Genomic DNA, 144,179 nt, shown 5'->3' with positions numbered 1-144,179 from the left:
GCAAATACATTCAGCATCACTAAGGCTGGTTGCCCTTGCTGGAGTGTAGTGAGTCACCCAGGTTACACATGGTGCTGGTCTGAAAAAGCAGTTTGGACATGTGCTTTTTTAAGAATCTGAAAAGTGGATTCAAAATGTGTCAGTCTGTAAAAGTACTTATCACTTGCCAAAAAAAAGACTAGTAAGTGTGCTTTCAAATTGGCAAAGAAATTTCATTTTGCGACTAATGTGAAAACATGACTCTGTGTGCAAAGAGGAATTACAGGCAGAGATTTATTGCGTATTGCTCTGGTGATTTCACAGTTGCATTAGATGGAAAGGGGGAGCCATTTTTTTTGTGTAGAAGCAGACTCTTAGCACACACCCAGCTGCTTATCCTCTGGAATCATGCACAGTATTCACAACCGAGTGGGGTTTGAGGTTTCAGTCAGTAATGCAAATACATACAGCATCAGTAAGGCTGGTTGCCCTTGCTGGAGTGTAGGCAGTCACCCAGGTTACACATGGTGCTGGTCTGAAAAAGCAGTTTGGACATGTGCTGTTTTCAGAATCTGAAAAGTGGATTCAAGATGTGTCAGTCTGTAAAAGTGTTTATCACTTGCCAAAGAAAAGAAAAGTAAGTGTGCTTTCAAATTGGCAAAGAAATTTCGTTTTGTGACTAATATGAAAACATGACTCTGTGTGCAAAGAGGAATTACAGGCAGAGATTTATTGCGTATTGCTCTGGAGATTTCACATTTGCATTAGATGGAAAGGGTGAGCCATTTTTTTTGTGTAGAAGCAGACTCTTAGCACACACCCAGCTGCTTATCCTCTGGAATCATGCATAGTATTCACAACCGAGTGGGGTTTGAGGTTTCAGTCAGTAATGCAAATACATTCAGCATCACTAAGGCTGGTTGCCCTTGCTGGAGTGTAGTCAGTCACCCAGGTTACACATGGTGCTGGTCTGAAAAAGCAGTTTGGACATGTGCTTTTTTAAGAATCTGAAAAGTGGATTCAAAATGTGTCAGTCTGTAACAGTACTTATCACTTGCCAAAAAAAAGAGTAGAAAGTATGCTTTGCAATTGGCAAAGAAATTTCGTTTTCTGTCTAATTTCAAAGCATGACTTTGTGTGCACACAGGAATTATTTTTAGATATTTAATTTGTGAAGGTGTTATTGTGATTTTCATTTATAGGAAAGGGGTTTATTGTATTTTAAGATTTCTAAAGAACATAAAAAATGTAGTAATATATTTAAATAAAATAAAGGAATTTTTTTTTAGTTTTTTTCAGGTATTGCTGAAGAGCAGTGAACAAAATTTAAGATGCCTACAAAATCCAGACTAAAGAAAGACCACAAAAAAACCTATATTTGAAGACAACTGGAGGACCTAAGTTAGTTGGAGATGCTCATGTTGGGAAAAAGAAAAAATCTTCTGGTAAGCAGACAAAAGATTTTTTAAAGAACATATTTAAAAAAAGGAAAAATGTACAAAATGTCTGTACTGGAAAGAATGTTTTCAATAGAAAAGGACAGGAAAAAATTGAGAATTTAGTTAATGCAAATATACCTTCTGTAACTATAAAGATTAACTTAAACAGAAAAACAGCGTTTAAAGAGATACGTAGAAAAATGTTTCAGAGAAGAGTTATGTCCAATTTGATAAAGGATGTGAAGAAATATAAGCAAAAGGCAAAATTTTACAAGAGAAAAAAAGAAATTGAAGCCATTGCAGCAAAGGCATTAGAATTAAAAAGGAAACTATTCATTTTAATTTTGAATAGGATGCGTACATTAGATAAAATGGTTAATGTACTGAAATCACAAAGCAAAAGGAAAAGAGTAGTGAACAGAACAAACTTTTGTAAAGTATTTTTAGGAAAATGGATGCATAGTTCAAGTAGTGAACCTTTTTTAATGAAGAGAGCTATTTTCAAAGTAATAGTTTGCTGCATGCAGTTGACACCAGAGGTCGTGCTTACGAAGTGAAAAATGGTTGCATAATGGAGAAGGAGATAATGGTTCCAAGAGATGAGGTACAAGTGATGGCGGATGAGGCTATGGGGAGACGTCCTAAAGCCCCAGTGTACACTTGGAATTGTAGTAGTATTTGCACTGTGCGTCAGGAATCTATTGATAAATTTCGTGAGTTTCTAAGAGAATATAGTAAAAAAAAGTGTAAAACAGAAGATTAAGGTGCTTCAAAATCTAGATCCATGCAGAGTGAGAGAGAATACTGGTTTGCAGGGTCATTCTCTGGCTTGTCTATCTAGAAAAGTGTGTAATAGTGTTTTCCATCATTTTAGGATGCTGGCTGTTCATCATACTGAAATGAGAAAGTTTGTGAGACGGTTGTATTTTGCTAAAAGTCCAGCACTAAAGTTAGATGAATTGAATAGGGCTCTGTTCCATGGGTCAGTATCAGATTTAGAGAAGGTTGTTGATGAAATTCAGTTTTGTTACTTTGGTCCTGAACAAAACAGTGCAGAAAAGGACACAGTAAATGAGGAATAAGTGGAAGAGAATGTAGAACCATTTGTAAGTAAGACATTTAATGATCACATAACAAAATTTGAAAAAATCTCTAATGAAAGACCAAATATTACTTGTATTTGTTGCCGCAGAACTCATTATAGAAAACAAACCAGGTATGTTGATCTCTATAGAAAAAGTGAAAATGAAGATAATTATAAGTGGAAGGATTTTGCCACATATATATTTCTTGAAAATTGTTTTGAATTGGGTGAAGTTCAGCGTATTTGTAAATACTGTTACAACAAATTAGAAGAAAATAGAATGCCGACCAGAGCTGTACATAATAATTTAGAATTGGATGTTATTCCTGCCGAACTTTCTGAATTAAATACTTATGAGTCTATACTTATTCAATGTGTTCATCCGTTCCAGACCATAGTACGTATGGAGCCCAAAACTGGTAAATTACCTCCTTCAGATTTACTGAGAGGTTTAAAAGGTAGAGTGGTGTATTTGCCCTTGGATTTGAAAAAAAATATGGAAACTATTGATGCAGATACTTTGGAAAATGAACCATTAGTTATTCTGGTTAATGGTGTACCTACAAAGAATAAGAAGATTTGGCAGGAGCTGGTAGATGTACGGAAAGTACAAAGAGCAAATTTGTATTTGAAAAGGAATAACAAATGGTATGAATCAATTTATATAGAAGAAGAAGAAGAAGAAGATTTACAAGAAGACACAGAAACACCAACTGGACAAATTGAAAAAGTGGACAAGTCAAAGGAAGAAGAAATTTATGAACATTTTAGCATACATCCTCTTCATTCAAAAGAAGTTATGGGAGACAATATTGATCTGTTTCAGATGAAGAAAGCAAAAGGAACTCCCGTGAGTGTATGGGAGGAGAGCTTGGAAGCTCGATGTTTTCCCCAGCTGTTTCCTAAAGGAAAAGGAGGACGATACGATGAACGTCCAGAACAGATTCCAGCTTTTGAGTATCGGACTACAAGACTATATGCTGAAGATCCCAGATTTCGACAAAGTATTCCTTATTTGTTCCATCTTTTATTTGAAAGCGACTTGTCTGCACTGTCTTATGCAGTAAATCACATTTTAAAAAGTGGAGTACATTTACAAAATGTGTCTGCTAAGGATTTTATGGAGAAAGTGCAGCACCGAAATGATCATTTGGAAACACAACTGATCAATCTGATGGCTTGTCAGCGTGGGACAAATGAATATTGGTACCGACGCCATGGTGAATTAAAATGCATGTTACGGAATTTAGGAACACCAACATGGTTCCTTACCCTAAGCTGTGCTGAGTACGCTTGGGATGATTTACTGGATTTTCTATGAGAGGCAAATTCAAACATTAAAAACATCGAATACAAGACAGCAGGAGAACTGTGCTCATTGGATCCGGTTAATGTTTGCATATATTTCAATCATAGATTTGAGGCTATGATGTCCTTCATCTGCAATAAAAAAAATCCACCTCTAGGAGAAGTAGTGGATTTCTTTTGGAGAAAAGAGTACCAGGCAAGAGGTGCTCCTCATATTCATATGCTGTTGTGGATCAAGGATGCCCCAAAGTTTGGAACAGATGCTGATGAAGCAGTGTTATCTTACATTGAAGAATATGCAACATGTGCTATACCAAAAAGCACAGAAGAGAAAAAGTTAAAGGAGCAAGTTTTACGTTTCCAAAGTCATCGGTGTGGAAAATACTGTCGACGGAAATACAAGAGCAAAGATAAATACTACACTAAGGTGCCGATCACGATCCTGCAAAAAACGGGTACGAACCGTCGGACGGAGCACAATCTCCGCCCGACGCGTACCCGGTCGTCAATTTTCACAAACAAGGAATTACGATTCGCACGGGTACACCATTACCGTACGAATCGTAAAAAAGCCCGACCGAACAAAAAAACACCTACCAATGCGATCCGGGAAAGCGCCGACCTGACGTCGGGACGCTCGCAGCCAGCCATTCACGACCCAGGAATCACGATTCGCACCGACGTCACCCCGCACGGTGAATATTTTGCGGCAGCCAAAAACTGCCGGGAAATCAGGACGACGCGAACAAGGACCACCAGTACGCGACGGACAGACGACGACGCGAACAAGGAGGACCAGTACGTGACGGACACACAGGACGACGCCACCAAGGAGGACCCGTACGCGACAGGACGACGCGAGCAAGGAGTACCAGTACGCGACGGACAGACATGGACCCGAACCTACGAGTCATCCCTGCCCTCATAGCAGTACACCTCCTCTACAGGTTACGACGCAGACGCCGCAGAAGGTCAGAATAACTAAGGGAGGGGGGAAAGTGGGGTGGGGTGGGGGTGGCACGACCAGGGCAGGCCACAAAACAACCACATAAGTCACACACCACACATGGCCTGGACATACCTGACTACCATGCCCTGGTCACCACGAGGGGGTGGGGGCGTGTCCTGATAAGCCAGCGACCGCCACAACGGAAGTCCGTCACCACGCGAACCGGCAACACAACCAGACAGGTACGTCCCGTACCCACGCCTGAAGAGCGTGGGTATGAGTCGGACCACGCCCACACACGTCACCCCAACAATGGTGGGACGGATCGCACCCACGTGGCAAAGGCCTGGGTACGGGCTGCACAAACATCACATAGCGTGGGGACGGATATGTACGGACCCTAACCCCACCCCGTATGCAAGGAGCGTACCCCCCAGCCCAACAGTGTAAGTACGACCCGTACCCCCACCCGCGTATGCATGGAGCGTACCCCCCATGCCAACAGTGTAAGTACGACTCGAACCCTCACCCGCGTATGCAAGGAGCGTACCCCCCAGCCCAACAGTGTAAGTACGACCCGTACCCCCACCCGCGTATGCATGGAGCGTACCCCCCAGCCCAACAGTGTAAGTACGACCCGTACCCCCACCCGCGTATGCATGGAGCGTACCCCCCATGCCAACAGTGTAAGTACGACTCGAACCCTCACCCGCGTATGCAAGGAGCGTACCCCCCAGCCCAACAGTGTAAGTACGACCCGTACCCCCACCCGCGTATGCATGGAGCGTACTCCCCATGCCAACAGTGTAAGTACGACTCGAACCCTCACCCGCGTATGCAAGGAGCGTACCCCCCAGCCCAACAGTGTAAGTACGACCCGTACCCCCACCCGCGTATGCATGGAGCGTACCCCCCAGCCCAACAGTGTAAGTACGACCCGTACCCCCACCCGCGTATGCATGGAGCGTACCCCCCAGCCCAACAGTGTAAGTACGACCCGTACCCCCACCCGCGTATGCATGGAGCGTACCCCAACCACACCAGTGTAAGTAGACTCGTACCCTCACCTCGAATGCATTGAGCGTACCCCCACCGTGTATGTTCCAAGCGTACATATCCAGAAATCGGAGGTGTGTGTGCAGAGTCCACCCAGCAGTGCCCTGAGACAGGAGGGGTGTGTGCAGAGTCCTCCCAGCAGTGCCCTGAGACAGGAGGGGTGGGTGCCTATCACTCCCAGCAGCGCCCTGAGACAGGAGGGGTGGGTGCAGAGTCCTCCCAGCAGTGCCCTGAGACAGGAGGGGTGTGTGCAGAGTCCTCCCAGCAGTGCCCTGAGACAGGAGGGGTGGGTGTGGAGTCCTCCCAGCAGTGCCCTGAGACAGGAGGGGTGTGTGCAGAGTCCTCCCAGCAGTGCCCTGAGACAGGAGGGGTGGGTGCCGATCACTCCCAGCAGTGCCCTGAGACAGGAGGGGTGGGTGCAGAGTCCTCCCAGCAGTGCCCTGAGACAGGAGGGGTGTGTGTGGAGTCCTCCCAGCAGTGCCCTGAGACAGGAGGGGTGTGTGCAGAGTCCTCCCAGCAGTGCCCTGAGACAGGAGGGGTGTGTGTGGAGTCCTCCCAGCAGTGCCCTGAGACAGGAGGGGTGTAACACATGTGTGTGAGGCCAGAATTATCCACATGCATACTGGCTACAAGGGAACATGTCCCCATGAACTCATGTCAACAGACTCCACACACAAGTACAGTGATCACCAAGGATGCCACGATTGTTGCAGGTGGAGACATGGCCCTGCATGCATGGCCAAAGTAGAAGGGCTCCGTCACACACACAGCTCATGTAGACACAGCTCTGCGCTAAACATTGGGAACACCCTGCAGGGAAGAAAGCTGGGTACACAGAGGAAGGAATACACCCTGGGACAAGTGCACCATGCAGTAACTGCTTACATGAACAAAGAAAGTTAGCCAACACCTTGTGATGGCACACAGATCCCAGGGTCCCACCAATGAGCAGTACACTACTACATATCCCACACACCCAAACCCTTACACACCACCCAAAACCATGTAGCAGCCCCACCAACACCAATACCAGCATAGCAGTAGTGTGATAATGAAAAAAAATTTAAGCTTTATTCAGCATGAGCACAATGTCCGTGGATCGCAGGCAGTTCAATCTTCACAAAGCCCATAGGGCAGTCAATGATTCTCAGCTGGATGGGGGACACAGTGGGATGCGTGTCCCCTACCTTGCCTGCACAGTCAAATGGCATCGTCTTCCACACTGGTGAGGGCATCAGGGGGGGGGAAGCAACAGGCACCGCAGGGACATCAGGGCAAAGGGGCGGCGTTGTGGGTGCAGGGATGGAGGACTCCACCACAGGGGGTGGGGCAGGGCCAAAGGCGGAGGCCAGGATGGCACTACACACCTTTGCAAGGTCCTCCAGGGAGTCCCCTGCACCCGAAGGGACCTCAGGCCCCAAGGAGGGGGGGGGGTCAGAGGGATGGGTCGCAGCGCCACTGGGGGAGGGTGGAGACAGGGGGGAGACTCAACCACCCTGACCGGGGACCTCCTTGACCGCTTGCGTGGTGGTGTAACCGTGGGGCTCAGGGACAGAGCGGCCATGAAGGAGTCCTTGGGGGAGATGTGGCCAGGAGAGCTGAGGGGAGGGGATTTGGAGGGAGTGGACTGGGTGGAATGCGGACTCCCACTATGGCTGCGTGTCACACGTTTGCCCCCCGACCCAGTGGGTGTGCCTACCTCACCCTGTGTGTGCGTGTCAGGAGGAGTGCGGTGGACCTTCCCTGCTGGTGTGGTGCCCGTGTCCGTTGATGTGGGTGCATGCCGACGTCTGGGTGTACGTGGGACAGGCATGGGAGTGGGAAGTGTGGATGGGGCAGGGGTAGGTGGGGGGAGGTCGCGCTGCAGGAGACCCACTGCTGCAGTCAGTGTGGAGTCTATGGACCTCAGCAAGTTGCGTTGGTCAGCCTGCGATGAATGAATGCCCTCCAAGAAAGCCTCGATGTTGGTGAGGGTTTTGCCGTGGGCATGGAGGACATTAAGGATCGCAGCCTGACCAACCTGCAGTTGCCGCTGGATGTCCACAGACTCTGCATTGGCGGCAGCAGTGGAGACAGGGGCAGGGGGTGCGGTGCCTGGCAGGAAGGAGACATGCTGTGACCGGGCACGCTGGGAAGGGACACGAGCAAGTGGGAGGCGGCTGATGGAAACTGAGGGGGCGGTGCGAGGTGTTGTTCCGCTGTCAGCTGCTGGTGCAGCCTCCGCCCACTCGGAGACATCCTCCTCGGACCTGTCAGCTTCGTAGTCTGATGTGCCAGTCGACAGGTCCTCGGCCACACTCTCCTCCGCCTCTGTCCCACTCGATGTGCCAGACCCGATGTCACGGCTGGCACTGGTGCTCGGTCCCTCCGCCTGGTCTGTGTCCATGTCTCCCTCTGTGTCCCCCGACGATGCTGTGGGCAGGGTGGAGAGACAGAAATTAATCAGACACCTGTACACATCTGTCACATGAGTCCAATCTACATAGGTAACATTGCATAGCCTGAAAAGGAAGATCCCTAACATCTACTGAACAGGGTACCGATGTAGGGCATGAAACACACAGTTGGTTGAGCCACCATGCCACTGAAATACCATGGAGAGCATGAGACAATAGCTAAAGACAGGAAACGGAGTCTGACATAGCACCCAGGCCCTGGGGACAATCCAGCACTGCATCTGCACCACACAGCGTTGGCGAAAATACCGATGACCAGGGACCATATCCATGAACTTGAGACACATGCTGCATAGGTAATGCTGAAAACATGCCCAACATGACTCGGTCACTGCACATTGCGTGTGTGTCCAGACACATCACACACTGCCCAGACCCAGCAAGTGGAAATCAGGATTTGACACATAGGCATTGCCCGCCCCAACAAGACCCTACACGAGGCAAATTGTTGAGACACAGGTGGCACCAACATCTCATAGTCTGGGTGATACACACAGGGGCAGGCAAAAAGCAAGATTGGACGCCAAACAGCCAAGGTGCGCCTGTACAAATAATGAGGTACCAGTGCCCATCCTCAGATGAGTATAACAAGACACACAGGCACTGGCAACTGTGAGTATGAAGAAGGACAATCAGGTCAGGCTGCGCAGTGGACACCTGTACAAAATAGCACGTCAATATACATGGTGACAGGGGACAATGACACAGAGCACAACCTACGCTGTAGACACTGAGATTGGCCACGTTTATGATGACACATACACCACTGAGGAAGAGCTGCCCCAGGGGACAGTAGTGGGCACACAACTACATGCTACTGAATGGTAATGACTGCAACACACGTCACCATCCCTGCAATATGTGTATCGCACACTCATGCACATCATGTCACAGGCCACTACATAGGACATGCGCGCTGTAAGGCATGACACATGAGAGACCAACTCCCATGTCTGGAGTCAGCATCAGTGCCAACTGACATGGAACCCACATGCAGTGAACTTGACAGTGCACAGGCAAGGTCCCACAACCTGTTACACACCACCCCCACACATGATGCTACAGTCATTGTTCTCGTGGACAAAGCGCCAGCCTACATTACCTTGTGAAGGAGTGACTACACACAGACCAGGGAACACATTGCAAGGAGGGGAAGGGTGGCAGGGGCACAGCGCTATACTGGGGCAAACAGGATCTGCACAGCACCTTTAAACCCTGCCAGTGAATTCATGCTACTGTGCCCTTACAAATGCCGGTGACACACAACAAACACACATGTACCTACCCCCTTCCGGCTGCTGCATCGCCTGTAAGCGCCTCTCCAGGTCTGGAAAGACCACCGGCAGCACACGCCTGTGGAGGTGGCTCAGACGGCGCCGGCCGCGGTTCTTGTGGCTCTCAGGTGAGTCCCCCAGCAGGAGCCGTGCAATCCTCCGCGTCCAGCACCGGATATCCTGCCAGCGTTTCCTCACCTGGGGCAGGCTCCGCCTCCGACCATCCACACCCCTCACGGCACTGACGGCGGTCAGCCAGATCTGCTCCTTGGCAGTGGCACCTACCTGTGAGGAGGAACAAGTGACACCACATCAATACACCAGCCACATGTCACAGAGAGACATATGGGTACAAATTAGCTGGTTACAACAAGGCATGTCATGCAGCCAACGCATTGCACCTTTATCATAGGGACATCATCCCCTGGTGAGGGAAAAAGCAGTACGTGCCACAGTGGGTACACAGGTGGAATGATGGCAATGTCACAATCAATGATCAAGGCTCACACTGTGCATCACACCCACCCCTCCTGTCTCAGGGCACTGCTGTGAGTGATAGGCCCCCACCCCTCCTGTCTCAGGGCACTGCTGTGAGTGATAGGCCCCCACCCCTCCTGTCTCAGGGCACTGCTGTGAGTGATAGGCCCCCACCCCTCCTGTCTCAGGGCACTGCTGGGAGTGATAGGCCCCCACCCCTCCTGTCTCAGGGCACTGCTGTGAGTGATAGGCCCCCACCCCTCCTGTCTCAGGGCACTGCTGTGAGTGATAGGCCCCCACCCCTCCTGTCTCAGGGCACTGCTGTGAGTGATAGGCCCCCACCCCTCCTGTCTCAGGGCACTGCTGGGAGTGATAGGCCCCCACCCCTCCTGTCTCAGGGCACTGCTGTGAGTGATAGGCCCCCACCCCTCCTGTCTCAGGGCACTGCTGGGAGACATCAGGCACCCCCCCCTGGGACCCCCCCGACAGTACATGGCATGTGTGTTACACCTGGACGCAATGGCAGAAGTCACAGTCACAACATAGGGACAGTCTGTGGCAGTGGCCTATGCACTCACCTGATACCCTGGTCGCCCATACAGCATGGAGTACTGTGGGAGGATCACATCCAGCAGAGCCATGTTCTCCTCCAGGGTGAATGGCTGTGTCCTCTCCACAGCCCTTGACATGGTTCCAGGGAATCAGTAGCAGCAGCTGGGTCGACGAATGCAAAGATGTGCAGGCAAGTGCTCCCTCATGGGACCTGGCTGCCTTATATGTGCCCTTCTGCCCAGTCTCATGCACAGGAGTACAGAGTGATTGGTCACTCACATTTGCATCCTATGTTTCCACCAATCCCTTCAAACCTAGCAGTCTGTGGGTTCTCTATCGGTTTCATTCTCCTGCATGATGTCAGCCCCACAAACACATTGCAACAAAGTAGAAGAATTCCAACTGACTTCTGCTGTGCACCTTCCAGAACAATTTCGAATTTTGAACTTGGTCTCCATGACAACCAGCATGCATGTAGGCCTTAATACTTGTCCCCTATGTAATTTGGAGCATCACACACAGGTACGGTACGTTTCGGGGCCCTAGGGCACCCCAAATGCATGGCAACGGCCCGTACATGCATGCCTACGCTCTCCATCACTATGGGTCTGCACGCGTATGCGTACCCGTAGTGTTACGGACCGTACACACGCATGTACGCTCTCTATCACTATGGGTCTGCACGCGTATGCGTACCCGTAGTGTTACGGACCGTACACACGCATGTACGCTCTATATCACTATGGGTCTGCACGCGTATGCGTACTCCTAGTGATAGTGAGCGTACATGCGAGTGTACGGTCCGTACCACTACGGGTACGCATACGCGTGCAGACCCATAGTGATAGTGAGCGTACATGCGTGTGTACGGTCCGTACCACTACGGGTACGCATACGCGTGCAGACCCATAGTGATAGTGAGCGTACATGCGTGTGTACGGTCCGTACCACTACGGGTACGCATACGCGTGCAGACCCATAGTGATAGGGCCGTACACACGCATCTACGCTCACTATCACTATGGGTCTGCACGCGTATGCGTACCCGTAGTGGTACAGAACGTACACACGCATCTACGCTCACTATCACTATGGGTCTGCACGCGTATGCGTACCCGTAGTGCTACGGACCGTACAAATGCCTGTACGCTCGCCATCACGATGGGTACACATACGGCAGCACTCCCACAGTGATTTGGGAACATGCACAGGCCCTCTCAGCAGCAGTACGGCGGTTTTTACACATCACTGTGGTGATAGGCGACACACATGTAGGAATAGGGCGGACATACTTGTCCATGGATGGACATACTTGTCCAGGAATGGACATCAAGGCATCGTCTGTGCATTACTACATGTGTGGGGCACAGGTGTCACAGGCTGTGATGTGGAACATGCCTCCTGAGTGGAGAAGGCACCAGATGTATGATGAGATGTGTACATGTGTACTGTGTGAGGGTGCAATGTGTGCCAGGCATGCCCTTGACTCCTTTGACATGTGTGCATGTGGGACTGCGCACTTGGGGTGAGCGTCACTGGCATGGCACGGACACCAACACACGGAAGTGTCCCATGATGCCCGGTACAGGGGTCATGACACATGACTTGTCACTACCCACAGTGCACAATGTGACTATGTCATATATGTGTCCGGGATTTACATCAGGTTGATGTTGTAGCACCCTCAAAAGCTGCAGCCGTTGCAGCAACCAACATGTGGCTGTGTGTAGATTGTCATTGCACACTGTTCCCAACACCATGCCACATGTGTTATCGGATGTGAGGTGCACATGTATGAATGGGACACGGAGTAGCGTGACAAGGCCATGTCAGCAAACTCACAAGGAATGTGTGGTGAGTCATGACATGTGCACCTTCATGGCAAGGTGTGTGGGCTGGACTAGTGTAATGTCATGTGACCTGTGGCTCCAGTGTTCCGCTACCAGTCTCTGCAATCGGCATCACACTTCTGCTGATGTGTGGGTGTATGTCACTCCTGTCTTGCGTCGGGCAGTGCACTTGCACTGGGACACAGCTATTTCCATGGCGTGGCATGGGGAGGGTCTCAATCACCGTGTGTAGCTGGGTCTTGGAAGGAGTGTCACCTTGCATCCATACGTGTCCTGGGCATGTAGCACATGCCTGACTCCCTATGTGGCATGTGTGTATTGCCAGATTTACATGTGCTCAGTAGACATGAGTTGTTCTCGTAGTGCACTCACTCTTCCTTGTCACTTCCAAATTACTGCAGAGCGCCTCCTGTTGCCCGAAGAATTCCAGACTTGGCTACCATGCAGGAGAATGACAGGATCCGGCTCTACCGCTTCACCCAACCGTTGATTCTGGAGCTGACGGCGAGACTGGCACCACACCTGCAACCGCAGCACAGGTATCCTACGGCACTGACACCCCAGCTGAAGGTAATGGCTGCCCTACATTTTCTGGCCACGGGTACCTTCCAAAATACCATAGCTCATGTTGGTGGCATGTCCCAGAGCATGTTCAGCGGTGTGCTGCATGATTTCTTGGAGGCCATGTTGATTCACCTGGATGACTTCATCAAGTTCCCAACCCCTGAACAGATGACTGAGGTCAAGCGTGGATTCTATGCCCTGGGAGGGATGCCCCATGTCATTGGGTCCATAGATGGGACACATGTAGGTTTGGTACCACCACACGCACGGGAGGTGGCGTACCGCAATCGGAAGCACTACCACTCCATCAATGCCCTTGTGGTGTGTCTGTCCAATATGGTGATTTCACATGTCTGTGCTCGTTTCCCAGGATCAGCACACGATGCCTACATCATGAGGCGTAGCGGGATGCCTGATATGATGATGCAGCTGCGCAACGAACGGGCATGTGTTGTTGGTGGGTACAGTCTGTCTGTCCTGTATTCTGTATAGCCGACCAGCACGACCGCTACACCAGTTCTAACGATGTCCATGTGCGTCCCATGTAGGGGACGCTGGCTATCCCAACATGCCTTGGCTGCTGACACCTCTCCGCAACCCCATCACGCCGGCCCAGCTCCGCTATAACACCGCCCATGGCCGGACAAGGCGAGTGATAGAGAGGACGTTTGGCATGCTGAAGAGCCGATTCCGGTGCCTCCACAAGACCGGCGGTGCACTCCCTTATGCCCCGGCGAAGGTCTGCAAGATCTTCATGGTCTGCTGCATGCTGCACAACATGGCAGTTGAAAGAGCTGTGCCACTCATCCTGAATCAACATGACGAGGACCATCCACCCGTGGAGGACGAAGGGCTTGGCAATGGGGCTAGTGATGTGGAGGATGTGGAGCCGCAAGAGGACATCCGGACTCGGCTCATACGCGACTTCTTTGCTTAGTGGTGAGTACCAGGGTCTGAGTGTGCACGCATTGGTCCCCGTGTGGCATGCGTTGTGATGTGTGTCTCCACCTGCATGTATGGCACGTGGGTCAGAGGTGTGTGTGGGTGTGTCACTGGAGTGATGGTGGCAGTGATGGTAGTATTTCCCCAGTCATAATTGTGACCTAGCATGTTGTCATCCATACATGTGTCGAGTAACTGCACATGCAAGTGGCTGTGCTTTTTGTGGCTGACTTCTTGTGTGTCTCTCTTCCCCAGGTACCTGCGCATGCCGTTTGCTGGTTGCATTGTTGTGGCACTGCTATTCCTCATGGACATGACATCGTGGGCTGACTCAGCGTTACAGGCACGGACACGTTTGGAAGTCTCCATGGGGTAAGGGATGCATCTGGGGTGTATTGGGTGTGGCAGTTGTTCACGATGTGTGCACACTGCCCCGGTCGGGGTTTGGTTCCTCTGCAGACATGTGGCATCCCCATGGGACACGACGTGCAGCTGGGTACACCTGAATAGATGGGCTGCCTGGTTGTCAGTCATCAGTGATGGGATAGTGGATTGTGATGATGGCATCAATGTGTGTGACACTGCCCTCGGACACATACGGTTAACATTGTCTTGACATGGCGTGGGACTTCCACATCAGCGGATGTATGGTGTATGGCAGGCTCTCCGTGAGCAGCTGTGGGTGTTTAGCTGTTAGCCGACGCTTGTGTGCCAGTTCCATGGCTATCACGCATTTGTGCTGCAGAAGGAGGGTGCCAGTGTTGGAGCCACATGTTACTCCACATGATGTGTTCATGTGTACTTCAAGTTGCCTCTGCAATCCCAAAAACATGACTAATAAAGGTGTCCCTATGCCTCCAAGGTGCCTCTTCTCAGTCAATGCTGGTGTGTTGGCACGGTGCATCCTGCATGTCTGGCATGGTATTCCCTGATTGTGGCTATGTGTCAATGTGTCGAGTGGCAAGATACAAGCTGTGTGTGTGTGCTGAGACTGTGTATTGGGCATGATGTCCATGACTGTGTGGGTATTGTGACATGTGCCATCCCCATGCATCCAACGTTGTCCATGACCCCATTCTCTGCATCCACCGGACTCAAGCTTGCAGGACATGGTTCTGCCACCTGTCTACACATACCTGGGTGCCCCCCAGGACACGGGCCAGGATCCCTGACCTCTGCGCATGACTGTTGCTGTACTCAATGTGTCTGTCAGCACGGTTGTTCGGCCACCCCCTCAGCTGGTTCTGACCATCACGGGTGTGTATGGTGCTCCATGTCTGTCTTGCCTAATAAACTGTGACCCATGTGTCCTGTGCCAGACTCAGGCCCCAGGGTGTGGATGGTTGAAGTGAACAGATGACTCAGGCATGTTTAGACTGTACAAGACACATGTTAGGTAATAATGCTACCAGCAGGCATCTACTCTTAATAGTGTGATTTATTATTGGGGGGGGGGACAAAGTGAGGGGCTTTCCGGGATTAGGGAATCCAAAGTTCAGTAGGGGAGTTGGTGTCCTTGCCATTGGAAATCCTCAGAGTCCATGCCACAGTCTTTGTCAACATTGGTCAGCCAGTGACCAGCAGGGCCATGTGGCAGAGAATGTCTCTTGATGCTGTGATGCTGTTGCTCCAGTGGGCCAGGTGCCAGGCCAGGTGTCCTGGGAGATGGTGATGTAGCAGCCACCCTCACGGTCCTTTCCGTGGACGACCCGGCTTCCTGCGGGGAACCTCAGCAGCAGGCCGTGACGACGTCTGGGATGCTCCGTCGGATGTTTCCTCCTCCTCCTCATGATCCCTCCCTGTGGGTGGTGATGTTCTCCGCCTTCTGGCACAGGGAGGGTCGGCCATGGTGTCGGCCATCCGACGGAGTTCAGCGTGAATCCCCTGGGACGCCGTCACTTGCTCAGCCTGTCTGTCCTCCATCCTCCGTTGGTGTACCTGTAGACAGGCTATTAGCTCCGCATGTTGCTGGGCCTGCTGGACCTTGATCCCCTCGAGGACGGACACAACCTGGGCCATGCCCGTGGTGTCCTGCCGGTATGAGTCCAGGATGTTACGGACATGGGAAAATACCGGATCCCCAGCCAACTGGTCAGGCTCGCGCCTCCGCCGTCCTCCACTCCCACCACCCCTGCCCACTTGCGTCTGGCCTGCACTTGTGGGAACATCGGGTCTCCGGGACCCCTGAGGGGTGGCATTGGCGTTGTCGCCTGCCTCCTCCTGGGTGCCCGGGACACCGTGTCCCTCCTGGCGAGCCTGGCTGCATTGTGGTGTTGGGGCAGGGATCCTGGGTGTCTCCTGGGATGTGGCAGGAGTGGGGGTGGTGGTTGGCACGGTTGTACCTGACGCAGGTGCTGCAGGTGGTTGGACACCAGAGGGGCCAGGTCGGTCGGGGTCGTCCGCAGAGTGGTGAGAGTGGTCGCTGCCGGTGGGATCGGTCTCCTGCAGATCCGGGTCCTGTGAGTGTTCCCCCCCAGTGTTGGGGGGTGCAGCACGACGTTGACCTGTGTGTGAGAGAGAAAATGTTAATTTTGATCCATGCAACATCCATGTTTCATCCGTTACAAAGTTGGCACATTTCCTCTTGGAATTAGGATCTGTCTTGCATTCCACTCACAGTGCACTTGTGCATGGGTGTGTCCCTTGGGCACCAATTTGGCCCCTTTAACTATGTGTGGCACAGTCTTACTTGCTGCATCAAGTGTGACTGCAGTCAGCAGTGGAGTGTGCATGTGTGGCGAGCCATGCATTTGCGCCTTCCTTGTAGCACTGTACATGTGCACATGGAGTGGATCCACACACTTATATGATGCAGGTGGCTGTCCTTGTGCTCGTGTACAGGTTGTGACATGGCCCTGCGTTTTGCCATGATGAAGAGGGGGGGTTCTGGCACTGGCCACCCTTGTCTACATGCACGCAGTCCACCTGCTGACGAGCAGACATTCCCACACACCAAAGGACTGATTTGCTCTCCCTGTGTCTCCCTCCTTCTCTGTCCCCCTCTCCCTCCCTCTCTGTCCCCCTCTCCCTCCCTCTGTGTGTCAGCCTCCTCCCTCTGTCCATCTTCCTGTGTCTCCCTCCCTCTCTGTCCCCCTCTCCGTCCCTCTCTGTCCCCCTCTCCCTCCCTCTGTGTGTCAGCCTCCTCCCTCTGTCCGTCTCCCTCCCTCTCAGTCCCCCTCTCCCTCCCTCTGTGTCCCCCTCTCCCTCCCTCCGTGTGTCACCCTCTGTCACCTTGGCCCAGCTTCCTGGGCACACACTGTTAGCAGATCTTTGAGTGGCCCTTGGCCTGTTGATGTGAGTTTGTTTCTGATCTCCAGGCACCCATTTTGTCTGCTGTGTGTCTGTGCGCTGCTGCTGTGGTGGTGTGTGCTGCCACTCTTTCACAATGTTGGCTGTTCATTAGCTGCTGTCATGTGCAAAACAGTGCCTTCACCCCCATGTGTTGATGCAAGGCGTCCGCCATTTGCTGGCAAGTCATTCCTGTGTTGGGACACAGTGTTTGTCTGGCTGTGACCTAGGCCATATGGGCAGAGGGCATTGTTGTCTGCTTTGGAGTCGCACTATGTGATTTTTGGTGCCCAGCCTCCCGCCATCCGGGTTACCGTGTCATGTGTTGTTGTCTTCTGTGGCCTGTGACTTGCCATTGTCCAGCTGGGTGCATGGGGCATGGTGGCAGCAGTGGCATGTGCCTGCTCATGGAGTGTGGTTGAGTCATGCGATGGCTTGTGGTGGTTGCGTGCCTGTTATTAATTTTGGTTGTGGTTGCAGTTCCCCCCATGTGAGGTGCGTTGTTTGTGTACTCACCCGGGTCTCGGAGTCCTTCTACTCCTTCAACTGCCTCCACCGGCAGTATGGCCATCACCCTCTCCTCCCAGGGATGGTACTGTACGGCTCTGCGGGAGGGCCCTCCTCCGGTGGCGTTGGCCTGGTCGTGTTCCTCCTGCCTCTTGGCTCTGACCCTCCTCCGCAGATCGTACCACCTGTTCTGGCAATCCTGCTTGGTCCTCCTGGTGTCCGCAACAGCATTCACAGCATCGACGATGGTCTGCCACATGGCTGTTTTGGCTGCCTGGCTGGTGCTTCTGACCAATGTTCCAAAGATCTGTGGCTCGACTCTGAGGATTTGATCAACAAGGACCTCCAACTCTCGGTGACTGAACTTTGGATTCTTGGTAGTGGGCATGGTGAGGGGTGTGGGTGGGGATGGTGTGGGTGTGGGGGGGGTGTGGATGTTGGGGGGGGGTGTGGATGGTTGTGTGTGTGTGTGAATGTGATGAGAGGGTGTTTGTGAGGGTGGTCGTGTGAAGGTGTGCAAGTGTAAGATGTGGTGTAGCTTGTAGTCTGGTTCTGTGGTGTCTGGCAGCAGTGAGTCTGTTGCAAAGGCTCATGGTTTGTGTGTGTGGGCCCTTTTCATTGGTCCATGGGTGGGTGTGGCAGTGTTTGAATTTTGGGTGGGTGTGTTATAAGGAGTGGTGGTGTATTGGGCCTCTGTTTGTTTTTGACAGTTGCAGGTCAGTGATTGTGTTATTTTAGTGGTTGTTGGCCATGTTTAGTGGCTGTGTGCCTTTCGAATGGTGTATTCTTGTGTTGTTTTGTTTTGTCCTTGTTGTGTACGTGCGTTTTGAGCGTGTGTACGGTGTGTACATGGGCCATTTGGTTGTACGATTATGTCCTTGTGTGTGGCTTTGTACGACTCGTACATGCGGTTGTGATGTTGGGGCATGGGGTGCGCTCCGTACTTAGGAGGTTGTGTTGGGGGTGCGCCAGGAACGTACTGGGGTGTAGGTACACGGGGGGTATGACACGTACTGGGGTGGGGGTGGGGCTCGAACGTACTGGGGTGTACATAGACGGTGGTACGACACGTACAGGGGTGGGGGGGTGTACATTGACGGTGGTACGACACGTACTGGGGTGGGGGTACGACTGGAACGTACTGGGGTGTAGGTACACGGGGGGTATGACACGTACTGGGGTGGGGGTGTGGCTCGAACGTACTGGGGTGTAGGTACACGGGGGTACGACACGTACTGGGGTGGGGGTACGACTGGAACGTACTGGGGTGTAGGTACACGGGGGGTACGACACGTACTGGGGTGGGGGTACGACTGGAACGTACTGGGGTGTAGGTACACGGGGGTATGACACGTACGGGGTGGGGGTGTGGCTCGAACGTACTGGGGTGTAGGTACACGGGGGGTACGACACGTACTGGGGTGGGGGTACGACTGGAACGTACTGGGGTGTAGGTTCACGGTGGTACGACACGTCCAGGGGTGGGGGTATGACTGGAACGTACTGGGGTGTAGGTACACGGGGGTATGACACGTACTGGGGTGGGGGTGGGGCTCGAACGTACTGGGGTGTAGGTTCACGGTGGTACGACACGTACTGGGGTGGGGGTACGACTGGAACGTACTGGGGTGTACATAGACGGTGGTACGACACTTACTGGGGTGGGGGGGTGTACATTGACGGTGGTACGATACGTACTGGGGTGGGGGTACGACTGGAACGTACTGGGGTGTGGGTAGACGGGGCTATGACACGTACTGGGGTGGGGGTGGGGCTCGAACGTACTGGGGTGTAGGTTCACGGTGGTACGACACGTACTGGGGTGGGGGTATGACTGGAACGTACTGGGGTGTACATGGACGGTGGTACGACACGTACTGGGGTGGGGGGTGTACATTGACGGTGGTACGACACGTACTGGGGTGGGGGTATGACTGGAACGTACTGGGGTGTACATGGACGGTGGTACGACACGTACAGGGGTGGGGGGTGTACATTGACGGTGGTACGACACGTACTGGGGTGGGGGGGTGTACATTGACGGTGGTACGACACGTACTGGGGTGGGGGTACGACTGGAACGTACTGGGGTGTACATGGACGGTGGTACGACACGTACAGGGGTGGGGGGTGTACATTGACGGTGGTACGACACGTACTGGGGTGGGGGGGTGTACATTGACGGTGGTACGACACGTACTGGGGTAGGGGTACGACTGGAACGTACTGGGGTGTACATGGACGGTGGTACGACACGTACAGGGGTGGGGGGTGTACATTGACGGTGGTACGACACGTACTGGGGTGGGGGGGTGTACATTGATGGTGGTACGACACGTACTGGGGTGGGGGTACGACTGGAACGTACTGGGGTGTACATAGACGGGTGGGGGTATACATATACGGGGGTACGTGTCGGACGTACGGGGGCTGGGGGGAGTGTTGGGCGCGTATGCGGGCACATGTCTCCATGGTTGCTGTAGGAGTTCGGTGCGGACGGTGTTTTTTCCATACGGTTGTAACCTCGGACGCACGGGATGGATCGTGATTCCTCGGTCGGACTTGGATTTTCACGTTTGTAAGGTAAATCGTCCGAGGACGTGTCAGACACATTTTCCGACCCGAGGACGTGTGGGGAATGATTCCCAGTGCGGTTCGTATGGACTTTTTACCATGCGAATCGTGATTGCCAGTTCGTACGGCACTTGTACGATTCGTACGGTAAAAAGACCCGATACGAGTCGCACGGGGGAATTTTTTACCGGATCGTGATCGGCACCTAAATGTCGATTTGGATTTCCTAGACCTGTTCTTTCAAATGGAAGAGTAAACAGTTTTATGTCATCTGTGAGACATACTATCACAAGAAAATCACCTAAGAATACCTACAACCTTAAAAGAAAAGAAGAATCAAAAAATATAAATGACTACAACCCAGTCATTTTATCCATGTGGAATGCTAACATGGATATACAGTATGTAGCTGACAATTCCATTGCTGTTGCTCGATATGTAACGTCTTACATTACTAAATCAGAAAAAACTGAATTGAAAGAAATGTGGGAAGAGATTTCTCACGAGAAGACTGTCAGTAAGAAGCTGTACAGTTTCAGTTTAAAGATGTTATCGCATCGAGAAATTGGATCCTACGAATGTTCAGATAGGTTATCTTCTGCAAGTCTCTACTCGAAATCAAGAAGAATAATTTGGGCAAGTTTAGGCCTTGCAGCAATGAGAAATCGGGTACTGAAATCTGTTGGAGAAATTGAATATTTGGCCGAGAATGACCCAGAAAGTACAGATATTTTGAAATCAAACATGTTGGACACATATTATCCCAAGAGAAGTCATCATCTGGAGAACATGTGTCTCTATGAAGTGCTGCAGAACTACATTTATTCACGGAAAGCCGCAGAAGACATCAACAATGGAAAATATAAAGTCATTGGTGAGGAAGGATGTTTGGTGAAGCAAACAAAAGGAAGTTTGATAAATCACAGGAAGCTGAGTTGCGACACTACTGACAAAAAGGAATTTTACTACTTGGCTCTTTTACAGCTGTTTAAACCATGGCGTACAGAGGATGAACTACTGGGAGAATTTCAAAGCTATGAAGATTCTTTTAATGCTTGCAAAGACAGCATACAATGCAGTACATTCTCAACTTATCTGCAAATGTTAAATGAAGAAATTGAACAGGAAACTACAATTGCAGCAGAAGTAGCTAGAGACAGTTCTCAGGACAGCCAAAGTTCAGGAACACTCAGTCAAGATCCCCTAGGACAACCAATCGTTGAAAATGAAGCATCAATAGCCATGAATGAAGTGGAAACGGCTATGAATCAAGCTCAAGAAGAATTTATAGACTTACAAAATTTGGAAAGACAACTGAATGAAGAGCAGCAACAAATTTATGAAGAGATCAGAAGCAAAATTGATCACGGATTTCAACATGAAAAAAAAGAGTGCTCATGCACATCATTTCATCCAATCAGGATGTATGTAAGTGGACAAGCTGGAACTGGAAAAAGTTTCTTAATAAAAGTCATCAGAAGCTACCTACAGCAAAAAACGGATTCTACTTTGTCTTGTGTGGTTACTGCTCCAACTGGGTTAGCAGCCTATAACATAAAAGGAATCACCTTACATCGTTTGCTAATGTTACCAGTGGAGCATGAGAACAAAATACAATACAACAAGCTAACTGGAGAAGCATGCTTGGAAGTTTCAAGAGTATTGAAGAAGATGCAAGTTCTCATTATTGATGAGGTGAGCAGGGTATCAAACTTAATGCTTGCCTTTGTGCATTTAAGAATGCAGCAAATTCTAAGGACAGACTATTACGTGTTATTTGGTGGAAAACATGTCATAGTTTTGGGGGATCTTCTACAGCTTACTCCAGTTAAAGGACAACCAGTGTTTAATACTGTGACACATGAAGACACAAAGAAGTCATTGGGAAGCATTGGTAATGCAAATATTTGGTCCTTCTTTGAGTACAAGGAACTTACTACTAATATGAGGCAAGCAAACGATGAAGAATATGGAAGTATTCTGAAAGATATCAGGATTGGACTACTCACTGAAGCAGGCACAAAAGCATTACAGAGTCGGTTGCTACATAATTTATTTCCAAAGGAAGAAATAGTTGCAGAGAATATATACAAGAACATTGCAGAAAAGAAAAGTGTCATCTGCTTAATGCCAACTCTACGTGAATGCTCAATATTCAATGAGGAGCTTTTGAAATTGGAAAAGGAAGATATCAGGAAATTGGAAGCAGTGGACAAAATTGAGGATGAAAGAATTACTATCACATTAACAGGCACACTGAAAAATAAATTGGATTCACTAGAGAAGAACATTTCCAAAACAGCTGGATTAGAAAAAAATCTATATGTTTGCATGAACTGTAGAGTATTTTTAAGGAGAAATTTGGATGTTGAAAAAGGTTTAGTTAATGGAGCTATGGGAAGAGTTGTGGGTTTTATTAATTATCAGAAAAAAGATGGAATTGAATGTTTAAAAATAAAATTTGATCAGATAGAAGAAGTTAAAGACATTTGTTGTTGTTCAGTTCGTTTCATGCTTGTGAAAGACTTATATGTACGTAGGAAGCAGTTTCCGTTTTCTCTAGCATATGTTGTAACTATTCACAAGTCTCAAGTCTCAAGGATTGACTGTAGATTGTGCATTTGTGAACATTGGTTCAACTGTGTTCAAAGAAGGTATGGCATATGTTGCTTTGTCACGAGTGAAAACATTATCAGGTTTATTCATGATAGACTTTGATGACTCAAAAGTTAGTGCTGATACAAATTGTGTAAAGGAGTATAATAGATTAAGAAGAAGCTATGCTCCTCATTTAGGTCAGTATCCTGTGTTGGAGAAACGTGTAGTTTCTCGTAAAAGGAGAAATGAGAATATCTGTAATGAAGATGTAGAGAGGAGGAAAAAAAAAGAGGAGTGATGTAATTGCAAGCAAAAAGAAAAAGGAAAATGAAGAACAGGTTGTAGGATGTCATTTTGAAAATAGCTCTGGTGTCAACTGCTACGCTAATGTAGTGCTGAATGTTGCATTTTATCTGGAAAGTGTGCAAGAGCAGATAATAGTAAATCAGGGAAAAAGATTCTGTTCTGAGTTGAGTCTCCTTTTTCAAAAGCTGAGCAATGATAAAACTCAAATAGAAAGTGCTACTGAAATTAGAAAACTTTTAGATGTATGTTCAGGACGAACACAGTTTTCTCAAAATGTACAGCAAGACGCACAGGAATTCTTGATGTTTTTTCTTCAGGTACTGGAAGAAGAAGGGGTTCCCATTGAAAATTTATTTGGTCTCTCTTATAAATGGGAACATAGTTGTGAAAACTGTTACAATATATGTGGCTCTAATGTTGATTCTGAAAGGTTTATTTATTTAACATTGCCAGAAAGTAAAACAGTCACTTTTGCTAAATTAGTTAAAGATGCTAACCATAGCATGGAATGCAGTGAGTGTCAATCTGATATGTTTTCAACGTTAATTTTAAAGGAATACGGACAATATGTAATTTTAATGATGCAACGCTGTAAAGCTGATGGTTCAAAATTAGATACTTTAATAAAGAAGTTTACAGGACAGCAATTATCAATTTCAGGAAAAACTTTTGTAACAGTTGCAATAATTTTCCATGAAGGACCTACTGTAACTTCTGGACATGTGAAAAAGGCTGGACACTGTGTAATGATTCCCAATTGATTTTTAAGCAACGTTTGCCTTTTGATTTAGCAAATTCCTATCTAATCTTCCTGAAACCTAAATTTTAGAGAGATTTGGCAACATCTGTACAAAACAATTTTACCATTTTATTGGATTACCATTGGAATTTAAAAAAAAAATGATTTTACAAATTATCATTTGGCCTAATGGAAAGGTAACCAATTGTAATGTGGACTTTTTCAATTTTTAATGAAACTTTGGAAAACCAAAAATTTAGACAAAATCGGTAACATCTGCACAATTTAAATTTTGGAATGTTATTGGATTGCCATTGGAAATTTATTCAAAAAAGATTTTTAAAATTACTATTTGGCCATGCGGAAAGGTAAACAATTCTATTGTGGACTTATTTAATTATTAATTAATCTTTCGGAAACCAAAATGTTACAGACAATCGGTGAGATCTGTACAATTTAAACTTTAGATTTTTATTGGATTACCATTGGAATTTTAAAATTACTATTTGGCCTAAAGGAAATGGAACCAGATGTATTGTGGAGTTATTTGAGATATATTTTTGTGATTATACTTCTGAAACAAAAATGTCAGACGGTATTTTAAAGAAATAAGTATTGATATTAGATGATATTTTTTAAGAATATTATGCATTTCTGAGGGGGCGTGGCTTGAACGCCGAAGGAAATGGCCGCTGCCTACCGGAGCTCCGTGACGGAGTAGTGCGTTCGTCTTCCTCCAGGGCTTCTTCCCTTCATGGCGAACTCCCCAGATTGTGGAATCATGCTCCGGATTCCTGCCTGCACTCTTTGTGACGTCCATGGGGTCTGAATAACAGCGGAATCGGCTGCTTTTTGGCTTCCTGCGTCTATCGAGGCTCCGTGAACGCCGCGGCCGCCATTTTGGATGTTCCGGTTTCCCGCGTTTCGTCCTTGAAGGCTTTCCTCACATCCATCTGTCTATGTGACTAGCGGTGAGCGCTTTTTTGGCCTCAATTGTCTACAACTTGGTTTCTATGTCTTCCTGACGTCGTGGTGATGTCAAATTACTGAAAATTACTGACTTTTGGCTTTTGGTATATTCATGAGGTAGGTTACTCATCTCTGCCTCATTGGTTAATTTTTTAAAAACAAGCTATTTTACCCACATTTCTTGGTTTTCCATCTCTGGAATTGAATGGCAATGCCTCGCACTAGCCGTGGTGGCGTCCAGCAGCCCAAGTCTTTGTCTATGGCGGACCCTAATCCTTACAGTGTGTTGCAGGAGTCGGTGGAAGAGCCCGGCTCTGAAATTACTAATTCTGCGCCTCTGGCTTCCGTCTCTTCATGCTCCAGTAATAAGTCACTCTCTAAGATTCCCTCTGCCTCTTCTGCATCTTCGGGTAAAAGAACAAAAATCAACCCTCCTTCTCCTCCTAATGTTTCACCTACGCTTTCAATGGAACTTTTATTGGACGAAATTCGCTCTCTTAAGCCATACATGACAGAGACTAATTTTCGCCTCCAACAACTGGAAGATAATTGGTCAAATACGGAGAAGAGAGTTGATGCACTGGAAATTCATGTTGACTCTATTCAAGCTGCTACAGACCATATTCCTGTGATGCGAAGGGAGATTATGCATCTGACACAACAGGTGGAGAATTTGGAAAACAGGAATAGGCGCAATAATCTACGCATTTATGGTCTTGCGGAAGGAAGTGAAGGTCCCGACCCCTTGCTATTTTTCCGTTCTTTTTTGCCAAAACTTCTTGGTTTTCCTGCCACACCTCCTCTCAACATCCAGCGAGCGCACCGCTTGGGTCATATGCCGAATTCTTCTGCTTCGTCCTCTCCTTCGTCCTCTCATGGGAAGCCAAGAGGTGTTATTTTATATTTTTTGGAGTATACCGACCTACTTAAAGTCTTACAAGCCGCCAAGCAGAAAGGAAAGATTCTTTGGAATGGTTCTAACCTATTTTTTGCCCAAGACTATTCTAAAGCCACGGCAGATCGTCGGAAGAAATTTTTGGACATGAGGCCTGCTCTCCGTAATTTGAATGCTCGTTATGGGTTCTTTCATCCATGTCTGTTCAAAGTCACGTATCAAAACAAAACAACTAATTATGAAGATCCTGCGCTTCTTCAGCATTTTTTGGACACATGTAGGGATGAATCTATGGACATGTCTCGCTCGTAACTCCGGCCAATGTATTATCCTTTGTTGTGTTCCTCTGTGTTATGCTTAGTTTTTTGCACTTTCTTCCCTATGTCTCGTATATAACTTTGGTGGTTAACATTTTTTCTTCTTGTTTCCTTTGTAGATATATTATTGATTCCCTTCCTCCTGCCTGTTTCATTGTCCCTGGAGGTCGTCGTCCTTCGTACCTTCGTCAGTCTTGGAGTTGTCCGTCTTGGTATGCTGCCTTTTCCTATGTGGCTTCACCCTCCCCATCCTCAATGTTTACCTGTGGTATGTCTTTATGATGCATTATATTGCGTTCTTCTACCATGTCTTTTGGTTCTTTGTTTTTCTCCTCGCACAACGGCGTTGTTTTGTAAAGTTTATTCTCTCATTACTTTTTCCTCAGTTTCTCCTTTTCCCATGTTCTTTCTTTTTCTCCTCTTTTTTTGCCGTTACATTGCACATATTGCTGGCGTTGTTTCTCTGTTTCTTGTTCTAATTCTCTTTACTATCTCTTTTTCTCCTACTGTTTTGCTAGTTTTCTCTTTATCTCATTTTCAAATATGTTCCTGGCATTTATTGCATCTCTTATTTCTGACTCTCTCTCGTTTTTTCTTATCTCTTTCTATTTATATTTTCTTCTTTTCCTTTCATTCTCTTATCTTAAATTTCTGTGCTACATCCTCTCATTTTTCTTCTAATGCTAATGTTATTTCTCTCCAATCTTTATATGATGATTGTTTGAATATTCATTTACTTGATTGTCCTATACACAAGAGTTATTATTGTTATGAGTCATATATTTAGATGTCGTTAAGTATATTTACTTGGAATGTTAAGGGTTTGGGTTCCCCCATTAAGCGGCAACGAGTTTTGTCTCATCTAGCAAATTTAAAGGGAGATATTGTACTGTTACAAGAAATCCATATACAAGAAGTGGAAGTTGCCAAGTTACGCCGTAACTGGGTAGGTCATGTATTTGCGTCTCCTGGTTCAGGGAAACGTAATGGTGTCGCAATTCTCTGTCATAAGCGGTTAAATATTAAGCTTATAAATCAAGTCAATGACTCTGATGGTAGATGGGTCATTGTATCTGTATTAATTGATAAAGTCCCTCTAACTATTTTTAATTTGTATGCTCCCTCCACATATGATAAATTATTTTGGCCCCAGATACTAGTCTCGTTAATGCAATCTTCTGATGATTATCTGATTTTAGGAGGAGATTGCAATATGGTTATGGATCCCCTACTAGACCGCAACTCACACTCACGTTTCTCACCATCCTCCATACATACTCAATTTACATCCACTATATCCCAACGCTCCCTTGTTGACTCTTGGAGACTCTGCCATCCTACACTTCGTGAATATACATATTACTCACCAGCCCATTCTTCACAGTCCCGGATCGACTACATTTTTGTCTCTAAAGCTTTGATCCAACATATTACCAGATCTGAAATAGGGTCCATCTTAATTTCTGATCATGCTCCAGTTTCTCTATGCCTCGATCTGCTTCCCCCCATAAAAGGTACCAGGAGGTGGAGATTTAATAATTCTCTCCTATTAGATCCCAAATTCACTCCAGCTTTCCTTGACTTTTCATCCCTATTTTTTACTGAAAATGAGTCTCCTTTGATATCCCCTCAGGTACTATGGGATACTTTTAAAGCTGCCTCTAGAGATTTCATTATCTCGTTTGTTTCCCATAAAAGGCGCAATGCTTCCCATTCCTTACAGTTAATTAATACACAAATTAAGCAATTAGAGCATTCTTATTATTTAACTAAGTCTCAGTCTGATCTAGATAAACTTCTCAAGGCCAAACTCTCCTTTAATAAACTCTCCACGGAATCTGCTAACCTAATCCTACTTAAATCCAGTGCCAAATATTACTGTGCGCAAAATAAGGCAGGCAATCTTCTTGCCAAGTATCTTAAAGTTAAGCAAGAACGCACAAAAATTGAGTCTATCGTCTCTTCATCGAATCTCATTCTTCGCAAAGATGAAGATATTCTGGCAGAATTCACTAATTTTTATCAAACTTTGTATACTCCGGAATCTCCTCCTCTGTTAACAGATATTGATCGTTATTTATCTTCCATTCCTCCTCCTTCATTTCCAGACACTGACTTTGCCCCGTTGGAGGCAGATATAGACTCTAAGGATATTTTAGAGTCCATTCGAATAATCAAAAAAGGTAAGGCTCCTGGGCCAGATGGCTTTACGATAGAATTTTATTTACATTTTGCTAAATTGCTTGTTCCTAAACTTCATCGATTATTTTCATTCTTTATATCGTCCAAAAAATCTGAAGGGTCTTTTCAAGAGGCCTTAATTTGTCTCCTGCCTAAGGACAATAAAGACCATACTTTATGCAAAAATTATAGGCCCATCTCTTTGATCAATTTGGACTATAAAATTTTCGCAAAAATTCTTGCACTCCGCCTTGATAAAATCTTACCTAGCATAATTGGTAAGGAACAATGTGGTTTCATTAAAGGTCGTCACCTTTCTGACAATACTCGCCTCTTTTTTAATGTACTGAGTAAATCCCATTCCTATCAACATTCTTTAGCCGCTGTTGCGTTAGATGCTGAAAAAGCATTTGATAGGGTTAACTGGCAATTTATGCTTGCAGTTCTGGTTTGGTTTGGTTTTGGCCAGAAATTTCTTGCTTATGTCTCTTTGTTATATTCTTTTCCTAGGTCCTTTATCTTGGCCAATGGTCTCGTCTCCTCTTCGTTCCCCCTCTTCAGAGGTGTCCGGCAAGGCTGTCCTCTTTCTCCTCTTCTTTTCATTTTGGCACTAGAACCATTCTTGATAAAAATTCGCATGAATACAGGGATTACTGGTTTCCCATATGGGGATAAGTATTTGAAACTCTCTGCCTATGCAGACGATATTCTCTTATTTATTTCCAATCCACAGTCCTCTATTCCATCCTTTTTATCTGAAGTATCTAATTTTGCGAGAGTCTCAGGTTATAAGCTTAATGTTGATAAGTGTGAAATTCTCCCCCTGAATAAATTTTGTTTCCATGCAGACTTTTTGACTTCTTCCTTTCATTGGAGTCCGGTTAAGATAAAATATTTAGGCCTATGGTTTAAATCCTCTAATAAAGACACTGTAGCGCTTAATCTTAAAAACCTACAAACATTGTTACTGGATTCTACGACTCGTTGGCATCCTTTGTTTTTATCCTGGTGGGGAAGACTAGACTCGATTAAAATGATGTTAGTTCCCATTATTTTGTTTTACCTCTCTAACCTTCCAGTTAATATCCCTAAGTCTTGTTATAAGAATATTTATTCTACGCTCTCTAAATTCCTATGGCAACATAAAAAGGCTAGAATGTCCTTTGCAAAACTTAAATGCCCTAAGCAGTTGGGTGGAGTTAATTTTCCGGATTTTGCCTCTTATCATTCTTCATTTTTCCTTAAACACTCTATCCCTTTATTATCCGGACAGGTGTCCGACGCCCTGTCAAGACCTTTGTGGGTTGAGATTGAATCATCTTTTTTTCATCCTTTTACCTTTGACGAATTTGTATCACTGTCCCATATTCCCAATAAATTCTCTCTCCCTATTCTTAAAAATTCTCGGAAAACCTTTTCTCCTCTCTTATTAACTGGTTTAGATGACCGTTCGCGTTTTTTACAATCTCCCGTGTGGTATAACCCTCTTATTAAACTTCGAAATAGGATACTTTTTTGGAAGGACTGGTACGACCTTGGTATATTCTGGACCCATCAACTGTTTGATAAGGGCACGTGTATTCCTTTTTCTATCCTCCAATCTCGTTTTTCTTTGCATGTATCACATGCATCCAAATATGAGCTTTTACGTGAGGTTTTGCAAAACAGGTACAATGTTCTTTCTGACTCCATCACCCACACTAATTTTTCTCCTCTCTCTATTCCTTGCTTACTGGCTTCTTCTTCTGCTTCCCAGATATATGCAAAATTGAGAGATACTACTAGTATTCGCGATAAATCTAAAACAGAATTGGACTGGGAGTCAGATGTAGAGGACACTTTCTCTGTCTCACTGTGGTATAGGATCTGGACTAAGATAAGGAAAACCTCTAGAGCAGCAAATACGACTCAAACGTTATTTTTTATATACAACAGACTTTTGATTACTCCCGCCAAATTACATTCAATTGATCCTTCCATTCCCTCCTCTTGCTGGTCTTGTTCAGCGTCAGGGGCGGATCTTAAGCACATGTTATTTAAATGCCCGAAGATTCATAAATTCTGGTCTGAGGTATGGGCTCAGATTAATAGGATTTTTTCCACCTCTTTCCCTCTTACACTTTCACATATCTTTTTAGGTAGTCTTTCAGACATATGGTCCTCTCTTAACATTAACACGTCCATTATTGATTTACTTTTGGCTGTAGCGTTTCAGCAAATCACTAAATCTTGGAAAGATACCTCGTGTGTTTCCTTTCAGGCTTGGTGGTATGGAGTTTGTTATCATCACAGACTTGATAGAGCCTATGTTTACCCCATTACACTTGCTATTAAGCGCGATTTATTATGGCTCCCCATCACAGATTTCTTAGATGTGTCTGCTCGATCCCTACCCCTACATAATCCGTGTACAGAAGAAGTTCCCAAACCCCCATGATGGCATTCCTAATGGTTTTTTGTACATACTTTAATTGTTTAATCTATAACTACTTGTGTATATCTTTATTGGAAGAGTTTTTGTACATCTGATGCACTTTTTCATTTTATATATAGCTCTGTATAGCAATGATTACATTTCTACTGCAATTGCTTTTGCTATATCTGATGATGCCTTCTACCTTTTTCTTTTCTACCTCTCTCTCTTGTCTTTTCTTGCTCTCTCTTAAATATGACTTTCTATTTTTCTACTTGAGATAAGTTTTAATATTATGCTTTGTTGATAATATGTTGTAAATGAACTTTAATAAAATCCTCTTTAAAACTCAAAAAAAAAGAATATTATGCATTTCTATAAAGTTATGTTTATGCAAAAAGAGATTGTGGGCTTTTTTAAAACAATCTTTGAGATTGTTAATTTTTTTTTTGCCCGCTGTTAAATGATGAATGCAATTGCTTTCACAATTTATAGTGAAATGCAATATATTCTGAAAACAGCAAAAAAAAGGCAAATTTTTTTTTTGAAAAATATGTAAATATGTGTACTGTATTATAAAATGTTTTATTAAATATTAATACTTTTTTCTTTTTTTTCAGATTGAGATAGAAAATTTTCGAAAACTAGAACCATTTTTAAAGCAATTAAAATTAAATTTAAATTAATAAATATTTTTTTGAATGGGTATGGTAAGTCAAAAATGTCATGGTCCCTTTTTTCCACTTCTCCACAATCACATTTTCAGTTTTTCATTGTAGTCTCTCAAGGACCTTGTAATGTGATAATTGATTTTTAGTGTTTTTTAAAAAAAAAAAAAAATAATTACGCGTACCGTACGCGTACGGTAAAAAAAAATCAAAAAAAAGTTTTAAAAACATATAAAGTAAAATAGTAGAAAGGTAAGGTTGGCTCTTACAAGAGCCGTTGTGTTCATGCAGGGACAGAGGAAAGAAAGAATGGGAATATTAGTCGGTACGACAAATGTGCTGATCTATTTTATTGTTCACTAGGGAAACACTGGTCTCCCTATGACAAATTAGATCATGACAAGTGGCGCACCGTATTTCAACCCTCACAAACCGATGGTTTGTTTCCAGAGGAGTAGAAAAAGGAGATGCTCCCACCACAGATGAAGGGCTCACCTGACCTGCCGAAGATGGACTCGGCCCTGCAGATGATGGACCAGGCTGAGCTGCTGTGGATGTGCTTGGTTGACTTACTGAAGGGTTACCTTCAGTATGTCAAGCATGTGTCCTTCTGTGTACATCTTTAAGGTGTCTCAACATGGTGTGATTCCCGAAGGAATACTTCTTGTTGGGATTCCCTCTTGAAAGTACACGGCCACACAGCTTACAAGTCACTAAGGGTGCATTTACCTTTTTCTTGTCCTCTGGAAAAGTAAAATACTCCCATATGAAAGAGGTCTTTTGTTTCCTCCTTCTCTGCCTCAAGGTAGTGCTGCTAGCCTCACTCTCAGAAGAGCTCTGCTGTTCTGCCATCGTATCACAAAGACAACCCAGCTCCTTCTCCTAAGGGATCACAAGCAGAAATGAGGGGAATGGGTGTGGTGTAGGAGAGTTCTAGAACTGAAAGTAGTTTCAACCAATCAAAAGTAGTGTTTCATGATCACATGACCCACCGTGCGCATATGTTACGCTTACGGTGTGCTTACGGTGCGCTTATGGCAAAAGTACGCATGCGCGTAAAAAAGACACGCGCTCGCGCGCATGCGCATAACAGTCACTCCCCAACACTTCCGCGTAACGTGCGCGTGTAGCGCACACGCCTACGTGCCCCACGCGCAGTACGCGCGGCTACGCAAATTGCGTAACTATATGCAAACAGAGTAGATAAATTACGGACATTGCGTAAACTGTACGCTTACCGTACGCTTACCATACGCGCACTAAAAAAAAAAAAAAAATATATATATATTTTCAAAGTTATACTAATATATCTTACCTGTTTGGTAAAAAAAAAAAAGAGAAAACTTGATATATTTCAGATTTTTTAGAAAAAAAAACATAGTGTTTTAAGAGAATAAAAAGTTTTTAAAAAACTTGTTTTTTTTAAAAAAAAAACACATTTAATATAAGAATTTATTATAAAAAAATCATAAAAAATCAATAAAAAAAATATGGGAATCACATATGTTATAGCTAAGAATTAGCATTTAAAAAACCATACAAATTCACTGAAAAAACCATGGGTTTCACACACGTTATAGTTAGAAATTAGCATTTAAAAAACCTTGCAAATTCACTGAAAAAACCATAGGTTTCACACATGTTATAGTTAGGAATTAGCATTTAAAAAACCTTGCAAATTCAGTGAAAAAACCATAGGTTTCACACACGTTATAGTTAGGAATTAGCATTTAAAAAACCTTGCAAATTCGTAAAAAACCAATGAAATTTCCCCGTTATAGTTAGTTAAGCTAACTATAACTCGCGCGCCCGCAATGCACTGCTGATGACGTCACATATTACATCACTCATGACATGGTCAGTGACATCACTCATGACATCACTGATGACATCACTGATGACATCATCCATGTGATAGAGTGGCAGACCTCCTCTCACCCTAATATAACCTTTGATACACACATTCAAAAATAGAGACTGAAATTTTCAAAAAAATGGACATACCAATACCAATTACAGCAACCTCTTCAATAATTCTAAGATCCACATAAACATCCACTTATTCACCAACAGTCCTGTACAGTCACTCATTCGTGTACTCACACATCATATGTACTCATACACCTATACATCCTGTAACACAATGCCTCTCATCCATAGAGTTACTCACACACATAGTTACTCATGCTAATAAAGAATCAAACATACATTTATTTGCATATACAGTTATACACACACCACCACACTTACTTCTACGGAAACTTACACATACTTAGTCTTTTAAACAATCACTTATAGAAACACATACTTATTCATACAGGAACTCTTTCAATCTCTCACTCTCACATACACTCACTTATATACACCAATAGTCACATATACTAGTTTAAAACATATGTAGTTACTCATAAAGACACTATTGAGACAGCCATTCACTCACTAACACACTCATACACACACTCTTCCACCCATACAGTCCTGCACATATGCTGTCTTCAACACATACAAACAGTGAGTCACTCATTCATGCACTTATGCACTACGTAATACCCCCCACTGAACCATACAGACACTCAGACACTCATACTGATACTCAAAAAACCAACTAATAACCTATATAGACACTCATGTTGCTGCTCACCAACCCATGCAGCCACTTATACACAAAGTGAGAGACTGATACAGGTATTTACACATGTAAACATTACTCACTTAGCCATGTATTCAATAAGATACACTTAATTAGTCAGTAATACAATCCATTTTTCAAAAACAAATCATCCATTTAGACACTTATATACTCATTTATTCTTCCATCGACCTTGAGATATATAAAACATATTTAATTTTCAGAAAAACACACATTCACTGGATGATGTCATCAGTGATGTCATCAGTGATGTCATGAGTGATGTCACTGACCATGTCATGAGTGATGTAATATGTGACGTCATCAGCAGTGCATTGCGGGCGCGCGAGTTATAGTTAGCTTAACTAACTATAACGGGGAAATTTCATTGGTTTTTTACGAGTGAAATGTCCAGCTAACTATAACGTGTGTGAAACCTATGGTTTTTTCACTGAATTTGCAAGGTTTTTTAAATGCTAATTCCTAACTATAACGTGTGTGAAACCTATGGTTTTTTCACTGAATATGCAAGGTTTTTTAAATGCTAATTCCTAACTATAACATGTGTGAAACCTATGTTTTTTTCAGTGAATATATATATATAGATATATATATATATATATATATTCCCCTTCGATGATCCCTCTCACGGATCGCAAATGAGGCGCACTCCAGTAGATATGTACTTAAAATATATTTATTGGCCACAAACAAAACAAACACCCGACAGACGCGTTTCGGCTACACGCCTTTGTCAATGTCGGTAGGGTCCACGCTTGTGTTCATTTTTAAGCAAAACAATGAAATTCATCGGCATAGAAAGGGGAGACATTTCATTTGTATCATAGAAAGTGAGGAGGGATTCGTAACACCACATTTTGCTGATTTTCTGGCGGACATCTTGTAATGTATTATTTCTTCATACATTTCCAATTCATCTGTATAATTTATGAGCCTTGATATACGTGTTGAATACACCTTTTTTTGTATTTGTCTATACAAATATATATACACTTGATCTATCTACATTTCTCATCCCATGAGATATGTGTATTTACAATATTTTACAGATATATACAGCGTCCCGCCCTGAATGGGCATAGATGGCACTGTATCTGGGGTCCCTTTGTGTCAACTACAGCTCTGTTATTTTAACTCTAACTATTCATTGTGTCTTTATATGATTGATATATTAATTTCTGAATGGAATCTTTTGTTTCGATCTTCTTTGAACTCTTATCACTTGTTAGGCCCTAGGATATGTTGTTTGTATTCTATTTACATTATTATTCTTTCTGTATGTATAACACTATAAGAACCCCAGCTGTCAAGGATCTCTCCCCATGTTCTCCGTATGCGTCCCTCCTTTATTTTCCACAAACCTTTAAAACATAGACAACAGGTAGTGACGGGTAGTGCAGACTATCACTAACTCTTTTTTGAGATTTCTATGTGATGTGTACCCAAAGTTCCTCCTCATTATTTAATCCAGAGGGGCTCTTGGTTTGCATCTCAATTATATATTTGGACTCTAGCTTCCTTAGTTTTTTGACCCTGTCTCCACCCCTTTCATCCTTTGGGGTGTGATCCAGGCAAAAGAACCTTAAAAGGTTTTGATTAGATTTGTGGTGCTCTTGAAAATGGCGTGCCACCGGATAAGTCACATCTCAATTTTTGATGGCGCGAATATGTTCTAGAATTCCCTTTTTTGTCGGATGAATTGTACTCCCTATATAATTGAGTTCACATGGGCAGGACAGACAGTATACAGCAAATTCTGTATTACAGTTCATCAATTTATTGATTTTCCTTTTTGTTGTTCTGCCCGGAAAAGAGAATTATTTTACCTTTTTCCCATTTTTGCAAGCCTTACAATTCATGCACGGATAAAATCCTGTTACTGCATCTTTTCTTTTAGGGTTCTTCGTAAAGTGATTCCTTACATGATGATCTTTCAGGGCCAAACCTCTTCTGTATGTTGTTAGGGGATTCTTAGGAATATGTGGTCCTATGACTAAATCTGTTTTCAGTACCTTCCAATTTCTTAGGAAGATTTGCACAATCTCCGAGGATTGGGCTGAGTACTCTGTTATCATTCTTACTTCGCTTTTATTTTCCATTTTTGCATTGCGGGGTTCTCTCTCTCCCATTATCAGATTTTGTCTTATCAGATGTTGTCCTTTTCTTTCAGCCCCTTTCAATACTCTTTCCTTACATCCCCTCTCTCTCAGTCTGCTGAATGTTTCCTCTTTTGCTTTCAAAAACTCTTTGTCAGTTGTACAATTCCTTCTTATCCTGACAAGTTCCCCATATGGGACCCCCTCAACTACACTATTCGGATGGAAACTTCCCGCATGCAGCGTGCTGTTTCCAGCTATGGGTTTTTGATATAGTGTTGTTTGAATCTTATCATCTTCAATATAAACAAGTAGGGCTAGATAGGGTACCTGAGTACCTGAGTTTTGCTAATACATTCCGTAAACATCAAGTTGCATTCATTGTTGTTGATGGCTGCCACATAGGAAGCCAATTCTTCTTGTGACCCCTTCCAAATGATGAAGAGGTCGTCTATTTAGCGAGCCCACAGCACAATGTTGTCCAACCATTTTTCATTTTCTCCTGCCCAGGCCACGTGCTTCTCCCACCAGCCCACGAATAAATTTGCGTAGCAGGGGGCGAAAAAAAAATACAAAATAAAATATATATATATATATTCACTGAAAAACCATAGGTTTCAGGGATGTTATAGTTAGTTGAACATTTCACTCGTACAAAACCATAGAAATTCCACCGTTATAATTAGTTCAGCTAGCTATCTAACTATAACCAGTGCCCCAGCAATGCACTGCTGATGACGTCACATATTACATCATTCATGACATGGTCAGTGACATCACTGATGACATCTCAAATGGCATCACTGATGACATCACTGATGACATCATTCACGTGAAAATCTGATGCCCCTCCTCACAATCTAATATAACCTTTGATACACCCACTGTAAAATACAGAGTACCAATTACTTCTCCCCCATGAGTGCTGGTCTTCTTTGCTTCACGGAGCATGGATTGACAATTAGTGCACCCTCGTATGACCAGCACCCACCGCAAGTGCAGATATATATATCTATATATATATATATATATATATGTATGGAATTCAGGATTGTATAATAGAGAGTAAATCTGTGCCTTAATTGTTTTCTATGTACACTTTGTACATAAGTTTTTGGCTGCGATATTGTTGTTGGATGATATTAACATACACTATAAAATTCATTAAAAATGAAGTGTTCCTCAAGCTGAGGCTGTTCACTTCTTATTGTTGCCCTTCAAATGTGGAACAACCCATTATGTATGTGAACTTAAGGACAACTACTTCAAGGAATTGCTTCCTCCTGAGAACATTACCCATTAATATTATAATTTATAGAGACAGGAATAATAATGGTAAATACGGTGAGCTTTTCATCTTCAACAAAGACTATACTGCTTTACACAAACAAGTTACATATTTGTATCCTTATTACCCAGAGGAGGTGCAATTTATCACACACTATTGCAAATGAACACTGAAAAAGAAATAACAATGTCAAGAATAATGACATGGATTTATGACCTCTTGTCGTCACAGTTGGATTTATATAAAATAATTCAAATAAATCCCAGTCGGTGCTTTATGAGAATGCATTTACACCTCAGGGCTACTGCACATTTAAATAGCTTTAATCAGACCTGTCTTATTCTGAAAAGTTCATTGTGAAGCCAGGAAGAAAAAAACAGCTGTCATCATTAGAGGAAACAGTTGCCTTCAAATTAGAGAAAGGTGTTTTATCATACACATGTTGAAGTGTTAATTGCCCACAATCAACTTAGAAGTATATATTTATTACGCTGCATGGTACGCCTTTTTTAGACACGTTAATTGAAAGATACATCAGTTTTTGTAACATATAAATCAGAATACTTGCATAAATGTAAAAGAATGAGGAGCAATACAAGTCTGTCAAAAAATATTTGTTAAAACAGAGATAAGGTTAGCAGGAATTAAGTTAATCAATGTACTTCATGCATTCGAAGCTCACATATAGTCATATGAAAAGATTTTGGATTGTGGAAATTGCGAGAACGTGCTAAGCTCATGAAATAAAAGAAAATGCTGCAAGTTAATATCTCAATCAATGATCAAGTTAATATCTCAATCAATTATCAGGAAACAAGTGCAATGACACGTATAGAGGGTCTACCATGATGAGAAGCTATCCACAGCACACAACATTACAAATGGCATCATATGTGACGTCACTGAAGTCCTTGAATCAATAATGTTATTTATGGCAGTACGAACGGCAGAAGCAATGACAGCCCACAGTACAACTTAGAAATCATGAGTTCGACCATCATAAATGGTCGTAATGTTCACTTCATGTGTCATCCCACCTTCAAAAAGGACAAATTGTAGCAATCAAATGATCTATTACACCAGATTAATTTGTAGCCTGCATTCTAAGGCACCTGAAACTTGATGCTTTTAAGCATGCACACCCCTGTTTTCTGTTATCTTTGTCCAACTATATTAAGGAGGTGTTGCTCTCATGTGGACATTCTTAGATGCCAAGTATTTACATGACAAATGGCTCACTTTAAGTCATTTCTGGCCTTTCAACAGACATCACACTGTATCCAGGGACATGAAATGTTGTTCTTTAACATAGAAACAATGGGCTAAAAAACTGCAGTTGAGTAAAAAGTCAGGAACAGCTGAAGGGATCAAACAGATCAAAAGGAAACCTTGCAGCTATGAAATTTGCCAGCAGTTGGAAAGTTTTGTGTTATGTTTTCACCACAATCCCATGTGCACGGTAATATTATTCTTTTCATCAGCATCTGTCACTACACCTTGCAAGAAATGCTTAAAGCATGGGCCTTTGGCAGGTTACCTGCTATGAACACTGACTCATAAAAAAAGAGGCTGATGTGGGTAAGGCGAAGATTCTTATGTGGCAGTCAATTCACTAATCCGTGAAAGTATTAAACTCTGGCAACAGATCAAATATGGTGTTAGCATTTCCAGATTCACTACATTCCATAAAATAATTGCATCAAACCTAAAACCGACTTTTAAACCCTGCATCTTCAGTCCAAGCTCCAAAATTGAAGGAAGCAAAATTAAGAAAAAACACAGGGTCATATTATCAAGCCCATTTTCTCCGCTTTATCAGCCGATTTCGGATGAAAAGCGGCGATTTAAATATTGCAATATTATCAAGGACACGCTAACGCGTGTTTCCTTCATTTAGTAGCCGTTTTTTCTCCATTTTGCATGTCAGCGATTATTATCGCTAATGACATGCAAAGTGGACGTTCCTCACAATGTCTGCATGATTAACGTGGTAAACACAACTCCACACTATTAACAAAGCGGCCGCAGCGATAAAACAAACGGCGCTAACCGCAGATATCGCATGAAGTTAACGTTTGCTTTTTCTTTTACTTAGCTATGCTGATAATGGGAGGTGGATCGCCATGTTACGACCACAATCCCCTATCAGCAAGCATCTCCATAATCATCGCTGGATTTCAGGCGATATTTCTGTTTCTCACCGTCTATCGCTGGAATTACATAGCCTGTTCACAAAGCGTTGATAATACGCCGCTAACACAGCAATGTAATTCAGCGATAGACGGCGATAAACAGAAACGCGCTAAGTGCGCTTAGTGATGTTTATCGCTCTTCTTTGATAATATGCCCCACAATTCTTTTAGTGACATCTCTAAATACCAAAACTCAAACAGAAGCATCTTCTACCAGTCCTACCTGTTACTACCTTGTATGACAAAGTTTCACTGTGTAGGGGCCTCTAGAATGAAAATAAAACAAATGCATTGTCTCTCACTTTCCTTTCTTCGAATGACATTATAGTTTGTGGTTGTGCATGTGCTGTTCAGTGTTTATATCTTTACAATGATAGGGACAGTTTTTCTTTTGAGGGTTTTTTCAGTAAATATAGGTTTCAACCTAAAACAGGATAGCCTACCCATATGTAGGACAAGTCTGCAAAAAGTTGGGCATGCACAGAGGTATATTTGCTGCCATCCACTGCATTATATCTATCAAATGAATGCTAAAAACAATCATACTTTTTTCAGTATTATCATACATCTTTTTGATATAGCCAAATCCATAACATATATTAATAACGTGGCCCTGTAAGCTATGCTCTAAACCTAGTTGTTAAATGAGTTGGATGTACATAAATGTTAGCTTCAAATAACTTTTCAGCATGCCGAAAACCTTCTATGAAACACCTATAATAATCTTTCTACCTACACATACAAATGCCTTGTAAAGAATGTTCTATGTATCCTAGTCTTTCCAACATCTATTACAATTCTCACCTAAGCCTCACTTTACCATGAGACTAGCACAGTTGTAGAACCACTCTAAACAATTATTAAATGTGGGTTTGAAACTCTCTAAAGATGGAGCTCCTGTGTTTTTTTTAACCATAAAGTAGTTGGACGATGTGGTAACTGTCAAATTTATTTATTTTATTTATGTATTTATTTTAAAGATTTTGTATAGCGCTGGCTAGGTATCAGAGCGCTTTACAGAAGCAAGGACAAGGCAATATCAGTGGTACAATAGTTACATGCAAATACAATCAAGTACATTGCCCACAAACGTGGAGACAGAAAACCTGTGAGAAAACTTTCAGTCTGGGGTTTCTACGTAACATGCAAGAGAATCTGCAGCTTTTCTCCACCTGAAATAATGTATATGCTTTGAGTCTATTGCACCACTTGGCAGAATTCAACACCATTGACCCCAAGGTGGAGCTATGCAACAGGCTATTAGTTTCTAGAGCAGATGAACCTGCACTAGCCTGATTCACAAACTTCATAAGCAATTGGGATGCACGAGTCCACGAGTCATGCTTGGTGCATTCTTCCTTGAAATCGCCTTTTACAACTGTACAGTCTTGAAGTGTCAGCCCTCTTACCAAACCTTTAGAATATTTGTAACATCATGCTTGAAATATCATAAAAAACGATAACACCGCTCTTAATTTGAATGAAGACAACACCCAGTCTTCCCACAATTAGAATGAGAGACCTGGAACTCAGCATCAAATGGCAACCTGATAGACAGATTTCCTTACTTGGATGCTAAAGAGCTGGTTAAACCTCAATAGGAATGAAATATGACTCATTTAATTTAAAACTTATTGCTTTTGAATTCCTCAGAGATACACAAATAATAAAAAGCACAAGGAATAATTACATCAATACATTCACAAGAATAACTTCAATATATAAATTGAAAACTTTCAAAAAATGTAAAATATATTTTCATTTCGGGACAAATAATGGGCAAGCTAGCATTTTCTATCCAGGTGATTAAACAAATGTTGATGTGTTAGGTGCAAAGGAGGACCGACAACCTTATCCTGATCAAGGACTTTTATGCTATAGTTACAGAGTTTACAAATGTTTTCTTTAGTTTAGCAATTTCTTCATGTTTTAGAGAGTTAGAGCACATTCACTGCGCACTGAACAGCAGTGCCCCATTGTGCTGGGTCTAAAAAACAACAAAAAAATTCATCCAACAAGTGGGGGTGACCATGCAAAAAGTGGCATTTTCTCACAATTACATATATCATAACATAGCATAACATAACATTAACATAACATCACATAACGTAACATAACATACCAAAACTATAATGTTTATTGTCCAAGGGACTTTGCAATTAGGTTGTATTTTTTCCATTAAACCATGTCCAACGTCTATGAAAAAGGGAAAACATGAGCTGATATTACCCCTACAGGTGGAATTGTATTTTTTAGAATATTCAAGTCTTAACTTCCCATGGCACATAAGCAGAGCAAATTACAGACATTATTTGGGGCCATTTGATTTGTGTCCAATACTAGGTGCATGATGTACGAAAGGATTTTTCCTCTTGTCAGTCTCTGGAAAATTGTGTTACTACATATTGACCTAGGTTTCCAAATTCAGAAGCTTGTAATTTTCTCCATTCTCTAAAGTAAATTTCATGTTTAGTTTTTATTTCTATTTATTCCTCGGAGTTTGCACAGGATGGAAAAGTAAAACAAAAGTGCAAAAAAAGACTGTGGTAATACACTATTGTAAATTATTTGTTTCTCTATAATGACCTGTCTTTCAAATTCCATGGTGAGAACTAAGAAGAAATAGCCTTATTGTAAATTATGACCAACAAGCAATAACCTATCAAATGCATGAAGTCCGAAGACAGAAAGCCCAATTACATTTCCATTGAAAAAAGAAAACTGATTTCGAATTTGAAAAAAAATCTTTACTGCATGTATATTTCTGACACAGAAATATTTTCTCCTAAATATTTCGGTTTCCTAAAACAAGATTTATAATTGCCAAGTCATGATGACTAGACTTCAGTTTATTGAATATGTGTACATCTGCCAGTGTAGTCCTGGTTTTATTAATTTCCACTATTCCACACTGTGGGGCCGATTCCGATCTCGTAAGGAAGGCCTCCAAATGGGATTTGTAAAGAGCAAATCCGATTCGGAGTCTATCTTTCCATCTGAATCATCCCTCTTTACAGATGACCAAGTACGATGTGAGGATGGCGTCCACCCCGACCGAATCATTTACGAACTCAAATCTATCCCTCTGACTCCTACTGAGCCAAATCGTGACACGCAATGGAGCCGGATTCCAAACGGGTGAGTATTGTGGAAATATGGATTTTTCTGGTCAGTTATGTCCCCTATCTTGGACCCCAACGGTTCCATGTGCATGTCACAAGTACATGTATGTTCCCTCCAGTTCCAGTTATGAAGACGCAAACACATGCGCGTCCACCGTCAACATGTCCTTTGACAGATCCGCCATGAATAGGCCGGATATTCCATTCCTAAATATGAAAGGCCATCGGCTTTATATGGTTCACTTATGCCACTTTACAGTCCAGGCAAGTAGGCCCTGATTCTGTCATCAAAACTCCTCTTGCCTTCTGCCTCTGAAAGCTCCAGTCCGAGCCTGCATCTGTGACCATGAACTTTGTCTCATTCTCTGCGCAGCTCACGAAGCCTGACATCAGCCCATTCTCTGCCAAGAACTGTATTTCACCTTCGAATTATCTGCCTCCCCCTCAGCCGATGCATTCCTGCCTAGTAGTTTAAGTAAACATTCTTCCAGTTACCAAGCAAAAAGGCCCAACTTCTCTGTCCTCATGCAAGTAATTCATAGCCCTGTTACCATGGAATATTCCTACCCCCTCGCATTCAGTGTAGACACTTAGACGCTTGTACACGCACGCACAGTCAGTATAGAATAGATTCTGTCCGAGAGTCCTTCTTTTGTGGATAACATAGTTCTTTAAACATAGGATGTTAGATATGATTTGGGATTAGGTTGACTTGACCCCCCAGACTTCTCGTCTCCACATATAGAGCTAAATGTCAAATCCCCGTCACCCCCTAGTTACACGTCAATTACACGTCATACTGCTGCGCGCGCATTTAGGCCAAGTATTATCTTATAGATCCACCTATGTATGACATCATAACCAATCATGTTCCTTTTTACTCATTATTACACCCATTTTCGGTTACGCAGACCAAACGTCAATTTCCTTATCAATTGTTACGCCTACTGTATTCACTTCATTATAATGTATGTACTATAAAAGTTACTTCTTGTCAATAAAGTATGTACTTCACTTCCTGAACCCCCGTGGTGATGGAACTTGAAGCATCCGATTATAATCGATTATTGGAATAAAGCCCATTCCGAAACTCTAATATCACGGATTCTGCCTCTCATTTTACTGAGCTATTTTATAATGTTTCTGTATCAAATTCAGTCCCGGTAAAGGAATTTTTATTTACCACATGATGGCGCCCGAACAGGGACACTTTCTCATCTCACGCGCCGGCGGTGAGTTGCAGGCCCGGTCTCCTGCCACAGCTGGACGGACAATAACGCGTACCAGCAGGATTTCCTGTATCTCCCTCCGGTCAAGCGGGGGCGACTGAGACTGCGATCAACACCCAGACGAGGCGGTGAGAAGTGCGAAGTATCCCGACCAGAGCCTAGCTGAGAGAGCAAGATCCGAGGTATACAGAGACCCACCAGTTCGAAGTCAAGCCCAGTTTCCGACGAGTCGAGTCAAGTCCAGTCCGGTTCAAGTTCAAGTTACCGAGGCCTTCCGTTTCCGAAGCTACCCGGTGAGTACCATTACTGGGGAGGCATTTCTGACGTGCACATAGGTTGTGCCGGTCAAGACGGGTTTGGGTACACAAATCCGGTCTGCACTGTTTTAGCAGTGTATCTGTACTGTTTAGCAGTATATCAAGTATTCCGAAGTATCTAGTTATTGTCAAGAATTAAGCATGGTGATTAGTTATGCAGACGATCATCATTGTTGTTTCAGTTAAAGGTTTAATGTTTTAATGTTTAATGTGTTAAACGTCCTGCATATTGTGGTATGAATGGTTGTTCATTAAGTGTGCTTTTTTATTAAGTGTGTTCAAGATTAAGTATCAGATCAGTTGTCAATATGCCGCTCTTTTCGAAATTAAGACAGATCACTACTAGAAAAGGGGTACTTGAAGAAGCCGTCCCTATTCCTCCTAGGGATACTCCAGGGCACTTCATGTATCACAAACATGGCTTAGACGCTATATTATTTCTTGATTTATGGGTAGACTACACCAAGGGATTACCAGAAAGTCAGAGATAGCCCGCAGCGGGAACCTGGGATGCAGAGTGCATCATGAAAGTCGAGGAAGAGTTATGGAAAAGGAAAGTCAGACAGTCACAGAAAGACGCCGCTGAGTTATGGCGTAAAGAATCTCATAGACGTACGGAAAAAGCACGTAGACAGGAAGAGAAGAGTAAAGAAAGTTCAAGCAAAGTTCAAGACAATCTATTAATTAAGGAAGGTATCCGAGTGAAATCAGAACAAGTAGACAGACAAAGAAATGCCCTTATGAATGGTATGTATCCCCTTCTGGCCGAAGGATTACCTAAGGCTACTCCAGAGATACCGAAAGACTTGCCACCCCCATTATTCCCAATCAAGGTACATCCTAAGGGGCATCCTAGAACCGCAGAAGATGTTTTTCTTTCCTCATATTTAGATGACGCAGCCCCCGAGTATGCTAATTCCGTCCCACGTAGACCGCATACCAGGGAGGTCCAACGCCAAGATCCAGCACCCGTATCCCTACAGCAACAAATCGAGTCACAAGTTCCGGCAAGCACATCTGTTTCTGCATCTGTTCCTACAGGTACTTCTATAGCTGAGTCCACACCTATAGTTGCTGTGTCACGTTCGACGAATCCTTTCACACCCGACGCCCCAGACGGGGCCACGGGAGGTGCTACCAATATTTTTTCTACGCCACCTAGAATAAATAAACTTATTTTTCAAGAGTCAGCGCATTCACGTACACCCAAATTCGTAAGTGATCGTACGCTTAAGGAACTTCTTATAGATTGTAGATAAGACCCGGTGCTCGGTAAAGAGGACGAAATGATCCTGGCATCATTACGTATCAGACGAGCCGCAGGGTATTTAGCGAAGCTACCAGGAATGACTGCGCATCTAGATAAAATATATCATTTTGTTCAAACAGGGCGAGATCCAGAATGTATTAACAGAGCTATGGAATACCAGAAAGTAGAGATACAGGGGGAACTGTTACGTTTCCTCATAAACTGTGTGATCAGAAATCAAGACCGACCGGGGGTAGATCCGGAGGCAATGAAAATTCTTACAAAATGGAGCCAGAATATATCAGAAGGGAGACACGATAAGCAAAATTGTATAATAGCCATGTGCCGAAAGATCCGTAAAGAAATAGAACGCCTACACGAGGAGAGATTAGAGACAGACGAGTTCGAACAAAGCGAGGAAGAAGGGTCAGGACTGCCCGCAGGACAGTCGGACACCATAGCCTATGTAGGTAGAGGAAGATCTTGTAATAGGGATCAGACTAGATGTCATACTGACTCAATACGTCCAATATGTCCAGATAATGACAGGAATTTCCAAATACCTATAATTAACATAAGGTCTAACGAGCATTCGTTCCAAACCGCCGACAAACTACTCCGAGAACGAAGGGGTTATCATTTTCTCGATTCTATGGATGAACAAGATTTAGCAAGGGCAGCTGTCCATTGGGTGGACAGTCCCGGAAAATATAGTGATGAGACAGTAGTACGCACATTTTTGAATCTCACCCCAGATGAGCAGAGGTTAGCTGGGATTTATATGATTCAACAACTCATTATACTATATCAGAGTCAGCATTCGGACCCTGGTCCCTTACCTGACATATTGACTGAATTGCTTATGAATAAATGGAGAGGTCCAGGTACTAAATTAATTAAAGAAATTCTAGTATCAAGAAAGCAGTATATTCTTTTTGTATGCTCAGAGCATGTCTCATTGCCTGTCAAGGAAAGAACCACGTATCACCTGGATAGACAGAATCCCTTACGAGAAGTACACCCAATAAAAGGCGAGGACAATCAGTTTAAACGCGTATTTGTATATACGCCCATATCGAAAATAGAATTGTTAGAAATGAAGAAAGTGGTACCGAGTCATGATAAAGACCCAGCGGGTTTTCACCGAGAAATTAAAGACATGTTACTCATGGGAGAGTATACCTACCCCGACATTATGACAATATTAAAGGTGTTGATGCCTGCTGGCATTTATGAGAAACTCAAGGAAAAAGAGTGGGAGGTAGGTGACCAAAAGATAGAATGGTCAGCATTAGAAGCAGAAGAAAGGGCCCGAGGTCCAGGTTCGGGGCTTGGGGACAAAACTAAAGCACTACCAGGTCTACTAGTACAGGTACTGCCACGTTTATTAACTACGAAAAAGGAAGATTGGGGTACAATTTCAGCCTGTAAACAGAAGCAAGATGAAGACACTAGCGATTACTATGCCCGATTCGAGAAATGTTTTGGTATAAATAGTGGCATAAAAGCAAGTAGCGAATCATACCCGCATCTGTTCGTAACAAAATTAGTGGAAAATGCCCTGCCCCCAGTAAAGAATAGAGTATTAAAATTCGAGAGTACCTGGCAAGGTAACACTCCAACACAAATGTTACAAATGTTACAGTACCACCACAATAGAATTAGAGAGGAACAAGAACATGAACACAGACGCATGAAAGACACGAAAATGAAAATGCTAGTTTCCCAGACAGTTCCAGCTGAAGGACATAAAAAGGGTATGACACATTCCGATTCAGCAGGACCTGTAAAAGGGACATGCAATTATTGTAAAAAGCCAGGTCATTACGTACACGATTGTCCAGTGCTAAAACATAATATCGCCATAGGTAAAACACAAGAAAGATCACGGCCACTAAGACAAGATCAGAATGAACAAGGAGCTATGCAGCATGCCCAGGCCATGCCAGCCGCACAACAGCCAATACAGTTTGTGCCAGCTGCACCACCGTTGCCTGTTGCTGCCACACAGACAACAACACGACAAATGTATCAGACCGCACAGTATGAATATCCCGAGTATCAGCGTTACGCATGAACTAGCCTAGAGAGGGAAGTTGACTTACCCCTTATCGAGATTCCTGTAGATCAAGAAGGACCTTATGTACATAGTAAATTATTAGGTCAAGATAGAAAATTTTTACTCGATACAGGGGCAAGTCGAACAACTATAAAACGTAGTGAAGTTCCAGGGGCACCCCTCTCAGGCTCTCAGAATATTTCCCTTGGTTTTTCAGGAAAACCTATTGTTAATGAAGTATCACAGCCTCTTCCACTTACGATAGGACCTCTGACCCGAACTACAGATCTATTGCTTACTAAATCATGTCCAGAAAACTTGTTAGGAATAAAAACGTTGAAAGCCCTAGGAGCCATAATATGTTGTTCTCCGGAAGGAGTAAGGTTGTTTTTACGTGATTTTAAAGGTCACTATGTATCTAGAGACATGGATCCCCGACTGCAGACTTTACCTACACATCTATGGGCACAAGGCCCTACTGATGTTGGTTGTATGAATATTACACCATATCGAGTCACACTAAAGGCAGGAGTGGTGCTACCACGAATGCGACAATACAAGTCACCACCAGATGCTGTAGCGGCTTTACTACAAATCATTGACGAGCTCATTGCCCAAGGAGTAGTTGTAGAAACAGACTCCAATGTATGTAATTCACCGATAATTCCGATTCTTAAACGAACAGATCCTACAGCTCCGCCAGTATATCGATTGGTTATTGATCTGCGCGAGTTAAACAAATGTATTGTGCCACAATTTCCTGTGGTCCCAGATATCTCGTCATTATTGACAGCTATTGATTCCGAAGCCACATTCTTTACTGTAATTGATCTCAAAAATGCCTTTTTCAGCGTCCCAATAGATCCGGAAAGTCAATATTTGTTCGGATTTAGTTTAAATGGGCGTAGCTTTAAATTCTCCCGCGCACCTCAAGGATTTACAGAAAGCCCCAGCATCTATAGCCAAGCACTGAAACGAGAACTTGACAGTATCCACATGCCAGTTAACACCGCCTTGCTTCAATACGTCGATGATCTGCTGATCACCGCCCGAAGCGAACCCGAATGTGAAAAAGCATCACTGACAGTTTTACAATTTCTAGCCGAAAAAGGGCACAAGGTGTCCCCTTCTAAGCTGCAATTCTGTGTCCAGCGAGTTGTTTATCTTGGACACTCGCTGTCCAAGGAGGGAAGGCAGCTTACACCCGACCGCATTCAGTTAATAGCTAACATGTCAATACCCAAGACACAGAAGGAGGTGCGGGCTTTCATAGGCCTCACTTCATATTGTAGGCAGTGGATCCCTCAGTATGCATTTCTAGCAAAACCACTCATTCAGTTAACCACACAGGAGGCAGCCACATCGACTGTTCTCCCTTGGACTCAGGAACACACACAAGCTTTTGAAAGCTTAAAGAAAGCTTTATGTCAAGCACCCGTTTTAGCAACGCCATGTTACAGAAAACAGTTTACACTTTTTGTTACAGAGCGCGAAGGTACTGCCTTGTCAGTACTCACACAAGAACAAGCAGGAACACGCAAACCATGTGCTTATTTTTCTAGTACATTAGATCTCGTAGCTCAGGCTTTGCCTGCATGCCTGAAATCAGTAGCAGCGACAGCTTTAGCAATCAGACAAAGCGATGCCATAGTGTTAGGACATCCATTGACAGTTCAAGTACCACACGCAGTAGAGGTTCTTGTAAATAGAACGCAAACACAACACTTGACTATAGCGCGACTTACAGGATACGAGCTTACATTGTTTCAGCCACATATAGAAATCAGACGCTGTAACACATTGAATCCTGCCACACTTTTACCAGTAAGCGGAACAGACCCACTAGCCCATGACTGTATTGAAGTTATTACAATAACAACAAAACCCAGACAAGACTTAACCGATGTCCCATTGTCAGATCCAGACCTGACCTTGTATGTAGATGGTTCATGCATGAGAACAAGTACAGGAGAGTTAGTAGCCGCCTACGCAGTCACAACAGATACTGAAGTCATTGAAACTAATCGTATCAATACTTTGTCAGCTCAAGCCGCAGAACTTATCGCTCTGACACAAGCCTGTATTCAAGCCATGAATAAAAAAGTCAACATATACACTGACTCACGTTATGCATTCGGAGTTGTACATGACTTCGGCGTGCTGTGGCGAGAGAGAGGTTATTTAACTTCCCACGGTGCCCACATTCAGCACGGACCCCTCATTCATGCATTATTAGATGCAATACATCTACCCACTGAAATATCAATTATGAAATGTAAGGCCCATACGAAGGTTACTGATATCATTTCCCAAGGCAATGATCTAGCCGACAGAACAGCTAAACTGACTGCTCAAACTCAAACCCCCGACATGACAAAGACAATAGTCCCGACACCGACACATTGTATGACAGTTAAAGATCCTACTCTTGACGTAATTGACATACAGACACATGCTACACCAGACGAAATAAAGAAATGGACTGAATTAGGAGGGATCCAAACGGACCAAGGATGGATGATGAAGGAAAAGTCTGTATGGTTCCTTCCTGATTCAATGGTCCAAGTTATAATTAACACTATACATAGTCCAGCACATCTAGGAGAAAAAGCTATGCTAGACAGCATTCAACACATTTGGTTCAATAAACATTTACGAGCAGCAGCAAAACAAAAGGTCCGTACCTGTATGATCTGTTGTCAGTTCAACCCAGGAAAAAGCGTTCCCGTAGAACAGGGTGGATTTCATACTCCTAATCATCCTTTTGAAGTCCTCCAGATGGATTATATCCAGATGGAACGATGCAGAGGATTCAAATATGTTCTCGTAGTTGCACTGCCCCGACTACTGCCAAACAGTTGGTTCGAGAATTCTTCCCACGATACGGTTTACCACGTGCTGTTTACTCAGATAACGGCCAGCCGTTCTCATCCGAATTAATGAAACACGTTTCACTTCTGTTAGGATATCAGTGGAAATTCCACTGTGTCCGACATCCCGAGGCAGCAGGTCTCGTAGAAAGACATAACCAGATACTGAAAATTAGAATGTCCAAAATATGCAGAGAGAAAGGTGTCGACTGGGTAGTAGCGTTACCAGTTGCACTCTTTTACATGAGAATGGTAGCACACTCTCGAACAGGGCTATCCCCGTATGAGGTGATCTTCGGTAGACCACCGAATATGTGGGGGACGCCTATACCACGCAAAATAACTGATATTGACTGTAATATGCTGACAGATTACTTGGCTTCCTTGATGTCTGCACTACAATCTTCTCGTTCACAGGTAGCTGCAGCCTTTCCCGACAACACTGAGGTGAAACCCCATGACGTTGTTCCGGGTAATCTTGTCTTTGTGAGGAATTTCGACCGAAAGACTCAGCTGGAGCCCAGGTGGAAAGCACCCAAGTTGGTCCTGTTGACCACAAGAACAGCCGTGAAGATCGAGGGCCGCAAGGGCTGGATTCATTCAAGCCACATCAAGAAATTTCATGGACTATCCTCGGATATAGACATTGTGCCCTGCACTCCCTCACAGACTGATACAAAACTCCCTTTTGTTGAACCGAACAAATCTGAAAATTACAAACTAAAGCTTAGGCCCACCAAGTCGAGCAATTTGATTGTTTAAGTCCTCTCCAAGGTGAAGCGGTTGAATTGTCTCTGACATGTATCCCTTGGACCTGAGTAGAGAAAATACCCGAAAAATGTTGAAACGACAGGCGTATTGTAAATCACTGCGTAGCCACTGCATAGTGACATTATTAATTTTGTTTTTATTGAGTCTTTTAATAATTATTACAAGTATGTTGTTGCACATATATTACCCTATTTCTAGACATGTTTATAATGTTGCTGCTGAACATTCTTTTAGTGACTTACCTCCGCATGAATTGTCTTATAGACTTGCGCTGCGCAATAACACTTTCATTAGTATGTTACATCATTCCCATCAGACTAGTAATGCCACCAATTGTTGGGTGTGTGGCCGACTCCCTCCCTATCAGAATTATGAAGGAGTCCTGCCTTTCTTTCCACATCCATTTACACATAATGGCTCCTGTGGAGCATGGTTTAGTTTAATTAATTCCATAGACTCAGACATAGCAGTTTACCAAGATCATTGGGTATGGGGAAATCTGAACCTAGCTTTACTCAAGGTCTGTTACCCTGACAAGGAGGGTCGCCCCAAAAGAACAGGAACTGATCTAGAAAATGAAGTATATGGATTAGGAAATTCTACACCTAATCTCATGATTCTAAATGTCATATCCGAGGTTGAACTAGTCTTACCCACCATGTCAGTATTCCCAGCGAAGGGTGAATTGTGTGTAAGAAAGGTTGGTTCCATACATATGGGCCATAGTAAATGCACTACTATAGTAGAATTCAGTGATCAAGGAAAATCTTCATTTAGAGCTTCCCGCCACTCCTACTTTATATGTGGTCAGACGACATATATGCGTCTACCCCTAGATTGGGATGGTACCTGCTACATTGCATTCCTTTTGCCACCTGTTTTCCTAGCTCCTCCTGATTATTACAGAAATATTCATTTAGTACACAACAGAGAACGGAGAGATCTCCCCATTGTCGATTACACTGAGACGGCATGGGACAAGTATGTAGATTTTAATAAAGGCATCTTTCCCTATATAGGTACTGTTACTAATAGTAAGCTGATACGTAGATTAACTAGAACCCTTGAAGCAGTAGTGAATGAGACTATTTCCGCCTTAGGCAATTTAACGGAAGAGCAGTCTGCTATGCGGATTGTTGTGCTTCAAAATCGTCTTGTCCTTGACGTCATCCTGGCTGATAGGGGCGGAGCCTGTAGGGTCATCGGATCAAGCTGCTGCGTATTCATACCAGAAAATTCGCCATCTGTATATAAAGCCATCACTCGCCTTCATAAGATTGTAAGCCAGATACACCAGAACCCAGGCACTTGGACTTGGTCCAGTTGGTTTTGGAATGCGGTATCAGCCTGGGGATGGAGAGTTTTATCCTTCCTAGGTATTGGCCTTCTCATACTATTCAGTTGTTGTCTATGTCTACAATGTGGACCAGCGATTTGTGGTCTGTGTGCCACATCGTGCATTCCACATCAAGATTTTCATTCAAGATCCCGGAAGAAGAAAGAAGAACAAATGATGCTATATGAACAGATCAATGGATTGATGAAGATTGATATCTCTTGAAGGGCAAGTAGGGGACAAGGAGGGAATGTGGAAATATGGATTTTTCTGGTCAGTTATGTCCCCTATCTTGGACCCCAACGGTTCCATGTGCATGTCACAAGTACATGTATGTTCCCTCCAGTTCCAGTTATGAAGACGCAAACACATGCGCGTCCACCGTCAACATGTCCTTTGACAGATCCGCCATGAATAGGCCGGATATTCCATTCCTAAATATGAAAGGCCATCGGCTTTATATGGTTCACTTATGCCACTTTACAGTCCAGGCAAGTAGGCCCTGATTCTGTCATCAAAACTCCTCTTGCCTTCTGCCTCTGAAAGCTCCAGTCCGAGCCTGCATCTGTGACCATGAACTTTGTCTCATTCTCTGCGCAGCTCACGAAGCCTGACATCAGCCCATTCTCTGCCAAGAACTGTATTTCACCTTCGAATTATCTGCCTCCCCCTCAGCCGATGCATTCCTGCCTAGTAGTTTAAGTAAACATTCTTCCAGTTACCAAGCAAAAAGGCCCAACTTCTCTGTCCTCATGCAAGTAATTCATAGCCCTGTTACCATGGAATATTCCTACCCCCTCGCATTCAGTGTAGACACTTAGACGCTTGTACACGCACGCACAGTCAGTATAGAATAGATTCTGTCCGAGAGTCCTTCTTTTGTGGATAACATAGTTCTTTAAACATAGGATGTTAGATATGATTTGGGATTAGGTTGACTTGACCCCCCAGACTTCTCGTCTCCACATATAGAGCTAAATGTCAAATCCCCGTCACCCCCTAGTTACACGTCAATTACACGTCATACTGCTGCGCGCGCATTTAGGCCAAGTATTATCTTATAGATCCACCTATGTATGACATCATAACCAATCATGTTCCTTTTTACTCATTATTACACCCATTTTCGGTTACGCAGACCAAACGTCAATTTCCTTATCAATTGTTACGCCTACTGTATTCACTTCATTATAATGTATGTACTATAAAAGTTACTTCTTGTCAATAAAGTATGTACTTCACTTCCTGAACCCCCGTGGTGATGGAACTTGAAGCATCCGATTATAATCGATTATTGGAATAAAGCCCATTCCGAAACTCTAATATCACGGATTCTGCCTCTCATTTTACTGAGCTATTTTATAATGTTTCTGTATCAAATTCAGTCCCGGTAAAGGAATTTTTATTTACCACAGTATGATGCACAATTTGGACAGGTGTATAGACTCTGTCTCAGTGATTGTAAGCAGCTGTCGAAATTGGACTTCTGGGGACCAGACTAGGTCCCCCTTCACAAGGAGCACTCCGAATTGGTCACTGGGGGGTTTGCATGGTTCCCCCAATCCAAGCATGCACAACAATATGGCGGGCAAAATGGGGTGCCCGCCACGGTGTGTACGCTTTTCCCACCCACTTCTTTTTTGCTATGGGAACCTGTGTACGCGTCTGTACACAAGCTCCCATAGAGTGCTATGGTACTCCATGCAAACCGACTCTGTAACCATGCGGTTGCATTGTACTCACTTAGTTGGACTCGCACATCGCGTCTCACTTGGAAAGCCCTCCAGGTCTGATTTGTATAGAGGGCTTACCAAGCGAGATCAGAATCAGCCCCTAAGTGTCTTATGATCTGCATTCAGAAATTAGATGCTTTGTGGGTGTGGCTTGCTCACTTATCAGGATGTCGACAATCCCATTCGCTCTGTTTTTCTACAAAGCTTCTTTACACCTACCAGCCCTCAAACGCAACATTTTCTTGAACCTTGTGGCTCAAATCTCATTGGGAAAATGTCTTGCACCTGAAGATTCTTTTATTTTTGTTCAAGACACAAGTGTCTTGATGAACACTCTTACTTTTGTATTCCCTCACAAACAGGCACCATTTTGAACAGCGCGTTGCCCGTCCTGCCAATTATTATGATACCTCACAGGCATTTGTGGTTCCCTCTCCATCATATTATTAGGGCTCTACACTGCTGCTTACATTTGGTTTGACTAATATTATGCCTTATTTCATATCTGGAACCTTTTTTTGACCACAAAGCCGCCATTTTAGATGCACGTTCATCTGTTACTTTATGTGGTGGTGCCTATTGACAGTTGCAAATTAAACTTTGGCAGTCTCTCAATGGGGTTTCTTATTCTTGCCTATCAAAGATGCTGACTTCCAAGCAACTGTGCTATATTTAACAGGAGGGGTATTTATGTGGTTGGAAATCTGTCCAGACACACAGGTCTTTGTGTCTCCTTTTGACTCAGTTTGTTTCAGGTAATATGCTGATGTTTCAATGGCAAAACAAATGTGTTCTTTGCTTGGATTGTGAAACACAGGAACTCTCATTGAATGCTCTACCATGAAGACATTGTCTCTGGATTGCTGTCTTTGTTTTAAGCACTTCTAGGCTATATACGTTTGACTGTTTATGGGCAGAACTAAATCTCAGCAGAACTCCCACAAATTATTATTATACGTGAAAATGGCTAGAAATCTTCATGTCAATGCTAAAGCTATTTCAACTGATAGAAAATCTGAAAGGGTCAAGAATGACCCTCTCTCCCCTACTGCTTCTTCTAGTAACCCCATTTTGGTCACTATTATCAACAAAGTGAGAGGCATGCAACCTTTTATGAGTACCACTAATGACAAACTACAGCAGATTGAAGACAGATGGATAGTTCTGGAAGGCAGGATGGTTGAAATGGAGCAACATATCAGATCTCTTCAAACTACGACTGTGAAGATTCCCCTGCTTGTACAAGAAATATCCAAATGTATGATTCATGTAGAAGATTTGAATAACAGGAATTGTCATAATAACCTTCGTGTATATGGATTACAGGAATCTCTTAAAGGTCCTAATCTTATTGATTACTCATATTGTTCATCTAGAAGATCTCTCTTCAGGCACTGGACCTTGCTGTTGAGAAACTTCTAATATATATGATGGTTTTTCGGTTTTTCTGAAATCTATTTCTATTTTTCTCTGGTGTCATCTTGTTTTGGCATTGACACATCTCATACTCATATCTCCTTACTGCATATTCAGATCTACTGCATGTTCAGATCTGATCTGCTATCATCTCCTTATTTCCTTATGTATTCCCTTTCTTTCCTCCCTGCTCCCTTTTCCTTCCTGTTCTTGGTGAGTACTGATATGGAGCTCGACCTTCTTTCTAATCTTTATCTTTATCCTGTATGTCTTTATAATATTTTGTTTCCCTGTCCTTTACTTGCAGCTTGTAATCCCTGTTCCAATATGTCTCTTCCAACACTCCCATAATGTTAAACGTTGCTTAGGGTCTTGGACATCTGGTAAGCAACAAAAGATACTCTCTAACAGTTGAAAGGACAATGAGTTGGCCAGGTTTTCTATTCTCCAGCAGTAGACTGTAAAGGTGTTGTTGTTGCCACACTTATGGTAGATGGGTTTTGGCTAATGTTGTCATTCATAACACACACTTTACTTAATTTAATGTTTGTGGTCCTGCTAAAGCAGACCCTGACTTCTGGCATTCAAAAAAGGTAAAGCATGCCAAAATTTCTAATTCGAATATTATCTTGGCTGGAGACTTTAACCTGTTGATAGATCTTTTCGTGGATAGATAATCTCAACATAATTTCAAACCTGATAAGTGACACAAAGCATTCCAATCAGCAATTACCTGTAGACCATTCTTTGGCGTCTGAAGGATATGTAACACTGATCAGTGGGAATATTCTTTTTCTCCAGTGTTCGGAATAAAAGATCCAGAATTTGCTATATTTTAGTTACTAATCACTACTCCCCACTCTCCACTCCTCTGAAATTAGCTTCATTTTCATCTCTGATCATGCCCCAATTTCAGATTCATTAGATATCTCAACTATTACTTCTCAAATGAGTAGATTGAGGTTTAAAAAATCACTGTTATCTGACAAACGTTTTTATCACTGAAGCTACCACCTTCATACAATAATTCTACCGATTCAGTAAATCTGATGATACTTCAGTTGCTAACAATTGGAATTCTTTTAAAGTTGCATTTCAAGCATTCATGATTGCTTACTCTGCCAGGAAAAAGAAAAAGTTTCAATGCTCAATACGTCCTCCTTTTAAACCAAACGAATAAACTCGTACATACTTACTTTATCTCCAAATCTCAAATTGTGATTAATGCATTAATTAATGCTAGGTCTGAACCTACTAAACTCACTACAGGCCATGCTTATCATGTACTGCTTAAAATTAAATCGAAATTTCATGATTGTTAAAATAAAGCTGATACAATGCTTTCCAATTATTTAAAAATTAAAATGGAACATAAGGCTATTGGATCCAATGTTAGTGAAATAGATGGCTCTTTATCACTTTCCAATGCTGATATATCTAACACTTTTCAATCATTTTTATAAAGACCTATAGACTGAGGGGGGCTTTCCCTCCCACACATAATCTCCAATGGTTCTTTAAAGATCTCCCGCTTTCTCCTTCCATTAGAGACACATTGTCTGAATAGGAGGCTGATATTACTCTTCAGGAAATTTTAAAAGCCGATAAATCCCTGAAAAAAGCCAAAATGCCCAGCCCAAATGGGTTTTCTATTGAACTATTTTCATACTTTTTTTAATTTGGTGCTCCCAAGTTATTAGAACTCTTTAGTTTTTTTATTTGTGACTCCAAAGCAAGTGTTAGTTTTTCAGAAACATTGATCATTTTTATATTTCCAAGCAAGACAAGGATCCTAAAGCGGCATTCCCATTTTCCTCATCAAGCATGACTGCAAGATTGTTTCCTAGTCTTGCTTCTCGACTAGAACCTTTTGTCCATCTTCTTGTTAAATCCGAGCAATCTGGTTTGATTAATGGACAGCTTGCTTCGGATAACACTAGAATATTTTCCAATAATGTAAGTTGAGCTCATAAATATAAATTTCCACTTGCAGCTCTTTCCTTGGCTGCTTACGCTGATAATAATTTCATATATATGTCTAATCACCTTACTTCTCTGGATTCTTTCTTAAAAGAAATCTCACTATATTCTAGTATCTCTGGCTACACACTTAATTTTAATAGAACTAAAGCATGTTCCCCAAAACCAATTTTACATAGTGTCCCTCTAAGACTGCGGGCCTTATTATGATGGTGGTGGGACTAGCGTCCGACCGCCATCCTGTTGGGACCAGGACCAGCAGATGGGGAGTGGGCACTCCCGCTGGGGAAATTACGATCCAGCTGCTGTGGAGGTGGTTGGAAACATGCCTCTTATCATTGAGGTTTGTGCTGTGGCCCGAAAAGGGCTGCAGCACAAGCCTTACTGCTAAGAGGCATGATTGTGAACAATCCTCCACTGTGTGGCAGGCACCATGCAGTGCCTGCCACACGGTGCAGGGATGTTTAGGGGGGCACAATAGGTACCCCACAGACCCCATACCAGAGGGACAGGGGGGAAGGGGGAGCCGCTAGGGCCCTTACAGTCACTTTCTGCCTGCCATTCAATGGTGGGCAGACCACCATGAAATGGAAGGTGGAAATGGACATTGTAATCCCTACGGCGGCACCTGAGCAGGCACTGCCCCTGTTGTAGAGATTGCAGTCCATCCGATGAAATAAAGAGCTCCTTGAGCTCATCGGATACGTGGTGGATGGTCTTTCTGCCAGCCCACCATCCGCCCACCACTGTAATGTGATGGGCGGACCTGCAGGGTCTGATGGCGGTCCCACCACCATCGTAATCGGGCCTTCTGTACCTTGGCATTTGGTTTTCCTCCAATTTACGAGACACACTTGTTCATAGCTTTACCATGTTGAAATTCAAAATACAGATATTACTTCCCTCCTGGTCTCCATTATTCTTACCATGATGGGGAAGACTTGACACTATTAAATGAAGATTGTCCTACATATTTGATATAATACTTCCATGTTACTTTTTAAAATCTCTGAGTGTTAAAACTTGAAGGTGGTGTTCGATTCCAAGATTTCATATTATATCACTCCTCTTTCCTAAACAGACAGGTCTGTGGATTAACTCAAGATTTTCTAGATCAACCTATACCAGTGTGGATTAATTGTAATCTTTCTTTTCTGAATGTTTTTTTCTTCTAGCGATCTTATTTATATGTCTAATTGTGTCTTTAGATCTAAAAACCCTTGTTTAAATTATTCCCATTATTTACTCAATAAACTGCTATTTGATACATGTACTTTTCTACAATGATTTCTGCAATCCACCATTTGGTATAACAAGCTTCCAAGGTTTCATAACAGATCTTTTCATTTTAAACACTGGAAAGAAAAATATATGACTTATGTACATCAATTGACAAATGATAATTGTATCACTTCCTTTGATTACCTACAAACAAGATACCACTTGCCTGGTTCCTTTATAGAGGATTATAATTTATTAGCATGCTCACTTCAAGATTTTCTCTCCAACTACCACATGATCCCGAGCCATAACTACCAGTATCAGATGTTTTTACTGATTCCTTTGCATGTGCTACAGGTTCCTAAAACTGTGCTTATCTATAGCACCATACTGTCTCCTAATTTTATTAGAACTAAAAGTTCTTTGGAATTATTGTGAGAAGCTGATTTATCCAGCACGTTCACACCCCTATGTTGGGATAAAATATGGCTTAAGGTATTTACAACTTCCAAGGCTGCTCATATTACCCAGTCGCTTTATTTTTGTTTACCATAGAGTTGTGTATGTATCTACATAGTGGAAATGTGTATGTGGAAAACATAGTATACATAGTTTCTTTTTCCACTATTCATCAAAAGACTAAGGGGCTGATTACGATGGCGTAACGATTGCCACTGCCTTGGCGGCCGTGGTGACCGTGAAGCCATCGCAACGTGACAGGGATTTGCTTTCGGGGCCAATTGCGGGGCCCTAGGGAGTGGAGGGGTGGGTGGGTGCACATGGGGGCTACCTATGGTACCCCCTACATGTCCATGCACAAGGTGGCAGGCACCCCACAGTGCCTGCCATGTTGTGCATGGCATTTTTACCATTACAAAGGATAGATATCACGCACACCAATTGTTTATCAAAGTCTCGTTGATCTTTTGCAGGTAATTGCGTGCTGCTAGAGGAGCGACCCCTGAACCTAGGTCGGTAGATAATGTTAGTTGCACTGCCCCATCCGGGGTGGTGTCCCTCTATGCGCACAGCGCTGTGGGGTAACGAAGTTACCAGTCTTTCCAAATGTGAATTGAATCAAAAGTTCATTTATTCATGATGAAAAATATATGTTTGCCATATTGTAACCTTCATATGTTCAATAACAACAATATCAATGGATATCCTCTATGCATTTCGGGAAAACCCTTCGTCAGGAGGAATCCTATAACAGAAATAGGAGATTATGTTGCTAGCCCCCTTAAAGATTGGATGATTAACAAAACATGTAAATAACTGTGTGACATGTCCAAGAAATCAAAATTGAAATGTGGAAACACACAATAATATGGAGGCACCCAAAAGAGTGTCCTAAAAGATAACAACGCTAAGGTAAATAGTGAGGCAAGGTGAGGCGTAGTGATGGTGCTAAGGTAAATAATAAGGCAAGGTGATGCGTAGAAATGGTGAACTAAACAAATAGTGAGTGAGTGATGGTAAACTTAACAGATAGTGCGCGGGTGAAATTTAATGAAAAAAACACCGCGTATGAAATTATAAAGTGCTATAATGGGTTCAACACATAAACGAAGTGCTCAGACGTTGAGCAGGTAATGTGGGATCGAATACTGGTGCCCTGGTGCAGTTGGTAATCAAAAGATACGCGTGTCAAGTTATACGTATATAACGCTGAGGTGGTTCAGTACGTAAAAAAAGTACTCGAGCGCTTCAATCAAGTTGGTGAGCGAAGCGAGATCCAAAGAACCAAAATTAGAGACGAAAATTACCTCGATTTGTTGGTTAAACGGGCATGGTGGAAGTGTGCCGATCCGGAAGGTCGTGGGTTACAAAGGTCGCCATCTTAAATAGGGAAGTGAGTGATTGACAGAAAAAGAGGACTCAAAGTGCAGCGGCCATCTTGAAGACGCGAGGTGTGTTAGTTGTTGTGATAGTGTTTAAAAACGAATGTGAATGAATATGTGGCCGGTGAAAAAACGAATCGTGAATAATGCGAGCGGTTAATTGATGACGGGGGATTAATGAGGATGTTTTCAAAGCAGCTTGAAGATGTCAAAAATGTCAAGGCATGTCTGAACAATAAAGTTGGAAAAAATAAAGTTGGAAAAATAAAGTTGAAAAAATAATAAAGTTGAAAAAAAATTTAAAAAGAGGGGGTTGAAAAAAAGGTTGGAAAAGAGGGTTGGAAAATGAAGATTAAGAGAGGTTAAAAGCAACTGGTGAATTAAGAGATAGAATAACGAGAACAAAATAAAATAGATTAAAGAACAATTAAAATAAGAGACAAAAATATTGAAATGAATAACATTATAGAATTAAACGTTAGTAGATGAATTTTCTCATAGGCATCAAATACAAAGTCAAATGAAGCAACTAAGTTCGAGGCGGTCATTCAGGCCATGTGGTACCATCGAGTTCATTTTGTAAATCCAGAATGTTTCTCTTTGGATCAGAAATTTCCGGTTGTCACATCCATCTCTTAGTGGGACTGTCTCGCACACTAGGAAGCGTAATTGACTGACGTTGCGTTTGTGTTCATTGAAGTGTGTTGCTACTGTGGATTTGAGATTGTTATTGCGAATGTTGCTTTTGTGTTCGTTTAATCGTGTTTTCATCTTTCTTTCCGTCTTTCCAATGTACGGAAGACCGCATGGGCATTTCAACATGTAGACGACGTTTTTGGAATCACAGGTTGCTGACACAAAGAGTTTGATGTTATGACCCTTAGTTGGGTGCTGTACATTGTTACCTTTAATAATGTTGTTACAATTACCACAATTGTGGCAGGGTGTGGTGCCTTTGTATTCAGAAATGCACTGTGGGGAGCGTGTGGGTTTTAGTAAGTCCATGAGATTCTTGCTCCTTTCGTAGGCGAACAGTGGTTGATCTGAAAAAATTTGGTTGAAGTCGGGCTCCATACGTAACAAGGGCCAATGCCTGAGAATGGATTTTCGAATGTTGAAACTTTCAGTTGAAAATTTAGTGACCATCATCTTCAGAACCACATCCTAGATTGGTTATGGTCACTAAATTTTCGGGCCTGGGGGTACGTGCCGTACATACACGGGTGGGGGTACGTGCCATACATACACGGGTGGGGGTACGTGTCGTACATACACGGGTGGGGGTACGTGCTGTACCTACGGGCCTGGGGGTACGTGCCGTACATACATGGGTGGGGGTACGTGCTGTACCTACGGGGGTGGGGGTACGTGTCGTACATACGGGGCGCGGGGGGGGGTATGGCGCATACATACGGGGGGCTTGGGGGTTGTTCGCGCGTACCGGGCACCTGTTTGGACGTCGCCATGGTTGCTATAGGAGTTCGCTCCGGACGGTCTTTTTACCATACGGTTGTACAATCGGACGGACGGTAGGAATCGTACTTGCGCGCTCGGACTTCAGTTTTCAGATTCGGACGTTAAAATGTCCGGGGACGTGTCGGACACCTTTTCCGACCCGAGGACGTGTCGGGGAATTTACCCAATGCGATTTGTATGGACTTTTTCACATACGAATCGTACTTGCCAGTTTGTACGGGACTTGTGCGATTCGTACGGTAAAAAATCCAGATACGATTCATACGGGGAATATTTTTCCAGGATCGGAATCGGCCCCTTAATTAGGACAAATGTTGATATTTAGTTGAAGAAATTGATTATATGGGTTATAAAAGTCGTTGTATTTTTCCGAAAGATGATTTGGTTAGTCCTTTGGATAAGGCAAGTAAAACCAATGATTAAGATTCCCTACATTCTTTTTTAGGATTAGGGGAGTACTACGCGAGATGTTGAACCTTTGAGGCAACTCCTAAAAAAAGGGACACGTTTTATCTGGACACAAGTGCATGATGAAGCTTTCAATCAGGTCAAAACACTCGTTACTCAGGCACCAGGTCTCAATACCTTTGATCCCAATGGCAAGTCATTTGTCATGGTTGATGTCAGTGATATAGGATTGGGGGCAGTTTTTACTCAGCTGGTAAATGGCAAGGAAAGAGTTATCCCTTTCATTTCTAGAGGAACACTACAGCACAATTGAGAAAGAGGCCCTGGCATGTGTGTGGGCTGTGGAAAAATTGAAAACATTTGTCCTTGTTAAGGACCACAAACCACTGGTATATATGATGGATGGAGTAAGGTCCGGCAATGCTTCCTCTAGGTTAGTAAGACTTATAGCACGGTTACAGGAATTTCATTTTGAAATAAGGCATATTTCGGGAGGGAAGAATGTGACTGCTGACTGTTTGTTTAGACTTCTTCCTGTAGATTGAAAATATTATTGATCTTCATGAATGTGTAGTAGCTGTTGTGGATGCACTTGGTGTTTGTGATATGGACATTTCTGAGAAAGAAAGGTGTGAATTGCTAGATCAGGATCAAGTTTTAACCAAAGTCAAACAGTTCGTGGTCAATGGTTGGCTTCCAAGTAAACATTTTGATTCTTGTTTTCAGAGTTTTGCTCAAGTGGCAAATTAACTAACTATTGAGAACAACATTTTATTGAGGCATGATTTGTTTGTCCCACCTGCTGGAATTAGAAACAAACGTGTCGATGTGGCTCATTCTGGACACCCTGGTGTTTCGGGAACTAAAAGATGACTCAAAATGCATTATTGGTGGCCAGGGATAGATGCTGTTGTGAAACGTTTTGTGGATAATTGCAAAGTTTGTATTCGTTCAGACAAACATTGCAAAAAAGCGTCTACTTAACCTTTGGTGATTCAAGAGGTACCTCGGCAACCATGGGAGAACATTTCTATAGATGTTGCCGGTCCTTCTGATTGCTTGGGTAGAGAATAGATTTTTAATTGTGGTCATTGATAACTTCTCCAAGTGGTTGTATTATACATTTGTTGAGCATCCTAATACTGATGAGGTGGTATTTTTTTAGATAACATTTTTCAGCAATAAGGAGCACCTGAGATTATCATGTCTGATAATGGGGTGCAGTTTATTTCAGCTAAAAGGCAAAGTTTTCTTAAAATATTTGGAGTTCGTTTGGAGAAGGTACCATTGTATTGGCAAAAGGCCAATGGTCAAGTGGAACGGTCAAATAGGTTTTTCGAAGAAGGGATTCAATCAGCTTTGGAAAATAATTTGGATGTTTTTGAATTTTTAAAGGAAAAAATCTGAAGCTATCATATTACTCCTCACTCGAGTACAGGTGTGTCTCCTTATTTTTTGATGAGGGGTAGACAGAGCAGAACTTTTCTCACACCTGATTTTGTCAAAGCTGGTACGAATCAGCTAGGGTTGTATTGATAAAGCGAGAGACAACTTGTGTGTGTCTCGTACATCAGCACAACCTACCATGATGCTTATCAGACAGGTAAATGCACATTTGTTGAAGTTGGAGATTCGGTACGAGTTATCAAACCCCCTTCTCAACATGTTAAAGGTTCTTCTAAATTTTCTTTACCCTTTTTAGAGGAGAGGGTTAGTAATTTTGCTGTTTTATTGGAGCAAAAGTGCTATTATTGTGCTTAAGCCTGGACAGGAGAATTTTTTTTAAAATGTAAAACTGAAGAGTCATGGTACTTTGTTTTGTGAGAATGGTTGTAAGAGTGATTCCTTGGTGAGTCCTTCCATAAGATATGATTCTGAGTGTTCTGCTGGGAGTCCTATGGATTATGTGACTAGTGAGCAGTCTGGAGATCATGTGGTTGTGTGTGCTAAAGAGGGGAATGATCTTGAACGGGATTTGTCTTTGCAAAAAAGGATTGCTAAAGTTCCTAAGAGATTTGAGGATTATGTTATGGAGTAGTTTTCTTTTTGTTTTTCTTTTGTTTTTGTTTGTTTTCAAAGAAAAGGGACATGTGGTGTGTTCACACCACTAAGTTCCAATAAAGTTTCATTCATGTATATGGTTACCATGGTTCCTCCTCGTTCTGTGGAATGTTTTATGTCATTTGGAATGTGTTAATGGCATGAGTTGGAATGGGACGGCAGAAGCGGTTGCAGTTGGTAGAAGCTGGAAGTGGTATTTTGAAGCACCAGTGGGTCATTTATTGGTTTATGTATTAAACCCATTTTGTTATGATATCACCTACTCTTTCGCCCCATTACAGCGTTCTTTCGGCATTGGCGCCACAATTTCACAGCGGATGAGATGTGAAAGCGGCTATATCTAGAGAACTAAAAGGCTAGCATTTGGCAGTATCAGGACCCCTATTACCCCATCCATATGTACTTAGGCTGGATGTGCTCATGCTATTTTTGACGTAAAAAAGGCAGAGCTAGAGCTTAATTGTTCAGTGTGGGTCGCACCTGGTTGTCTCGGTTGACTTCCGGAAGCCGTTAGGTTATGCTGGTTACCCTTAAATACTTTGAATAGCCACCATGCCAATGGTGCGTGGCAGCAGACCTTCCACCAATGGAGGCGTTGAAAATGTGTGAAGTCATGCCCAAGGGTGTATTTGGAAGTGCCAGCAGGCATTCTGGGATTAGTAGTTCAGAGGAATTAGATCCTAAACATACATATCTGAAGCTAAGAAAATAGGAGCATTAGCTATGAATTTGAATGAGCCTCGTTTAGTTGTGGTATGTTTGTCTGGGCAACAGAGTGGATCTTAGACATCCCTGACTTAAAAACGTGGGTTCCAGACTCTTCATCGAACATGTTCGATTAGTGTGCAAAAATGCTCCTAATGTTGCTGCTTTGATGTGAAATTGTGGGAGACATATCTGTGCCTCTGATCATAAATTGTGTGGTTCTGTTATCTCATTAAGGCCATGAATTACTGTATTGAAAAGAATTATTAGATGAGCCTCTTTCTGAATCCAAATTTTCTTCAAGTCACCTCCTCTAAGGTCTGATTGGACAACTGCCAATACTGTCCAATGGAAAATATTTTCTGAATGATATTTTTCTATGCAGTTGATGACTAACAGGGCTGTGATGACTTTGCGCCGTATGCACGATTTATGTTGGGTAATTATTTGCCAAAGCTCTTGGTTGGTCTTCCCTATACAGAGCTTGTTGCATGGGCAAATGATCCCATAAAATGTTTACTTTTGCAGTTCTAAAATGCAGTGTGTTTCTATTTAATGTTCTTATATGACAATTCAATGTCTTCGATTGTTTGATTACATCAGATGCATGTGCCAGCATTTATGACATCCCTCAACTAGTGCTAAATTCCAAAGCCATATAAAATTGATTTTCAATGTTTATGGGGTTGTATAAGCTCGAACTATTCGGCTCCATATGCTACTTTCTTTTTTTTAGAGCAAACAAAGGTCGCTCAAAGGAGTTATCCAATTTTGAAAGTAAATGCCAATTCTGTATGATTTTCATAAAATGGTTGGTTTGTGGGCAGAATGTTGAAACACAGGCCAAACGTTCAGACATTGTTCTTTCTTTTTTAACCAGAAGCGATTTTTATGGAGAAAACCATGCACTTTTCATTGAAGTTTTTAACAGCTTCTTCAGGTAGCCTCGTTCCTTCAGCTTCTCAACCAGATTATTTGCATGATAGAAATGATCCATTTTATCAGAGCAATTACAGCTAATTCTAAAAATCAGCCCATATGACAAATTGTCACGAAGGCTGTGAGGATGATGACAAATAATGGAGAGCTTTGCTACTGTCAGTGGGTTTAGTTTGTATAGTTGTCCTCAGCTTGCGATCTTTTTCTACAACTTCAACATCTAGAAATGTGATGTTTGCACAATTACTGTTCAGACAAACCCTAATATCTGAAGATCTATTATTCAACCAATTAAAACGTGGGTTTAAAGACTTCTCTTGTCCTGTCCAAATACCAAAAATATTATCAATATATCTCAACCAATTTGAGATTTGGTGAGGAAAAAGGATTGTTTTGGTAGATGAACCGTTCTTCCAATTGTACCACTAATTCTGGAGCAAAGGGGCAGCCCATAGCTGTCCCTTTAACTTTAATAAAGAACTCCTCACCAAATTTGAAATAGTTCCTCTTGAGAGCAAATTGAGCTAGCTCTATAATGAATCTGGTGGTGACCTGACGTGGACTTGGTCCCTTTTCCAAGTATGTCTCAATTGCTTCAAGCCATACTGTTGATTGGGAGAAGGTATAAATGTCATGTTTAAGCTCATATGAATTGCTTTTTAAAATACTCTTAAATGGTAAAGTCAAATTTTAGCTCACAATTTTGTAAATGGCAGACTTTTTGGCATATTGATAGGGAAAGTGAAGAACTTTCCAGAATGAGATGTATGTGTGGGGATAGTATAGGGACCCCCACTATTTAAAGGCTGGTGGCAGGTATAAATATCGAACCTGCAGAGTCACTCTTCAGGACACTCCTGGATCTTCAGACTTTACAACAAGGAGGACTGGCTTGTTCCCCAGAGTACTGCCCTGCTGCTGGCCTGCCTTGTTTCCCAGAGGACTGCCCTGCTGCTGGAGGCCTGCCTTGTTTCCCAGAAGACTACCCTGCTTCTTGTGGCCTGCCCTGATCTCTGAGAAAGAAGACTGTATCTGCTTCCTTCATAAAAGGAGTGACTCAAAGGGTCAATTGGATGACCTCCTGTTCTGAGCTACAGGGACAGAACAATCTCCAGAGGCTGCCATGCAACTGCCTAGCTGACCTGCTGCACTGGACCTGCCTAGAAAAGCAACTGGACCTGCCTGAGCCCTACTGCCATTTTCTAGCCTGAGTCCTTGATCCCCAAGAGGTGCCTCCCCAGTTTCCGAACCCCTAGCAGGCATCAGAGTGCACTCATCTACAAGAAAAGGTGAAATCATGAGGTTTTGGGCCAATGTTACCAAAAACGGGCCATTTGTACTATGACTCTGCTGCCTGCGAGGACTGCCAATGTGAAGCTCTAGTGAACTCGACTATTTGTACTATAGCGAATAGCCATCAACTGCCAGCAACTATTGGCTATATGGGATTTGCACTTTATGCTACAGCAGCAGCAGCCCATCTGCGATGCCTGAAAGGATCTTTGCGCTACCGTGATGACGACCCACAATGTTCTCCCTGCTCTTTACAGCCTCCTCCACCTCGAATGGAATTCTTCGGTCTGGACTTTGAACAGGTCAATTTTTCAGATGGACTAACATGGGTGCTGTACCTAGCTCGTACTGCATCACGGTCGGCATGCACTTGTGACTTTCCCTGATCAAGCATGACCAGATGACAATGAGTGGCGAACTGTGCTTTGAGGCACTCTATCTACCTTAAAATATGCATATCTCTGGTTTTACAGATTGAAATTGTTGCCATTCTGGTATTATGTTATATATTAACATTTACTCTATTGCTCTGAATTGATTTGGGAGTTTTCTTGTATTGTGTTTCCACTTTATTGGTTTTTATTGCTTTACACTTTGCCTAATTCCATATAGGCAGTCAGACTGATGCCTTGGATGTCGGACGGACTGCTATAGGTGGCAACACTAACACACTGAGCATTATATACCTTTAATGCTGGATGACTGTCCCGTTAACACCAGGTCTAATAAGGTTACAAACTAATCCAGCAGTTCTACAGAGTTTAAGAGTGGAATTGTTAATCTGTGAGTGCCAGGATCCTGAAGAACTACAATTCAAACCTAAATAGCAAAAGTTGTCAATGCTAGTGAGTGCTTGGCCCTTAAATGTAATTCTGTTGAACCCTGGTGTCATCCTACTTCTGTCCGTCCACCAATATGGTTGTTTTTGAGCTCCTACCTGCAGTCAGACACCACTTGATAACTAGACTTGTGATGCAATAATCTAGCTGATGTATCTTGTATTATTGATGCATCAGAAGTCTGGTCAGTATTAGGAAGCTTTACACTGCCCTGCTATTTATTGCCATTTGTTTAAAGTTTTCTCACTTGAATCCATACACCAACACCAATAAATTAAACAAACCTGGTGTATTGCACTTATTTAGTTAGAATATTTATTTATCAAATGCATTATAACCTGAAAAGTATAGTGGTGATAGGAACAACTCCACGGGGGTGACAAACCAAAAGACAAAAAAAAGAACAAAATAGCAACCAAAGCTCAAACTTTAAGAAAGATAAGCCAGGCAGAAGTCTTTGGTGCCCTTTTAAATCATGAATGAATGTTTGTGAGGCTAAAATTGAATGACATGTTTCAGAGCTGTGACTTTAGCACATGGAATAGTCTATCTCACATTGTGTCCACTTAATGAACTGACTATGAAGCAGTGCCTTGAGTTTGTAGCCCGGTTCCCTGGAAGAGTCTTGCAACTAGGAACTTGGTGCCATATTTAGCATTCAATTGCATTGCCCTTGCATCACATATAGTGTCACAAGGGCAAAGCAATCCTTAAGTCAGAATTACTAAGCAATTTCCGCCTTGCATGGCCCTGCGTTCCTTGGTAAATCTGGAGTAACATACGGCAGTGCAAGTCGCTGCCTTGCATTACTCTGCACTGCAAAGGCGTTCCATGGGTGGAGGGTTGGTTTTCCCATGCATTCACACATGATGTTTGGTGCATTCCCAGATTCACCAAGACTAATAAACCTGGAATGTTTAAAATGCTAAAGCTTCCAGATGGAGGCCCAACTAGGAGAAATATTTTTATTTTGGCTCTTTGATTTTTGCTTTTTTTGTTTCTATTAGTGCTGCATTCTCCAGCACACTTAGAAAGAGGAAAAAGCTCTAAGGATTGTTTTTGTGCATGAAAGCTTCCCTTCCTGCGCAAAAACAATCCAGTCACATTTGCACCATGACACAAGGGGGCATCCATTGGTGCTAGACTGCACTGAGTGCGCCAGAGCAAGGAGAGAGCTGGAATGCGCCAAAGCTAGGAAGATATGGTGCATTTGCTGCGTTAAAGTTTGATAAATATGGACCTTGCCCTAAAAACCAGCGATGATTTGCAGTAAGCACAGTGGTTCAGAGATAATGTTTACCCCAGAGGATTCTCAGTTTAGAAAGACCAAAGAGTTTACACCACACAGGTAAACACTAGGATTGGAAGATACTTGATTAGGATTAGATGGAACCGGGGATAGAATACTGTACTTGTGGAGAGGTGTGGCTCACTGGTTAGAGGCGGCAGATCCGCAAGCAGAGAATCGGCCAGGGACCAGGGTTCAATTCCCGACGCGGCAGGGTCTTGGACCAGGGTCAAAACGGACTCGATAATTCTCGCCTCGGTACCTACTCTAACCAGGAACACACTCGGCAACTCTGGGCATTAGCTTGCCTCATCTCCACAACGGCCCCCCACATTCGCCAGGGATGCCTGGTTTCACCTTGGAGATACCCAGGAGGGACCATCTCACAGGGATAGCCAGGACGGGTTCCCCAGCGGTCTACAGCGCCACGACGCCTCAGGGCAGCAGTGCGCTTTACAAGACACATACATTTACATTTATTTACATTTACTAAATTACTGTGAGGTTAAGCTGCTGGATCTTTCTAGTGCCTTTCTGACATGCGAGAAGCTGCAAAGAAGGCAGTGGGGATTCCCACGGCACTTAAATGGCATGTGAGTCTGAACACAATAGAACCTCTATTAATTTGATAGTTATAAAACACAACTTATGTACGAACAAATGAGTGATCCTTATCAAAACAGACCTGACGACCACAGATATGGTTTGGATAGATTTCAGAAGTGGAACAGAAACATTCTTTTTGATGAACACACCCTAAACAGCTGAAAGAGTATGTGGAAAAATCCACGTTTTCAGATCATACACAGTCATCCAGAAGAAGAGTTTTTCATTGCGGTCATTTCCATATCCGGAATATTTCAAACTTGGTGAGGAGCTCCCTTGTCAGAAAGAAGTGTGAAATAAGACTGAAGCTTAACATCATCCAACTCAGTATGCCTGTCAGACCTGGAGGGGGGTACCTCAGGCAAGGGTAGCACCAGCAAGATTGCAGAAAGTCTTTTGTGTCCCCGAGACTTCAAAAACCAAGAGGCAAGCCAGCAAGTCCTTGGAGTCACTCTGGTTTCAAGTGAGATGGGTCCAGTCCTTGTCCTCAGCAGGGCAGAGATCAGCAGTCAGCAGGGCAGCAGGGCAGAACAGAAGAAGAAGTTCCTCAGAATAGTCAGTCAAATAAAGTGGCTATCCTTACCTCACAGCAGTCTTTACTTCTGCAAAGTACTTCCCAGGGCCAGTAGTGGATTGATTTGGTAGGCTCTGACCCCCAGTACTTATTCCAAAAAGTGCCTTTGGTATAGGGGGTGACTTCAAAGGAGCTCTTTGAAGTGCACAACATCTCTTTCAACCCAGGCCTGTATGCCAGGCTAGCTGTGGGGGTTGAATCAGTGCTTTGTGTGTAGAAAGGACACTACCTATTGAAATATAAATGTCAGCCCCTCCCATTCCTCCCTGCCCAGGAAGGTCCATCAGAATGCAGATGAAGGCAGACGTGTGTTCAAAATGCAGATGAGCCTCACCTTCCTGTGTCTGTGGATGTCTTGAGGGAAAACACAAAGTGTTGCCATCACCCAGCCTAGATGTGTATTAGAGACAGGCTGCAAGCACACAGAGCAAATTTTAGAGCAGAGAAATGTCTACTTTTTATACGTGGCATTTCTAAAATAATAATGTAAAATCCAAATTTACTACTAAAGAGGATTTTTCACTAGCATTCTAAACATATGAAAAATGATTTAGCTACTCCGTTCTAATCAGGAATTACAGCTTTAAAGTGGTTTCCAGAATTTCTAATGCTGGCTTCTGAGACTAGTAGGCCTCACAGTAGTGAAAATTGAATTTGGCTGTTTGTCACTACCAGGACATGCAAAACTTAAAAGTACAGGTCCTACCTTTCAGTTCCACAGCAGCCTGCTCATAGGGCTACCGATCACCTACCTTAGGTATGACCTATGTGTAATCAAAAGGGAGGTTAAGGCTTGACAAGTGGTTTTAAATGCCAAGTCGAAGAGGCAGTAAAATGCATACACAGGGCGTGTAATGGCAGTACTTAGACCGGTTTGAAAGGCGGCTTGGGTGGGTGGCACAATCAGTGTGCAGGCCCACTGGTAGCATTTAGATCACAGGCCCTGGGTATATGGTATACCACTTTACAAGGGACGTACAATTGAACTAAATATGCCAATCGGGTATATAACAATGTTACCATGGTTTAGGAGAGAAACACATGCACTTTAGTACTGGTCAGCAGTGGTAAAGTGCTCAGAGTCCTAAGGCCAACAAAAAGATACAGCAAAACGTGGAGGTAGGCAGGCAAAAGGTTTTGGAAAGACCACCCTAAGGATGATAGGTCTACCAAGATGAAATCTGCAATGTCATAATTGCATTACATTAAAGGTTCTGGGATCAGGTTTATTACTCTGATTTAGCCATTGCTTCACGTGAATGGGGAATAACTTTCAAGTTTAGGAAGGCTTTCTGCATGTAGGCATGCAACCTTTTTATGATGATAATCATCCTTTTCTATCATATAGCAAGGTATAACTACATTTCCCTAAACATTACATTTATGGAATGCAGTAGAGATGTCCTATTCAAATTATTCTTCATTTGTATAATTACCAAGCTGAGTCCTTGAGGTGTAAATACAATTTCTTTCACTGGGCAAATCAGCGTTTAATCATTCAACTGCAGGTAGTGCCCACTTTGCATCATAATAATTATTAACAACCTTAAAGTCAAGAATAATATTTCAGTGATAAAGGAATTTAATTTATTTAACGTAGTATTCTCTGTGGATAAGAAAGTGAAAACATTAAATGGAAACAAGAGAGCCGGACATAGTATTCTTGTAAATTAATTAGAATTATAGAGTCGCTTTAACTATGGGTGTGCAACATTTCAATTCTATTAACTTGACCTATAGTAGCAAACAATTTAAGGACATTTTAGAAATTGCTTATAAGGGCCAAGATGTGCCGCTACAAGGGAACAATAGAACAAAACTGTATGCTGGTTGAAACAACCCCTAACTGTAATGTTCAAAGCGTTGAATTGAAAGAGATGTAATGAAACAATGGCCATACATGTATGGTATACAAAAACCCAACAATACTAAACGGAGAACCAACGTGTATTTTAAGTTCTAAGCGAATATAGGGGCATATTTACAAGCAGGCGATAAAAAATTATCGCCGCTTTTGCGGCCGTTTTCAGCCGAAAAGCGGCGATAATTTTATCGCCTAATTAGCAAGGCCACGCTAACGCGTGAAACCTTGCTTTAGCGTTAGGATTCCTAACGCCCAGCTTTGCATCTCTAATGAGATGCAAAGTGGGCGTTCCTGACCTAACATGACAGGAGAAATGTCGCTAAGCGACATTTCTCCTATCATCAAGCCCCACGCTATGAAGCATAGCGTCAGGAAAAGTAGCGATAACCCCTGTTATCACTTCTTTCCTTACGCCTGCTTCAGGACTGACTTAGCCATGATATCCTATGGAAGGTGGATATCATGGCTAAGTTTGTGAGTCCCTATCAGCAAGCTAACGCCACATTGCGTGAGATTATCGCTGGGTTTCCAGCGATAATCTCACGTTAGGCAGTTAGCCTGAGGATTTTGAGGAGATAAGCGTTGCTAATAGCACGCTATCTCAGCTATAAAAATCCACTTAACCGGCGATAATTATCCTCACGCTAAGCGTGCTGAGCGATAATTATCACCGGGTGTTGCTGATATGCCCCATAATTCTTCATATGCATAGGAATCTCGTAATGCTTTTACAGGGAGTATGGCAAAAATATATATGCTTTTGTTTTTATCTACAATTCCTAAGCATAACACTAAAAGAAAATTCTCTTAAATGACCTCCTGAAGGTTTTTCTAATCAACACATTAATAATTACCACAGTCATATGTGTTAATGCAAGCAGATCTAGATATTATTATACTTAAGGATATTCATCTAATGCAAACAACATATCATTAGGAACTTGACCTCTCCTTGCACTCTTCCCATTTCATTACTGATTATGTATTAGAGTTGAACAAAGTGAGTTTAAAAACTTCTAGACATATGCCCATACATCGTATTCAGGGCTCCATCTGTCAAATCAGAAAATGCAGCACAAATCATTACTGTTTTGTCTACAAAATGAATATTTAGAAGGTTTAGATTTATAAGCGACAATGCTTGCTGGATTTCACATACTGTTTAATTTGTTGGGGTACGGCATGACACAGAGACAATTGCAGTAGTATTACATTTATATAATAGGTGTTTTAATTATAGCAATACTTCTTTTAAACTGTGCACAAGTGGGTAGCAGGTAAAATAAGGAAAATTATTGGAAAGAAGGCCTGGCACATTTATTTATCTAATTTCAATTTTAGTTGGGTGCAGACCCGATTTTTCAATAAATGTTTGCCAAGGCTTGTAGGGAAGGCTATCTTACACCTAGGACCGTAATGAGCACCCTGTCAGTTAGGAAGAACTACCCAATGGAGTAGCCAGAGGAAAAAATACCCCCCAATTTGAACTATATGGCTGTCGCTGGATATGAGTTCCAGTCATGCCATCCCGACCTTTTCAAGGAAGGCTTGCAGGAACTGTTTCTGTTCCCACCAAGAGAAGCTTTGTTCCTTCCCTCTTCCTTCTTTTTACTCTTTTCCATTTTTCTTTCCTTTTTTTCCATTCTTCTTTCGTCTCTTGCAACCGTCTTTATCTCCTTCTTTCTCTTCCTTTCGTCTTTCTTTCCATGCTGTGGACATCAAATAGCAAAATGGCGCAGAGAACTGGTTTGCTGTGGGAATGTGACATAATTTACCTAAGAGATAGCCAGGGGTATATCACAAGAACGTGTGATAAATAACTCCAAAAAAAGTTGACGCAACTTTACACATCACAGCCTATCACGGGAAAATAACCTAGTGTCAACGTGAATTTCACAACAAGGCGGTACCATGAGATAGTCCGCCGACACCGCAGACAATGTTCGCGATACAACCACCTAGATGGAGATAAAAACAAAAACCACAACAACAAAAAACCTGCGATGGGCCACAGCGCGATAAGAAAACAGCGACAACCAGCACGAGGGCAGCAATACTCACACGTAAAGTGGGAAAAAACACATGAACAGCCTACGGAAAATGCCACAGAAATATAAGCCATCAACTGCGGAGTACCACGGATGCACCCTGACCGATTGCAGAGGACATGTACCCCACAACATCCAAGCACCGTGCAAGAACAGAACTGACAGGCACACCGCATGAAAGAGACCAGTGGCAGACAAATCAGAGCTGCAGGAGCTACTCACCCACCATGCAGCAAATGCACGTAAGCAGAAGTGCACCTCGACATTGACAACATCTCGGTACAAACAGCAACACCTTCACAACAGAACACAGGACACAACTGGTTCTGCAAATGTGCACAACATGGCAAATCACATCTGTAACCGCAGGAAAATGTTACATGACAATGCATATGTACAACCTGGTACCTGCAAATATGTTTTAATCACACATGCTTTGCAATTGGACCTCTTGTATTGTCCCATGATTGTCCCATTGGGACGTGCTCATGAGAATTAAGTGTCAATGATGAGTTCCTATGGGCCATTCCTGCCGCAGTTGCAGTGGGATGAGGGCCACCTGCCCCATCGTCACCATCACCGTCCGGTACCTCTGGAACTGGGATCCATGGGGCATTGGTGCGAACACAGATGTTGTGCAATACACAACATGCAACGATCATCTTGGACACGATGTCCGGGCTGTACAGCAGCTTTCCACCTGTGCCACCCAGGCACCTGAAACGTGACTTCAACATGCCAAATGTGCGTTCAACGATGCCCCTGGTGTGTATGTGGGCCACATTGTACTGTGTCTCTGGGAGGGTGTGTTCGGGTCTCGGAGGGGTGTCATCATCCAAGGGCAGAGTGCATATCCTTGATCACCTGTGACAGTGCAGGTAGAAAAGAGTCAATACTTGGTTCGGCAGGATGTGATGGCAGGCCCACTAATCCATTGACGCCTGTGCTGGCTGCGTGTGGGGTGAGTGTAAGCCAGCCCTCAGGGAGTAGCTGGTGCTGGCAACAACTCCAACAGTCATCAGGCACTCAGAAATGCAATGTCAGGACCACAAGGGGCAAAGACTCGAGTTGTACAGGGCTAGTGGCCCCGGATGCACAGCAGCCGACACAGGCCCACTGCCACGGGAAGCTGACCTGCTCGAGATTGGGGTAGGGTCATGAGGGCAAAGCAGGGCCGCGCATGTGTCATAGGTGCCTTCAGCAAAGTGTCTACCCCAGGGCATGATGCAGAGGGCACATGCCATCTGTGCCCAGCAGCATGGCGGATACGAATGCCACAGACCCATGCCAGAAACTAAGTCCGTACCTGCCCGTTGCTGATGACAACCCCCAGGCCACAGACTCAGACACCAATGATGTCCCACCGGTGGATGACAGTCACTCATGGCGCACAGGGTTAGTGGCACCATTTGTTGCAGGCTTGCGTTGAACACGGTTAGTGGCACCACGTGTCGCCGGCTTGCATTGAACAGGGTTAGTGGCTCCACATGTCGCCGGATTGCAATGAACAGGGTTAGTGGCACCATGTGTCGCCGGCTTGCGTTGAACAGGGTAAGTGGCTCCACATTTTGCCGGATTGCGTTGAACAGGGTTAGTGGCACCACGTGTCACAGGCCTGCGATATGGAATTATGCCTCATTGATCGAAGGGAGTCTGGTGCTGTGGCCGCTGCCACGGACTTGGGGTCACTGCCATTCAGGACTCAGGACACAGTTCCACATGTGGGACCTACTGGGCCGAAGAGGACACTGGCGGAGTATGTTAATAAGAAAGGAGTGATGTGGGCCAGAGTCGGGGGGCCAGCGATAGTCTGCGGAGGCTGCAGAGGTCGCAGAACTAGGTCTTGGAGCTTGCCCCGGCATGTGGTGGACCCTCTTTGACACACAACAGTGTTGGCAGGGGACCAGTGTGGCCCTGGTGCGCTGGGGCAGGCCTGCCTGGTCTGTGCATCAGCGTCCTGGGGCGCAGCAGGCGCACAGGGTCGCAGGCCCCGCTGCTCACGGTGTTGGCCTCGTGGCAGGCCGCGAGGTGCCGCACTGTCAGTGACGTTGGCCTTCCCAGAGTGAACCACGCTCTGCGCAATGGGGTTTTTGACCACACCCCTGCGCAGCCCTTGTGTACACAGCGCCAACCCGCTATGCTCATGCACACAGGGGGGATGCAGCGTGCGACACTTCCGCTGACTGACCCACGGCCTGGGGTGACATGGTTGCATCCACTGCTCACTTCTCTCCAGTCACCAGCAGTTGTGGTCTGCATGGACATGTCTGTGATTTGCATACCCATGTCTGTCCTGCACATCCATGCCTAACTTGTCTTTATGTACATTCCCATGCACGCGTCACTTGCATCCTCCTCACATGGCTGCATTCTGCATCTCCACACATTCAGCTGTTTTGTGGCAGGGGTGCCATGATATGTCTCGATTGCGTGGAGGGGTAGCCCAGGAAGACCATGGAGTGGTGTTGTCTTGTCTGGTAGGTGCTCGTGTTGTTTGAAATGTTGTATGTGGTTTGGTCACGTGTGCATTCCCACATTTGTGCGTTGTGTGTTGGTGGCTTTGGAGTGTGTGATGTGTTGATTTGACACTTACCAAATGAGCAGTCCAGTTCTATATCTGCCATCCTGGAAGCGCTGGTTGATGATAGACTGTTGTAAGATGTATGAATCGTGCACACTGCCGGGGTACTTTGCGACGACATTGGTGAAGAGTCCCCTGGTGGTCCACTATTGCCTGCACATTGATGGAATGCTTGTGCTTTGTGTTGCAGTAGTGGTGTGCGGTATCCGCAGGGGAAACAAGTGGAACATGTGTGCAGTCAATTGCCCCCAACACGGCCGGGAATCCAGCTATGGCATAGAAGCCTTGCTTTGTCTCCAGCTGTTCCTGCGCAGTGTTGGGGAAGTGAAGGTACTGGGTTATGAAGCTGAGGATGGCATCCAGGACAGGTGTGATGAACTTTGATAGGGCTGGCTGTCAGATCCCTCCGACTCTGGCAGTTGTTGGTTGGAAGGTACCAGAGGCCAACAGGTGCAGCACAGCCAGCAGCTTTGTTTGCAGAGGGATGTTGGTTCTACACTGTGTTGGGAACGTCAGTCTGTGGGCGATGTGGGTCATGATGCGGAGGATGGTTGTCCTTTTGAGCCTGTACTAGGCAATGACTTCCTCAGGCATTAGGTCTGTGAGAGTGGTAGGTCCGCTGTCTTACTCTGCGCTGCTTCTGTGGTGGTCCGGGGGGTGGGTGCGGGTCCTGGGGGGGTGGCGGTCCTGGGGGTGGTGGCGGTGGGTGTTGTGACCCTGTTGGGGCTCCGAGCTACATGATGAGTAGCTCAATGGTGTTGTTTGTTCTTCGGGTTTGGCTGTGTGTGGGGCTCCGTTGCCTACTGCAGGTAGTCGTCCGTCTTTACACCCGCTTGAGGCAGGTGTTAAATACCTCAGCTTATCGTGTGTTTTTGACTCGCAACATGGATCTGGCATTTCTTTGTGAAAGTGGTGTTGTGTTTTTTTTGTGTGTTTTTGCACAGGAACCCCTACTCTGCATCTCATAAGGGTTAGTTGGTGGTGTCCAGCGTGGAGATAGATTTTGTGGCAGTTATCGCGGGAATACTGGTGATGTCTGCAGTTTGCACCAGCTTGTAAATGGGGTGTTAGATCGATCTCCAATTTTGATGCATTAAGGTGGAGTTCATTTGGAGATAAGTCCTTGTGAATATGCCCCCAAGACATGGAGGAGTTCATTAGATCCAGCTCGTGCATGGAAGGGCCTACTGGATGAATGCGATCAGAAGAGGATGGCTCGGTGGGAAATCCCACCCACCCATTCATCGGGGACAACGAGAACCCGAAAATGCATTTGTTGCTCTCAATTATAGTTCAATACATGCCCCGGCTCAATCAGCTACCCAGGACTTGAGCACCTGACCAAGCAACTGTCCCTCTCACAATACCTTAATATTTCACGTCGCAGGGGGCGGACATGGTACGAAGACCCTTCATACCTCTTACATTTGGGTACCTAATGGATCAGGCAGGAGGGTGGGGGGGTAAGGGAATGTTAATGTGTTTTACCGTTTGAAATTAAAGTTGCTGACGAAGACAAGTGTTCTGATACGGAGTACATTGTGACTATGCTAATACTATTATATACTGTTCAAGCAATGTTAAGAAGGCCATCTTATGTATGTTACTGAGTATTAAAAACAGGTCTAGCTTGTAAAGAAATGAGCATGGAAAATGTGTTATTATTTTCAGACGAATGCCGCTAATAAAATATGCTTGAAAAAATTATTTCTACTTGCTTGCATTCTTACCTCCATTGTTTTGTGCTCTCACTCCAGTTTCCTCTCTCTTACATTTAATGTTCTCACTTTAACCATGTTTAGTTTCCGTGCGACCCTTAACCCCCACCAGACAGCAGTGTCATTGTATCTTCGTCCTTGAAGTGTGATTTATTAGCTTCTGCTTGTGAATTGCAACCTGAAAGTAAAGAAGAACCATGAGAACAAATGTAATCTGTCCAGTGACACCCCCGCACAAGCTGGTATAGTGGGTGCTTCCCTAGGCCCTTTCAGCCACCCCTTCAGTACTGCATGATGGGCACTGCCGTTTGCCAATCTAAGTTAGGGTGGATCGGTCTTTCAATGGCCAATATTGGGGTAGGTCTAAATTAAAGCTAAATTATTTGGGTGGTGTTATGATTCACAATGAATTTAAAGAAACCAGTGATGGTTCTTGCAATGTTATGATAAATTCTCACCTACCATCTTTCCCTCTCTCTGACAGAATTCACTTTAGAAATGTGTGTTTCACAGTCTGAATGCAGTAATCTTAATCACTGAGCCTACACAATTTTTATTTGATCCTCTTACAATGCCAGGAGGTAAGTTGGCCGTGCCAAGCCTGGCACTGCACCAGTGATAAACCATAAAAGTTGTCTGTGGCCATTACGAGAGGCATTGCTGTCAGGGACGCCATCCTCCCACGTGGCAATCTTCATTATCCCATTCCCTTGGGGGTCATTCACTGCTTCAGAGAACAACTGGTGAAGCAATCGCTTTCTAATGGTGTCCAAGGCACTATGAAACACAGGTTCACAACACGCAACCAAAACGAGGGCGCAGATTTACTAAGATTTTGCATCATGGTTGCGTCCCTTTTGTGGCGCAGCCCCGAGGCAACATTGTTTGGGGTATTTCCTAAGCCACGCAAAGTAAATTTGCGTGGCTTTGCGTGGTTTATACATACAAAGTGGCAGCAATTCCTTGCATATTTTGTCAGGTAGGCATTAAATGGATAGGGCATGTGCAGTCCTATGCATCCATTCATGTATTTTGATGCAAAGCCAGACTAACAAATACTTGTAAAGCTGGGTTTGCACCAAATGGTGCACCTACCCGGCAGAGGCGTAACAAAGAGAAGCATATTTATTTCTGCTTTCCATGGGGGCTGCATTCTGCAGCACACAAACAAAGCAGAATATGCCTCTGAGGGTTGTTTTTGTGCAAGAAGGCATCACTTCCTGGACAAATGCAGCCACCCTTGCACAATGGCAGAAGTGGGCCTGCGTTGGTGTTGGGCACACAGTGCCCGGCAGTGGGAGAGTGCAGAAATGTGCCACATCTTAGTAGAAAGGGTGCATTTCCGCTCTGCCCCTTTCATGCAGCGCAGCAAGATCCCTTGCTGTGTTGTGATGTATGAAAGAAAAGTGAATACATGGGATGCTACCTGTGCAATTACACATTACCGTGCAGCACCCCACATGATATGCCATGTGTTTGTTGTATGTAATGCACTATTGCTGCTAGACTCTTTCTCTTTATCATCTAATATAATGTTACATATAGGGCTTACAATATTTTAAATATTGATGTACTGTTAATTACAAGACTAAAACACAAACATGGCTTCAATGAACTTAACCTGTTTTCAACGGGGGTGATCAGAGTTGCAAAAAAGATGATAGCGAATTCCAGAGACTGGGGAGAGGAAAGATGGCTAGACGGATAGATAGATAGACAGACAGGCAGGCAGGCAGCCAGGCTGAAAAGGGTCCGACTGAACAGAGAACACAGAGAGAGAAGGCGAGTATGGTGGTGTGGTGGTGGCTAGGGAGAGCATAAGTGTGGCTCGTCTTAAGTATGCATTTTTAAAGTGCAAGCCCTTGCTTTTCTTTAAGTGCATGCCCGCGCAATTTGCTCTCACATTATTAGCTGCTAGGTGTAAAATTGGGCTATAAATACATATCTAGAGCACACTTTGATTAAATTAGAAAGTTAGCCTTATTAAATCCCATACCATATTTATGGTTGTGAAACGACTGGATTTAGCTCTCATCAATTTTGCATTGTGAAGGCTGAATGCACTATGATTAGACATCCTTTCAACAACTGCATTAAAATACCATTTCAACTGAAATGGGTATTTCATATTACACTAATATCAGTGTTTTAAATAACAAAGGGAATTATTTTAAAAGGACGGAATTAGCATTTAGTTTCAATCAGAGCATGCCATGATGTTCCAGTCGGTGTCGGAAGAGAGAGAAATGTATTAATATTCCGGAGCTGCATTTGTGTTGCCTCTGGGTACACTGAAAAGCCACTTAAAGCAGCACTACAGGATCAAATTGATGTGCATCAACCATTTACAATAAAAGTTGATTATTAGAAAGGCACACATATTTGCATAATTACACGTTGGATTTTTAGTAATGTAGACACAGTTAAAAAAAAAATGTTGGTTCACATAGAAACCAGTCGTCATAAAGCACCATCTGCTGTGCTGTTTTATGAACTGCACTGCCGTCTGTAGGTTAATTTCTGCACAGATTTAATCAGGATATATTTAACGCACATCTACTCAACAGCAGAACTAAATATAGAAATATGAACTGAATTAAAGAGAGGCATTAGCATGGGTAGAAATAGTCCAATTTTGAAAATAGAGAGCAAGTCCTGACATTGTTTTCGTGCGAGCAGGGTGTGTTTTTCTCTTGACCCGTGCTGATGGCTGTGTTCTGCTTATTAGCAGCATGGCGTGTTTTGTTGCCATGGATAATGGGGGAAGCTCGATCCTATACAAACCTTCGGTTTTAGCATGCACATAAATTAACTTTCTTTTGCATCTCATCAGCTTCATGAACAGTGGTACGCGCGCTGTCATCCTTAGCAGTGAGTTAGGACAAAATAACGGGGCCTCCTGCAGAATGTGATGAGGGCACCCGTAGTCTCCCATACCGCACAAGTATTTATTGTTCTTGGGCAGCTATCGCCAGAAAACCCGCGCTAAGGCCCGTTACCTGCAGCTTACTAAAACTGTGAAAAAAATATCGCTGCGTTAGCGGCAGAAAAGTGCCGATAACGCGGCGACAATAGGCTTGATAATATGCCCCATTGTTTTTAAATCTAAAAACAATGCGTGGTATTGGCATGCGTTGTAAATGCATATTCCTGGTAGAAACATGCAAGCTAAAAAATGCGTGGCAAAGGCATACAATGTATTTACCTGCGTTGTACCATCGTACATCCTGTGGCGGATTCTCCCATTGTGGAGAAAACCCTTTATGTACTATTCTTGAGAAAATGGAATTAGCATGGTGATATTTTATTGATTGTTTTCCACATCAATAAAGGTCAACTATTTGCAAAAAACGGTTGCTCTAATTCACACTCCTTCTCTTTCTCTTTTTTACATCTACACAACCTGTGCTGTTATTCCCCTAATAAAAGATTTTGAGCTATCCCACATTTATACAGTTGTCCTGAGCTGAACTGAAACAGTGAAACTGATGGCCAGATTTTTGTGCTCCAGCCAACCTGCAGTCTTCATGTCTATTGGCTAATATTCACTATCAATATGCACCTGGTGGATGGGGAAACTGTTGCCTTGTGCCTTGAGCTGACTTATTTGGCTGTGTTACACAACCAGTGGAAAAATATAGGGGCATATTATCAAGCCAGGCGATAAAATTATCGCCGCTTTAGCGGCAGAAAACTGCCGCTAAAACGGCGATAATGGGCTTGATAATATGCTCTATAGAATTCCAATTGAAGACCATGTTAAATGTGAAGGCCATCTCACATGGGCTTCAATTGGAATCCCATAGAGCAAATTATCAAGCCCATTATCGCCGTTTTAGCGGCAGTTTTCTGCCGCTAAAGCAGCGATAATTTTATCGCCTGGCTTGATAATATGCCCCATAGTTTGAGAATTTTTGAGTAAAATTGGTTGGTGCACCCATCAAGTAGCCACTTTCGTGAGAGTGTCCACTGTCTTTAGTATGGGTTATTCACTAACCACTAGAGACAAAGCATGTAACCTGCTATCCATAATCAATTGTAGAATTAGGGATCAAGGCAGATCATATCCATCAAGAGGCATACTTTATTTGGTACCCCAAGTGTTGTCTAAAAATTACATGATCTCAAGGAAGGATTTTACAGACGACCAGGAGAGTGACAGGAGTGAAAGAAGTTTTAGTAGAAAAGGCAGTCCAGAAATTCTGCCAAAGAAACGTAATTCAGTGACTGATGGTAGTGTAGGTACCCTAGCTGGCACAGCAATCATTAGCCTTCGTAGGAATTTCAGAGGGTAGCTAAAAGACAATTGCAGCTGCTGGGGCCGATATTTGCAAAGAGGCCATAGTTTGACCCGTGGAAGTGGTTGACCGCTCCCTTCCCTGACCCAATGTGACAGCAGCAGGTTCTACTGTGTGCTGCATGGAATGAGTGCCAGACACACTCCTGTCGTAGCATATGTTGTATAATGCAGACTAACAAATGTTAATGTCCTGGACACAGTAGATATCCTCTGGTTCCAATACATTACTAATCAAACAGCAACCAAATCGTTCTCTCCTTTTTCGCTAGATCTTCATTTAAGTTTCTTCCTCCAGGTCTAAAATTCTGAAGCGATCTGTACCATCATGGCACCCATTACAGAATAGACAATATTTTGCTGGCAAGTGAAAATCAAATTTCCCACTGGGCAGTAGAACAGCATTTATTGCAAAGAGTTTGGGAAGGCCAAGTGGTGGTGCTTGTCGGTGGGACTACTCGCTTCTCCAGTTGGTGGGGTTGCCTGCATTTCCATAATTAAATACCATATGCAGACTAAGACCATACCACCACTGTTGGTGCCAAATACACCACTTGTATCATGGTGGCAGTGGGGAGAACTACAGTGACAGTAGGGCCAGGTTAGCTGGTCACATTTTGGCCACTGTTTTGTTGTGTTTGTCTGAGTGCTTGGAGGATGTAGGGATCCTTCCTCCTCAGGAGGCATCTAACAGAATAATTCACACCTAGTGCTCTCCTGCCGTATCAGTTTGAAGGGACGGACAGCTTATTTATAACTTGCATGGAGGGAATTTTCTCTCTGTAATATCCCTCAAGCCTGTTTAACACTGCATAGATATTAATATCTCCAGTCATTACGTTAATATTGTACCCACTTTTCTGTTTTAAACACTAAACAAATGCACTTGACCTTGAATTAGTTGTATTGCCAAACTTATCAGGTATTTAAGAAATATTCATCTCCTTCTGACCAGCATATTCTCCCCTGAATTTGTAAGGTAAATTGGATGTTTCAATTTACTTCAAATGAATCTTTTTTATGCCTCATACAATAATCCTGTCCATTGGATTTTATATCAATAAAGGACTACTAAGAGCAATCCGAATCTCACAAATATATATATATATATATATATATATATATATATATATATATATATATATTCACTGAAAAAACCGTAGGTTTCACACACGTTATAGTTAGGAATTAGCATTTAAAAAACCTTGCAAATTCACTGAAAAAACCATAGGTTTCACACATGTCATAGTTAGCTGGACATTTCACTCGTGCAAAACCATTGAAATTCCCCCGTTATAGTTAGTTCAGCTAACTATAACTCGCGCGACCGCAATCCACTGCTGATGATGTCACATATTACATCACTCATGACATGGTCAGTGACATCACTCATGACATCACTGATGACATCTCAAATGACATCACTGATGACATCACTGATGACATCATCCAGTGAATATGTGTCTTTCTGAAAAATAAATATTTTTTATATATGTATATCTAAAGGTTAATGGAAGAATAAATGGGTAAATAAGTGTCTAAATGGATGGTTTTTTTGGGAAAATTAATTGTATAACTGACTTATTAACAGTATCTTAGTGAATACAGTGATGTAATATGTGACGAGTGAAATGTCCAGCTAACGATAACATGTGTGAAACCTATGTTTTTTTCAGTGAATTTGCAAGGTTTTTTAAATGCTAGTTCCTAACTATAACGTGAGTGAAACCTATGGTTTTTTCTGTGGATTTGCAAGGTTTTTTAAATGCTAATTCCTAACTTTAACGTGTGTGAAACCTATGGTTTTTTCAGTGAATTTGCAAGGTTTTTTAAATGCTAATTCCACACTATAACGTGTGTGAAACCCATGGTTTTTTAAGTGAATTTGCAAGGTTTTTTAAATGCTAATTTCTAACTATAACGTGTGTGAAACCTATGGTTTTTTTAGTGAATTTGTAAGGTTTTCTAAATGTTAATTTATGTATGTATTATTATATTTTTTATATATTTATATTACAAAAATCTACCTATGTATATAGTTATAGATTGACTGTGTCCTGTAATATGGAATGGCTCTGCTCTTTTTTTTTGAATTTGGATAAAGTTGAACAGCATAGTTAATATCTTCTATATTACTTATAAACAGTTTAAAATGTTTTTTTTTTTAAGGGTTTTTCACGGTGCGCGCACCGTGCGCGCACCCCGCGATTTAAAAAAAAAAAAAAAAAATGTTTTTTTCACCCTTCGGGGTCCTTCAGGGACCCCCTGAAAAAGGCTAGGGGGTCAGGAACTCTCTACCCTGCCCCGTTTTCACGTTCTCCACCTTTCTTTTTCACTGTCACACACAAAATGGCATCAGACACTTCCTGATTTCGACCGATTGGAATGTTGACTGACATCTAACCACCAATCAGAATTACGCTCGCAGACATTTGGTGCGCGCACCGTGCACGCATATAGATATTTATGTACTTTTAACTGCAATTTTCTCAGGAACTACTGAACAGATTGACACCATATATGCAAAAGGCTTATGCCTGACCTGAGGACTATCTCTTTGCCAAATTTCAAGTAATTCTGTTCAGCCGTTCGGGCTGTAACTTCGACTAAAGGTCCTATGGGAAAATGCATGGGGAAAACGTGTTTTGGGACCCCCCTTTTTTCTCAGCCCCCACTTGACGAATCACCCCGACACTTTCAGGATAGGAGCTGAGCGGAGCGCCCCACTAGTTTTGAAAATTTCACAAAGATAAGTCAACCGGCGCCAAAGTTATTCAAAATAGAATTTTCAGATTTCCTACGGGAACTCGGTCCTAACTATAACTATCTACTGGCGACTGCCAGTAGTTAATATATATATATATATATATATATATTATATATATATATATATATATATATATATATATATATATATATATATATATATATATAGATATCGAAAAAGAGGGACCTTAACAACTGAGGATAAACTAACGATGACATTTTGGAAGCAGTTACTGTAAATAATAAGCATAAAGGATAAACAGGGAGCTTTAAAAATGGGGGGTCAGCATGGAGGAGTATGCTTAGTTAGATAAAGCATTAAAAGGTAAATAGAAACTAAGGATATTAAATAATATTCTAGCTGAACCACAGGATAGAGACAAAGGAAGAAACCAACACGGCAGGATTGTTTTAAAATTGTCCATTAAGAAGAATGCTTTTCTATAGGTTTTCAAGTAGATATGTATTTTTATAGATTTATATTCACCATCTATAACACAGATTAACATGTGCTTGCTTTACTGCAACTTCACATTGAAGTAATAAAGGAACACTATGGGGGATATTCTCAAGAACGTGTGATAATTATTGCAAAATTTGCTTAACACAACTTTGCACATCGCAGTCTATCGCGACAAAATAACACAGTGTTAACCTTGTATTCTCAACCCGGCGGCGCCATGCGATAGCCTCACGATAATGTGACAAATGACCGCTTTAAAATCAACGCGACGCTGAAAAAATGCGCAACACGAACGCAAAAAAAGTTCCGAAATCGTGATACAAAATTTAGCGATAACCAGCGACAGGCCTGCAATTCTTACGCGTTGTGCAGGAAAGTGCACTATAAAGGCAGAGAAAAAAAAATCCTAAAAAAATGTAACTGTGTAGCACCATGGACGCACCCGGACCTAGTGCAGAGGACAACGCGAACCCCACAAGCCCCACAGACCACCAGCAAGGAACCTTGGGGTCGGGGAAGGCCAAGGAGAGGAGGAAGAGGAAGACGCGGTTCAGTCCGCAGGAAAGCAGGATCAACATTATGGAGGTGATAGAACTCTACCAACAACTGTTCGTCACCTCCAACGTGTGATTGGCAACAAAGACGCAAATATGTCAGACCATCTTGGACCATGTGAATGCAGTTGCAGGGTTGAGGAGGACAATGGAAGAAGTCAAGAGGCGCTGGAATGATGTGAAGGGCAAAACCAAGAAGAAACTCGATGCCAACATGAAAGCAGCAACGCAAATTGGAGGTGGGGGTCCAGCGGCACACCAGGAGCTGGATGACATGGAGAAAATGGTGGCCACAGTCATCAGTCGGGATACGGTGCCAGGAGTTGGGGATCTGGACACGGCTCAACACGACCTGACAAAAATCAACAGGGTGAGTATCAACGAGGGACTGGAGGGACGGGGGGAGATGGGCACAATAGCATGCATGCACAAGTGAGTAGAGCACACTGCTCACCCACAATGACTCTGTATCATTTCCCTGATCCCCTTGGCACACTGCAGAACACATACAAACAGCAAGTAGAACCCCGTCCACTATGGGCACAAAGGGGTCCCTCCCCACACAGCACCAATCTCACAACCAACCCATGCACACATGTCAAAACCAGCAAAGCTGCGTGTCTGTGAGCCACACTGACAATGCAAGTGACAGTGCATGACGAATAGCATGGCTGCAGTCCAAATATCATGACATGGTGCACGCCACGACACTGAGGTGGCTGAGTGTGGAACACATCCGGAAAGGAGCAGGTCACACTCTGACACACCCACGTGCACAAACAACCCCTGATGACAACAACACATCTGCGGATAAACCATGCCCAAGAGTACAAAATACGAACAAGAGCCAAAATTAGCCAGGTCTGCAACATCTCAGCTCTGTAGAAGCACAGAAGTCAAAGGCACACCGCCTCAAAGGGAGAAGGGGCAGAAAAATCACAGCTGCAGGGGCGACTCTCCCACAATGCAGCACACACACATAGGAAGAACAGCACATCAACAATGATGACAATGTGGTACAAAGTGCATCACTTTCACTACTGAACATAGGACACAACTTGTTCCGCATGCGTGTAGAAACTGGCCAATCACATCTGGCAGAGCAGGAAACTGTGAGATGAAGATGTACGTGTACAACCTCACATCCTTGATGTAGTTCAAATGTCCACTCTCCCACATCAAATAGTCTGCTCCTCCCAAACAGTCACAATTTACATTGTCATGCAATCTGTATGTAAACTTGAACAATGCATCAACATACATGTCAACACAATGTTTAAATGCATTTCCCCATCACATTGCAGAGGGACAATCAACACCTCCTGCAGAGCACACCAGACAACCCATCAGTGATGATGAAGAGGACCTCCACACCTTCGACAACGACGCCCTACAACAGCTCATGGACAACCCACCTCCAGGAGCAGGGCAGCCCAGCTGCATCGATGAGATCCCACCCCCTGCACAGACCACACAGCATGAAGCACCCACCACCATGGCTGGCTCCCAGCACCTCACCGAGCACACATCGCATTCCAAGGCCAGGTGTTAGACTGCCAGAAGGAGGTGGCTGAACAGGTGTGGGTGGGGTTCGACCTCATGGCAGCCAAACTAGATTACATACGTGGCTGTCTAATTCCCATCAGGGACCACTTACACTCCCCAATGGACACCCACACTGCGACAGAGACACACACATTTGCACATTTCCAGTACTGAACCATGCCCAGAGCACCGGGATAATCATTCACACCCCTACGCTGGACTTGCATATGCTGGCCCAGTCCACTCCTCTTACGTGTAAAGGGGGGACTACAAAGCTACATGTCCAAGGTCTTACCCACTGCCTGAGGTGACATGGGTGCATCTGCTGTACACAGCACAATGTAATGTGGTAGGGCCCTGGGCCATCATGCATACATAATGAGCACACAGACACACTTTAATAGTCAGTTGAACTGGCTGTGGGCACGTGCACCCGGCCACTTTTTATTACCAGGGTCACCTGACCAGTAACTCTTTTGCTGGATGGGTGTGGGGTGAGTGTGAGCCAGCCCTCAGGGAGTGGTTGGTGCTGGCAATAACTTGAACAGTGATCACTATTAAAGGGGAAACAGAAAACACCAACATAACACAAACAACTGTGAAGCTTCATGGTGGTAGCCTGAGCAAGTACAGAGGTCACCCAATATTCAATCTGAAGGGTCCATGTGTTGCAGTGCACTGCGGTAGGGGCACCAGAGCTGAGCGTGCTCATGTGAAGAAATTGTCTAGGATTGTGTCCCATCGGGATATTCCTGCTGCAGCTGCAGTGGGGTGTAATACACCTGCCTCATCTTCCTCATCATCGTCCCAGGTCTTCCCCACTGCCTAAGATGACATTGTTGCTTGAGCTGTCCACAGCGCAAAACTCAATCAGAAAAGGTCCGTATGTTGTGGTTCACTTAGTTAGTGGCACCTGCAGAGCAGAGCAGTGTATCAAGCTGATGATGTCATCCAAGACAGGTGTGACCAACTCTGATAGTCTGGTTGTAAGACTCTTTTGACTCTGGCAGTTGTTGGTTGGAGGTGGTCCTGGCAGTTGTGCAGCCAGTGGTAATGCGTCGTCCGGGCAGGTCAGGACTCGATTTGATGTGTGAGCCCTGGTGGACCGCAGTTGAGGCCAGAGGCAAAGGTCAGCGCAGGGCCACAGACTCATAGTGTTGATGACCCCCAGGCCATCGACTCAGAGGCCATCCAATATTCAATCACATACAGGCTTCATGACTTGAGCTGCGCAGAGTTAGTGGCCCCGGTTGCACTGCGGCCCGCACAGGCACACGGCCACGGGACGGTGACTTGCGGTGCACTGAGGTAGGGCCACGAGAGCTGAGCGGGTCCTCGTCGATGTCCAAGGTGAATGTTGGGGGGTGTTTCGGGGGACAGTGGAAGGTGTTCTTCCAGGGCATGATGCAGAGGGCAGAACCAAGCAGAAACAGGCAATATGGAGGTGATGAATTCTACAGACTTATTTTTAACACCAAGTCAGTATCAGCTACATGATGATGAAAACAACCCCCAGGCCATAGACTCAGATGGAAAAGTTCAACCAGAGAGTGTCCATGAATTTTGGGGCACAGAGTTAGTCGCACCAGAGATGAAAGGGGATGCAGTCTGCAATGAGGCCTGCCCAATGGTGTAAACTCTGCCATAAATAAATCAAGGCTCAGTTCCAAATGTGTGACTTACTTCACTGCAGTGTAGGCTGAAGGCAGTGGTCAGCAGGGGCCCACAGCCACGTGTCGTTGGCTTGCGATGCACAGAGTTAGTGGCACCAGAGCAGTTGTTGGTAGTGTTCGATCACCTCCGTAACGATGATCCTTTTTTCCTCCGGACTGAACTATGTCTTCCTCTTACTCCTCTCCTTGTGTCTAATGATATGAACTCGCCCATTAAAAATCAAGACTCAGTTCCACATGTGTGACCTACAAGACCACAGTGTAGGCCGGAGGCAGCGGTCATCATGGGCTAAGTGCTGTTCAGCCAGCTCCTCCTGGAAGTCTCAAACACGGTGTTGGAATGGCATGTGGCGATGATTTGTGGTTGACGGAGGTAGAACCACCGGAGCTGAGCGTGTGTGATGATGCCGTGTCCTACCTAGTCTGGACTGAATTTGATTTGTGTGAGGCCGGGTGGACCGCAGTGTAGGCAGTACACAGATAACTCCTCGGTGCTGGACTGCAGTGTAGGCCGAAGGCAGTAGTCAGCAAGGAACCACAGACACGTGTCATTGGAATGCTATGCACAGAGTCGGTGGCACCACATCGAAGGGAGTACAGTGATATAAAATGTACCATTGACATATGGACTCGACCATCATGAAATCAAGACTCAGTTCCAAATGTGTGACCTACTGGACCGCAGTGTAGGCCGGAGGCAGCGGTGGAGTACGTCAACGCGAAAGGAGTGCTGGGGGCCTGTGTCGCGTGGGCCAGCGATGGTCTGAGGAGGCTGCCATAGTTGGGGGCCTTGTGATTGGAACTTGCACCGGCATGTGGTGGGCCCTCTTTGACACCCGCCGGTGTCAGCAGGTGATCAGTGGGGCCTGGGTGTGCAGGGGCGGGCAAGACGGATCTGGGGACCAGCAGCCTGGGGTTCAGCAGGCACACATGACCGCAGGCACCACAGCTCACGGCGTCGGCCTCATGGCAGGGTGAGAGGCGCCACCCTGGCAGACCCGTTGGCCATTCCAGAAGAGAACCACGCCCAGGGAAACAGGCTTTTTATTCACACCCCTATGCTGGCGTACGCCAGGCCAGCCAACTCCGCTCATGCTTACAGGGGGGACGTAACAAGCTACATTTCCGCGATCTTCCCCACTGGCTGAGGTAACATGGTTGTGTACACTGTCCAGTACACTCCAAACACCAGCAGTGTATGTGGACATGGAAATGTCTGTGGTCTGCATACTGAAGTCTGTCCTGCACATCCACGCCACACTTGGCACTGTGTACATTCACATTCATGGGTAACTTGCCTCCTTTGCACATGCCTTGTTCCCACCTCTCCCCACATTCTGCTATTGTGTGGCTGAGGTGCCATGCCGTTGATGGCTTGTGTACATGGCTTTCCCGGGTTGCCACAGTAAGTTGTGTTGTCGTGTCTGGTGTTTGGCCATGTTGGTTGTCCTGTTGTATGTCATTTTGTAATGTGTGCATTCCCAGAGTTGTGAGTTGTATGTTGGTGGAGTTGATGTGTGTGGTGAGTTCAGTTGTTACTTACCATTTGTACGGCTGGTGCCTTTTCTGAAGGTCCACTGTCTTTGTCTGCGCTGCCTCTGTGGTAGTATTGGGGCGGGGGAGCCTGGGGGTGTGGTGGACCTGGGGGTGCTGGCCGTGGGCTTTGTGGCTCTCTTGGGGCCCTGAGCTGCCTGATCAGTAGCTCCATGGCATCTGTTGTTCTTCAGGTGTGGCTCTGGGCTGGGCTCCCTTTTATGGTGCAGGTTGTCGTCCGACTTAACATCAGGTAAGAGAAGTTGTTAAATCCCTGCTGCTAACGTGCCTTGTTGCATGTTTTGGGATCTTAACACCGATCTGGTTGGTCGTTGGGAATATTTTGAAGTGGTGTTGTTGCGGCTTTTTGCACGGGAACACCTACTCTGCATATTATTAGCATTAGTTGCCAGGGTCATTTATGGCGATGTTTTTTGCAGCTGCTATCGCAGGATAACTGGTGATATCGGCAGTTAGCACCAGCTTGTAAATGGGGCGATACATTTATCGCCACTTTGGCTGCGATAAAGTGCCGCTAGCTTGGCGATAAGTCCTTGAGAATATGCCCCTATGTTGTCTATGTTTAATTGTTTTAAAGTAGACATGATCAATCCATTCCAGGAACGTTCAAGACTGAGATAAAGGGGCTATGCAGCAATGGTATTCGAAGTGTTGACATGTAATAGCGCCAACCACTGGCCCATGAGCAGAGCTTTGGGCACCAGTACTCATTCTTTTACAAATAAAGCACTGGCTTATCTGTAGATTCAAGTCTATTATTTTAGTGTATATTAAAAATATGCATGTAAATATTTACAATGAAAAATGCACATGTTTTAAATAAGCCACTGTCTCCCTCAATTATGAGTAATCAAGGGACCAACAACTTTCTTTTGAGTTGAAAAAGCTTCATTTAAACTATGAGGCAAGAGACAGAGGCAATAATAATAAACCATGTAACATGTAAGGATGTCACCAACTTCAATAAAGCAGACTGTATAAAATGAATAACATAAATATTGAACTTATGAAACTAAAGCTTTTGTGACTTTTATAATTAGGGAAGGAGAAAATATAACACTAGAAATATAAAGGAAAAAATAAGGAGAAGAGACTAGGAGTACAATAGTAAGAGTGTGAAGACCAGAAATTAAATAAGTAGATAAAGCTTTGACATAGAGCAATAAGGGAACAGCACTGTAAATGATGTAACAATGCTGAGCCCAGAGAAGTTCAAGGTGGTTGGAAATTCTCTTCAGCAACAGCAGATACTATAGTATTTTAGAGACAATATTCAAAAAGGTAGTTATAGGAAACCAAAATGTTTCTCTATTAACAGCAATAATGGAGGATTCCACAAACACTCATTCTAATCTCCGGTGATAACATACTGCATGCCACCATGCCATAAAAGAAATATTCAAGGAACATTTCCAATTAATCGTTATTTGTAGGAAAGCATTGGCTAATAAAAATTGGGTCAATTTATTATGAAATAGTGTTGCATCATTGGGCTCAGCTAGACTGCCTAAAAATATGGCAGAGGCTGTGAAGGAAGGTTGAGTATGGAAAAGCAACTGAATTTGCTTCCATTCCTTATGACATAATGCCAAAGTAGGAGGACACCAGAAAAGCATGTGGAAAATATCACTACTGGGGTGAGCACAAGACCAACTAGTAGGGCAGGTAGGTGGAGATAGTTTCATAAGCAGTAAGGGGAGTAACATATATTATACACAAAAAAGTCTATGTGGTATTGGCTGTTCTAGTGGTTTGATGAATCCTGAGACTTAGTTTTTCCAATAAAGCAGATGGCCAGGTATGATCAAAATCCCTCTTCCATTGAAGTTCAATCTTAGATTTGTGTCTCAACGAAGGAGGAACAGAGAGAAATTTATATTTAAGAGAGGCTTTAGGATAACAGTTTAAAATCTGAAACAACCCAATATGAGGAGGCGAAGAGAATGGAGAGCTATGAAAGGAATAAAGAGCATCTAACACAACATTTAGTAGAAGGGAGAACATAGATTAAAATGAGGTAAAGCAATAAGAAAGTGACTGAAACTGAGGAAAGGAGATAGGATTGCAATCTTGAAAGAGATCCGAAACCCATAAAATACCTTGGATCGTCCATGACCTGCAGTAAATCGGTCTGTTATGGAGTTTAATCATTTGTTGTACCACAAAGGCATCTGGAGAAAAGCCTCATTAGAAAAAGAGTTGGGAGGGGAGTGTGATGATAACAACGAACGGGTATGTTTAAACACTAAGGTGGTCATTAGGATGGTGGGTGGATCGCCACCGCCGGTTCGGCGGTGGCGATCAGCCCGCCATCCCAACTAGATTTACCCCCTGCCATATTATTATGGCGGGGGGTACCACGGCGGACGCAAAGTGCGTCTGCCGCGTTTCTGCCAGTCGGCAATCATTACAATTGCCGGGCGGGTGGAGCTGGGGCATAATATGATGGTGGTGCCTAGACGGCACCGCCATCCATATCATGATGCTGGTTATCACAGGCCTTTCCATGGCAGCAAAATGCTGGCGGTGAATTGCTTTGGGGGCTCATTGCGACTAAAGTCCACCCGCCATCCTAATGGGGCCCTAAGTGATTAATATTCAAGGTTTTGAGGAAATGGAACCATTTTCAGAAAAAGAGAAGAGCACAAGCAATGATTCTTCAATGTGGTGCCATAAAAGGGAAAAAGCAGAAGTGTTCCGATGTAACCATAAACAAGCCTGCCGAAGACAGAAGGCTTTATGATATTGACAAAAATCAGGAAAGTGAACCTCTCCCTACCATTTAGACCTTTTAAGTGCAGTCAAATAAAAACGGGGCTTTTTCCTCCTCCATAAAAAGGTAGGAAGAAGTGAGTCAAGGTTCTTGAAATGAAGGAGGTGGATTTTTACCAATATTATGGAAATGGTATAGAGGAAAATGGGTGAACTCATGAACTTAATTGCATCAAAACGACCCCACCAAGATAAAATAAAGGATTCCAACATGAAGGTTAATAATCAAATTTAGAAAAAGCATTTTTTATGTTAATTTATATTGTCTCTGTAATGGAATTAGCGAACAAATGCAAAAAGAACTGTTGATGGACAGAATGTTTGTATTTGCTCTGCATTCCGTCCATCAATTGTGTGTCTTTTGCTTTCTCGCCCTAAGTGCGCCAGGTATGCTCAGACGTGAGTCCTGGGCTCACTGTGCCACTGGAATCAAGCTATCCTGGCTGAAGAGGGGTGAAACCCTGAAACCGGTCCTAGGATGCTTGTTTCCAGTTCAGGGAGGACCTGGCTTGGCAGTTCGGGCTGGACTGTTCCCATGAGGCACAGGGTCAAGACTGATTTGCATATAGCCAGGTCTAAACTGCGGTGGCATGGTGAGCAAAAGAATGAATGATTTAACCCAGATCTCTTGACCGGGGGTGAATGTTTTGATTTGTTCTGCATTCCGTCCATCAATTGTGTGTCTTATGGAATTAGTGAACCAAAGACCTAAATATTTGATTTTAGAAGTAGACCAAGCAGAGCCAGAAGATTCCAAAGATTGGTAGTAAAATATTTATTTAAAGGAAGGACTTTGATTTATCAAACTTCATTTTACATACGGAGACAAATGAGAGTAGGTGAAATTCAGTCAATAGAGCTGGTGATGAAATATCAGGTTTAGATGTAAAAATAAAAATGCCATTTACATAGCTGCTAATTTTAAATTATGGTTCCCATATTGAAAGTCAGAAATCAGTGAATTGCTTTGTAGCAGAGAAAGGAGAGGTTCCAATGGGAGAAGAAATATAAGAGGAGAAAATGGACAGACTTGAAGGACGCTTTTTTGGAGTGGGAAGTAGGGAGATGCCATACCATTTACTACTACGGAAGTTCTAGGAGATTTATGTAATAATGATATCAGAGAGATAAATTGTGGACCATAGTCATGCTAATGTAGAGCTGAAAGCACAAAATTCCAACCTAATCTGTGAAAGGCTTGGTCAATATCAATCATGATTGCTGCTAACGAAGAAGACAAAGTGGAGCCTTACCAAGAACATAAAAGACTGAGTTTGCATTATCTGAGGAAAGTCTACTCTTGATAAATCCTGATTGCTTTTTGCCAATTAGCATAGGTAAAAACGAGTCTAAGTGCAAGGCTAATATTTTTGCAAAATATTTGTAATCAACTTTAACAAGAGAGATGAGGCCATAATTTTTACAATGGGTATGATCTTTAGCGTCTTTATGTATGAAACACATAGATGCCTTGTGAAATGTGCCTGTGACAGAATCAGATGAAGCAGAGAATTGGAATAACAGTAATAATTTTGGTATTAGAAAATCAGAGAAATTATGGCAAAATTCAATAGAAAAACCGTCAGGTCCAGGAGATTTACCTTTCTTACGTGTGGCCAGAGACCTCTCTGCTGCTTTATAGGATAAATAAAACCTTTTACATCCCATGAAATAACATTATTCATTGTAAAAAATGTGTAGCTCATTTGGGCTTCATCGTTAACGAACAAAAATAGTACATTAGAGAGCCAGGAAATGAAACAAACAAAAGGAAACACAAAGTGGAAGGACGAGTAAAAATAAATAGAGAAGAAAACACAGATGAGAAAAGGGGAAATAATAAAAGAGCAAATAAGACAGTACATGTCAAACAAGTGATGACTGAAAGAACATACCCGACTGGAATGAGAAAAAGATTCAATGGGGTGGGGGCAACACTGAACGAAGATAGCACGACCAAGGAGCAACGTACGCCAATGTCAAAATGTGTGTGTTAAGATAAACATGGATAAATGAGGACTTCACATTATGGGAAAAATCTGCAACAGAAACACAAGGAAAAGGTTAACATTATCAATCTGACTATCATGGCTACAATACAGACCATGCAGAAATGCATGAAGGTAACAAGGGATGCAATTTAAAAATCATGAAATCAGAAGAGCTGCAAAAGATAAAACAACTGATCGTGTCCATATCCTTACTCGCATGATTGCTAACAAACTTCTGAAGCTTATTGGACACCTCATAAGTCGTAGTCTTGTGCTTATTGGTGACTTTCAAGATATATGAATAAAACAACCCATAACAAGCACCTAGATGAATAAGTGAAGGGAGAAGGTCAAGCCATTCTATATGGTGGTTGGCAGGGAGCCTAGAAACATCTTGAGTGAGGATTTTTTTTTTCTGTAATAATTTCATTGCTTCTTGCCCTTTGCAGCATCAAGTACCATGAGGAGGTCTGAAAACTCTAGGAATAAGATAATGATACCTCTGTGTTTAAAATAAGAAGCAGTGGAACTCATACGTTGACCCAACCAGTATGCTCGATGCAAAAAAGAAGATGCATCTGCACCCTTAATTTCTTCTGGAAGACCATAAATACATGGATTATTCCATCTATTTCTATTTTCCAAATCTTCTGACTGCCTCTTCACCAAAGATAATTTTTGAAGAGTCAGGACACATAAATTTGTATTAAGGAAGTTTTATTAGGATAACAGGAACAGACCCCTGGGACATAACCGCTCTCCAGTACAACAGCACACCTTCTGCCTGCTACATTCCACTCAATCATCAGAGCAGATAGGTTGCTAAGGAGCAGCAGTGTTACAGAGCATCTTCTAAAAGAAATGAGCAGATGTAAATGATGAACAGTGAAGAATGCAATAATAATCCCTTTCCAACATGGTTATTTTTCACATATCATTTGGAATGTCACTGACTCCCTGTTCCACTATGGAGACCCTCTTTTCTGTGAGAGATCTTTTGTCATCCAGACTCTGCACACGCTTATTGTTCTCCTCAACAAAAAGATCCAATGCTCTTATCCCATCTAGTGGGACCTCCAAAGGTACAGGTTGGAATAGCTTGTCAGGTGAAGGAGGGTCTGTCGTGCTAAAGTCTCTTAATAGCATAAGAAGCAGTGTGTGATTTTGAGAAATAAGTTGATGTCACAAGCATTTGGAATAGCAAAGGGAAGCAACTGACCAGAAACTAGGCCAGTCACCATTTCATTCAGACAAGGTGTAGAGTTCAGAGTTGTTCTCAGCATCATAGCTGATTTAGATTAGATTTTTTTTAAATCCTACTCATACAAGGGTTTTAAGAGAAAGTTGGAGTGTAAACAAATCAACAGAGGTGAAAAAGTATTGGTGGAAAAATGAGACCAAGTCCTAAAGGTACGGAATAAAAATTACCGGGAATGACACATGTGTAATAAATGAAGTTGTGATGGCCCAGGTATGAAAACAAAAAAGGCTGTGAAGTTCTGAGTAAGCCTGTACATTTCTCTGTAAATCAACTGTATTCACATTTTCCACATTGCAGCTGCAGTTATACAAATATCAGCAAGGTGGCAGTAGCATGTGTGTGGAGAAAGAGGCCATCATCATTTTCACCAGCTATGAAACTGTGAGAACATGGCTGCCGTGCCCAGCACTGGTGACAGGACTATCACATATTCCAGCAGAAAGAAGCCACTGAGAGGGGAAAAAATGGTCATGGTGCACGTCAGCACTGCCGTATCCTCCCGGAGCCCCGAAGGTAACTCCGGCATTATAAAAGAATGGACAAGGTGCAGAGCTTGGTCCTTAGGTGGCTATCTTTGATGGTGACCAAGCCACGCCCCCCAGGGACCAAACACATTTTAAAACTGAGGTCTTAAACATTGTTAGACAGGGGGTTAGCAGTCAATCAGCTGAACTTGGACAAAAACAATGCATCCCACCAGAGGCAAAGTGTTTTAAATGGGGTCTTTAGTCAGCAGATGTATACAACCTGTCCAAGTTGGGTCCACCACTCTAGTCAGGGTAAGTCTGATACACAGTAAAAGATACCCTGTGCTCACACTCTGTTAGCTTGGCACAGAGCAGTCAGGCAATGTGTAAAGTATTCATGCAACACTCACACACACAGTAACACAATGAAAACACCACAAAAAGACATTCTTTTTAGAATTAACTCAAGACCGAAATACCAGAAATCTTATAAATAGAAGTTGAGTTGGGAATCATTAAAGAATAAAAAGAGTTCTAGCTCTTAGAAGCATTAAGAACCTATGGGGGTTATTTGGTCACACTGAACCGGGGCAAAGTCAACAGTAGAAGTTAACCGCGATGGAGTGCAGGCCTGGGACGAGCCATGCAGGCCCAGTAAACAGAGTACCTTGATCCTGGTTCAAACAGTGAGATATATGTGGTGCAGACGAGCAAGCCAGCAGTTGAGGAGATGCATCGATTTTCTTCATGCAGTGCAAGTGATGTGTCTGGTCCGTTGAGCGTAGGGCGGTTCCGAGTGCGGTGGTTCCAAAGGCAATGCGCCAGGTTAATCCACCCTGGAGGGGTGATACATGAATCTTTTCCACACTGTGGTGGCAATGCATTGGTTCCAAAGCAGTGGTTCCAGATGCACTGCAGAAGTTCCAAATGAAACGGACCAATTCTACTCCCACAACAGGGTTGATGCGCCAGATCTGCTACATGAAGACTGGAAATGCGGCTATTTCCTTGGTGCAAGTATCTGGGTCCATTTTCAGTGAACCAGGCAAAGGAGTACGGGTAGTGCTATTGATAAACCTGAGTCTCAAGCAAGCCAACAAGCCCTTTGAGATAACTTTGATTGCAATTTAGCTCTTCTCAGCAGGGTCAGAAAGCAGTAGGCAGCAGGGCAGCACAGCAACAAAAGCACGCCTTCCAGGTCAGAGTGTCAGTCCTTGATGCAGCATATCAGTTCTTCTGACAGAGTTCAGTTGGAGGTCAATCAATCAATCAATCACGAAATTTGTAGAGCGCGCTACTCACCCGAGCGGGTCTCAAGGTGCTGGGGGGGGGGTGCTGCTACTGCTCGAAGAGCCAGGTCTTGAGGTGCTTCCTGAAGGAGAGGTGGTCCTGGGTCAATCGTAGGTGGGTGGGGAGGGAGTTCCATGTCTTGGTGGCCAGGTAGGAGAAGGATCATCCTCCGGTGGTGGTTCTACGAATCCTTGGGACGGTGGCGAGGGCGAGGCTGGCGGAGCGGAGCTGGCGGGCCGGCGAGTAGTAAGTAAGGCGGTTGTTGAGGTATTCGGGGCCTCTGTCATGGAGAGCTTTGTGTGCGTGGGTGAGGAGCCTGAACGTGATCCTCTTGCTGATGGGGAGCCGTGCAGGTCTCTCAGGTAGGCGGAGATGTGGGAGTGACGAGGGATGTCCAGGATGAGTCGTGCAGATACGTTCTGTATGTGCTGGAGTCTTTTCTGTAGTTTGGCTGTGGTTCCAGCGTATAGAGCGTTCCCATAGTCCAGCCGGCTGGTGACGAGGGCCTGGGTGACCGTCTTTCTGGTGTCAGTGGGGATCCATTGGAAGATCTTTCGGAGCATGCGAAGGGTGTTGAAGCATGAGGATGAGACTGCGTTGACTTGCTTGGTCATCGTGAGGGAGGAGTCAAGGATGAAGCCCAGGTTGCGTGTGTGGTCCGGGGGCTTGGGGGCGGTGCCCAGGGCAGGGGGCCACCAGGAGTCGTCCCAGGCGGAGGGGGTTGGTCCGAGGATCAGGACCTCCGTCTTGTCCGAGTTCAGTTTCAGACGGATGAGCTTCATCCATTCTGCGACGTCTTTCATTCCTTCCTGGAGGCTGGTTTTGGCGGTGGCAGGGTCTTTGGTGAGGGAGAGGATCAGCTGGGTGTCGTGGGCATAGGAGATGATGTTGCGGTTGTGGTTGCGAGCGATGGCTGCGAGGGGGCTCATGTAGACATTGAAGAGGGTGGGGCTGAGCGAGGAGCCTTGAGGTACGCCGCAGATGATCTTGGTGGCCGCGGCACGGAAGGGCGGGAGATGGACTCTCTGGGTTCTGTCGGAGAGGAAGTAGGTGATCCATTCCAGGGCCTTTCCTTGGATCCCGGCGTGGTGGAGGCGGGTTGTTAGGGTGCGGTGGCACACTGTATCGAATGCGGCCGATAGGTCGAGGAGGATGAGGGTGGCAGTTTCCCTGTTGTCGAGCAGGGTCCTGATGTCTTTGATGGCTGTGATGAGGGCGGTCTCGGTGCTGTGGTTTGCTCGGACACCGGACTGCGATGGGTCGAGGGAGTCGTTCATCTCAAGGAAGGCGGTCAGTAGCTTGTTGACGGTCTTTTCAATGACTTTTGCGGGGAAGGGGAGGAGTGAGATGGGCCGGAAGTTCTTGAGGTCTGTGGGGTCCGCGGTGGGTTTCTTCAGGAGGGCGTTGATCTCTGCGTGCTTCCAGCTCTCTGGGAAGGTAGCGGATGCAAAGGAGTTGTTGATGATGTTCCGAAGTTGGGGTGCGATGATGGAGTCGGATTTGTTGATGTATATAGTTTGGAGGGGGCAGAGACCCAGTACCTATACGCAGTTGTGCCTTTGAAGTGTGAGTGACTTCAAAGACAGATCTTTCAAGTTTACAGAGGTCCTTTCTTCCCAACCCTGGCTCCAGAGGGCAATCAGCCCTTTGTGTGGAAACAGGACCCTACCTGTTGAGGTGCAAGTACCAGCTCTTCTCTCCCTTGCTGCCTAGGACGAGCTATTGGATTGCAGTTGAGTGCTCAGATACACCTAACCTTCCTGTCTTTGTGGCTGTGTAGAGAGAATGCCCAAAGTCCCCCACCCCAGACATGTATTGGTCACAGGCTGCAGGCACACAGATCAGTAAGAGCAGAGACATGCCCACTTCGAGCCGGCAGCCCATCAGCGGAACGGCAAGGTAGGAGTTGCATGATGACACTCACCAAATATTCGCCAGTTATTCAAGAGTGTCACAAAACTCACAATACATTCATTTTTTGCAGATAAAGACGTACAAGTCTTCATACCTGTTCGAAGAGCGTAAGTTAACACAAAACTAAGGTAGTTTAGAACACCCCCTTTTTTGCATCAAAAGTAAAGTAGCCGTATTTTTTGTCCTTTCAGAGAGACAAGTCCGATCCCAACTATATACCAGCCCTGAAGACGACCTTATAAACAAGATATAGGTCCCCATCGTCAAAGGTCGAAACGCGTTGGCAAAAAAAGCAGAGATCAAAAACAGTAGTGGGGGAGACGTATTTACAACAGCGCCCCACCGAGCATACATATCAAAACAAATAAAGTATGCCCACATAAATTCACTGAGCCTTGAAATTGACTCTGCCCAGGACCGCAATTATAGCCAGAACTACAGGAGCTAACCAGCCAAAAGTTCCTATAGACAATCTATATCGGACAAACGACTAATGTTACACGAGAAATTGACTTTCTGATTGTTTCGCATGAAAAATTAATTATTTGTTTATTTTCAAATTCATTGCAATGGTATTTTTGACACGTCACGAAGTCACTGTATATATGTATATATCTGTCACTGTATCTAATAATGTGCCATATGAGATGAAGTAGTGTTTGTACTATCTAAATGAATTAAGCAAATGAAATAAGTGTTTCCAATCGCAGTCATTAAATAGACTAGCTGATATAACAATGCGTGATTAATGGTGTCAGAGGTAAACCAATTATTGTAAAAACACTTTCTAAAAGGGGCATTTCTAAAATATATAGGTTAAATCCAACTTTACCAGTAAAAAGGATGTATCATTACTATTCCAAAGATATAAAACATGACAAAGCTACTCCTTTCTAATCCAGAATCACAACTTAAAAGTGTATTAAGGAATTTACAAAGATAACCTATGAGAAGAATAGGCCTCACTGTAGTGAAAAACGAATTTGGGTATTTGTCACTACTAGGAAAAGCAAAATTTTAAAGTGTATGTCTTACTTTTAAATGACAAAGCACCGTACTCTATGGAGTGCCTAGGGCCTACCTTAAGGGTGACTTATGTGTAATAAATGGGGAATTTAAGGCTTGGCAAAGGGGTTTAAATGGCAAGAAAAAGTGGGAGTAAACTGCACACCCGGGCCCTGCAGGTGATGGAGCAAGGACTCGTAGAAAAGAGACCTGCTCGGAAGCAAACCTCTCATTTAACTCATAACCTTGTATTAACTATGTAGTGTGTAAATTAATACACATCACACTTGACATAAAAGAGAAGCTTGCCTAGGTGTCTCACTAACAAGTAACTCGAGCGAAATCTAAAATGCCTGCTAACGCGGGAAAAATGTATTGCGCATGCATCAACTGCATCTACATAGTATGACGAGCTGTCGCTTGGAGGAAATTTCTTGCACCTGCGCAGACGCTTTTAAAATGGCCGCTTGAAAGCTCACATGCTAAGCATCTGCTTTGCTGAAACTAAACCAAAGCTGTTTTACCAATGCTAATGCGAAGCATTCATAAGTAAATGGGGTTAGAGTAGAGATAGGTGGTATACAGTGAAACCATTTTATTTTGAAATTAATATTTGTTTTTGTTGACTTTTCTATTAGTATACATTTGGCCTCTTGTATGAATCCGGAGTCTGTAACCCATGTGATATCCGCACATGCGTAGTATAAATACTTGAACACAGTCCAAGGACGAAAATGATACATACCCTGGGAACCAGTATTAAAGTCTTCTGGAAACGCATGGGAACATATGAAGTTTATACTTTTGTGTCTATTAAAATGTGAATACGGGTGGGAATAAAGTTTTATGAATAAAAATTAAGGGGTGGGATCTTTGAACAATGAAATGAAGATTGAATTGAAAAATAAGCATGGTGTGATGATCATTCCCCCTTGCCTGTCCAATCAGAGTTGGCAATTTTATGATATTGAAACATTAATGGGTGGTACATGAGCATAGAAGGGTATAATTTAGGTAGTTTTAGTTAGTTAGTTAGCGCAAGAGATGCTGAATACTACAGAGCTCGGGATGCTGTCAGATCGACTTGCGGATGCTGATGAAGAATTGAATTGCAGTACCAACAACTTAGACTTAATTAAATTAGAAGAAGATCGCGGAATAATCTCGAGGAGGAAGATAGTGTCAGAGAGGCGTGCTACGCAAGCATCGGTGCTAGAGAGGTCATCTATGCTATCCTGATTCCTGTCCTGAAGCCTTTGTCGCCTGATCTTTCCCAAGGGAACCTTCCCAGCTCCTTGGCCAGGGGGTTGGTTTTCTCCCCATCCAAGGTAATTATATTTTCATGAATGTGCAGATGTGCTTTTCCCTCTATCCACTCCTTTCTGAGCAACGTCATTGTTAAGTATGATATTTTGATTGATTATTTGATTAATTGAATCTTCCTTCTTGTGAGAGATGGAGACTGTACTGTACTTTGAAAATGGTTCACATGAAATTAATTTAGATAAAGCCTTAAAATATTTCCTGAGTCTGTGGTCATTTCATTGCAGAGAATATTAATTCATGTCATTTCACCATCAACTAGTTCAACTAATGGTCAATTGACCAGAGGAAAGAACTCTTTGATCAGTGAAGATTAGTAAGGAATGATAGGTAACTAATCTTGAAGTAAGAAACAACATAAACCTTGACTCCAGCAGTTTTACTGGCCTGTGCGTGCGCATGTGTGTTTATGGGCCCAGGTGAGTATATGGTATTGGAGTATCTGTGGCTGGTTCACTGCTGGATCAGTTTTCTGATAGCAGAGCTATTGTTATTATTGACTAGTTTGGTGGTAAGTATTGGTTATTAATTTATTAATTTATGTTTAACAAAAGGAGTTAGCGTCTTGTTTTATGTTGTCTGGAAAATACGTTTTCGTATTACCTTGTGAAGGGAGAGTCAGTCGTCGGAGCTGCACTGACGTCACAGTAAGCCGTGCTGGGATAGGTCGAAACATCAGGCATGTGACTGATGCAGATTTGTAAAGGAGGGGTTAGTAGTAAGGAGCAGAACTGATGATATTGAGAAGGCCGCACTGATATTGGTCAGCTCAGGAGCGTGAGGTGCAATTGGGTTGTGTGATTGAATGAAAGTTGTTTTCGGATTGGTTGACGAGAAGTTGTATGCTTGATTCTCATTTGCCATTTGGTGTGAGTCGCCTTGACAGAAAAGCTTGAGGTTTTGCGGATTATTGTTTTATTTATTCACAGCATAGAATGTATGGTTAAAAGAGAAAAATGCAAAAACCAAAGGAAATGATGGACGGAGTGTTGAACATTGCAAGCACTTCCCCCCCAGTGAACTGATCTGGGTTTAATCCATCACCGTTCTTTAGCCCACTCTGCCACCCCAGTTCAGACATGGCCATATGCAAATCAGTCTGACCCTGTGCCTCATGGAAACAGTCCAGCCCGAACTGCCAAGCCATGTCTTCCCTGGACCAGAAACAAGCTTCCTAGGACCGGTTTCTGGTATTTCAGCCGTCTTCAGCCAGGCTTGCTTGAATCCAGTGGCAAAGTGAGCAAGGGACTCACGTCTGAGCATACCCTGCCAACTTATGGCGAACAAAGCAAAAACCAAAGGAAATGATGGACGGAGTGTTGAACATTGCAAGCACTCCCCCCCAGTCAACTGATCTGGGTTTAATCCATCACCGTTCTTTAGCCCACTCTGCCACCCCAGTTCAGACATGGCCATATGCAAATCAGTCTGACCCTGTGCCTCATGGGAACAGTCCAGCCCGAACTGCCAAGCCATGTCTTCCCTGGACCAGAAACAAGCTTCCTAGGACCGGTTTCTGGTATTTCAGCCGTCTTCAGCCAGGCTTGCTTGAATCCAGTGGCAAAGTGAGCAAGGGACTCACGTCTGAGCATACCCTTCCAACTTATGGCGAACAAAGCAAAAACCAAAGGAAATGATGGACGGAGTGTTGAACATTGCAAGCACTCCCCCCCAGTCAACTGATCTGGGTTTAATCCATCACCGTTCTTTAGCCCACTCTGCCACCCCAGTTCAGACATGGCCATATGCAAATCAGTCTGACCCTGTGCCTCATGGGAACAGTCCAGCCCGAACTGCCAAGCCATGTCTTCCCTGGACCAGAAACAAGCTTCCTAGGACCGGTTTCTGGTATTTCAGCCGTCTTCAGCCAGGCTTGCTTGAATCCAGTTGCAAAGTGAGCAAGGGACTCACGTCTGAGCATACCCTGCCAACTTATGGCGAACAAAGCAAAAACCAAAGGAAATGATGGACGGAGTGTTGAACATTGCAAGCACTCCCCCCAGTCAACTGATCTGGGTTTAATCCATCACCGTTCTTTAGCCCACTCTGCCACCCCAGTTCAGACATGGCCATATGCAAAGAGAAAAATGTCACTACTAAAGAGAATCAAGAATTTCTTTAAGAAAGATAAATTTGTATTGACTAGAGAAGGAATTCCTATACCTCCGCCAAAAATTTCTGCTTCATTTATGATGATGGAGAGAGGATATCATACGTGTGTATGGATGGAGAATTGGATAGAATATACAAAAGGTGATGGTGTTTTGGCTTTTCCAGAACATGGTACGTTTAATGGGAGAATTTGACAGAATTTGAGAATGCGGATAATTGATTAATATCCGAGACCCAGGATGACGCAAAATGAGGCATTAGAAGAATGGGAGACTGAATCATATGAATGAGAGAAAAACAGGAGCGGGTGATACATGGGTCATTTCCCTAGATATTTGCGGGAGTCACGTGAGGGTCAGATGAAGCTATGGAGAAAAGCAATGGTATCAGAAGGATTATGTAAAGAGAAAACTAAACACATGACAATTGGTGAATCAGAAGATTAATTTATGGAGGACATTTTAACTAAAAACCCTCCACCGGATCAGGAAGGACCCAGTAGAGTTATTCTGAGAGCACCAGTCCTGGGAACACCCTTGATTCCACAGATTATACATGATACAACAGTTAATAGGGTACTTCAGGATAAAGAAAAAGAAGCATTGAATAAAGACAGAGAGGAACTAATACAGAAAATAAACCAAATGAATATAAATCCTGAAGCATTGACAATACCCGTAACAATAGGTCCCGTTGTTCCATTGTATGGGGACAAGGTAAATTCATGTCCAAAACCACCAGCTGTAACAACCCCTTTGAATAATCCTAGGAAAGAAATTGTAATAATTGATGATCAAGCCAGTGAGTGCAATTCAGTAATTTCATTAATGGATCTGCCAATAAGGGAACAGGTAAATGAATACCCGAGAAGAGTTATGCCCAGTTGTTCAAAAGAAGGAAGGTCAGTGACATCCTCAGGAGTCAGAAGTGCAACAGTGGTAACTCCAGAGGATCTGGAAAGATGGGCACAGGGACTAGAAAAACAAAGCTCACCTCCAAAGATTTTAGACAGTTACAAATTGAAAGTGGAATTTAAAGAGGTGATTGCTGGAAATGTGGGAATAGACAGATTGAATACTTACAATGAGGAGGAGTTATTGTTCATATGTGGGAGCATAACTAGAAATACAAGATTATTTCATGAGAAATTGACAGAACTAGCCTCTGAAATGGGGATAGACATAGGGAGATCAAAAGTACTACAGAAACCATACGGAGTGGAATTTACTGATAAAGATTTAGAAAACATGAATGTGTCTGGGAAGAAATTACAAGTAAAGGAGTTGATGAATATTTTACAGAAATGGGGATACATTGACAAGTGGAGAATAAGGTGGACAAAGAAAAAGTAAGAAGCACAGGCAAAAGACTCGTCTAATGCATATATGTTGAAAGAGTCAGGGAAAAAAGAAAGATTGTGTCCCATGAGAGAAGTGCCTGGTGGTGGATATGTTCATGTTCCATGGAGTCGACAAGATATTTTGTATTTTACAAATGATTTCCCTAAGCTAAGATAGAAACCAATTAAATGGTACAAACAGGTTGAAAGGTTTGTGAAGGTTTCAAAAGTTTTGTTAAAAGACTTGGATGGTCTGTTTGACATAGTGGTACCTGCTGATTGAGGGACAGAATGTAAGATTACATTTTGATTGGCCTAGTGATGAGTATCCAAGAGACTCGAAAACAGGAGCAACCTCAGATGATGTGATGAAGAAATATCACCAAGTAATTACTTTCTTGAAAGGGAAGATTCCACCTAAAGAAACAAATTGGGTAAAAGTAGATAGAGCAACACAAGAGCCGAATGAATCTGTTCATGCGTATTATGAACGACTGTTGCAGGTGTTTCAACAGTATAGTAAATTTGAGTCATTTTGTGTATCGGTTTGTGTATGGTCTGAAATCAGAAATTAGTCAGATGATTCAAAAGCATATGTTGTGTTGGCAGGGAAAACCCATAGATAATATTTTAAAATACGCAAAGTACAGTGGGGATGATATTGAGGCCAGGCATAAAAAGTTAAAGGAGAAAATGATGTGGGTACAAGTGAAATTGACAGAACAACAGGAACTTCAATTAAACAGTCAAACTGATGATCAGATGAAAGAGCAGGGTCAGAGTGATAATGCAGTGAGTGGTGGTAAATCAAGAGGACGAATGTGTAGAGAGGATGCGAAGAAGAAGTTTCCTTGTCATGGGAGCGGAAAGCTTGGACATCGGAAAAACGAGTGTAAAAATATTCATAATAATAATGGCCCAAACCAAAATTTAATTCCACAGACGCAGAATGAGGTGCTTATGAATCAACTGCTGCAGGTTGTTAATCAGCAGTGTCAGGTGCCACCAGCTCCTATGCCAAATTTTGTGAACTAGCCAAAGTACAGTGCGGACACCGGATTTCAAGGAGAAAGTGGTAAGAAAAATTCTGTGGTTTCACAATATCTTTTACAGAATAATGATGATGAACTTATTTACTTGCAATGACGGTGCCAGAGGGGGGAGGAAGAGGAGTGCGTACTTGGCGCATCCTTGCAGGTAGATCAGTCAGGTCCATTTATTGATGGGAAAGTGGAAGCTAATGATATCGTTCTACTGTGAGAACAGCAGACATCTCAAACCTACCCCTCTCTGGAGATTCCATCCAAGTCGTGGGAGTTTCAAATAAACTGATTAGAACCCCAATCACAGAACCAATGGATGTGCACATCGGAAATTTTAAAGACGTGCATAGATTCGTAGTTTGTGATTCTAGTCCAGTGAATATATTAGGAAGGGATCTGTTGTGCAAAATGAATTGCACAATCTACTGCAAAATCAAGGCACGGAAGTAGATGAAATGTATTCTTTGATCACAGTAAATGACTTACCAGAAGAACTAAAAACAACAGTGTGCCCAGAAGTGTGGGATTTCACAGGAAAATAAATTGGGCTAATGTCAAACTAAGATCCAGTGAAGGTGACAGTGAAAGAAGGTGCAGTTTATCCCAACACACGACAATCCAAAATGAGTCCAGAGGTGAAAGCAGGAGTTGCTTTAGAAATTGACCGAATGATTAGACAAAGCATTTTAAAGGAAATAATGAGTAGTCCTTGTAATTCGCCTATAATGGGACTTAAAAAGCCTAGCGGAAAATACAGGATAGTGCAGGATCTGAGAAAGATTAATAAAATTGTAGTGCCTTGTTGTCCCGTTGTGCCAAATCCAGCAGTGATTCTTTATCAGATACCCTGGAATGCAGGCTGGTTTACAGTAATTGAAATATGCCAAGCCTTTGTCTTTATTCCTTTGCACCCAGACAGTCAGTATCTCTTTGCATTTAAGTTCGAAGACCGTATCTTGGCATGGTGCCGAGTTCCTCAAGGGTATACAGAGAGTCCCTTGATTTTTCATCAAATTCTCAAAAAGTCTCTGGAAAAATGTATCATTCCCAGAAATTCAGTACCTGGTACAATACATTGATGACTTGCTAGTGGCATCAAAATCATGAGAAGATTGTGTTACTGATTCAATTGCATTACTGAATCATTTGGCTGACGGAAGATACAAGGTGTCTCCAGAAAAATTGCAATTTTGTCAAACAGGAGTCCAATATTTGGGTCACTAAATAGAAAGGGGAGTAAGGAAGGTGAAAGAATTAAGATAATAAAGTAAATTCAGTTGCCACAGACACAGAGAGAGAGTAGAATGTTTCATGGAGTAGTGGGATACTGTAGACAGTGGATTGTAGGTTTTTCCTTACTAGCAAAACCATTGATTCAGATGGCACGGAAAAGAGTGAAAGATCCAATAGTTTCGGATGATGAAAGTGTGGAAGCATTTGTACAGTTACGAAATTGTCTGTGTGACGCCCCTGCCCTAGGTATGCCTGACTACACGAAAGAATTTGCATTATTCTGTTGTGAGAGAGAAGGTTGTGCACTTTCAGTTTTGACCCAAAGACATGGACTAAGCCGACGTCCAGTAGCATATTTCTCTGCTACTTTGGATCCTGTGGCTTCAGCATGACCTGGCTGTTTGAAAGCAGTAGATGCTACCTGTATGAGTCTGGAACAAAGTGAGTCAATTGTGATGGGACATCCAGTAAAGGTGTATGTTCCACATTCAGTCGAGATTCTGTTAACAAGAACTCGAAGACAGCATCTTACACGTAGTCGGATGACTAAGTACGAAAGAATAATTTTGGGAGCAGAGTATGTGGCAGTGATCAGGTGCACAATGATAAATCCAGCGACTCTATTGCCAGATGCACATTGTGAAGAAGTGAAAGATGAAGTAGACCATGATTGCTTAGAAGTGACAGAATTGTGCACTAAGCCCCGCCCTGATATACAGGAAGAGCCTCTGAAAGAGTCCGAGCATGAACTTTTTGTCTATGGTTCTTGTTTAAGACTTGAAGGACGACGACTGAGTGCAGCTTATGCGGTTTGCAAAATATCTGGGGTCATTGAAGCATCCTGCTTACCAGGAGTCAAGTCTGCACAAGTAGCCAATTTGATAGCTTTAATAAAAGCATGCAAAATTGGGAAAAATTGGAAAGGGACCATATTCACTGATAGTCAATATGGTTACGGGGTGGTGCATGGCTTTGGCCAGCTTTGGATGCAGAGGGAATTTCTGACTTCTTCAGGAATCAGCTGCCAACTTATGCTATTCTCCTCGGACCCTATTTAAGCCGCTGCTTACGCGATCACGCTGAAGTCACCTGAGGCTTGAGCCGGGTGCACTGTGAGAGCGTGCAGCGCGTGAGTGCGATATAGAATTGTTTTAATCATTGTTTTTACTTACTTGCTGCTACAGACCCCCGCTTTTGCTATTTTTGCACATTTCCTTCTACTTGGCCATTTTTGCACTGTTGATACTTTCGTTGCTATTAAAGCGGAGCAGCCATCTTAGGTATCTTGCGGTTAGCGCTCTAGGCTTCTCCTCGGACCCTATTTATGATGATGTCTACGCGACCGCGCAGCGGACGCGCTCAGCGGGCACGCCGCTGGCGCGCCGAAGGCGCGCCTAAGGCAAGCCCGTCTGCGCCCGTCCGCGGCCGGCCGGGGATAGGGGCCACAACCCCTGACCAAAATAGGCCAGTAATCCGATGGAGTGCACAGCAACTTCGAGCCCTCTGTCCACCTCTCCCCAAAGCCTGTCTCCGCAGTCTTGAAGCAGAAGATACTTCTAACTGTAAAGAATGCCTTTATAATTGGCGCACTAAACCAGCACGCAAGGCTAAGAATAGCAGGCTTATATGTGGATTACTCAATACTAGGTCAATGCGAAAGCACAGCCTTGACATTTATGAGTTACTCACAGATATGAAATTTGACCTGTTATTCCTCACCGAGACCTGGCTCGACTCCAACTCTGAACCGGATATTGTCGCCTCTCTCCCTACTGGTTATGCTATAGCACGATTGGACAGAACAGTGGGTAGAGGTGGTGGCATAGCTATAGTCTTCAAACAACCACTTTATTGCCAACTCGAGCCTTTCGCTATCGCTGATAGTGAGACGGGAGCCTTTTCCATCAAGGTCAATGATGGCAATATATTGAAGGGCCTCCTGATCTATCGTGCTCCGGGTCCCTTCTTCCATTTTTCTAATAGCCTCATCGATGGTATAACCGATGATGCTTTACGCAGGGATAAATTTATGCTTCTAGGTGATCTGAACATCCACTTTGATGACCTATTGGATAAAGGAGCAATAGATCTCTCCCAGCAACTACACTCCCTCCAATTAGACATCAAATCTAAAGCCCCTACCCATCAAAAGGGCCACTTATTGGATCCTATCATTGCTAATTGGGAGGATATTGCTATTAAAGCCCCTGTTCCTGTTTCTTGGTCTGACCACTTTCTTGTGCCTTTTACTATAAATATCCCTCTCGACAATATTCATAAGCTCATCAACTCTAAATATATGAGTCGGAAATGGACCACCTTTTCTAAATCCAAGTTTGATATAGCTCTTACTAAAGATGGCAAACTTAGAGGTGAAGATGCTACATCTGCATCGCAGAGATTAGATGCTCGCATTAAGAAGGCTTTAGATGATACGGACCCTAGTTGCCACAAAAATCCATATAGTAGGATACAGAAATCTGCCCCTTGCTACAGTAAAGAACTACGATCAGCGAAAGCAGAGTGCAAACAACTTGAAAGGCAGTGGAGAACGGCCTATCTTGATCAAGCAAAACTCAGATACATAGATAAACGTAGAGAGTACCGTACCCAGATTAGGCGTGCCAAGACTATTTATTTCTCAGGTAGGATAGGAGAAGCTAACCATTCTACCAAGGAGCTTTTTAAAATCTATAAGGAAATTGCCCTATGTGGTTCTTTGGTCGACCCGTCCCTGGTCTCTGAAGAATCCTGTAACCACATTGCTACCTTCTTCTCGGAGAAGGTGGCTAATATCTATTCCACTTTCTCAGGGGGGAAGGAAAAAGGCACTGCATTTAACGAGAGCCTATTAGTGGATGTGGGTACGAACAGCTTGACTAATTTCCTTGCTCCCTCTTCGGACAAGCTCCAACGGATTTGCCGTTCGATTAAGTCAGGATCCCCATGAGACCCTGCATCTCCCAAGCTTCTGGCAGAGAGCATTGAGATCCTTGAACCCTACATTAGGGATGTTCTGGATCTCTCCTTTAGTTCCGGTGTCGTACCTCAAGGCTGGAAACAGGCCGTAGTACTCCCGCTTCAAAAAAAGCCTAACCTTAGCTGGGATAAGTTGGAGAATCTCCGACCCATCTCACTCCTTCCCTATATGGCTAAAGTGGCAGAAAAGGTGGCTAACCTTCAACTTATGGCTTTTGTGGAAAAAGCCAACCTGCTTCATGCCACTCAGTTTGGTTTTCGTGCCCGTCATTCTACGGAGTCTGCAATACTCTTGGCCACTGAGACCATTAGGAAAGGGGTCGATGAGGGGCACACTATGGCCCTCATTTTACTGGACCTTAGTGCAGCCTTTGACACTGTAGCACATTTCACCTTGCTACAGTCTCTTAATAAAGGAGGAGTCGTGGGCTCAGCGCTCAGATGGATACAGTCCTTCCTCACTGACAGGGGCTTTCAGGTTAGACTGGGAGATCACTATTCTTGTATGGTCACTCTTGATCAAGGGGTCCCTCAGGGCTCTGCCCTGAGCCCCACCTTGTTTAACCTCTATGTCTCCACTGTCGCCACTATCGTGGAAAGCTACAACCTTCAACTAGTATCATATGCCGATGATACACACCTTGTTATCTCACTGTCACGAGCACCTGATGTTGCGGTATCTAGCTTCAGTGCCTGCATGCAAGAGCTTGCATCTTGGATGTCTAATAACTGCCTGAAGCTGAACGGGTCCAAAACTGAAGTGCTCGTGGTGGGAGGTGCCCCGAATGTATGGACATCGGCTTGGTGACTTACATGTCTGGGATCCACTCCAGTGCCTTGCCAGCAGGCAAAAAATCTGGGAGTGCTATTCGATATTGATCTCTCATTCACCGCTCAGATTAATCGGGTGGTTGGAATATGTTTTGGCATGCTTAAAAGCTTAAGGAAAGTTCTTGACATACTTCCAGTTAGTGCCAGACAGACCCTTGTTCATGCTTTAGTCACATCCAGACTTGACTATTCCAATCTTTTGTATCTGGGCGTTACAGCAAAAAGTCTTAACCGTCTCCAGGTATTTCAAAATGCCACAGCTCGGTTGGTACTGAGGCTTCCTAGAAGATCGCCTTCAAAGCTGCCCTGAAGTCCCTTCATTGGTTGCCGGTCAAGGAGAGAATTATTTTTAAGGCTCTCTGTATGTGCCACCGCATCATAATGAACAGGGCGCCTTCACCCCTTCATAATCTCATTACCCCCTATAGACCGGAGTGGATGCCCAGATCTTTGGGCACAGGACTGGTAGCTGTCCCCAAAATTCGTAAAGCTCGAATGAGGGGGAGATCTTTTAGATTTCTTGCGGCTAAGAATTGGAACCTGCTCCCGATGGAGCTATGCCTTGAACCCACAGAGACCAAATTTCGTAAAATACTTAAAACTCACCTCTTCCGCTCTGCATTGATGTGATCTCCTACTCTAGCCACTTTTTCTTCGCAGCGCGGGGACACACCTGGGTGCGTAACCATGCGCTTTATAAGCTACCGTAATAATAATAATAATAATTCTCAGCTTTTTAAACATGGGAATGTGGTGAGACAATTGCAGGATGAGGTGGAAGTGAGTTAAAAGGAAAACTGGATAAAATCAGGTTGTGAAAGGAGTGCAGAAGATGATGTGTGGGTTTATCCTGATGGCTGACCAGTCCTGCCAGACTGCTTGCTCTCACAAATGGCCAGAATGGAGACACTCATGTAGGCAGGGACGCCATGATCAGACTTTTCAGACAAGATTGGTATAATTAGGGAAGTCGCAGAAAGTCTTTGCCAGCGATGTTTATTATGTCAACAAATAAATCCAGGCCGGAAAACAATGGTCAGTTGGGGAAAGGTCAGAAAGGCAAGAGGACCATTCATAAGATTGCAGCTAGATTTGATATCATTACCATCATGCAGGGGAATGAAGTATGTTCTTGTCCTAGTATGTTTGTTTTCACGGTGGGTGGAGGCATAGCCTACTGGAAGAAATGACAGTATAACAGTTGCCAAACTGTTATTGAGAGAGTTGATTCTGCGTTTTGGTTTTCCAGTAACTTTGGAATCAGATAGAGGACCACATTTTAATAATGAATTAATTTGGTTAATCGGTGAAGCATTTAAAATTGAACAGAAACTGCACTGTGCATACCGCCCAGAGGCTTCTGGAGTGGTAGAGTAATTGAATGGCACAATCAAGTCAAGACTGTCACAAGTGTGTGCATCCACATCACTGAGTTTGCCAGACGCATTGCCTCTTGTTCTGATGGGACTCAGAAGTATTCCTGACAGGAACACAGGATTGAGTCCCCATGAGATTCTCATGGGAAGAGCAATGAGGCAAGCATTTATACCAGGACATAAATTGCTGAATATATCTGATGATCTGGTATTAGACTTTTGCAAAGGATTGGCTGATCTACTGTGCTCTGTCTGTCACCAGGTTGGAGAAGACGCAGTTGCCAGGCAGCCGGAACAAGCACATGATTTGAATCCTGGAGATTGGGTGGTAGTGAAGAATCACACCCGAGAGTCGTGTCTAGCACCCAGGTTGGATGATCCACAACCGGTTATACTGGTCACTACAACAGCAGTGAAGTGTGCAGGTTTGCCTAATTGGATTCATGCCAGTCATACGAAAAGTGTTCCAGCCCCTGATGAAGAGAGACCGCAACTGACTCAAACAGTTGAGGCTGCTGAAGGTTGTGCAGCCGAAGAATCTAGAGTAACAGATTCTGAAGAGGCTGACAAAGAACAACCGAGCACAAGTCAGGAGGACTGGATACCAGTGGTTGACATACCTGAGGTGATTATTCAAACAAGAAGCAGAACAAGATTAGAAAGACAAGAAGCTAGAGAAAGCCAGATAGGTGTAGACTAGGGGTGGGCGGAATTCGTGTAATCGCGTTACGCAAATCTCCGCGAAACGGTAAAAAATCTCCACGAACACGCAGAAATTCCGCGAGCACGCGGAATTGCTTGTTCGCGATACTTTTTTCCTGTTCGCGATTGCTGTTTGCGTGCTCGGGGTGAAATATCTCGCGAACATGCATATTGAGAACGCGAACAAGCAAAAAATTTCGCGAAATCGCGGAACGCAGATTTTTGGGCAATTTCGCGTTCTCCGCGGAACGCGAAATTACCCAAATTCCGCAAATTCCGCGAACGGAACGGAATTTACCGCCCAGGCCTAGTGTAGACGAACACGCTCAGGAAAGGGTGAACAAAGCTACTGAAGACCCTTAGCAGGACCAGACAAGGAAAGAAAACCGTACTCAGGCAAGCAAACAAACAAATGAGCCTGAGCAGGGACAGACAGGTATAGAAGAACACGTTCAGGCTGCAGAAGAACAAGTTGTAGTAAGACCTGAACAGGACCAGTTAGAAGAAGAAGAACAAGTTCTGGTGGAAGGAGAACAATTTGAAATAGGACCCAAGCAGGAACAGATAGAGGAAGAAGAACATGTTCAGACAGATGACGCCGCAATAACAAGACCTGCACAAGGACAGATAGAGAGGGACTCTGAACATGAGGAAAATCAGGTTGTGCCTCAATATAACGTGAATAAAAGAGTTCTAGAAAGAGACAAGGAAAGTGAAAGTGCAGTGCAAGCTAAGAGGGTCAGAAAAGGTGATAACTGGCCAGGTGGAGTCAAAAGACTAAAATAATATTTAAGAAAAACAAGTGAGAAACCTGAACAAGTGAATGAAGTTACTAGTCAGTCTGGGCAGCCAACTGTGAAAACTAGTCGAAGAAGCCAAAGACTGAGAATCTTGAACAATAAGTTCAAGGGTCCTGAATGGACCTACGTGATTCTTGAAGAACTCGAGAATCTAGATTTAAATGAAGAAAGTGATGAAGAAATAAATGCAGAACAGATTGTCGAAGGGAAAGTGAGGCGTCCTTGAAAACAAAAGAAATAAAAATTCTTAAAGCTAAAGTAAAGAAAAGAAGAGAAATCTTCTTATACTAAAATGGCAGAAGATAGGGTTACTGTAAGACCAAAACGGAATTGTGTACAGAGATGCTGTGGAATTTGTATATGTAGCATTTTTTCAGTGGTCATAGTATGGCTATTTCTAACAATAGCAATTCCTTACCTTATGATAACAGAAAAGAAGAATGACACAGACACCAATGAAAAGATTGCTAACATAAAGGGAGATCGAGTAGAACTAGAAGCATCTTATGAGTTAGATTTACATCACACAGTGACAGATAATGACACTTCTTTAAATGTATTCACAAAATTATTGTTTCAATACGTAGATACTATGGAGATTAGTGATTGCTATGTTTGTATGAAATTACCTCAAAAGATGCACAATTGATGGACGAAATGGAGAACAAACCAAAACATTCACCCCCAGTCAAGAGATTTGGGTTAAATCCATCATTCTTTTGCTCACCATGCCACCCCAGTTTAGACCTGGCCATATGCAAATCAGTCTTGACTCTGTGCCTCAGGGGAACAGTCCAGTCCGAACTGCCAAGCCAGGTCCTCCCTGGACCGGAAACAAGCATCCTAGGACCGTTTTCAGGGTTTCACCCCTCTCCAGCCAGGATAGCTTGATTCCAGTGGCACAGTGAGCCCAGGACCCACGTCTGGGCATACCTGGCGCACATGCTACTGGAATCAAGCTAGTCTGGCTGAAGAGGGGTGAAACCCCGAAACTAGTCCTAGGATGCTTGTTTCCAGTCCAGGGAGGACCTGGCTTGGCAGTTCGGGCTGAACTGTTCCCATGAGGTACAGGGTCAAGACTGATTTGCATAAGGCTGGGTTCAAACTGGAATGGCATGGTGAGCAAAAAAAATATGGATTTAGGCCCAGATCTCTGTACTGGGGTGAATGTATGACATTGTTCTGCATTCTGTCCATCAACTGTTGTTTTTGCATTTGTATGAAATTACCAGCTTCAGTAGCAGAGGGAGTCACTTACCATCATTTACCATTAACATATGGTATTTCATGTAGCAAACTGATAAGTCTATTCTATATAACAGGAAAATATTATTATTCGACATTAGATGTAATATTTTCAGAGATTCCTATTTGAAAGAATATTAATCCAGTGCTTAGTAGTCCAGATTTACAGTTTATGGGTGAATTTTTCTTAACCATCAAATCAATAGATATAGCAAAGGCACACAAAAATAATCTAACATGCTTGCTAGGAGAAGAAAAAAAGGTGTTTTTGAATTTAGTTGAGGCAAGGAGCCAGGATTTCCAAAGAAAGGCTACTGAACAGAAAACCCATATTCCACCATGGTCTGAGAAAGAGAGGATGTATACAGTTGGCAAGACTCATGATGCGATGTCCCTAGACTTTGTAAAGACAGGGAAAACCTGCCTCCATAGATTAAAGACAGACTATAACAATGTATTTTTTTGGTTCCAGTGAGTGTGAACATAACTTCCTAATTCTGGGAGGTTGTGGAATAAAAGGGGGAACAGATCCAGTATTACCTGGTGTTTACTACGTGTGTGGGAATAATGCTTATTATAAGCTGCCTGCACTGTGGTATGGGAATTGCTACTTCTGAATATTGTTTCCAAAGATTTAGCATGTAAAAAGAATCACTGAAAGCAATGAAAACACTAATGAACTAACAGGAAGAAAGAGAGCTAGTTTTTCAGAAATAATAGGTGACATATTTAGTGCATTGATACCTTCAGTGGGACTCATTCTAAATTCGCGTAGAATCTGTCAATTGTCAACAGTAGTTGATCGTCTCTCGACTGATACTACTGGACATAGTGGTACCTGCTGATTTAGGGATAGAATGTAAGATTACATTTGATTGGCCTAGTGATGAGTATCCAAGAGACTCGAAAACAGGAGCAACCTCAGATGATGTGATGAAGAAATATCACCAAGTAATTACTTTCTTCAAAGGGAAGATCCCACCTAAAGAAACAAATTGGGTAAAAATAGATAGAGCAACACAAGAGCCGAATGAATCTGTTCATGTGTATTATGAACGACTGTTGCAGGTGTTTCAACAGTATAGTAAATTTGAGTCATTTTGTGTATCGGTTTGTGTATGGTCTGAAATCAGAAATTAGTCAGATGATTCAACAGCATATGTTGTGTTGGCAGGGAAAACCCATAGATAATATTTTAAAATACGCAAAGTACAGTGGGGATGATATTGAGGCCAGGCATAAAAAGTTAAAGGAGAAAATGATGTGGGTACAAGTGAAATTGGCAGAACAACAGGAACTTCAATTAAACAGTCAAACTGATGATCAGATGAAAGAGCAGGGTCAGAGTGATAATGCAGTGAGTGGTGGTAAATCAAGAGGATGAATGTGTAGAGAGGATGCGAAGAAGAAGTTTCCTTGTCATGGGAGCGGAAAGCTTGGACATTGGAAAAACCAGTATAAAAATATTCAGAATAATAATGGCCCAAACCAAAATTTAATTCCACAGACGCAGAATGTGGTGCTTATGAATCAACTGTAGCAGGTTGTTAATCAGCATTGTCAGGTGCCACCAGCTCCTATGCCAAATTTTGTGAACTAGCCAAAGTACAGTGCGGACACCGGATTTCAAGGAGAAAGTGGTAAGAAAAATTCTGTGGTTTCACAATATCTTTTACAGAATAATGATGATGAACTTATTTACTTGCAATTACGGTGCCAGAGGGGGGAGGAAGAGGAGTGCATACTTGGCGCATCCTTGCCGGTAGATCAGTCAGGTCCATTTATTGATGGGACAGTGGAAGCTAATGATATCACTTTTCTATTGGAAACTGGTGCTACACGTTCTACTGTGAGAACAGCAGACATCTCAAACCTACCCCTCTCGGGAGATTCCATCCAAGCCGTGGGAGTTTCAAATAAACTGATTAGAACCCCAATCACAGAACCAATGGAGGTGCACATCAGAAATTTTAAAGATGTGCATAGATTCGTAGTTTGTGATTCTAGTCCAGTGAATCTATTAGGAAGGGATCTGTTGTGCAAAATGAATTGCACAATCTACTGCAAAATCATGCTAGCTAAACAAGGCACGGAAGTAGATGAAATGTATTCTTTGATCACAGTAAATGACTTGCCAGAAGAACTAAAAACAACAGTGAGCCCAGAAGTGTGGGATTTCACAGGAAAATAAATTGGGCTAATGTCAAACATAGATCCAGTGAAGGTGACAGTGAAAGAAGGTGCAGTTTATCCCAACACACGACAATACAAAATGAGTCTAGAGGTAAAAGCAGGAGTTGCTTCAGAAATTGACCGAATGATTAGACAAAGCATTTTAAAGGAAATAATGAGTAGTCCTTGTAATTCGCCAATAATGGGACTTAAAAAGCCTAGTGGAAAATACAGTATAGTGCAGGATCTGAGAAAGATTAATAAAATTGTAGTGCCTTGTTGTCCCGTTGTGCCAAATCCAGCAGTGATTCTTTATCAGATACCCTGGAATGCAGGCTGGTTTACAGTAATTGATATATGCCAAGCCTTTTTCTTTATTCATTTGCACCCAGACAGTCAGTATCTCTTTGCATTTAAGTTCGAAGACCGTATCTTGGCATGGTGCCGAGTTCCTCAAGGGTATACAGAGAGTCCCTTGATTTTTACTCAAATTCTCAAAAAGTCTCTGGAAAAATGTATCATTCCCTAGTCTTGTTCTGCTTCTTGTTTGAATACTCACCTCAGGTATGTCAACCACTGGTATCCAGTCCTCCTGACTTGTGCTTGGTTGTTCTTTGTCAGCCTCTTCAGAATCTGTTACTCTAGATTCTTCGGCTGCACAACCTTCAGCAACCTCAACTGTTTGAGTCAGTTGCGGTCTCTCTTCATCAGGGGCTGGAACACTTTTCGTATGACTGGCATGAATCCAATTAGGCAAACCTGCACACTTCACTGCTGTTGTAGTGACCAGTATAACCGGTTGTGGATCATCCCACCTGGGCGGGGTGGGCGGAATTCGTGTAATCGCGTTACGCAAATCTCCGCGAAACGGTAAAAAATCTCCACGAACACGCAGAAATTCCGCGAGCACGCGGAATTGCTTGTTCGCGATACTTTTTTCCTGTTCGCGATTGCTGTTTGCGTGCTCGGGGTGAAATATCTCGCGAACATGCATATTGAGAACGCGAACAAGCAAAAAATTTCGCGAAATCGCGGAACGCAGATTTTTGGGCAATTTCGCGTTCTCCGCGGAACGCGAAATTACCCAAATTCCGCAAATTCCGCGAACGGAACGGAATTTACCGCCCAGGCCTAGTGTAGACGAACACGCTCAGGAAAGGGTGAACAAAGCTACTGAAGACCCTTAGCAGGACCAGACAAGGAAAGAAAACCGTACTCAGGCAAGCAAACAAACAAATGAGCCTGAGCAGGGACAGACAGGTATAGAAGAACACGTTCAGGCTGCAGAAGAACAAGTTGTAGTAAGACCTGAACAGGACCAGTTAGAAGAAGAAGAACAAGTTCTGGTGGAAGGAGAACAATTTGAAATAGGACCCAAGCAGGAACAGATAGAGGAAGAAGAACATGTTCAGACAGATGACGCCGCAATAACAAGACCTGCACAAGGACAGATAGAGAGGGACTCTGAACATGAGGAAAATCAGGTTGTGCCTCAATATAACGTGAATAAAAGAGTTCTAGAAAGAGACAAGGAAAGTGAAAGTGCAGTGCAAGCTAAGAGGGTCAGAAAAGGTGATAACTGGCCAGGTGGAGTCAAAAGACTAAAATAATATTTAAGAAAAACAAGTGAGAAACCTGAACAAGTGAATGAAGTTACTAGTCAGTCTGGGCAGCCAACTGTGAAAACTAGTCGAAGAAGCCAAAGACTGAGAATCTTGAACAATAAGTTCAAGGGTCCTGAATGGACCTACGTGATTCTTGAAGAACTCGAGAATCTAGATTTAAATGAAGAAAGTGATGAAGAAATAAATGCAGAACAGATTGTCGAAGGGAAAGTGAGGCGTCCTTGAAAACAAAAGAAATAAAAATTCTTAAAGCTAAAGTAAAGAAAAGAAGAGAAATCTTCTTATACTAAAATGGCAGAAGATAGGGTTACTGTAAGACCAAAACGGAATTGTGTACAGAGATGCTGTGGAATTTGTATATGTAGCATTTTTTCAGTGGTCATAGTATGGCTATTTCTAACAATAGCAATTCCTTACCTTATGATAACAGAAAAGAAGAATGACACAGACACCAATGAAAAGATTGCTAACATAAAGGGAGATCGAGTAGAACTAGAAGCATCTTATGAGTTAGATTTACATCACACAGTGACAGATAATGACACTTCTTTAAATGTATTCACAAAATTATTGTTTCAATACGTAGATACTATGGAGATTAGTGATTGCTATGTTTGTATGAAATTACCTCAAAAGATGCACAATTGATGGACGAAATGGAGAACAAACCAAAACATTCACCCCCAGTCAAGAGATTTGGGTTAAATCCATCATTCTTTTGCTCACCATGCCACCCCAGTTTAGACCTGGCCATATGCAAATCAGTCTTGACTCTGTGCCTCAGGGGAACAGTCCAGTCCGAACTGCCAAGCCAGGTCCTCCCTGGACCGGAAACAAGCATCCTAGGACCGTTTTCAGGGTTTCACCCCTCTCCAGCCAGGATAGCTTGATTCCAGTGGCACAGTGAGCCCAGGACCCATGTCTGGGCATACCTGGCGCACATGCTACTGGAATCAAGCTAGTCTGGCTGAAGAGGGGTGAAACCCCGAAACTGGTCCTAGGATGCTTGTTTCCAGTCCAGGGAGGACCTGGCTTGGCAGTTCGGGCTGAACTGTTCCCATGAGGTACAGGGTCAAGACTGATTTGCATAAGGCTGGGTTCAAACTGGAATGGCATGGTGAGCAAAAAAAATATGGATTTAGGCCCAGATCTCTGTACTGGGGTGAATGTATGACATTGTTCTGCATTCTGTCCATCAACTGTTGTTTTTGCATTTGTATGAAATTACCAGCTTCAGTAGCAGAGGGAGTCACTTACCATCATTTACCATTAACATATGGTATTTCATGTAGCAAACTGATAAGTCTATTCTATATAACAGGAAAATATTATTATTCGACATTAGATGTAATATTTTCAGAGATTCCTATTTGAAAGAATATTAATCCAGTGCTTAGTAGTCCAGATTTACAGTTTATGGGTGAATTTTTCTTAACCATCAAATCAATAGATATAGCAAAGGCACACAAAAATAATCTAACATGCTTGCTAGGAGAAGAAAAAAAGGTGTTTTTGAATTTAGTTGAGGCAAGGAGCCAGGATTTCCAAAGAAAGGCTACTGAACAGAAAACCCATATTCCACCATGGTCTGAGAAAGAGAGGATGTATACAGTTGGCAAGACTCATGATGCGATGTCCCTAGACTTTGTAAAGACAGGGAAAACCTGCCTCCATAGATTAAAGACAGACTATAACAATGTATTTTTTTGGTTCCAGTGAGTGTGAACATAACTTCCTAATTCTGGGAGGTTGTGGAATAAAAGGGGGAACAGATCCAGTATTACCTGGTGTTTACTACGTGTGTGGGAATAATGCTTATTATAAGCTGCCTGCACTGTGGTATGGGAATTGCTACTTCTGAATATTGTTTCCAAAGATTTAGCATGTAAAAAGAATCACTGAAAGCAATGAAAACACTAATGAACTAACAGGAAGAAAGAGAGCTAGTTTTTCAGAAATAATAGGTGACATATTTAGTGCATTGATACCTTCAGTGGGACTCATTCTAAATTCGCGTAGAATCTGTCAATTGTCAACAGTAGTTGATCGTCTCTCGACTGATACTACTGGACATAGTGGTACCTGCTGATTTAGGGATAGAATGTAAGATTACATTTGATTGGCCTAGTGATGAGTATCCAAGAGACTCGAAAACAGGAGCAACCTCAGATGATGTGATGAAGAAATATCACCAAGTAATTACTTTCTTCAAAGGGAAGATCCCACCTAAAGAAACAAATTGGGTAAAAATAGATAGAGCAACACAAGAGCCGAATGAATCTGTTCATGTGTATTATGAACGACTGTTGCAGGTGTTTCAACAGTATAGTAAATTTGAGTCATTTTGTGTATCGGTTTGTGTATGGTCTGAAATCAGAAATTAGTCAGATGATTCAACAGCATATGTTGTGTTGGCAGGGAAAACCCATAGATAATATTTTAAAATACGCAAAGTACAGTGGGGATGATATTGAGGCCAGGCATAAAAAGTTAAAGGAGAAAATGATGTGGGTACAAGTGAAATTGGCAGAACAACAGGAACTTCAATTAAACAGTCAAACTGATGATCAGATGAAAGAGCAGGGTCAGAGTGATAATGCAGTGAGTGGTGGTAAATCAAGAGGATGAATGTGTAGAGAGGATGCGAAGAAGAAGTTTCCTTGTCATGGGAGCGGAAAGCTTGGACATTGGAAAAACCAGTATAAAAATATTCAGAATAATAATGGCCCAAACCAAAATTTAATTCCACAGACGCAGAATGTGGTGCTTATGAATCAACTGTAGCAGGTTGTTAATCAGCATTGTCAGGTGCCACCAGCTCCTATGCCAAATTTTGTGAACTAGCCAAAGTACAGTGCGGACACCGGATTTCAAGGAGAAAGTGGTAAGAAAAATTCTGTGGTTTCACAATATCTTTTACAGAATAATGATGATGAACTTATTTACTTGCAATTACGGTGCCAGAGGGGGGAGGAAGAGGAGTGCATACTTGGCGCATCCTTGCCGGTAGATCAGTCAGGTCCATTTATTGATGGGACAGTGGAAGCTAATGATATCACTTTTCTATTGGAAACTGGTGCTACACGTTCTACTGTGAGAACAGCAGACATCTCAAACCTACCCCTCTCGGGAGATTCCATCCAAGCCGTGGGAGTTTCAAATAAACTGATTAGAACCCCAATCACAGAACCAATGGAGGTGCACATCAGAAATTTTAAAGATGTGCATAGATTCGTAGTTTGTGATTCTAGTCCAGTGAATCTATTAGGAAGGGATCTGTTGTGCAAAATGAATTGCACAATCTACTGCAAAATCATGCTAGCTAAACAAGGCACGGAAGTAGATGAAATGTATTCTTTGATCACAGTAAATGACTTGCCAGAAGAACTAAAAACAACAGTGAGCCCAGAAGTGTGGGATTTCACAGGAAAATAAATTGGGCTAATGTCAAACATAGATCCAGTGAAGGTGACAGTGAAAGAAGGTGCAGTTTATCCCAACACACGACAATACAAAATGAGTCTAGAGGTAAAAGCAGGAGTTGCTTCAGAAATTGACCGAATGATTAGACAAAGCATTTTAAAGGAAATAATGAGTAGTCCTTGTAATTCGCCAATAATGGGACTTAAAAAGCCTAGTGGAAAATACAGTATAGTGCAGGATCTGAGAAAGATTAATAAAATTGTAGTGCCTTGTTGTCCCGTTGTGCCAAATCCAGCAGTGATTCTTTATCAGATACCCTGGAATGCAGGCTGGTTTACAGTAATTGATATATGCCAAGCCTTTTTCTTTATTCATTTGCACCCAGACAGTCAGTATCTCTTTGCATTTAAGTTCGAAGACCGTATCTTGGCATGGTGCCGAGTTCCTCAAGGGTATACAGAGAGTCCCTTGATTTTTACTCAAATTCTCAAAAAGTCTCTGGAAAAATGTATCATTCCCAGAAATTCAGTACCTGGTACAATACATTGATGACTTGCTAGTGGCATCAAAATCATGAGAAGATTGTGTTACTGATTCAATTGCATTACTGAATCATTTGGCTGACGGAAGACACAAGGTGTCTCCAGAAAAATTGCAATTTTGTCAAACAGGAGTCCAATATTTGGGTCACTAAATAGAAAGGGGAGTAAGGAAGGTGACCCCTGAAAGAATTAAGATAATAAAGTAAATGCAGTTGCCACAGACACAGAGAGAGAGTAGAATGTTTCATGGAGTAGTGGGATACTGCAGACAGTGGATTGTAGGTTTTTCCTTACTAGCGAAACCATTGATTCAGATGACATGGAAAAGAGTGAAAGATCCAATAGTTTCGGATGATGAAAGTGTGGAAGCATTTGTAAAGTTACGAAATTGTCTGTGTGAGGCCCCTGCCCTAGGTATGCCTGACTACACGAAAGAATTTGCATTATTCTGTTGTGAGAGAGAAGGTTGTGCACTTTCAGTTTTGACCCAAAGACATGGACTAAGCCGACGTCCAGTAGCATATTTCTCTGCTACTTTGGATCCTGTGGCTTCAGCATGACCTGGCTGTTTGAAAGCAGTAGATGCTACCTGTATGAGTCTGGAACAAAGTGAGTCAATTGTGATGGGACATCCAGTAAAGGTTTATGTTCCACATTCAGTCGAGATTCTGTTAACAAGAACTTGAACACAGCATCTTATACCTAGTCGGATGACTAAGTACGAAAGAATAATTTTGGGAGCAGAGAATGTGCAGTGATCAGGTGCACAATGATAAATCAAGCGACTCTATTGCCAGATGCACATTGTGAAGAAGTGAAAGATGAAGTAGACCATGATTGCTTAGACGTGACAGAATTGTGCACTAAGCCCCGCCCTGATTACAGGAAGATCCTCTGAAAGAGCCCGAGCATGAACTTTTTGTCTATGGTTCTTGTTTAAGACTTGAAGGACATCGACTGAGTGCAGCTTATGCGGTTTGCAAAATATCTGGGGTCATTGAAGCATCCTGCTTACCAGGAGTCAAGTCTGCACAAGTAGCCAATTTGATAGCTTTAATAAAAGCATGCAAAATTGGGAAAAATTGGAAAGTGACCATATTCACTGATAGTCAATATGGTTACGGGGTGGTGCATGGCTTTGGCCAGCTTTGGATGCAGAGGGAATTTCTGACTTCTTCAGAAATCAGCTGCCAACTTATGCTATTCTCAGCTTTTGAAACATGGGATTGGGTGAGACAATTGCAGGATGAGGTGGAAGTGAGTTAAAAGGAAAACTGGATAAAATCAGGTTGTGAAAGGAGTGCAGAAGATGATGTGTGGGTTTATCCTGATGGCCGACCAGTCCTGCCAGACTGCTTGCTCTCACAAATGGCCAGAATGGAGACACTCTAGTAGGCAGGGACGCCATGATCAGACTTTTCAGACAAGATTGGTATAATCAAAGGTTCAGGGAAGTCGCTGAAAGTCTTTGCCAGCGATGTTTAATATGTCAACAAATAAATCCAGGCCGGAAAACAGTGGTCAGTTGGGGAAAGGTCAGAAAGGCAAGAGGACCATTCATAAGATTGCAGCTAGATTTTATATCATTACCATCATGCAGGGGAATGAAGTATGTCCTTGTCCTAGTATGTTTGTTTTCACGGTGGGTGGAGGCATAGCCTACTGGAAGAAATGACAGTATAACAGTTGCCAAACTGTTATTGAGAGAGTTGATTCTGCGTTTTGGTTTTCCAGTAACTTTGGAATCAGATAGAGGACCTCATTTTAATAATGAAATAATTTGGTTAATCGGTGAAGCATTTAAAATTGAACAGAAACTGCACTGTGCATACCGCCCAGAGGCTTCTGGAGTGGTAGAGCAATTGAATGGCACAATCAAGTCAAGACTGTCAAAAGTGTGTGCATCCACATCACTGAGTTGGCCAGACGCATTGCCTCTTGTTCTGATGGGACTCAGAAGTATTCCTGACAGGAACACAGGATTGAGTCCCCATGAGATTCTCATGGGAAGAGCAATGAGACCAGCATTTATACCAGGACATAAATTGATGAATATATCTGATGATCTGGTATTAGACTTTTGCAAAGGATTGGCTGATCTACTGTGCTCTGTCTCTCACCAGGTTGGAGAAGACGCAGTTGCCAGGCAGCCGGAACAAGCACATGATTTGAATCCTGGAGATTGGGTGGTAGTGAAGAATCACACCCGGGAGTCGTGTCTAGCACCCAGGTGGGATGATCCACAACCGGTTATACTGGTCACTACAACAGCAGTGAAGTGTGCAGGTTTGCCTAATTGGATTCATGCCAGTCATACGAAAAGTGTTCCAGCCCCTGATGAAGAGAGACCGCAACTGACTCAAACAGTTGAGGTTGCTGAAGGTTGTGCAGCCGAAGAATCTAGAGTAACAGATTCTGAAGAGGCTGACAAAGAACAACCAAGCACAAGTCAGGAGGACTGGATACCAGTGGTTGACATACCTGAGGTGAGTATTCAAACAAGAAGCAGAACAAGATTAGAAAGACAAGAAGCTAGAGAAAGCCAGATAGGTGTAGACGAACACGTTCAGGAAAGGGTGAACAAAGCTACTGAAGACCCTTAGCAGGACCAGACAAGGAAAGAAAACCGTACTCAGGCAAGCAAACAAACAAATGAGCCTGAGCAGGGACAGACAGGTATAGAAGAACACGTTCAGGCTGCAGAAGAACAAATTGTAGTAAGACCTGAACAGGACCAGTTAGAAGAAGAAGAACAAGTTCGGTGGAAGGAGAACAATTTGAAATAGGACCCGAGCAGGAACAGATAGAGGAAGAAGAACATGTTCAGACAGATGACGCCGCAATAACAAGACCTGCACAAGGACAGATAGAGAGCGACTCTGATCATGAGGAAAATCAGGTTGCGCCACAACATAACGAGAGTAAAAGAGTTCTAGAAAGAGACAAAGAAAGTGAAAGTGCAGTGCAAGCTAAGAGGGTCAGAAAAGGTGATAACTCGCCAGGTGGAGTCAAAAGACTAAAATATCATTTAAGAAAAACAAGTGAGAAACCTGAACAAGTGAATGAAGTTACTAGTCAGTCTGGGCAGCCAACGGTGAAAACTAGTCGAAGAAGTCAAAGACTGAGAATCTTGAACAATAAGTTCAAGGGTCCTGAATGGACCTACGTGATTCTTGAAGAACTCGAGAATCTAGATTTAAATGAAGAAAGTGATGAAGAAATAAATGCAGAACAGATTGCCGAAGGGAATGTGAGGCGTCCTTGAAAACAAAAGAAATAAAAATTCTTAAAGCTAAAGTAAAGAAAAGAAGAGAAACCTTCTTAGACTAAAATGGCAGAAGATAGGGTTACTGTAAGACCAAAACGAAATTGTGTAAAGAGATGCTGTGGAATTTGTATATGTAGCATTTTTTTAGTAATCATAGTATGGCTATTTCTAACAGTAGCAATTCCTTACCTCATGATAACAGAAAAGAAGAATGACACAGACACCAATGAAAAGATTGCTAACATAAAGGGAGATAGAGTAGAACTAGAAGCATCATATGAGTTAGATTTACATCACACAGTGACAGATAATGACTCTTCTTTAACCGCTTCCCCGCTCATGACGGAACCACTCCGTCATGAGCCATGGGTGCGCTGTGCTCATGACGGAGTGGTTCCGTCATGCTGCGGCCGTTGGCGGCCGCTCCGCCCACGCGGCGCTAATTCCCCGCCTGTGCGGGCGATTAGCGCAGTGGGCGGAGACGTGACGGAACCACTCCGTCATGAGCACAGCTCACCCGTGACTCGTGACGGAGTGGTTCCGTCACGAGCACAGCGCCACCGCAACTGCCCCCAAACCCCCCCAGCGCCGCGGCGGAATTCCTGCCGCGGCGAAGGGGTTAAATGTATTCACAAAATTATTGTTTCAATACGTAGATACTATGGAGATTAGTGATTGCTATGTTTGTATGAAATTACTTCAAAAGATGCACAATTGATAGACGGAATGGAGAACAAACCAAAACATTCACCCCCAGTCAAGAGATTTGGGTTAAATCCATAATTCTTTTGCTCACCATGCCACCCCAGTTTAGACCTGGCCATATGCAAATCAGTCTTGACTCTGTGCCTCAGGGGAACAGTCAAGTCCGAACTGCCAAGCCAGGTCCTCCCTGGAGCGGAAACAAGCATCCTAGGACCGTTTTTGGGGTTTCACCCCTCTTCAGCCAGGATAGCTTGATTCCAGTGGCACAGTGAGCCCAGGACCCACGTCTGGGCATACCTGGCGCACATGCTACTGGAATCAAGCTAGTCTGGCTGAAGAGGGATGAAACCCCGAAACTGGTCCTAGGATGCTTGTTTCCAGTCCAGGGAGGACCTGGCTTGGCAGTTCGGGCTGAATAGTATTTCCATTAGTTAGAATAACAATAATAGTCATAACAATAATGACATGGTGCAAATGTTGTAAAAAGAGAAGGAAATATGAAGTCAACGGAAAGGGAAAGAAAAGAAAATATGAAGAGACACAGCTAGAATAGATGAAAGGAGAGTTGTACCATGAGATGAAAAATTTGAAAATTAAAGATGAAGATAAGACCGGAAAGACTGGAAAGGGATTTGAGATGTGCTAAAGTAGGCATCTGGGAGGGATGGGTGATTTTGTGATGGCTCAAAAATGCCATCAGAGAGGGGATTGATGGAGCAAGGATTCGTAGAAAAGAGACTTGCTCTGAAGCAAACCTCTCATTTAACTCATAACCTTGTATTAACTATGTATTGTGTAAATTAATATGCATCACACTCGACATAAAAGAAAGAGAAGCTTGCCTACGTGTCTTACTAATAAGTAAGTCCAGCGAAATCTAGAATAGCAGCTAACGAGGGAAAACTGTATTGCGCATGCGTCAACTGGATCTACGTAGTATGACAAACTGTTGCTTAGACGGAATTTCTTGCACCTGCGCAGACGCTTCTAAAATGGCTGCTTGAAAGCTCACATGCTAAGCACCTGCTTTGCTGAAACTAAACCAAAGCTGTTTTGCCAATGCTAATGCGGAGAAGCTTTTTTAAGTAAATGAGGTTAGAGTAGAGATAGGTGGTATACAGTGAAACTATTTTATTTTGAAATTAATATTTGTTTTCTTTGACTTCTCTATTAGTATACATTTGAGCCTCTTGTAAGAATCCGAAGTCTGTAACCCACGTGATCTCCGCACATGCTTAGTATGAATGAGCAGGAAGAAGTGATGCGACACTTGAACACAGTCCAAGGATGAAAATGATACATACCCTGGGTACCAGTACTAAAGTGTTCTGGAAACGCATGGGAACATATAAAGTTTATACTTTTGTGTCTATTAAGCTGTGAATACGGGTGGGAATAAAGTTTTATGAATAAAAATTAAGGGGTGGGATCTTTGAACAATGAAATGAAAGACTGAATTGAAAAATAAGCATGGTGTGATGATCATTCCCCCTTGCCTGTCCAATCAGAGTTAGTAATTTTATGATATTGAAACATTATTGGGTGGTGCATGAGCATAGAAGGGTATAATTGAGGTAGTTTTAGTTAGTTAGCGCAAGAGATGCTGAATGCTGCAGAGCTCGGGATGCTGTCAGAGTTACGAGCGGATGCTGATGAATAATTGAATTGCAGTACCATCAACTTAGACTTAATTAAATTAGAAGAAGATCGCAGAAGAATCTCAAGGAGGAAGGGAGTATCAGAGAGGGGTGCTACACAAGCGTCGGTGCTAGAGAGGTCTTCTATCCTCTCCTGATTCCTGTCCTGAAGCCTTTGTTGCCTGATCTTTCCCGGTGGACCCTTCCCAGCTCCTTACCCAGGGGATTGGTTTTCACCCCATCCTAGGTAAATATATTTTCATGAATGTGCAGATGTGCTTTTCTCTCTATCCTCTCCTTAATTGAATATTCCTTCCTGTGAGAGACACAGACTGTACTTTGAAAATGGTTCACATGAAATTAATTTAGATAAAGCCTTACATTTTTTCCCGAATCTGTTGTCATTTCATAGCAGAGAACATTAATTCATGTCATTTCTCCATCAACTAGTTCAACTAATTTTCCATTGACCAGAGGAAAGAACTCTTTGATCAGTGAAGATTAGTTAGGAATGATAGGTAACTATTCTTGAAGTTAGAATCAATATAAGCCTTGACTCCAGCGGTTTTACTGGCCTGTGTGTGCGCATGTGTGTTTATGGGTCCAGGTGAGTATATGTTATTGGAGTATCTGTGGCTGGTTCACCGCTAAATCACAGGGACAAGCCTGAGGCAGGTTTGAAAGGCTACTTTTGTGGGTGCACAGTTAGGGCTTCAGGCCTACTAATAGCATTTAATTTGCAGGTCCTGGGTATAGGGTTTATAACTTTACAAAGGACTTACAGATACATTAAATTTACCAGTTGTGTATACACCAATGTTACCATGTTTAGGGAAGAAGCACATATGCTCCAGAACTGGTCAGCAATGGTAAAGTGCTCAGAGTCCTAAGGCCAGCAAAAAGAATCAGCAAAAAGAGGAGGTAAGCAGGGAAAACTTTCGGGGAAAGACAAACTTAAGGATGACAAGTCTAACACAAAGTAGGCATGAGCACATATTCAGTTTGTGAGCAAAAAAGAAGTCAGAATGAAGAAAGACTCAATGGCACAGATTAACTTAACGTTATCATTGGTATTCATGCAAAACAGCATGTGGTATTTGAGGCAAAGCAGCAAAAACAATTGTGTCTATCAACTTTCAGACACACATTTTTTTTGTACCTAATTTTGATGCGAGTGCAGTGCTAAAATACCATTGTGTCATGTAGTGTAAAACCCAATGTGGGTGTAATTGAATGCGAACAGTGCAAAACCCCCCTCAAATCTATGCTTCGTATCAATTTTTGGTCACACGCACAAGACAACATTGCAGATTTTCCTGCATTATACTGTGAAAATCTTGGTAAATCTAGGCCAAAATATAGAATCAGAAATGTTATTGAGAAATGAGAATATTTGTTGGACCTATAAAAGACAGCTGGAAAAATAAAAACTCAAAGAAGTTCTTAAAAGCATTTGTTTTGGGATTTCTTCTTTCCACCCTTATTAATCACCTTCATTCTGCAAGTCTCTTGATTTGCCTCAAGCTAGTTGTGGTGTTGACACATTTCCTTCCATAATATTGCAAACGTATTGTGATCAATATTTGTTGCTAATTCTTTATATTATTGAGCTACTGGTGATATACATTTAATATTAATATAATCCATTGGTACTGCCAGAAACTGTGAGAGATACGACTTAATCTTAACAAAAAACTGAGACGTTCATATGGGTACACCCTGCCTATAATAGGTTCATCCTTGACATGCCATAATTGTGCCTAAATATATCTAACTGAGTTTGACAGGATTATAAGGGATTAGATGTACAACTTAATAATGCTGGCATCAATATTTGTTACCAGTCAAGAAGATCACCACGGTCAGTGAAGTAGATGTTGCATGGATAAAGTATGTACATTTTTCTATACGAAGGCCTGCAAGCAGCAATGGTCTCACACCATTATAATATAACATTGGCATGCCAACCTCTCTGTAAACATCTAAAAAAGAGTGGATTCCAGACATATGGCGCTGTCAATTCTGGATTGTGAAATGTTCTCCAGAGCAATAACAATTTGAAGATGAAACTATTTCAGTAATCTACTTCTTTGCTGTTTAATACTTTTATCCAATGATCACATTTACATATTACAAATTATGCTGGTAGAATTACAATCCAAGCAACACAAAGGGATATATGCTATCATATAGAGTGAAAGCAAAACCTAAAGTAGAAATGATAAAGCTGCAAATTAGATTTTACATTTGTGAGTGAGAAAGTTATCAGAAAGAAATTGAAAATGAGGTAGACAATAAGCTCCATAGCTGTGAAAACACAAAGGATAACCATTTTAATGTGGTGGTCATGAAGGTGTGAGACATCAAAGTAGATGGAATTGAGATCTGAGAGGACAAGAAGAGATTAATAGATAACAGAGAGAAAGCTATGACTGAGTCAAATTGTGGATATTTTAATGTACACATCCCCCTATTCCCAGATGTCTATAGATTCCTGTAGATTTAGGAATGTGCAGAATGCAGTAGCTAAATATTGCTGAAATTGAGTGGTATTACATATATCATAATGCAGAGTCATAAACGTGCAAAAATATAGTTCTGTACAGTACAGTAATTGCAAGCTATTGATAATGCCACTCACTGGCTTGAAATTTATGAAGAATATATCCCCTATAGTTTTTTATTGACTTAGACTGTTTAATTGTTTGAACAGGTTTCTTATATTAGAGGCAAATAATTAAGAATTATAATTTTTCTGCATATTGGTATATATTCATATTCATACATACTACATGGGGTTCTGAAATCCCTGTATACACTGCAGTCACACATTTCTTTATAATCACTGACATGTGACACACCTAGTCGCCGATCATAAAGAAAAGCCATCAGAACTCGACTATTATAAGTTATTACAATCAAATTCTGATATCACAATGCCTGTTGCCAGCAGTCGAGGTGAAAAAGCAGGTCAGGCCATGGAGCATACTTGAAGCAGCTGTTTAATACAATGAAAAACAAAACCCTGGTTTTCTTTCTCCTGTTCTATTTTTATAGCTTACAATGACAAGCAGACAGGATATGTTTGTTTTTGCGCTCATTGGATAAAGAAAACCTAGAATACTTATGTATGGTTATACACATTCTGACGTACAGCAGATTTTATTTTTAAAAAAACGTTTATTGAACTGTTTCTAATATCTGTTTGCAACCAATATCCAACAGGTTTTTGCTGTGTTTAATTTTGTACTAGAGGTTTTATATGTATTTCTCACGTTTGGAAACATGCTTGCAGTGGATTGTGGGGAAAAGTATCCCCTGGTGTACATGATAAGGATATCTCAAGTTACCTCGGAGTTCCATAATCTAATAAAGGGACTCGGCCTTTGCCTTGTTCCTCTATGTGGTTATGGAACAAATTGGTGGCTTGCAATGTCCGTATAATGTACGGCAGGGGGTACTTTATCCCTTATAAATACCTGCTTCTTATAGGTGGCAAGAGATGGTTAACTATCAATATTCACTTGTATTTATCTGATCACAGAGAAGATAACTGAATGAAGGGAAAAGAGGGAAATGATGGCTCATTCTTTCCTGAAGAGGCCTACAATTGTAGATCTGTGTTAATTTCTATAGCTGCACATTTATGTAACTGCATGTAGATAAACATATTTTAAGATTATGAAGTTTATAGATTGTATCAAATAAATAATACTTACATACAGGAGCAGAATGAACTTGGTTAAACCATACACACATATAAACATGGGCTTCCTGTATTTATGTGGAGCCTTACTCATGATGACGCCTATAGACTTAAAGTTCTATAGGTAATGATTGTTGGATTTGGGCCTCTTTGCAGCGTTACCCCCTAACTTGTTGCCTTCACCCATTCTGTTTTCAGAATTTTGTTTTTGTTAGCATTAGGACTATTTTGCACTTTAACAGTGCTAAAGTCCTTGTGCTGTCACCATGACACATGGTAACATTGGATTACATCAATTTGGCACATTAAACTTACTTATAGGTCCCTAGTGAAGTGGTACAACATGTACCTCAAATACGTGTAATAAACAGCCCATAGAGCAGGGTGCAGTGTATTTAAAAAGTTGGACAAGTAGTTTTAAGTTTGAGGTGTCCTGGCAGTGAAAAGCTCCCAAATTAGTTTTGTATTACTGTGAAGCCTATCTCTGCCATAAAATTGGGTTAGCTTATTACATGTAAAAAAAGTGACATCTTTTGTTTTTGACAGGTAGAAATGTCATGATTGTGCTCTAAAAATTTTATTTTTAAAATTCTCTTATGTGGTAAAGTCGGGTTTTAAGTCATAGTTCTGAAAATTCAATTTTTTGAATGTTGGAATTTTCTTGTCCTAACCGCCCCTACATTTCCAAGGAGCTGCCTCAGCACATTCAGAAAGAACTTCACATGGGCACAGAAGAAAGAAATTCCCGTATCATTTGGGGGGTCTCTGGAAGTTTCTTCCACTTCAAAGCTGGCATCAGTTATAAAACTAGGACCCTCAGACCCACTCTTTAGGACCCCCAGAATGACTGCTTTACACTTTAGAGGAATGCCCTCCTGCTACCATAGGTCTGCTCTGCTGATTGAAGTTTGCCTTGTACCCTCAGAATACTTCCCTTCTGCTTGAGGCCTGCTTCCTGCTTATCCGGAGGTCTACCAAGGTGACTCCTAGGGTCAGCTGGTTGACTTCCTATTCTGAGCTACAAGGTCACAACAAGCTCCAGAGCCCTCCCTTCAACTGCCCTGCCCACTGGCTGCACTAGACCTGCCTAGACCTGCCTTAACCTTGCAGGCCTCTGCTGAAATGAGTTCCTGATCCCTAAGAGGTGCCTTCTCAGTGCCTGGACAATTGACTGCCATCAGTTGAGCTCAACCTGTGAAGAAAGGGAGAGATCCTGAATTTCTGGGCTCTACCAAACTGCAAATGGGCAGCTCATGCCGCGACCTTGGCTCCCACAGTGACAGTCAAGGCGCAGTATCAGTTAACTGACACGATGCGTTACAATGACTGCTTGGCAATGACCATCAACTCGATATCTGCACTACAGCGACCACAGCCCACTGTGACCGCCAACGTGAAGCTCCAGCAATGATCATCAGTGACATGCAACAGGATCCTGGCAGTACAGCAACAACTATACGGAATGCAATGCCTGCTCTTCGCGCTACAACAATGACCATCTGCGACACCCTCCTTGCAGCCTCCTTCACCATGAACTGGACTCTTCACGCCAGACTTGAGAAGGACTAATGTTGTCCCTGTAGCCAGCCCTCACTCCAACACAATTGGCCTGAACATGAGACATTCCCCCAGTGTAGCACTACCAATGACTGTGAATGGTGTGTTATGCTGTTAGGTGCTATATTTACCTGAAAAGTTGAAATTGCATCTCTCCAGTCCTACTGAATAGTTCTTTGTTGTTTTCATCTCAAATTATTTATTAAATTTTACTCTATTTTTCTAAATTGGTGTGGGGTTTTTCTTCTGTTGTGTTTTCACTTTATTGCTATTTGAGTGCTGCATACATACTTTTCATATTGCCTCTAAGTTAAGACTGACTGTTTTTGTGCCAAGCTACCGGAGGGTTAAGCACGGGTTAATTTTGTGGGTCACCCTGAAAGGAATTGTAATTGTTGCTTGAGAAGGGTTTTCAGACTTCTCACTGAAAAACACAATTTCTAACAATGATAAATAACGATTGATCAGTCTTTCATCTCATACAATTGATTTCAAATGTGTGTGTCTCTCTGTGAGTGTGAAAATATTTTCATATGTTCAGTGAAAATATATTTGATAAAAGGGGGTTCTAGTTCTTAGCTCAGTGTTGTAAATAACATTTGTTCAGACAAGTGAAATTCATCTAACAACATTAGATGAATGACATTTTTTTACAATGCAAATTCTTAACACCACTAAAATCCCCTTATTTGGGGGAGGAATTTAACTTTAAGTCCCACTCCCGTGCACTGTTTATAACTTAAAATATGATACCTAAGACAAAAAATCATATTGCACACTCAATAACACATGACACATAAGATCACGTAAATCGCCATTTCTTGCAAATGATCATGACATAATTGCATTATCACACATTGAGGGTAAAAGAAGATGAACAATACAATACAATAAAATAGAGAATCTAAAATCATATAGTGGCATATGATGAGCATTCAGTGATCTAGGAACATGATCAGCCATATCAAATCAAATAACTCACACAATTTAAAATGCAATAGTTTCTCCGACAAACAATTGTGCAATTACTTTTTTTTAAGTTCAAAAGAAACATTTATTGAGAGAAAATAGAGGTGTCCATATACAATACACAGTGACAATTCCTATCAATACAAAATAAAAGCAATACAATCAAAATTTCATGGATTGGACTAATACATAAAACTAGAGAAAACAAAGTACAATAGGTGTAGTTATAATATCGTTAAAATCTAGTACAATATAGGAATTATCAGGGAAATCAGGGTGGTTTGAGAACTTCTTGATGAGATGGTTTTAACTGAAAAGTTCTTTTAGCACTTGCATCAATATACATTGTAACAGGTGACCATAAGTTTAGTCTTTTAGTGGCTAATTGTGAAGGATAAACAAAGGAGGTATTGAATCTATGATTATGGCAAACAACATACCGCCAGGTCTTACAAGAAAGTTTTGTAGAGTCCTTCCAATTTGTGGTAATCTGCTGAAAAGCGACTGCTAGCAATAAATAAATAACCTTGACATTAGTTGTAATATTGTCCCAAATAGAGGAAAGACTTCCTAAAAATATATGAACAAAAGCAAATGAAAATTTAGTAGAAAAAATTGAATTAATTTGGTTCCATACCTGTTTCCAAAAAGAGTATACTCTTGGGCAAGAAAATAGCATATGAAATAAATCTGCATTCGGAAAAGAACAAGTCCAACAAGTGTTCGGTAGAGTCGGGAACCTTTTACATAGTGTGGTCAGTGCTAATAAAAGCCTGTTATATACAAAAAATAAGGTTTGCGTTATGTTCGCCGCCCTGGAAGATTTACGTATCTTAATTCATATATTTTACCAGAGTGAAAACGATCAAGATGTTTGGAAGTCAGTCTCCCAAGCCTCTTCTGTTTTGGTTTTCTGTCTTTGAATATGTTTACCTTGTAGATAACTATATATAGCAGAGGCTTTAGGTTTGGTGCTGAGCAAGGTGTGAAGATGGGAAGTGGTGTCTAGCGTGTTGGAGATATCAGGTAGAATAGTAAGTTTGGTGTATGTGTCCAACACAGCCTCTCTCAACAAGATATATTTATGATAAAATGAGGCAGGCAAATTGAATGAGTGTCTGAGTAAGGAAAAGGGCATTAAGTGTGAATCTGAAAATAAGTGACGTATCCATTTCAAGCCCTTTTGTCTCCATGATCTCCAGTAAAAAGGTTTATTACGAATTAGCACATTTTTATTGTGCCAAATTGGTGAATTGAGAAAGGAAGTTACAGTTGTTATATGTGAGGAAGGAGATATTGATTCAAGAAGTTTAGAAGTTAGTTTTATTATAGGGGTTGAGAGGGACTGTGGTTTACGTGAAAAGGAAAGATATTCGTGAAAAGAGGAGGGAGATAAGAATTGACGTTCTATTGAGTCCCAGAGAGGACATTCTTCTGTAGAGTCAAACAGCCAAAAAGAAGCTTGATGTAAAAGGAATGCCCTTTGGTATTTCGGGAAATCAGGAAAATTAACCCCACCCTCTTCCTTGGGACGAGTCAACTTTAGGATAGACATCAGGATTGATTTTTATTCCATAAAAAGGAGGAAAGGATAGAATTAATCTTTTTGAATTTTTTTACAGAAATAGGAATTGGAATATTAGAAATGGTGTATAAAACTATGGGAGATAACATCATCTTAATAGTGTCCAAACGCCCCCACCAAGATAAATAGAGCGGGTGCCACTTGGTAGTGAAGTCTGAAATCTTATGAATGCACTTATTCATACATGAAGTTACTGTGTCCGTTATCGATGGAGTAAAATGTAAACCCAGATATTTAATTGATTTAGGGCTCCAAGTGAAATTAGAAGTACTAAAGTCTGATTTGAAGGTATATTTAGTCAAAGGCAAAATCTCACATTTATCCTTGTTCAGTTTGTAACCAGAGACACTGGAAAATGACCCTACTTCCTCTAAAAAAGCAGGAACTGAGTTCTCTGGTTCCGACACAAAGAGCAAAATATCGTCAGCATATGCTGCGAGTTTAATGTGTGAGTTGGATGTTTGGAAACCATGTATATTTGGATTTTGACGCAGTTTAGAAAGGAATGGTTCCAAAGCCAAATTAAAAAGAAAGGGAGAAAGAGGACATCATTGTCGAACTCCTCTGCCTAAATCAAAGGATGGGGAAATCAATCCATTAGCAGAGACTGCAGCTTGAGGATTAGAATAGAGGAGGGATATTATGGATAGAAAGTTGGGGTCAAAACCGAACCACTTAAGAGTATAAAACAAATATTTCTATTCCACTCTATCAAGCACTTTTTCTGCGTCTAATGCTCTGGCTGCAAGAGATTGTTTGAGGTGGGAGGATTTTGATAAAACGTTGAAAAAATGTCGTGTGTTGTCCATTATAACTCTCCTTTTAACAAAACCAGATTGTTCTTTACGCAATAGACCTGGAAGAAAAGTATCTAATCGAAGGGCCAGTTGGAGAATATTTTGTAGTCAATATTTACTAAGGATATAGGTCTATAATTTTTATAATATTTAGAAGCTTTGCCCTCCTTAGGAATAAGAAAAAATGAGAGCTTCTGAAAAAGAACCTGTGGAGCTGTTGAGGGAGCTAAAGGCTTTAATCAGCGAATGCAATTTGGGTAATAGGAGTTTAGAAAAGTGTAAGTAGAATTCAACGGTAAAGCCATCAGGACCCGGAGCTTTATCCTTTTTAAGACCCTGAAGGGCTTTCAATAGTGCTTGTTGTGTTAATTCTGATTCCAAAGGAGATAGGTCCATTTGAGTTTGGTGGGATTTCTGAATTGTGGAAAAGAAGTGTGATAAAGAATGTTCTGTAGATTGTGTCTCAGATGCATATAGCGATTTATAGAATAGGGAAAACTCTATTAGAATGTCGACATCCTTGAATTTTAGTTCAGCGTGTTCATCGTATATAGAATCAATGTTTAACTGGTTATGTTTAATTTTCAAGTAATTTGCCAAGATTTTCCCAGCTTTATTTTTTCCTCCATAGAATTTTGAGCTAGCTTTCAATAAGTATAAAGAAGCATTTTCTGTAGATTGACTATTAAATTGTAGTTTTGCATCAATAAGAGCAGTAAGGCATTCTCTCAAATGTGACGTATAATATGAGTGTTCTAATCTTTTAATATCGTGAAAAAGGTCATTAGCAACTTTGCGCGCGTTCTGTCATTTTTTAGCAGTAAAGCCTATAATAAAGTCCCTAGCTGAAGTTTTAAAAGCATCCCATACAGTTGAGAATGGCATTGAGTCGCATTGGTTCCTCACAAAATACTCATTGAAAAAGGTAGTGAAGGAATCAGTGAACGTTGGATTCAGGAGAAGAGAATTGTTAAAACGCCATTTTCTATGGGCATTAACTCTAGGCAATAAGTCAAGGCCAATTGAGACAGGGGCATGATCTGACAATAGAATAGGACCAATTTCTGCGTTCATGAGGGACTGTGATATATTGTGGGAAACAAAAATATAATCTATTCTTGATTGAGTTTGATGCACTGGAGAATAAAAGGTGTATTCTCTAATGGTGGGATTACATAACCGCCATGCATCGAGAAGCTTGTGCTGGGTAATGGTATTGACAAAAGATTTTTGCGGCTTGTTCGGGATGAAGGTGACTTTGGAATTTCTATCAATGAATGGGTTAAGAAACTGATTACAATCACCAGCTAGTATGAAGTTGTCTTCAATACAATGAGTAATTTACTTCACCAATGCATGCCAAAATGATGCGTCACCACCCGTGGGAGCATATACATTAAGAAGAGAGACTGAAACATCATTTAACTGTAATTTAGCATTCACCCATGGACCCTCAACATCTGATTCTTGGGAAATGAGTTTGACTGGAAGTGACTTACGCCAAAGTATCATGACTCCATTACGTTTGCCATCTCCTTGAGAAAAGAAAATTTCTCTCACCCAACCCCTTTTCATTTTTGAGGATTCAGCTTCCGTGAGATGTGTTTCTTGCATAAACACTATATCAACATCTAATTTAGCTAGGTGGGATAAAACTCTCTGCCTTTTAATAGGTGAATTTAATCCCCTAACATTACAGGAAATCAATTTCAGAGGCATAACATCTTAGGTGAGAATTGAAATAAGAAAGTAAATGCAAAAGTCCAAATCTTTAAAAAAAAAGAAGATAGAACGCAAAAAGAAGGAAGATAGAATGAAAACTAGTCATGATAGGAAAGTTTGAGAGTATAGTAAGAAAAAGGGAAATGAACATGAGAACATAAGAGAAGAATGGAGCACTGGGGACACCAGATATGCAATAAACCAAGGAATGAGAAACAAACCAAAGAACAAAGGATAAAACAAAAAACATACCTACAAAAAAGGGGAAATGTGTAGGTAGGGGTAGGTGGAGCCACATGGAAAAGGCATTAATCCAAACAGGACCGGACCAGACCAAGGGAAAAACACGCCATAATTGTAGACAAAACTGTGGGAGCGAAGAAGAAGAAAATTAAGTTATGATTATATAGAGAAAAAAGAAAAAAGTAGAAACAACTGTTGAGAATAATGAAACTCTATAACATGAAGAAATTATTTAAATAATCAAACAAACCATGAATAAAACAACAATAAATGTGAACAATGCAATCTGGTAAAGTAAGTGCAGAACCGTAAGATGTATACAGGTCTCAATAGCAAAGATTATTCTATGAGCAAAGCACAGAATCAGGTGACATTTGAAGGTGAAGGTCTTGATGCATCCATGGCAATCGGATTGCATGAATTGATGAAGCTTTGTAGATGCATCGGGTCCTTGTAAGTGGTTGTTCTGTTGTTGTAGGTGACCTTAAAGAGGCACAGGTGGAAAAGGCCATAACAGGCACCCATTGATCTGAGCTCTGGTCTCATACTAAGAAATGCTTTGCATCTGTTTGCGGTAGTCTTGGCATAGTCTTGTGTGAAGAATAAAGTAGAACCAGACCAAGTGATTCACTGAGATGATTTAACTGCCGACAAAACCTTTAACATATCCGAATACTCTAAGAAGTACAAGATTACGCCTCTTGGTCTTCATTAGGGCGAAGTGTTTGAGGGGGGACTGCCGAGTCTGTGTGCTCGCTGAATATTAAGTGTCGTGCTCTCTGCCATATGGAGAACCTCAGGAAGGAAAGATTTAAAGAAAGTAAGAGGGTCTGAACCTTCTATTGCGATTTTCAAGGTCCTCGAGCTTCCATTGGAGTGTAGAGACTTGAGACTGAAGTTGGGTAACAATTGCAGTTGCAGTTGTGTCTCGGAAGGATGACATATTATGTTCAACTGTAGTTACTCTCGTTTCAAGTTGAGACCAATTGTCAGTAAGGAGTTGTAAATTCTGTGTTGTTGTGTTGATTTCACAAAATGGCTGCCACATTATATTTCTCCCAAATACCAGAGCAGGGTAATTTGAGCCAGAGCATTGCATCTTGACCTCAGAAATCACTTTTAAATTGAAGGAAATGCATGTGCCTAAAAGTTATGAAGAAAATCTTCATACAACCTTAATTCATTTAAAAATCAGCAGTTCCTCGTAGAAGAAAGCACGGCGATACAAAATGGCAGCCACAATGTCCCGTTTTTCCTGAGAGGGGCTTACTTGCTGAGAAACTTCATTTCTTAGCATGTTCGAACCCGGCGGGGATCCCAGGTACATCAGCGCCGCATCCGACGTCTTCCGTAATCCTTCGCTTCATAGAAGGAATCAGGATAGCGTGAAAACCCTGAGTCGCACCGGAGAGCCTCACCCGGACACCGCCATGTCCCGTGAGCACCAAGCCACGCCCCCAATTGTGCAATTACTGATTGGCTGATTCAGTGAATTTATGACCCAAAGTACTAAGGAGAAGTTCCAAATCAGTAGATGATCTAATTTTCATTTAGTGCTGTGACTTATGTATTAATCACTCCTGCCTCACCAATATGAATAGGGGAGGAACCCTTTTGTTACTTTTTATGAAGGCTTGACTATGAATGGGTTGATACCTGCAAGTGACAGCATACCTCCAGCCATGCATTTACATACACTATCAACATTTGTATTTTTTGCTGTCCCTAGCTTCCAAGGAGCGTGCTTTCAAAAATAAAATTAATCATGCAGTGAATTATATCAAGGGTTCTCGAGTGGTCCCTTAGACCACTGTCTTTTTTCTCATAATGCCTGTAGCTGTCATTCATAAATTGCGAGCCATCCCTTCGTCTTCCAAAAATGGGTAGTAACACATTTAAAAGCTTACAAATTCTGAATGCGTTATCATATGCTTTTGGGACATGGTAACAGTTCAATGGTTTGTGACTGCAATTAAAGTCATACCGCACTAATACATTGCATACTTACATGTTAAGGAGAAAAGGACACCCAGTAAATACCCTTTTCCTTTGCAATTAAGTATGGGTCCCAAATTGTATTTGCTGTTCAGAAAGACATTTGAAACATCCAAAGTGCATTTTGAACATTGCAACCGACTGGTTTTGTGGTTGCAAAGTCTGTGCCTTTGCAAACAACAGACTAACAACAGACTTCTGAACCACAAAATAGATTTGCACGTCCCTCCTTAATTTAATATATAAATCAAAGTCTCACAGACTCAACTACCTGCTCATTTTCTGATTCAAACTTCATATTGGTGGTGCAAGTTAATTTTAGGTGCATCAGTACCTTCACTGGAGAATTTCTATAGTTTTAATACTTTGGTACCGGTTCCGATCCGTTAAAAATAATTTGCGTACGACCCGTATCCGTATTTTTTTACGTACGAGTCGTACAAGTACCGTACAAACGGCCAAGTACGATTCGTACGTGAAAAATAACTACGAATAGCGTTGGGAAAAGTGTACGAGAGTGAGTCGGAAAGTTTTTACGTCCGA

This window comes from Triturus cristatus, chromosome 4_2 (assembly GCF_964204655.1).
Source record: "Triturus cristatus chromosome 4_2, aTriCri1.1, whole genome shotgun sequence".
Lineage (NCBI taxonomy): Eukaryota > Metazoa > Chordata > Amphibia > Caudata > Salamandridae > Triturus > Triturus cristatus.
Note: the sequence above shows the minus strand (reverse complement) of the source record.